We start from the raw sequence: 117,622 nt of genomic DNA, 5'->3' as shown, positions 1-117,622 counted from the left end.
CTCACACCTGGCCCACTTCCCTGGCAGGTACCGGGGTCCCCTGATTGGCTCAGGCATCTGCTCAGGACCCCACCTGTTTCCCTGTGGCCCTGAGACCAGAGTGTGTCTGTAGATGATCCCTGGCCACAAGCAGGAACTAGAAGAGTCCCTGTGGCCGGAGGGCCTGCCTAGTCCCCTTCCTTTCTCTTCCCATCCCTTCAGCCCTGGGACCCCTCTTTCCCAGAGGGTCCCTCTTCCTCAAGCACTTCCGCTGCACCACCCCTCAGGTGGAGAGCCGAACTCAAACTTGCCCCGAGGACCAGAGACCTGGCTCAGCTCTGTCCCCGCCACGTGGCCCTGTTCCGCAGAGCGCTGTGGCAAGCGGGGGCGCCCCCATCTTTCCCGAGTCACAGCAACACTTCCTACAGGGCCTCCCTAAAGCGGGAGCACAGCCTGTCTCTCGGCGGGTATCTGGCTCTCAGTGCCCGCCAGGTGCCTTCCCCAGCCAGGGCAGTCACGGCACTTCTGCCGGCACCCGGGCATGGGCACTGGATTCCGGAGCCAAACAGGATAGGAGACCCACTTGCCCGTCACTGTGTAAGATAGAGTGGGTGGCTTAACCTCCCTGAGCCTCACTGTTCTTGGCGTGAAATGGTGAAAACACAGGGCTGCTGTGAGATGTGAAGGACGTGAGGCACCTCGGCCTCTAGAACCCAGCAGAAGCTCAGTATGTATCAGGTGAGCGACCATCCCTTCAGGCGCAGACCAAGTGACCCAGGGCAAAAAACACTGAAAGATCAAGAACAGCTTTCTCAGAGCCTTGGTCTCCTCTTCTGGCCCTATTACCTCACAGAACTGTAACAAGGATCAGAGAAGACAATAAGTGTGAACATGTTTTTGTACATTGTAAAAATATTACCCGGATGGGCTATTTGCCAAATGGCAAACAATTTACACTTTTCCGTGGAAGGATATGTGTGTGCACGTGTGTAGGGGGCTGGGTACGGAGGGGCTGCAGCATAGGCTGAGCTCAGGAATGGTGCTTGAAGACCCCCCACTGCCTGAGGATGTGCTCTAGGGAGCACCCCCACCCCCGCCCGCTCCCTCACAGTAAACCCTCAGGGCCCGTGCATTCCTGGCAAGGACTAGAGAAGTGGACGAGCCAAGTTCTGATGGTTTTGAGGAGTCAGTGTCGCCACCCCACACTCTCACCCGCATCGCTCTCTGAAATCATCTTTGTGTTACTGGTCAGAGAGGCCTCCAAGGAACAAAGAGGGAGGGAGCCCTTCTCGGGCACCTACTCCTCAACACAACACTTGGGGCAAAAATAATCTGGCAGGGAGCCATGACTGCACCTCACACTCCGCCTTTTCCCTGTATCTTGGCCAGGCTGGGCCCTGGGTCCGGGAGGGAGCAGGGTCTCTGACTCTCCACCAGGTCTCAGGCCACAGCTGCCGCACTTCTGCTCCCTGGCTTCCACTCCACTGAATCCATTCCCTGTACGCCCCTCTGGACCCATCCCTCAAGACAGCCACCCTGTTCCGGGGGCATAGGAATCACTGCCAAAAATGCCCTCCTGCGAGCTCTGCACCTCCGGCAGAAGCCCACCACGACCCAGCTCTGGGCTCTCCGCCCTGCCCCCTAGTTCTTCCCACTGGCCGGGGCGGGGCGGGGGGCGGGTTCAGGCACAGCAGATGCCACCTGGTTTTTGGGGGAGGTGCCCCCATCCAAGGGAAGAATCAGGTTTTGTTTCCCTGTTTCCCCCGCTCTGCACATGTTACTCCCCTGGCTGCTTTCCCTTTCCTCCTGTGCCTCCCCCTCAGGCCCCTTCCTCACCTCCCCCTGCCGACCAGAGGGCCCGCAGCTGCAAGGAAATGCTGCCTGGGCTCTGGGAGGACAGAGGAGGTGAAGGAAGTGTCTTCAAGATCCTGTGACTTCATCCTCATTGGGCCTGTCTTCCGTGGGTGTCTGGAGGCCCAGTCCTTCCCAACAGACCCCAATGGACTTTCTCAGCCTTACTTCTGGGCACTTCCCACCCCCCAACTTGATGCTCCAGGGAGGTGAGCACTTTGCTCCAAGCTTGGGGTTTTTATGCCTCTAGGTCTTTGCATTGCTGTTTCCCCACTGCCTCTGCCCGGCTGACCTGTTAACGCACCTTTCACTCTGCAGTTCAGAGGGCATCTCTTCTGCGAAGCCCTCTCCAGGGGCTTTATCTGTGCCTGTACCCAACCACAGGAATTACTTTGTAAGTCACCCTAGCAACTCCTCTCCCACCACTCCTGTACCTCCAGCACCGCGGAGCACAGGGCTCTCGACGCGACCTCCACTCCTCAGAGTGAACCCTCTGCTGAGCCCGGCTCCTGCATCTCCTGCTTTAGGCAAGACCAGCAGTCAAGGCCCCTCAGCTGCCTCCCCAGGCCCACTTCTCACTCAACTCCTCAGTCCACTCCCCAGGAGAGGGGAGCTGGGGCCAACATCACTTTCAAGAGAGTAAACTCCCCAACCTGAGCCCCCCTCCCCAAGCTGTTGTGTGTTGCCCTCTGTCTCTGGCCCGTTGCTTTGGCGTCTCCACCCTAGCTCTCCAGGCCAATTCTACTGTAACACGGGCTGTCTGAGGAGCCCTGGCCCTCCCCCTCCCACCCAGCTCCCTGCCCCTGGCATGCTGTCATCCGGCCGCCCAGAGCTCAGGTCCTGCAGATGACCGCAGCCACTTGTCTTCCATGCCTGCTCAATCCCAGTGGCTCCCTCTTTCCATCCTGGAGGACATCGCTTTTACCCCAGCCTCCAAGTTTTATCCCCTTCTACTTGCTCCCTCCCAACAGGTCGTCCTGACCTGGCTCATCCCCTTGTCCTTTTTGGCAACAACATCTGGCCCCAGCCTTACCCTACCATAGGAGTTTTTCTTAACCTGCTTTGCCAGGGATCCCCGCCCCTGCTGGGGACATCGAGTCTGCTAGATTCTGCCTCCCCCATTGTGATTGTGGAGGGTCAGGGTGGGGCAAGGGGGAAGGAAGTTGAGAGCTGGGTGCTCAGCGCCTTCCCTCCCTCCAGCCCCACTACTGGCCACACTCCAGACATTGTCTCCCAGCAAGGCAGCATGCGTATCAGTCGTTTGTGTAGAAGTGGTGGGAAAGGGGAGGGTATCAGGCATAAAAAGTTTTCTAAAAGCAAGAAGTAGCAACATTTGGAGGTTCCTCCAAATGGTGTTCAAGTACAGCAACTGAAATCCCTGCATAGACCCTGCTCCTCAGGCAGAAGTGCCAAGGCTGGTGACTTCATCCCGGACGGCCACCAAGTAGTCACTCAAAGCCTCCTACGTGCACTGCCTAGGGACGGGCCTAGGGAGCTTCCTCCTCATCACAGGGAGCACCGGGCAGACTGACTCAAGCAGGTGTTAGAATCCCCGATCTGAGGTTCCAAGCATCTGTTCAAATAAGTCAATTTATATTCCAGAAAATACGGGGTTAGGGGACTGTATCAGTGATTTCAAAGGCCCAAAGAATTCCAAAGCTCCTGGTCTTGGCTTCGGGACCCTACAGGGAACATAGGGATCAAATATCTTCTTTAAACTTCTCCATTAAATGTATCCCCTCCCAGGCAAGGCAGACAGGGCCCAGTGCCTAATCCCACAATTCCAAGTCCTACTTTCCGTAATGGGAAGACTGCATGCTTAACGCCGCTCCTTCAAACTCCCCAACCCACCCACCTAGAGAGATACTAGTGATGCAAAGGGCAAGGGAGACGGGGGCTACAGAAGTGTGGCTTGGCTTTCACCCGCAAGGGAAGGCCTGAATGATGGGGTCTTGGTGGGAAAGTTGGCACCTACCCAATAGGAGTGGATTAAGGGAAAGAGCCTTCTTAATCAAAATGGTAGATCCCCAGGGAAAGGAAGGGGCTGAAGGGCCAGAGGGGCTGCTGTCTCCTGCTGTGAAGTAACAGTAAAGAAAGGAAAACTTGGGAGGGTGTGAAGGTGGGAACTAATTACCCACCCTGTAGGTACCAAAGGGTCTGAGGGGAGAATTATGTCAAGTGAAGCAGAGGAATACAGAGCAAAAAAAAAAGCCTTTTCTCTTAAATCCTCCCTAACATCTTGGAATGCCGAAGTGTTAATGCTGGTTCCCTTCTAAACGGAGCTTTTGTTTGGGAATGATCACAACGATAAGCCTCAGAGATCATCGTCATTAGAGAAAGAGGGAGAATGGAGTGCGATATGAAGCCTGGGAAGACCACTGGAATCCGTGGGGAGTAGGCCTTATAACCTCGAAATCGCCAATCCTCCTCACTTCTGAAATCCCCCCATCCCTGTCCTCTCCAAGTCTCACCCAGAGGATGCTATGCGCTTGTTATTTGCTTAGCTCAACCTACTAGTTGCTGACTTCTTGTTTCAAGGCCTGTCATGATAGGGCTCCAGCCTCTTCTCTCCACATTAACACCAACTGAAACTAGATCACTCCTGGTTCCTGTTTCCTGCGCTTGCTTTTTCCTGCAATCTGCCTGTAACACCTGTTGAAAATTCCACCCTTTAAAGCCTGGTTCAACTCCCCTCTCTGGAAGCATTTCAGATCTCCCAGAACAGAAAGCATCTGTCTCTTCTGTCTCATGCTACTTTGCTTAAAACTTCTTCATGGTACCTTTTATTAGTTCCTTGTAACCTACCAGTTTCTATCCCACATACTGTTTGCCTTCTGCCACTGTAGCCGCCCATGCTCCTATCTGGGTCAGCTTCTTCCCTTACACGCCTCCTCAGTGGACCACTCCTATTAGCACACAAACATGCACTGTTTCATCCAGCTCAACAGTAATCCATGCCTGACATCTCCACTGTCTTTCTTTCCGTTTTCTCCTACACCTACTCCAGACACTGTCCCCTACCACTCCACTGACAGCCCGTCAAGGTCACCAGTGACCTCCGTGTTCTCCTTTGCTAATTCTTCGTCTCCCAACCTCATGACAGAATCCTTGGATCGCTTCTGTCTATACTCAACCCTGGTGATCCTATTCAGCTTCATGTTCTTAAATATTAAATGTAAGCCTCCTGTCCAGACCTCTTCCTCTGAATTCCAGACTCATACCCAACCACCTATCGTACAACTCTAGAATGTGACACACTTTTCACACTTAGTATGTTCAAAGTCGAATTCCTGACCCCCTCCCTCTGCCCCTTCCAAACCCGCTCCTGTCATAATCTTCACTACCTTACTGGCCAAAAATCTTGGAGTCATCTTTGACTCTCTCTCTCTCTCTCTCTCTCTCTCTCTCTCTCACTCACACACACACACACTCACTCTCTCTCTCTCTCTCCATGTGTCAGCATTTCCTGTTGGCTCCACTTTCCTACCTGATTATTCAGTACCCTAACTGGCCTCTCTGCTTCCATCCTGGGCCCTCTATAGGCTATTCCTAAATAGTATTCCTTATGGTAGGCCGAGTCAGACCATGTTTTATCCTCTGCCAAAAGCTCTTTCGTGGACTCCACTCAGTAAATGCGGAAGGAAGTGTCTTCCCCCATCCCACTACCTCTCTGTTACCTCCTATTACTCTCCTCCTTGATCCCTCTGCTCCAGCCACACTGGCCTCCTTGCTGATCCTTCAACACACCAGGCATATGTCCACCTTATGGCATCTGCAGACCCTTCCCACTGCATGGAAGGCTGTGCTTTCCCCCAGGCAGGTGTATGGGCTACATATTTACAATATTTATGCAAGAGCAACTTCAGTGAAACCTAAACCTGTGACCCACTACCACCACATTCCTTCTGCCCAGCACTCTTGCCCCTTTACACTGCTTAACTCTTCTGCATAGTACACACACACACACACACACACACACACACACACACACACAGCTTTTGCCACTTGCCAGAAACTCCACGAGGGAAGGGATGAAGGGATTTTGGTTTGTATTATTCCCCGATGTAGCCCCAACACGCAGACCAGCACCTGGCATACAGCAGAGGCACAATAACTATTTGCTGGTAGGCCTAGAAGGATCATGCCTTGTTCTGCTTTGTAAGCCCTACAAGAACTTTTACATGGTTAAAAGTAGGCACAAGAACTTGCATTTGGTTAAGTTTAAAAAAATGCACTGAAAACAACAGCTCAAAATAAGAGTCACATCACTGCTTAAAATGGGAAGGTTTATTAAGGTTTTTCCTCCAAACGAACAGCCAAGCCCATGCTTCTTAAGAGAAGCGATTAGCAGGAAATGTATGTCACACCTTGGGCCCAGAACCACAGGAAGCTTCTTAACAAGCCAAAGAACTTGCATCCCCAATTCACTTTTAAAGCTCTTGTTGATGTCTGCAAAACAGAATCCATGTTGCCTCCCAGAAAACAGAACTAGGCACCCAGTTCAAAGTCTCCAGCTGTTCTCAACAAGAGTATTTAGGCAAGATATGGCATTAAATAAGTGCACTACACACTCAACACATTCAACAAACCCAAGATGAAGTTATAGTAAGAAAAATCCATGTTCAATGCAATGTCTATGCTACATTTTCAAGAATAACTTGCATGTTTTTACATTTTTGGGGAATAGAAATGCTAAAAGCTGGGTGGTTAGACTGCCTCAAAGCTCACATTCATTTCCTCCCCGGCAAGATGGGCTCCTTCCAGATCCTGGACAAGCACCCAAACCACTCTGCCCTTTTAAGTTTGGAGCTGAGTCAAGAGGGGCTATTTTAACACACATTTAAGTAGCACCTTAAATAAGTACAAGACCCAAACAAAACAAAAGGTTATTTTACAAGTTATTTTCCTCCTCCGAATACCTGACAATTTCTTCACACTTTGGTTTCACTACACACATATTTATGAGTGTATTTTACGCCCTCTAACATTCTACTATGATTGCTTACAAAGGAAAATACTGAGGTAATCTTTGTATCTTTCTGTCCCTCAGTCCTGAAAACAAAAATCGGATACGTGAACTGACAAATATATGTGTACCTATGAGGATAATGAGGCAAACTATTTGAAATTGGGCAGGTCCAGAAAATGCAGAATGTTCATATGTGGAGAAAAGCAGCCTCAGACCAAGTAACCTATGTTCATAAAGTTGGTAATAAAGATCAGTATCTTCCCAAGGATTGACTTTTTCCAAGTACATTCTAACTCCAAAGATGCACACGGTTTCACCAAGGAGTAAAAGGCAGCCGGCTATGATGGCAAACCAAGCTGCCAAATACAGGTTCGTTCAAAGTTGTAGGGAAGAGAAAAACACACCAATATCCATCTCTCTCTAAACATTCCTAAGAGAATTTGCCCTGTGGCCACAGTTCAATGAATTACAATGCTATTCATATCTCTGACGAATTTCTTATATCTTCTCTGCCCAATTAAACTGCAAACTCTTGAGGGAGGGCCTTCACACCTCTTTGTGAGGCACACAGTATTTATAGAATAGATGGCTTGAATATCTACTTTTAATTCAATGGTAGAAGTGTTAACTGATACTGAAGCTCCCCCTGGTGGAGGGTAAAATTATAGATTATGTATTAACTTAGTTTCCAAAACTAAGATTGTTTGGGGACACTATGAAGCCATTAAAGTTGTTCGTATTCTAGTGGAAAAAAGCAAACTACCGACTGTGACATCAAGCCTCCTTTAAAGTAGATATTACTCATATAACCAAAGTTAATATACTTTAAATAGCCATAAATACTGATACGGTGTCAGTTCTTCAATATTCACCATATGAGATTCATATAATATCCTTGAGGACTTTTTGATTTTTCTGCTATAAAAATATATCGTATTTTCAGGCACCCTCCCCTCTGGAACCAAGACTAAGGACTTCACATAGGGACAATATAAAAGCACACCTATCTCACTTTCTGACAGGATACCTTTCCATCTTGCTCAGCAATGGCAGACTTCTTTGAGATAACAATGCATGTCTCTGAATTCAGCTGGTCCTGCTCTGCACACTACTGTGTGCCACAAGGGCATTTTTCTTCACAGTTCTACCTTTATCCCAAGTAGACTGTGTAAGATGTAACAAAGAAATCCAGTACCTGTCGTCTTTTCCTACCATGTCCTAAAACAGAGGACATCGAGTTATGCTCCTAGTCAAGCAGACTGTAACTTGGGAGTTCTTCTTATTTAAAATAATTCCTACTTAATCTGGCAAATAACGACACAATCTATGTAACAGGTAATATTTAGAAATGTTTGCTCGCTTATGAGATGGTTATCTATGATTTTAAGTCCAAAGGAATGTTTGAGAGGTGAGTTTCAAAGCAGAATGACTTTAGAGGACCTTAAAATATGCTACACTGACCTGGACAGACTGGCCCTAATGCTTCACTTATTTTTTTTTTTAATTTATTGCATTTATGAGATTTTTGGCCCCTCAGTCCCAGACATATGTATAACTGAATCAGTAGAAGGTAAGTATTAGGTAACTAAGTTTATTAGAAACTTAAAAGAATACAATTTCCAAATTTTCTTTTTACAATATTTTAACATTTTCTCAGGTTGGTCAGAGATTACATTTGAAATCTGATCTTTAAATTTCAATTTAGTAACTGATGGGGCTGACCACACTCCTAGGAAGTCTCAACAAGGCATGAACACTACTTCACACCTAGTTGCAACGAGACAGCATCTAGATCCCTGAGCAATGATTTAGACTTTCTAGGACTGGTTTCCTCCTCAACATTCAGGGACAAGGCACAGGGTTTCCTAAGCTTGTTTCTTTCCTTCTCTAGCACTTAAGTGGCTAACAAGCTGTTCTGCTCTACCTCTATGGTGTACATAAGTCATATCACCCTAGGTCCATGTCCTACTTAAGCCCCACTTTTTGTAAAAAACAGAAAAAAAAACTGGGAAGGAAAGGAAAAGCACCACTATATAGCCAGCTAAAAATTTAACTTAGCAATCTTTTCCGTATGACTACCACTATACTACTTCATATACAGTTGAAGAAAAAGCAACTGACACATCCTTTATATGCTTTTTCACTTTTACCCACTTCTCTTAGATTCTTCGATCTATTATAAAGCAAACTTGAAAATATTTACATAACATTTCATTGGTGGACTTATACTCAACAAATTAACAATGGCAAAATGATTCCCTTGAAATTACAACCTGTGGAAGATTTGAAGTAGTAAAAGTTAAACCCTGATACAGTAGTAAACTTATCTTTTTACATATAAAAATAATACACAGTGGGATATTTTATTCAATAAGATACAATCTTTAAGATCAAGAGAGAATATACAAAACTATTGTATGTAGTCTGATGTATTTTACTGTATAATAGGAATAAATATATATAGAACAGAAAGTGCGAGGTCTGTTTGTAGAGAAATCACCATTTACTTAGGGGTTTAAAGCCAAGTGTTCTGCAGGTACCAGCCAGGAAGGAGCTACTGCTGCATTTAAAACAATGTGATCATTATAAAATAAAGGCCTTAAATCTATAAACAATAACAAAAACACACAAACCAAATGAAAATGTACTAAAATTTAATCATCCATAAAAGCTGTAATTTAATCTGACAGTAAAACACAAGAAGCAATATTAGAGGTGGTTTAGTATATTATATATTTTAGCTTTGAAAGCCATAGAAATCAGTTATCCCAGTTTTTTTCTCTATAAAAGACCCATTTTTCCAAAGCATTATGCACAAACAATTTTAATTAGAATATAATGACAGAATGATATTTCATAATTTTTTAAATATAAAATGAAGTCAATGACTCAAAAAAGTTATCTGCTGCAATGAGTCTGAGGGGAAATTTTCATAATCTATATCATTACAGATATAAAGTATAATGGTTCAACTTTTTAGTGCTTGACAGGGAGGAAACATGATAAAAAGGTCAATATGAAATCATTTGATTATAGTAGCAATATCTAACATTTGAAATGCATCCATGCTCTTTTGTATAATCATATTAGAGTCAAGTATATTTATTTTCACATCTGTTATAACTGCTATTGCAAAGGAGAAATACTATTGTCTTATTTTCCAAGAGATATACACAGAGCAATTCTTTTCTCCAGGGAACTTGTGCAAACCAATATAAGATCTAAACTCTTCACATAATATATAAAACAGGAGAAGCCTCTTCAGATTTATTTTTTGAAGTCTGGAATGCTGGCACTTTCCAATTAGGCAACAGTTCTTCATTCCTGTAATCTAGAACATTGAATAGATACAGATATATATATACTGATATATATGGTTAACCTTGATGTCAGAAGATGATAGTAAATAAGTAGCTACATAATAATACAGAGAGAAATAATGATTTTGGCTGATCATTATTAGATAACTAAATTATATTAAACATATATAGTAACAAGGCTATTTTAAACTCCCTTTAAAAATGTTTAAAAAATAGTTTTATTGTACTTAGTGTTTCACAATATATCTGGCAGTCCTGTCTGTAAAGAGGAAAACAGTGATTATTTCATTTCTACCCCAGTATCATCTTATTTTTAAAGGTTCCTTTTCCACTAAGGAAACAACTCATGCCTGCATCAACTTCCCAATGGAAATTCTTTATTCAACCATTTTATGATTATTTATATTAGGGTTACCTATTCCAATTCAGGCTAGGACAAGAAGAAACGATACAGAAAGAGCTGATGCCCATTTTCAAGGGCAGAAGACTCAAAGTTAGGTTTACTGCTCAGCAGAAAAGAATTAGGTTAAAGGAATAATTTCCTGAAGATGAATTTCTTTCCTCAGTTTAAAAAAGTAGGACATATTAGAAAGAGACTAACACGCTTCAGTATGATTTTGCCTAACGGCTAGGGCTAGGTAAGCTGCCCTTAAGGTTCACATACCCTTACTAAAACCATTTATAGTGGCTATTTAAATTTATTCCATATCTCAGTACTTCTTAAATGGGATCAACATAGCACTTCAAGTCTATAATCACAGCAAAATGCTCTGCAAAGTATTCTGATTACTAAGTAACCTATTATTTGGTATTATCAAATATGCACAGAGATCTCAGGTAACATTAAATATATTGTAAGCTGAATTACCTATCAGAGCCTAAGAATTTATGCAACCAGGATGAAAGTCTTATTTCTAGATTTAGGTCAAGATTTCTTTCCTCTAAGGTAACACTCATAGTAGTACACTGTAGGGTGTACGTGAATGAATCTGCCCAATAGGCCAGGAGACGGCACCTCTTCCTTTAGACATAAGCTAAAAGGACATTTTCTGAGAACTGGACATTAAACGAGAGTCAGCTAAGATAATGATAAAAATGAGCCAGTCAGGGGCTTCCCTGGTAGTGCACTGGTTCAGAATCCGCCTGCCAATGCAGGGGACACGGGTTCAAGCCCTGGTCCGGGAAGATCCTACATGCCATGGAGCAACGAAGCCTGTGCGCCACAACTACTGAGCCCCGCACTCTAGAGCCTGCAAGCCACAACTACTGAGCCCATGTGCCACAACTACTGAAGCCCACGCTCCACAACAAGAGAAGCCACCACAATGAGAGGCCTGCACACCACAACGAAGAGTAGCCCCCGCTCGCCGCAACTAGAGAAAGCCCATGCACAGCAACGAAGAACCAAAGCAGCCCAAAAAAAAAAAAAAAGCCAGACAACTAACTGTAGAAGAGTTAAATACATTTCAGAACAGGAACTGGAGTTCTCATTTTTTTCTACCTTTGTACCCTTACCTAAAGAAACACAAATACTATCAACTTTAACAATAATCACCTTCAAGGAGCTGATGATTTATAGTTACTGACTCAAGATTTCACTAAAAGCCTAAGCAAGCATTTGGCCAGAAGCTGTTTTTCCAAAATCTCACTATCCAGAGGCAATCTGTGACCTTTACTCCTTTCTGTCTATTTTCCCTCTACTTCATTTCAAAAAGGGGTACAATTACTCAGTTGTTTCCCCAAGAGAGTTTCATTCATATCTCTAAGGAAGCACATATTAGTTAATTTGATGCTCCAGAAGATGTAATCTACTAAACAGACCCAAGAGACCTACAAGAGTTTTAGCACAACCAACTCTCCTCTAAGCGGACCCAGTTTAGTAACAGTCCCATAATTAGCATCAAATTACATCATAAATCCACTCCATGAAAGTATTCTTTTATGGTAATGTTTACAGAGTTGATGAACATAAGTAAAAACTGTTCAGGGGATTTAAATATATAATTAAGGGAAAACAAATGGTCCCACATGGCCTGGTTGCTTACGTGATAGGCAGCGATAGGCAGCTTCAATGCGGCCACTAATTTCTCTCCAATGGGTTCACTTAATGAAAACTTAAGTGGTACTTAAAGTTGACTACTACCTACAGACCTATAGAAGAAACATTTGAAAGACGTCAACCCACACCTGAGAGGAAATGACTTCTAAAACTACACTGACATACCAACACACATCCAGCAGAATGGCTCAAGTTACAAAGACTGACAATACCAAATTTGGGGAGGATGTGGAACTCGTAAACTGCTAGTAGGTGTGTAAACTGGTACAACTACTTGGAAAAATTTCTTAGCAGTATCCACCAAAGCTACCACATATATAGTGTATAGTCTGGCCATTTCATTCATACACACACACACACACACATACACACACACACACCAAACAGAAATGCATGCACATGTACATAAAGACTTGTACAAGAAAGTGCACAGGACAGCTTCATCTACCACAGGGCAGACAGCAGAAGCAAGAAGAACTACAATCCTGAAGCCTGTGGAACAAAACCCACATTCACAGAAAGACAGACAAGATGAATAGGCAGAGGGCTATGTACCAGATGAAGGAACAAGATAAAACCCCAGAAAAACAACTAAATGAAGTGGAGATAGGCAACCTTCCAGAAAAAGAATTCAGAATAATGATAGTGAAGATGATCCAGGACCTCAGAAAAAGAACGGAGGCAAAGATCGAGAAGATGCAAGAAATGTTTAACAAAGACCTAGAAGAATTAAAGAACAAACAGACGAAAATACAATAACTGAAACGAAAACTACACTAGAAGGAATCAATAACTGAGGCAGAAGAACGGTAAGTGCCTGGAAGATAGAATGGTGGAATTCACTGCTGTGGAACAGAATAAAGAAAAAAGAATGAAAAGAAATGAAGACAGCCTAAGAGGCCTCTGGGACAACATTAAACGCAACAACATTCGCTTTATAGGGAGGGGTCCCAGAAGGAGAAGAGAGAGAGAAAGGACCAGAGAAAATATTTGAAGAGATTATAGTCAAAAACTTCCCTAACATGGGAAAGGAAATAGCCAACCAAGTCCAGAAAGCACAGCGACTCCCATACAAGATAAACCCAAGGAGAAACATGACGAGACACACAGTAATCAAATTGGCAAAAATTAAAGACAAAGAAAAATTATTGAAAGCAGCAGGGGAAAAATGACAAATAACATACAAGGGAACTCCCATAAAGTTCACAGCTGATTTCTCAGCAGAAACTCTACAAGCCAGAAGGGAGTGGCATGATATACGTAAAGTGATGAAAGGGAAGAACCTACAACCAAGATTACTCTACCCGGCAAGGATCTCATTCAAATTTGATAGAGAAATCAAAAGCTTTACAGACAAGCAAAAGCTAAGAGAATTCAGCACCACCAAACCAGCTCTACAACAAATGCTAAAGGAACTTCTGTAAGTGGGAAACACAAGAGAAGAAAAGGACCTACAAAAACAAACCCAAAACAATTAAGAAAAAGGTCATAGGAACATACATATTGATAATTACCATAAACGTGAATGGATTAAATGCTCCAGCCAAAAGACACAAGCTTGCTGAATGGATACAAAAACAAGACCCATATATATGCTGTCTACAAGAGACCCACTTCAGACCTAGGGACTGAAAGTGAGGGGATGGAAAAAGATATTCCATGCAAATGGAAATCAAAAGAAAGCTGGAGTAGCAACACTCATTATCAGATACAATAGACTTTAAAATAAAGAATGTTACAAGAGACAAGGAAGGACACTACATAATGATCAAGGGATCAATCCAAGAAGAATCTATAACAATTATAAATATATATGCACCCAACATAGAGCACCTCAATACATAGGGCAACTGCTAACAGCTCTAAAAGAGGAAATTGACAGTAACACAATAATAGTGGGGGACTTTTAACACCTCACTTACACCAATGGACAGATCATTCAAACAGAAAATTAATAAGGAAACAGAAGCTTTAAATGACACAACAGACCAGATAGATTTAATTGATATTTATAGGACATTCCATTCCAAAACAGCAGATTACACTTTCTTCTCAAGTGTGCATGGAACATTCTCCAGGATAGATCACATCTTGGCTCACAAAATCAAGCCTCAGTAAATTTAAGAAAATTGAAATCATATCAAGCATCTTTTCTGACCACAACACTATGAGATTAGAAATCAATTACAGGGAAAAAAACGTAAAAAATACAAACACACGGAGGCTAAACAATACGTTACTAAATAACCAAGAGATCACTGAAGAAATCAAAGAGGAAATCAAAATATACCTAGAAACAAATGATAATGAAAATACGACGATCCAAAACCTATGGGATGCAGCAAAAGCAGTTCTAAGCCTACCTCAAGAAACAAGAGGAGTCTCAAATAAACAATCTTACCTTACACCTATCTAACCTTACATCTAAAGGAACTAGAGAAAGAAGAACAAACAGAACCCAAAGTTAGCAGAAGGAAAGAAATCATAAAGATTCAGAGCAGAAATAAATGAAATAGAAACAAAGAAAAAAATAGCAAAGATCAATAAAACTAAAAGCTGGTTCTCTGAGAAGATAAACAAAATTGATAAGCCATTAGCCAGACTCATCAAGAAAAAGAGGGAGAGGACTCAAGTCAATAAACTTAGAAATGAAAAAGAAGTTACAACAGACACCACAGAAATACAAAGCATCCTAAGGGACTACTTACTACAAGCAACTCTATGCCAATAAAATGGACAACCTGGAAGAAATGGACAAATTCTTAGAAAGCAATAGAAAATATGAACAGACCAATCAGAAGTAGTGAAATTGAAACTGTGATTAAAAATATTCCAACAAGGGCTTCCCTGGTGGCACAGTGGTTGAGAGTCCGCCTGCCGATGCAGGGGATACGGGTTCGTGCCCCGGTCCGGGAAGATCCCACATGCCGTGGAGCGGCTAGGCCCGTGAGCCATGGCTTCTGAGCCTGCGTGTCCGGAGCCTGTGCTCTGCAACGGGAGAGGCCACAACAGTGAGAGGCCCGCGTACCGTGCAAAAAAAAAAGAAAAAAAAAAAATTCCAACAAACAAAAGCTCAGGACCATATGGCTTCACAGGGGAATTCTATCAAACATTTAAAGAAGAGCTAACAACCATCCTTCTCAAACTCTCCCAAAACATTGCAGAGGAAGGCACACTCCCAAACCCATTCTATGAGGCCACCATCACCCTGATACCAAAACCAGACAAAGATACTACAAAAAGAGAAAATTACAGACCAATATCAATGATGAATATAGATGCAAAAATCCTCAACAAAATACTAGCAAACAGAATCCAACAGCACATTAAAAGGATCATACACCAGGATCAAGTGGGATATATCCCAGGGATGCAAGGATTCTTCAATATATGCAAATAAATCAGTGTGATACACCATATTAACAAATTGAAGAATAAAAACCATATGATCATCTCAAAAAAAAAAAAAAAAGAAAAAGAAAAAATAGAAAGTGCACAGGCACCATACTTGTTCCTGGAAAGAACCCAAATGTCCATCAACAGCAGAATACATAAATATATTGCTAGTATAGTCATACAATAAAAATAAACTACTGCTGTATGCAACAAGGATTATTCTCAAAAACATTTTTGAGTGAAAGAAGCCACACATAAAATAACACATTAAGTGTTTTTGTTTCTGTTAAGTTCAGAGAGGCAAAACTAATCCATTGTGTCAGGAATCAGGGCTGGGATTACATCTGAGGAGGAATGACTATTACTGATATATATGTGTGCTCACTTTGAAATATTTCATCAAAAAAAAAATTTATTTTCAGATAAACCACTGTTCCACTTCAATTCACCTTGAATTTCGGTGTGACCTTGGAAGGCTTTCTATTCATTGAACCACTATTGTTTGGACACCCATTCTGTACCAGGCACTGGGGATGTACTGGTGAGTAAAACAGACATGATCCTTGCCCTCCCTCAGACAGCTTAGAATCTCATGGAGAAAAAGACAAATTATCCAGTAGATGAACATATCTATAAGTTATATAAAACATTTACAAATTACAGAAGCCTGGAAATACCCTAAGAGGTGAAATGGGAAGTGGTTAATGTTGGGGAAAGCCCCAAATAAGAGGATGAGAAAGGTATCTGCTCTGCTTTTAGCATCTTACCTGGCTCAGAGCTGCTGCTTATTGTGGGTCTAAAGCAGCAGACATGATTTCTTTTTAGGCTTCTTCTTTTCCACTGGTGTTTTTCTATTTATCTGTCTGACCAGGTCATAAAATATCTAAATAAAAACAAGAAAAAGTACTTATTTAACCAATATTTGAGACCTTGTTCCACAAAACAATCTTGATTCTGTGAAATATTATTCTGCTCTTGGATCTGTATTTTGCTGCTTTGTATTTTGCTGCTTCTTAGAAACAGCAGGTTTCTAAGAAGCCTCAGCTGATTTTCAGTCAGGGTAAAGCACAACTTACCTACTTACAATGAGGGAAATACACTTGCTCTTAGAGATATTCAATAACAAATTAGTAAAAAGAATTAGTAGTGAAAAAAACAAGATAGTGAAGTGGAATCTTTGATGCTTCAAAAACCTAATTATTAAGAGAACAGTTAATGCTTCACTTATATCTTTATACTTGCTTTATTTTTAAAAAAGTTCAAACTTACAGAAAAGTTGCAGGTACCAAGAACTTATGTATTTCCTTCACCCATATTCACCAGTTAGTAATATTTTGCCAAATGTACATTTTTCCAAAGAAGAAATGCAGATGGCCAACAGGCACATAAAAAGATGCTCAACATCGCTCATCATCAGGGAAATGCAAATCAAAACCACAATGAGATATCACCTCACACCTGTTAGAATGGCAATTATCAAAAAGAACACAAATAACAAATGTTGATGAAGATGTGAAGAAAAGGGAACCCTCCTACACTGTTGGTGGGAATGTAAATTGGTGCAGCCACTGTGGAAAACAGTATGGAGGTTTCTCAAGAAAACGAAAAATAGAGCTACCACATGACCCAGCAATTCCACTCCTGGGTATATATCCAAAAAAACCCAAAAACACTAATTTGAAAAGACACATGCACCCCATGGGACTTCCCTGGTGGTCCAGTGGGTAACACTCCATGCTCCCAATTCAGGGGGCCCGGGTTCGATCCCTAGTCAGGAACTAGATCCCACACGCATGCTGCAACTAAGAGGTCCCCATGACGCAACTAAAAAAAAAGATCCCTAGTGCCACAACTAAGACCTGGCACAGCCAAAGTAAGTAAGTAAGTAAAGAAGTAAATAAATAAATATTTTTTAAAAAGATACATGCACCCCAATGTTCATAGCAGCATTATTTGCAACTGCCAAGATATGGAAGTGTCCATCAACAGATGAATGAATAAAGATGTGGTGTATATATACAATGGAATACTACTCTGCTATAAAGAACGAAATTTTGCCATTTGCAGCAACATGGATGGACTTAGAAGGCATTATGCTAAGTGAAATAAGTCAGACAAAGACAAATATTGTGTGATATCATTTATATGTGCAATCTAAAAAATACAACAAACTAGTGAATATAACAAAAAAGAAGCAGACTCACAGATACAAAGAACAAACTAGTGGTTACCAGTGGGGAGAGGAAGGGGGGAGGGGCAATATAGGGGTAGGGGTTAAGAGGTACAAACTATTAGGTATACAATAAGCTACAACGATATATGGGGAATATATGGGGAATAGCAACATGGGGAATATAACCAATATTTTATAATAACTATAAATGGAGTAAAACCTTTAAAAATTATGAATCACTACACTGTACACCTATAACATATAATATTGTACAGCAAACTATACTTCAATTTAAAAAATAATGGTCCTAAGATTACAAGCCTAAATTAATTGTTGAAGGGGGGACCCCTTCATTTACCCCCCTTTGGGATAAACAGATTTATCCCAAAGCTATTGATTCATTTATATTCTTTTCTTTCTGGTCCATCCTACCCACTCTCCCATTTTCTTTCAACCATTTAATTCTATTATCTTATTTCTAAGAAAGTTGAAAACTTAAGAGTTTATGAACAAAATGGTAGTTTCTGTTTCACAGCTCCAAAGCCCTTCAAGAACTTAATGTTCATAAGCCATAAACAAAATCTCATTAGTTCCCCAGCCTCAGTGCATAATCTATAAGTGAAAAATAACAAAAGGATAAACTAAAATAGTAAATTAATCAAAACAGCATGTTTCTTCATGGTAGCCATGGGTTTCTGGTACTAAACAAAATGGTAACTGGTTTTGTGGTATTACACTTAAGGATTTCCTTGGCAAACGGTGCCTACCTCACAGCAGCAGTGATGAGGGCAAGTTCGAACTATAGTTATTAGGTTAGATATGCTGAAAGCCCTCAGTCTAGGTTCTTCCTCATCCTTCTGAACTATAGAAAAATCTAAAGGGAACACAGAATAATTTCTCAATCCCTCTATCACTCCTTAATTGGGATGTTTTGATTCCAATTATTATTCCAGCATCAGCAAAGAACAATTAATTCTTGATTAAGACTGATGTGATTCTGATACAGCTATGTACTACTTTCAAAACACAACAAAAATGATGAGTTTTTAAAAAAAAATATTTATTTATTTTTACTTATTTATTTATTTTGGCTGTGCCGTGTCTTAGCTGTGGCACATGGGATCTTCGTTGCAGCATGCGGGACCTTTTTTTTTTTTTTTAAGTTGAGGCATGCAGACTTCTTACTTGCGGCGTGCATGCGGGATCTAGTTCCCCGACCAGGAATCAAACCTGGGCCCCCTGCATTGGGAGAATGGAGTCTTACCCACTGGACCTCCAGCGAAGTCCCAAGAGTTTTTTTTTAAAAAATTATATATTCTCTGATATAGATAGTAGAGAATTAGAGGGCAATTTAGTTAAGCAGGATGTCCCTGTATGATTTCAAACTTGAGTCCAAGAGTTCAATCATGTGAAAGTATGATCTCTCTATCTTCAGGCACTCAGAAATCACACACATATTTTCAAGGCATTAGCTGTCCGAGGAACTATTAACTACCCCCAAAACTCCATAGTTGGATTATTAGGCTATCAAGAGAGAAATATTAAAAGAAAGAAATTATTACACTCTCAAGAATTTCTAGCATAAAGTTTGTATGTTTTCCAAAAGAGTAAAGAACCTTAAGTAGCTAATGTAGTTCATTTTGTTGTATTTTTTTTCTATTTTTGTTTTATAAACCTTCATGTCAACGGTTGATTTCAACGAGACTACTGTGAAAAAGCACCTCTGCTGCATGGGAAACTGAAACCCAGAGGAGGGAGATCTAGTAGCATGTAAGTTCCCACAAACAGGTAATGCTTGAAAGGTAAGGAATACCTCTGTCCACTGTGCTCACTGGACCCTGGCCCAACTCAACCTCGGCCGAGTCCTATGAACTTGGTGGTCGGGTACCAGTGAGGGTGATCACAGGACAGCAGGAACTATATCTCTAAGGCCAATCATCCTGCAGATGGTGACCGTGCACTACTACTCCCCTAGCCAAGCTCATTGTTTTACCTCATGTGTTTATGTGTTTTACCTTAACGTTCTCTCTCTTTTCTTTTTTGGTGGTGGTGTGGGGGAGACTAAACCAAAAATCAACATTTTATGATCAGCCATGTTTTTCAGGATAACATCTATGAAACTGTAATTCCACAACAGAGAAAGTTGAAACTAGAAGCATTTCATACTTCCTTTCATTTACTTGGCAGTGAATTACAAATAACTGTTGTTGAAGATCTCAGCAGGACTTGTTCCCCATTAGGATGTAAACTTCTTGAGGGCAAGAATAGTCTCTGTCTAAATGACTGTTACCCTGGTGCCTAACACAGTGGAACATAGGAACACAATGAATATTTGCTGAATAAATAAAATTTATGAATTTCTTATTTTTATGTATTTATTAAAACTGGTTTTATCTGAAAGACAAGCTTTGACTTATTATTTGTAAAACTTATTTATTTATTTATGGCTGCGTTGGGTCTTCATTGTGGTGCGCGGGTTTCTCATTGCGGTGGCTTCTCTTTGCTGTGGAGCACGGGCTCTAGGGCGTGGGCGCGTGGGCTCAGCTGCTCCGCGGCATGTGGGATCTTCCCGGTCTGGGGCTCAAACCCGTGTCCCCTGCATTGGCCGGCGGGTTCTTAACCACCTCGCCACCAGCGAAGTCCCACAACCTTAAATTTTCTTCGTGCCACACGTTTAAAGTAATTTGGTCATTTAAAAAGTCAAATAATAGTCTACAACCATAATATCAGTGAAGGAAAAGTGACCAAAAGAACCAAAGGCCAGAGAGGAATCATAAGCAAAAACACACCAGAGGACTCTGATAACCTAAACCAGTCTTAACTCTCATCTATGTTGTAAGTGTGCTGAACTCTGACTGATTACCTGTGATGCTACAAATGGCAAGCACACTGGCAAATGAAGACTTCTGTACTACTGGGAAAGGAAAGAAGCCTATTCTGCTTTTTTTTTTAAGAAAAAAAAGGCTTATGTTAAAATTAACAAAAAGCAAAGGAACCTCTTAAGATTTTGCTTGGATGTAGTGGTTGCAGTTGGGGATTGCACTAATCTTTTAGGGATCCAGTAAACTATTGGCCCTTTACATCCAGGCAGGCAAGCTTACTTGTTAAGCATTCCTGTCCCCAGCTATGTTCTCAGGATAGTGGAGTAGTTAAGTCACGGACAAAAAAAGCCTTGTGCACCTGCTGTTATCAGGCCTAAAAGACCGAGTGAATCATAGTTCTGTATCCATCCACACTCACACAGATTCTTCCCTTTGAGTCATGCACCAAAGGGAAGCAGGACTCAAAACACCAAATTCCATGATATCTTTCTGTACAACGTAAGTTCATTACAGTAACTACTTTGATTTTTTTTTATTTTTCTACTTGACTTTACAACCTTTTTACACACATCTGTATAGGTAATTGTTATAATACAAGGGTGATGTGACAATTTTCACACACCACTTTCTGGCTTATCATTTAGAGGCTTAGCAGGACTTTAAAAAACATATTCTCTAACTTAAACCACCTCTTTGCCAACAAGGTAAATATAAGTGTCCTCATCACAGCCAACAAAGTGATTTCATATAAGAGAAGGAATAAGGTTTCTAGGAATTACTTAGTGTTTTCCATAAATTGATAGATAAAGACTACTTAAAAGAACACCACTTTTTCTTTTTTAAAAAATGTTTTTGGCTGTTAACTTGAAAGAAAGGAAACTAAAAAGGCACTTATTTGTGCTGCCTAGCAGCTGTAGTTTACCTCATTAACGTTGATCTTCGACTTTGCAGAAGATTCTAAAAAGGCACAGTTACACCACTGTCTTGCTAAATTCTGACCCTGTTCTTTGCCAACTACTCGCTCATCTTCCAGGTCACATTTATTACCAACCAAAATCATTGGAACCTGCGAGAAGGAAAAAATCATATAATAAGCCCTAACATACTTGTTACTCAGCCTTTTATAAGTAAGCAACTACCAGCCACCAACTGAAATGTGTTAGTTAGGACTATAATCTTCATCAAGTGCTTAAAAAAAGGTGTATGTACGTGTGTTGGGGGGAAACTGGAGGGGGAAGAGACAGAAAAAATATGGACAAGATTCTACAACACTGATCTGCTAAATTATTTTAAGACTATAATCCCAAAATGCTCAGGTGGACTAATGCTAATGGCTGAATTCCAAGTAGAAAAATCTGAAGGAAAAGGAACCTCCTGCAATACTCATTGTCTTGGTGTGTTTTAAGTGCCTCATCTCACAGGACCAAAAAATGCCAATAGTAGCGGCAAGACCAACACGTTAATAAGTTTTACTTCTACAACTGACATCTAGATCTGAAGACTAGCTTAGGTGAGATATTAAGGAAAAGAATAAAAATACAGCCACTGAGTAGCTATGTCTTCATCTACAACTCAATCTTTAGTTTATTACATGGGATAAAGAGATTAACATTACCAGAATTCAGTGATTTGCATGTAATTGCCTATGAAAAGAGAACTCTCTTAGATGAATTAGTCATGGGAAGAAAGAGAACTATTCATTAGGTTATGGTTGGTCATGAGTCATATGGTGCAAATTCCTCCCGCCTACAGTATTACCCAAAGTTGAGGTCTTAAGCAGGTGCCTATGTTCCCATTAATAATGAGAGAGAACACACAAAAACAGAAAAGAAGGTACAAATGAAATTTTATATCCTAATTTATACAACTTTTGAAAAAGGAACTTTCTGTAGCTCAAAACTGAGACAAACGTAAAATATACATTTAATCTTTGCAAAAAGGCAAAACAACAATGATGCTATTCATCAAATAAGACAAGAATTCTAAAACAGTATATTTTACCACAATAAAAAATTAACATTAAAAAAAGAATTCTAAAACAAAAACAAAAAAATATATAAAAATGTAAGTTAATTAAAATCTTTACCATAATTCAAAGGAAAAAACTAAGTAAAAACTGTACCAACAGAATTTTAGAAATAGGAACACAGCATTACGGTTCTTAATAATGTTCTCTGAACACTGTTTCTGACATAACTACCAACTTTCCAAGCCCAACTGGAGTCCCCCTTCTTCTACCAAGTACTCTTTGATTCTTCTTTCTCCACTCCACTTATGACCCACATAGCACCATGTAGGTCATAAGTACAGTAGAGAAAGAAGAACTTTACATACGTGTCCTTCTTTTCTAATCATCTCAGCATATTATCTGTAGGTAAATTTAGAAAGCTTAAAAACGTTTTTGGTCACCAGGGCTCTTAGGCGCATGGTAAATACCCTCTAAATCCTCTACTGATAGAGAAAATGGACACTTTTTATTTGGCCATAGAGAGATGGCAGTATGCTATATATATAGAGAAATACTTACATCTTCTGTGTCCTTAACCCGTAAAATCTGTTCCCTCAGGTCTTGTAAGTCATTAAATGTGGACTGAGCTGTAATAGAATATACTAGTGCAAACCCTTGGCCATTCTTCATATACAAATCTCTCATCGCTGTAAATTGCTCCTATAAAAAAAATATGCAATTATAAATATGACTTCTTAAATGTATATTGAAACAATTTAAATCAGAATAATCACAAGTGAGCTACTGAATTTTTTTTTTTAATGTATGTATGTATGTATATATAAATATTTTTTGGCTGCATTAGGTCTTCGTTGCTGCACGCGGGTTTTCTTTAGTTGCGAGCGGGGGCTGCTCTTCGTTGCGGTGCACGGGCTTCTTATTGCGGTGGCTTCTCTTGTTGCGGAGCACAGGCTCTAGGCACACGGGCTTCAGTAGTTGCAGTACGCAGGCTCAGTAGTTGTGGCTCGCGGGCTCCAGAAAGCAGGCTCAGTAGTTGTAGTGCACGGGCTTAGTTGCTCCGCGGCATGTGGGATCTTCCTGGACCAGGGCTCAAACCTGTATCCCCTGCATTGGCAGGCAGATTCGTAACCACTGCGCCATCAGGGAAGCCCTGAATTCTTTATTACATGTTATCATGACAGGAAACATAAGACGTGATACACGGTTTCTGGAAAATTTGACATGAATGTCCCTGTCCCCTACGTACATGACTAGAAACAGCTACAGAATTAGAACGGAAATCTTAACCACTTTAATTTGTTTCTGTGTGATTTAGAAAAACTGCATATAGTTCCTTTTTATATACAGATTTTAATTATTTTGGTGCTACAAAAGATGATGTCCAAGGTAGTGGTTTTGGAAAAGAGAAGTCCAAGTACTGAACTCTGAGGCCCTCCAACATTAAGAGGTTGGGGAAATGAAGACAAATCAGGAAAGGAGACTTAGGAGTAACGAATCATACAGGGAGAAAAGCAAGCAAGTGTTGTTTCCTAGAAGTCAAATGAATAAAATTTTTACAGATAAGGATAATGATCTACTGAGTCAAAGGTTGCTGAAAAGTCAAGAAGGTTGAGGATATATCCGAGGGATTGATTATGAATGACAGACCATGGACTTGAAGCTGTATAAAGAGGGGGTTGAGGATATGATAGATAATCAGAGATGTTAGATTTAACAGACTGCAGATTACAGTCAGGTTGAAAGGTATGAAAGGAAGTGAGATGGAGAAACAAGAGATGGTTAGTAGAGAGTAGGACACTTGAAAATGAGATTTAAGATGGTATTATGTTACTGGTAATCATATAGTCTAGGGTAAAGACCACGGGCATGAATGACTGAAGCAGGGTGGAGGTCAAGGACCTGAGAGGCCAAGCTACTGGATCATCTATATTACCCGTAAAGATTCTATTTGGATACTAAAATCACCAAGAATTTGGACTAAAGCAGTGTTGGAGAAAGTAAGCAAAAATCCTTAAGGAGTAAGGAGTGATCTAGAACAAGATCAAAGAGCATCAACTACTTTCCAAACGTTATGCAAGGCACTGGGGACAGAGAAGTAAACAGAAAATTACAACACAGCATGCTGAGTGCTAGGATGGTATAAATACAAGATATTTGAGAGCAAAAGCGGAAGATCTCTGTAGAAGGGGAAAATTTTAATTTGGACAAGAGGAGGAAGAAACAATGCCCTCACACTTGTGGAGGCTGTGAAAGGAAGAAATAGAAAGTATTTTTTTTTTTTAACTGTTGGGGTCTTTGGGAACAAAGGAGAATTATTGCTGATTCAGAAGCTAGGAAATTTGGGGGTTGGACGAAGTGGCAAGAGGGGGAGGTCTCAATTCAGCTGATATAAGAAAGAAGGAGTTCCAGTGATCCAAAGCTTCCTGTTGGAATCAAGATCCATTTTCCCACAAAAGAATAGAAAAATATGGTATAATTCGTACTCTAATTGCTCCAGTCTGCTTAAGTTTTTTTTTGATCTGAAGCTTTCTTACCATTTATAAAATTATAGTGGGAATATTTGTGCTGAATTTTAAAACAACTTAAAACATTTAAGAATACCATCCATTTTAAAGCTAGGAATTGCCTAATAGGTAAAGTCTACGTATATGGAGAAAAAAAAAAGAAAAGAAAATCATTTAATGTGTGCATTTTTTGTGGTAGTATAATTGTGGCAGAATAAAACCATCATTAATTAATTAAACAATTAAAAAGGTGAGGACAAATGAAGACAATGAAAATAAAAGCAAATACACATATACACAAATACACAAATACACAAATATAAAAGACATTTTGTGCCAAGTGATTTATAATCACTATCTCGTTTGATCATTATAAGCACCCTATAATGTACTAAACGTCACTATACTCATTTAAGCATGTGAAAAATGAGGCTCAAAATAATCCTAAAGATTTTTGTCAGAACACATGTATCTGTCACCAGTCCCTTGAGATGTTAAAATGCTAATAAAAAGCAAAAAAAGTTTTTTAAATAAATGAATGACCACGGTGTTAAGAGTCAGTCTTATTTAAACCCAGAGAAATACCTATTTTAACTAAAATTCCGTATTTAAAATACTTTCCTTTTGTTTGTTCGTTTAAAGCACTAAGAGCATAATCCTTACCTCAATACAGGGAAAAGAAACTCAACACACAGATTCTGTAGGTGCGCGCAACATACAATTTAATAGTGATATGTGGGCATTAAGTACATCACAGATAGTTTCACACACATAAGAAAATTTAGGAAGCCCTACGTTTAGAGACTTAACGTTCTTAATCAGAACAAATGCTTTTACTCACAGAAATCATTCAGGTGACCATATACTGTTCACAAATGAAAATCTGTCCACCCACCCTACCCCCGCCAAAAAAAAAGAGAAAACATCCTTACTGTTCCTGCTGTATCCAGGATTTCGAGCATACACTGTTGGCAGTCTACTTCAACTTGCTGTTAGGGTCAGGGCAGGGGGGTGGGGGGTGGAGGGGGATGAAAAAGTAACATCAAAATGTCAGTCTGTTTTCCTCCCACCTCTTCACTCAAAGTCCTTATTAACAACTACAAAGCCTTTCTCTAGCAGTTTGCTGTATTGGTGGAGACCAAGTTGGTACCACAGTAAAGAACAGGAGGTCTCAAACACATTCTATTAATAATACAGAAGCTAGGACTGTTAATCCTGAGTTTAGATATTTTTCTGACCACTATAAACTCTGAGTAATGATTGTTGTTATTATTAGAAGCCAATGGTCATATTCTGCAATTTAAGAAAAACTGCAACAAACAGGTATAGTTCTAACAGGGGAAAAAAAATGTATAAAGTATGTATATTTATATTATCTTCAAAACAAAGCACAAAAGCAGCTCAAAACAGCCAATATCTGGGGGTAAAGAAAACTTTGCCAACTTACCAGATTCAAGTTGTCAAAGTTTTACTAAAATATGCCCAAATTTAATACAAAGGAAATTCTTAAGAGATAAAGGGAACACAATAACACTGAACCTATAGAGTTCTCAAGACTTAAAAAAAAGGTACTTCTTTGGAAAAGCTGTGTGTATAAGGTGAAATTTCATATACTGAATTCTACTTTCCCAGGGCTTTACAGAAGAGAAGGTTGTCCTAAAGAAAGTATCAACTATTAGCTGTGAGGAAAATGTTCAATAAAGAAGGGATTAAGAAAAGTGCTTCAGCACTCAAGGTACATATCTCCGTTTGTAGTTAAAGCTTTAACCGGCAACTTATTTGGGGGAAATTTCAGTAATGCAACATGGTCTTCTAAAAATAAACATATTAACCTAAGGACTATTTTAAACTCTGCTTCTCTGTCAGATCAGGAATTGATGAGGAGCACCACAGGTGGATCTACAAACTCACTGTCTACCACTTACGGGACAAATATGATAACAACCTGCACAATCTGTGAATGGGCATGTTCAATGAACAATGAATTAGGTCTGTAGTTTCTCAATATATATCACAATTTTGTTTCCAATTTACAGATAATGAAACTGCTCTGCCAGTAGGCTTGATGAACTTAATTCAGCAAAAGTTATAGCACTATTTAAAGGTAAATTCTAAAACATCTACCAAAGCAACCCTTTCTTATTTGTTGAAAGGCAGGTTAATCTTTTTGGGGGGCAGTGGGGTATATCGTTGGTTACTAGGCTTTCTTACAACACTGTCTCTTCCCCCCCCCCATAACATACTTGGGAAATAAAATCATGAAAATTCTCCACAATTCTAGCTAGTCTTATAGTTAAATAAAATAGTATTTTTTGTCAAGACCAACTATTAAAATTTTTTTTCCTTTTAAATAAGCTTTATTTTTTAGAAAGCAGCTTTTGGTTCACAGCAACACTGAGCAGAAAGTACAGAGTTCCGATACACCCTTTTCCTGCTCCCTGCTAGCCTCCCCCACTATCAGCATCCTGCATCAGAGTGGTACATTTGTGAGAATCAATGAACCTTCCTGTATCAACACATCATTATCCTGCAAAGTCCACAGTTAGCAATTTTACTCTTGGTGTTCTGGTGTTACAGAATCCAACTCTAACTATTTACAGTTTAAAGGAGAAATATGTTTTAAGTTATTATACAACTAAACAAAAATAACTTTCAGTTACTGTATAACTTCAAGCATAAAGTGTTCTCAATTTTAGTTCACAAAAAGAGTAATCAAAAATATACCTATTTATATGCAATTTTTCTACATTAAAAGAATTCCCACCAGGAAAATGTGTACATTAAAGAACAGATTACTAATCAGTAACAGAACATGGAGCTCTCTATAGCTAATAAGCAGTGTTCTACGAAAAGTATTTTGTCTTGGTGAAACTTTTAAAAACAAATACAGAACATCTGTATCATTTCTCAAAACTATTTTCAAAAAAGCAATTCCATGGATCAAGTTTTAAAGTCATAAGAAACTACTTGTAAGCATGTGTATACAAGTTTCATATTTTACCTTTCTGTAGGAATCTTCTATCGTTGGGTCATATTTTTCAACAAAAATTCCCTGAACAAATTGAACTGTCTAGAAATTTAAAAAAAGCAGACAAAAGTTAAGGACTTAAAAGAAAAATCAGCCCCTCTTAAATGTTACTTAACTTCGCAAAGTGGTAAAGGTTAAATGTAATTATATGAAAACTCTGCGTAAACATGCAAATGTGAAGTGTCATTATTTTTCAATATAAGGATACATTCATAATTAAGAGTACACTTATGAAAGGAGGTGGTCATGTTAAAAACTGTCATCAATGCTGCTGCTGACATTACACTGTTAAATAATTACTATATTAAGTTTTAAAATACTACCAGGATACAAATAAGGACATGGATTCTAATCTACTAAAACGTGAAAATTTATCAGTATTTAAACTCCTATTACCCCTCTATGTATCTATAGCAAGTTTTATCTCATACCCTCAAAGGAGAGAGACAAAACATTGTAAATTTTAAAAAGTCTTGAACAGTCTTTCTAATTGTGGGGGAAAACAGAAGAGGGAATTAAAATTTATTGAGTTTATTAAATTTATAATTACATTCAAATTTCATATTCACCCCAGAAGTAGTTATTTTTCTGATTTGCCAGCTGAGATTCAAACATATACCTTCCTGATTCCAAAGCCTTACTCTTTGCATAGGAAAACATTACCTACTCATCTTTTTCAGATTATCTACTTTTATCTCTAAAATTTCTATAAACAAAGATGGGAAACTAGGTATTTTACCATTCAGTAAATGAAAAGAAGTACAGAAGATGGTTGTGAAATATTTCCTAGATAGCTTTAGAACGGGGTCTGGTACATCACTGCCTAAAAGCAAGGGTAAGAATGTGGACTGAGGTCATTCACACTTCAATTAGCCAGAGGAATATTTTATATACTATTTTAGCTTGAATTAAATAGATTAATTTGAATATAGTAAACTTCTTCAGCTATCTATAATGGTGGTTCCATTTCCTCAGCTCTCATTTACTCTTCAACCCACCCCAGGATGGTTATGGCATCATCACCTTACTGTAGCTGCTTTTATCACATCCAGCTACTATGCTATGACTTCTGAGCAGTCAAGTAAAGGTACATTATTTACATTCAAGTACAAGATACATTCTTCTATGCTGGATCCTCCAATCCTACCTACTCTTTAAATGTTGAGAGGTACTCAGAGCCCAGTCCTGAGTTCTCTTCTCTCTCTAGTCTCTCCCTAGACAACCTCATTAATTCCTATGGATTTTAAATTAATTTATTTATTTTAAAAAGGTAATTCATGGACGTAGGACAAAATGCAAAAGACACAAAAACATATGTAATGGTAACTAATTCTATTTACCATCTTTTCCAATTCCACTCCCAAGGAAGTAATTGATATGTTATCTGCAGCTTATTGAACCTTGCAAAAATAGCCTCTGTTCTTTTATAATATCTCCCCCCCTCATTCTTCCTTTCTTATAAAACACATATGGTACTCTACACTGCTTAGTATCTTTTTCCTCCTAAGTAATACAGCTTAGATATCATTAATTATCAGTATATACAGAGCTGCTGCATTCTTTTTAATGGTTTATAGGATTCTACTCAAAATACGTATTAAAAACTTATTTAGCCCCTACTGGTAGACATTTAGGTTGTTTCCAAACTCTTGCCACTGTAAAGAATGTTGTAATAGACATCCTTGACCATGTCATTTTGTATATGTGAACTTATGTGTGGGATACATTTCCAGAAAGGGACTTGCTGAATTGAAAGTTACATGCATTTAAAATAACGGATACCAAGAGGGAAGAGATATGGGGATATATGTATAACTGATTCACTTTGTTATAAAGCAGAAACTGACACACCATTGTAAAGCAATTATACTTTAATAAAGATGTTAAAAAATAAAAAAAATTAAAAAAATAATAAAATAACAGATACTCGCAAACATTCACCACAGAGGTACTAAATTACACTCCTAACAGTAACATAATTCCTATAAAATAAATACCATAGATATATTCATGGCAACCCAAATCATACCACAAGTCTCTCTTTTAAGCTATTGTCTTGAGGATGTGATGTTTATTTGATGTATTTACTTGAACATCTCACAAGCACATGACGTTTGACATGACTCTTGATTTTCACTCTCAAATCTGCTCATTCTCCAGTGCTTTCCTTCTACTTCTTTAATGGTCCATTCATAAAATCAGTAGCTTGACTGTGAAATTTGGGAGTCACCCTCAACAGCTCCTTCTCTCCTAGTCCCCATATCAATCTAGCACTAAGTTAATTGTCAATTCTACCTCCTATTTAACTCTCAAAACATCTACTTTTCTCTTCTTCACTGCTAATATAAGCTTCTACAAACAATAATGTGGTGTATTGCATTAACTCCCAACTTGTTTCCCACATCTTCTCTGCCTGTCTTCTAAATTACTCTTGATAGAACAAAGTGCTCTCTTTAAAACATATATCCAATTCTGTCACCACCACCACCCTCCCAAAACCCTACTTCAACAGCTTCTCATTGTCATTAGGAATAAATTCCAAGTTCTTACATGGTCTTCAAGTCATGATCTGGCCCCTGCTTATCTCTCACCTCATTTCCCTCTACTTTCTTCCCGGTTCACTCCTATCCCAGCAACTGTGACCCTTCTCAGTTGTTCAAATGCTAATTTAGGTTCCCTTGTCATAGAGGTCTCTTAACAATATATACTTTTCTTTCAAAGTATCTCTCTCACAATTATAATCAAGTAGTTCTTTGATTAATTGTGTATCTATTACATCTCCTCCACTATAATGTAAGCTCTGTGAGGGAGACTGTGACTGTTTTTGTTCACTGTTGTAACTTTAGAGTCTGACGTTATAGACGCTCAATGAACACTTCCTAAATAAATACAGCATGTGTACAAAAAAATGACCTTTATTCCACTTAAGTCTGGGATGGGGGTAGGGTAGGATTTACTCCACTGGTACTTGTAATAATCAGTCTCCCACACTAGAATGTAAGTTCCTTAACAATGAAAACAATTTTTATTCCTCTTTGAATCACAAACACTAGTGCTTAACATAAAATAGGTAGCCAATAAATATTTGATAAATGAAAGAATGAATGAGCCACCATTATAAAACTACACATCCATGGTTACTGAATGAGTCCTTGTACCCTGGTAGGTCAGATATTAGGCATATAAAACATACTGCCACCTTTTCTCTTGAGCGACTAGAAGTTGTAAAGCAAGAAAATATCACCGTTCTTCTTGCATTATATTAATTAATTATAGTTAGGTGGCTAACTTACCAGAGCAGACTTCCCCACGCCTCCTGAACCAAGGACCACTAGCTTGTACTCACGCATGATGTGGTCTTTTTAAATACTGACAATCTGGGGGAAAAAAAAAATCAAAGATTAATAAACATGCTAAGAATAGCCTAAGAATGTACAACTGTTACATGAAATAACATGACATTTTGTTTTTTGTTTGTTTTTTCCCTTAAAACTATCAAGAGGAAGACAGAGGCTATACAACAAAACCATGAATATTTTAATACAAATTTATAGGACCACTGCCAGGCATTTTAGTTCATTACAGATTATCTTTGACTAGTCATCAATCATTAGCCTGTTCATGTTACTTCGTATTTGATCAGAAAATAAGATGATTAAAACTAGTAGTTATAGCTACAATCACGAGCTCTTTACGAAGCTATCACTTAAACTTACATACTTTTTTGAAAAGTTCACTCATGAGCTTGAATATAATGAAAATGCTATTTTATTTGCTTAAAATATCATATGTAATTCTATACTGTTTTGTTCATTATTGTATTATTGGTGAACCACATAAACTGTTACCTCAAATATTATTATGATACAAATGGGAAAATGTAGATGAAATTGTTGAAACTCTGTAGGTAGGTACTGCTGGTTTATTTCATAAGGCCCAAATTGCTGGGACGGGGGGAGGGGAATAAATATAAACTTTATTTTTTATCTCCATGATTATCTTAAAAAGATACAAAAGAATTTCCAATGATCATGATGGTGTAAATAGGAATGAACTTTCCATCCCACAATAAACAGCTAAAACACCAAACAAAATATATGAAACAACTGTTTGCAAGACATGGTTGGACAATAAGCAGTAAAGCACTGTGATCTCTGAGAGGTGGGAAGGAAATGAAGTGAGACCTACACCTGCCCTGGCTTTCTGCCTAGAGGTACTTTTCAGATTGTGATGCAGGGAGAAAAAACTCAAGCAGAGAAGTTACCAGAGAAGTGGGAGTTATGCACAGAAAACTCCAGAAATCTGCACAGGGGTCCACCTGAGTCTGCGGCCAAACACTAAGCCAGGCATGCAGGATGAAACTCCATGAGGTAAGGCAAAGAATAAATAGGAATCTGTAAGCTGAGCAATTCCCAGAGGGCTGGGAAATATTGACATTCTGACCAGAAGAGTCTTCTTTGTTGAAAAACAGACAATTCACTTGAAACCCCAGAATATTCATACTTAGTACAGGAGTAAACAAACCCTAGAGTAAAAAATACTCTACATGCTTCCTAAAAAGGCTTAAAAATAAGCCTCAAAAGGATTGAGTCAATCCATAGATAACAACTGCCTGTCAGAACAAGTCCAAGATTTTTTTAAAGAAAAAAAAAATCCACCATTCAACAATATAAAATTTTCAATGTCCACAGCATCCAATAAAAATTAATAGACACATAAGAAAGAAAGAAAATATGACCTGAAACTAGGGTGGGATGAGTCAACTGAAACAGACCCAGAAGTGAGATAATGGAATTAGCCAATGAGGACTCTAAAACTGCTATGATAAATATGCTCAAGGATTTAATGAAAATATGAGGAGAGAAACGGTAGACATAAAAGAACCAAAATGAACTTCTAGTGTTCAAAACCAGTATGTGAAATGGAAATATAACCAGATGGGATTAACATTGTATTAAATACTGCAGAAGGAAATTTCAGAGGAGCTGAGATGAAGATAGAAAAAAGTTGATGAGGAGGGTAAAGAGTGGGGAGATGGAAGGAGAGGGAGAGAGAAAAGAAAAGGAAGAAGAAAAATAAAAGAAGAAAGGAAAACCACAGCTATCAAGTATATGTGTGTAACTGGAATGGGGTGGGGGTGGGGTTGAATAATAAAATACTTTCAAAATTTGATAAAAACTATAAATCCATAGATCCAAGAAACTCAGTGAGCCCTCTCCTTAGTATAAATACAAAGAAAAGCACAAGGCACAATAATCAAATTCCTGAAAAACTGTCAAAGAGAGAAAATCTTACAAGAAGCTAAAGGAAAAAGTTTAGCCACAGAGGAACAAAGTTAAGAAAATATATAGACTTTCTCGAGAAGCTATGCAAGACAGAAGAAAATACATCTTCCAAATGCTTAAAGAAAAATATGGTCAACCTAGAATGCTAAATACAATGAATGTATCCTTCAAAAATGAAAGTGAAATAATTTTTTTTTTCAGATCCAAAAAAAGAGAGAAAAGCTGGGGGAAGAAATAAGTTCACCAACCTGCACTTAAAAAAAAGCAAAAAAAATTCTTCAGGTGGAAGAAAATGATAACAGATGGAAATGTGGATCTACATAAAGAAATGACAATTGGGGCTTCCCTGGTGGCACAGTGGTTAAGAATCCACCTGCCTATGCAGGGGACATGGGTTCGAGCTCTGGTCCGGGAAGACCCCACATGCCACGGAGCAACTAAGCCCGTGCACCACAACTACTGAGCCTGTGTGCCACAACTACTGAAGCCCGTGTGCCTAGAGCCTGTGCTCCACACAAGAGAAGCCACCACAATGAGAAGTCAGTATACAACGAAGAGTAGCCCCCGCGTGCCACAACTAGAGAAAGCCCGTGCGCAGCAACAAACACCCAATGCAGCCAAAAATAAATAAATAATTAATTAATTTAAAAAAAGAAAAAGAAATGACATTACTAAAGAATAAAAAGTACCAGAAATGGTGAGAGTAAATCTACAAGACTTTTTTGGCCTCTTAAAGCAAAAATAACAATGTACCACAGGGTTTACAACATACATAGAAGTAAAATATATTACAATAATAGCACAAGAAAGGGAAGGGAACTGGAAGTATAATGTTCAAGGTTCTTTCAACCAGACAGATCCTCATATCCTTAACCCCCTTTCAAGGCCCCCAGTGATTCTTAGTCTGAGGATTGCTGTCATTTTAACAAGATATGAATTCATCACCTCTCTCATCCAAAAATGTGTACCCTTCGAGAGGAAATCCTAATATAGTAAGGCTTATTTATGCTCCCCAAATTGCCTCCTAGGGCAATAGAATTTGGGGAAAAGCACTCAGAGATTGCCAAATTATTTTGGGTACTCTGTAAGAACAAGATATTTGTCCCGTTACTCAACTCGAGGGGTAAGAGAGTCGACTTCCAAAATCATTTTTCATACATACTGTATGCATAGAAAATTATTTTCTTTACACCTAACAAGTACCATGGATTATAAATGTATATACATATGCACAAATGCAGATACAAGAATAATATAGCTCAGATAAGAAAACACATACAAATACCCAATGAGGAATAATGTAGATTAATATTTTCTTTTTAAAGGGGGTTAGTTCTAACTCATTACTGCCAAGTTAGAAAACTACTATGTTCTTCCAAGCAAATCCCATGCCTTTTTATGGAAATCTCTTGTGCCGTGCACTCCCAACACAGCACCAGAAAATTTCTGACTCTGGTTAAGATTCCCTGACAAATAAGGAGGACAAGAATAAACATTACACTATGTTTACATTTTAAGTCAATCTTGAATCCCTAACACTACGGTCTAAGTTATAACATTTTTTCACTCTTCGAACTTCAGCAAAACTACTTCTAAATTTCATAAAGTAACAATTTGATTTCTTTGTGATGCAAATAGACCCCAACTTTGTTGTTTCTGTTTTTAAATATTTAAACTAATTAAAAGATGAAATAGTTTCTCCTGCACAATTGAACCTATGAAACAAAATTCATTAAAGGAAATTTAGTTGTGACAAGAAATTTTGGAGAAAAAATTTTTTACATTAAGGAACACTGAAGCTTAACAAGCAGTTATACTGTTGGTTATACTTAAATATTTACAGAAGCTGTGAATATTTTAAACGTGACAACTGACCACAACATGTTGGGGATGGGTGGGGATAGTGGTGAATAAATATGGAAATGATGGTAAGACTTAAGTTTCTAAAATAAAGAACAAAGTTCCTCATAGTACATCATAATGCAACATCAACTGTTTTTGTAACATAAAATCACATTATCTCATTGAGAGAATATCTTCCTTGATACCTTCTCCTCTTATTCTTCTCAAGATTAGTATTTTGGGGAGAGGATGTACATAGGGATAAAGTGATCAGACATAATGTACTTATAAATGAAGTTTATAAATTAGTCTTCACACTCTAAAACCAGGTATACTCAGCCCAATAGCACTTCCTACCCCTTCCCAAATGAAAGAAGGTAAGCTCCTGTAAATAGAAGAGGCCAGTAGGGATTCTCAAAAAGAGCAGACAATTAATCACAGATTTGAGGAAAACACCTTGACAGAGGCAATAAATTCAACAAACAGAAGAACAAAAACCAAAGAAAACAGAGTTAAGAGGGCCTATAAAACGCTATAAAATAAATGTAATATCCTTAAAGAAACCTGTGAAGTTATTACATCTATGTAAAAGACACTTTGGAAACCTAGAAAATAAAAATATGAGCATCAAAAAAAAGTTCAGTAGATGGGCTGAAGAGAAAAATGGATATAGCTGAAAAAAGCAGGTTAGTGAACCAATATACTGAACCCACCCAAACAGAGAAGAACAAAAGGATGGGGAGATGGAAAGTGTGAAAGAGGTAAGAAGGATAAATCTCACCCTAAAAAACTTCTAGAGAAAAACATATTCCTCTCCCCTTGAATATGGGAAGATTTAATAAAATATAGCAGAAGTGGTGTTGTCTGACTTCTGAAGCTAGAAAGGGTGCCAGAATTTCCTCCTGGATCTTTCTCTTTGCAGCCATGTCTTTGGGCCCAGGCTGTAAGGCTGCCCTGAAGCTGCCACTTTGGAGAGACCACAGAGATGGGACAAATTTGCTGGAGGAACCCCAGCTGTGAGTCCTCCCAGACCTGTGAGTGTAGAAGATGATCCCAGACAGCCACCATTTGACTGCAACACCCAGAGGAGAGACCTTAGGCCAGATCTACCTAGCTGAGCCACTCCCTAATTCCATACTCAAGAAACAACGGGTTGTTTTAAGCCACTACATTTTGAATGGTTTGATAACTAAAAACAGAAGGAATAAAGGAAAAAAAGGAAGGAACAAAGAAGAGATGGACAAATTGAAAATAATGGATAATCCAAATATCACTAATTACGTGAGTAAATGTTCAATAGGAAAAATTAAAATACAAGACAAAATACATACAGCAGAAGTTGACAGAACTAAAGGAAAAACTAGTCAAATACACAATCATGATTAGATTTTAACATAACAGTATCTGATAGAAAAGGAAGATAAAAATCAGTACGGATATGTAAAAGATTTGACCAAATAACAAATCAACTTACTCCAGTAGACATATATAGAACACCACACCCAACAACTGCAAATTACACATTTTTCTAAATTGCCACATGGATTATTTACTGGAACAGACAATGCTGGGCCATAAATCAGGTCTCAACAAATTTCAAAGGACTGAAATCATACAAAGCGTACATTCTAACTACAATTAAACTAGGAACCAATACAAAAATATACATAATCTCAAAATGTAAGTTAAACAACATAATTCTAAATAATACATGGGTCAAAGAAGAAATCAAGATGGAAAGTAAATAATTAGAACTAAATGATAATAAAAATACATATCAAAAATTACTAGAAAAACAAATACCATATGCTAACACATATATGTGTAATAAAAAAAAATGGTTCTGAAGAACCTAGGGGCAGGACAGGAATAAAGATGCAGATGTAGAGAACGGACTTGAGGATATGGGGAGGGGGAAGGGTAAGCTGGGATGAAGTGAGAGAGTGACATGGACATATATACACTACCAAATGTAAAATAGATAGCTAGTGGGAAGCAGCTGCATAGCACAGGGAGATCAGCTCTGCTCTGTGACCACCTAGAGGGGTGGGTTAGGGAGGGTGGGAAGGAGACACAAGAGGGAGGGGATATGGGGATATATGTATACATATAGCTGATTCACTTTGTGATACAGCAGAAACTAACACACCATTGTAAAGCAATTATACTCCAATAAAGATGTTAAAAAATTACTGGAGTTGTTGGTACTCCAACACAAAAAAGGAAAATGATTCAAGAAACAGAAAGGTGTAAGAACAAGAAATATGCCAAGCAAATAAAGCAAACAAATAAATAAATCAGGAAAAATTATAGTTAGGTATCTAATTATCACTAAAATATGTATAAAAATCTGGAAATAAAACTGATTATCTCAACCTTTTTGTTTGGGAGGAGACAGGAAGAAAGGCATGTTAAAGGTTTTCTCTTCTTGGGAAAAGGATAAAGATACTGAATCTCTCTTTTTCTATACATTAAAAAAAATATAAATCTAAACATGTGAAAAATGTAATGTCAACAACTAAATAATATAACTTAAAAATCACCAGAGGAAAAACGAGCAAAGAAAACTTGACCAACTCAACCAGAGTCAGAATATGAAAAATAAACAACAGGAGAGAAAGGTATCATTTGCAAACCACAAATGATAAAAGCTTATTCTATGAAGACTGTGATGACAAACTTAGAAAATAATACATTTAATTTACATGTAGCAAATCCTATAACATGTTATATGAATAGCTGGTTTTGTCTTTTCTTGTTTAAAATACTGAAGTCAGTATTTAACAACAGAATGCCTGAACCATAGTAAGTGTTTCTTTTGTGGTAATTCACTCTAAAAACATCTCCAGATATGGTCATCTAACCCTTTGAATTCTATGCTCACAAAACAGTCCATTCCATTTCTGGATAACCTAATTGTTAGAACGTTCTTTACATTGCTGTTTCTTTGTAGTGGCCACTTACTGGGTCTCTGTCTCTGATGCCAAACAGAAAAAAGAGAATTCCTCTTCCAGTCTATGCTCCTTCAAATATTAGAAAACAGTTATTCCACCTGCCATATCTTCTTTTTCAATAAGCAATCCTATTTCATTTTTCAGATGATAGTTTCAAATTCTGTAATCATTCTGTCTCCTACCCAAAAGCTTTAGGTCTTACACTCTCTTAAACTAAAAGTAATATATGCTAATTAGTACTACTAGCAGGCATTACAAAAAAAGGCTTAAAACAAAAAAGAGCAGTAACTATATCCCCTTAACCTACTTCAAACTTCTAGCTCTTTCTTTGAGTGCTCTCCATACTTCTAAATAAGATATTTATACTCCTATCTCTTGGTTTTTAGTTTTACATATTGCTATTATGGTAGATGAGAATTTTAGCTCTTAAATAACACATAGCAAAGTAATATATTAAGATTACATTTCCTTTTTCATATAACTTGTGTTTATTCTGGAATTGTCTACCAACGTATTTTCCACCCAAACCTGCCAGATAATCTATGAATTTCATTCCCTTCTCCCCACCCTCCACCCCACAAAAAAAAAATCCTTCCTGTAGCTTGCTGTAATCTGTACCAGTTGCTCTCCAGGCCCACAGATGTCTGTCAGCCTAGGACTTTCTTACGTACTGGTGTGCTTCAGAGTGCCTATCCACAGAGGTTACCACTACTATTTCTACTGCTCCTCCAGAAAATAAGGCACTTGTCCCCATAAGTCAACATCTTCTCTAAGCACACTGTTTAAATCAATAGAACAGTGTGAATATGAACTATTGGGCTGGTGACAATATTTTTTTAAAAGAGAAAGAAAAGAAAACACTAAATTATAGATCATTTTCAGTATTGTGCCATCACTTTTTGGTACAAGTATCTAAAACTTAAAAAAAAAAAAAACTTTTAAAAGCACAAGGTTTCCACAATTTCTTAGGTTCTTACATTTCCTTTTTGACCCATCTCCTAGAGAAATGGAAACAAAAACAAAAATAAACAAATGGGACCTAATGAAACTTTAAAGCTTTTGCACAGCAAAGGAAACCATAAACAAGACCAAAAGACAGTCCTCAGAATGGGAGAAAATATTTGCAAATGAAGCAACTGACAAAGGATTAATTTCCAAAATTTACAAGCAGCTCATGCAGCTCAATAACAAAACAAACAACCCAATCCAAAAATGGGCAGAAGACCTAAATAGACATTTCTCCAAAGAAGATATACAGACTGCCAACAAACACATGAAAGAATGCTCAACATCATTAATCATTAGAGAAATGCAAATCAAAACTACAATGAGATATCATCTCACAGCAGTCAGAATGGCCATCATCAAAAAATCTAGAAACAATAAATGCTGGAGAGGGTGTGGAGAAAAGGGAACACTCTTGCACTGCTGGTGGGAATGTGAATTGGTTCAGTCACTATGGAGAACAGTATGGAGGTTCCTTAAAAAACTACAAATAGAACTACCATATGACCCAGCAATCCCACTACTGGGCATATACTCTGAGAAAACCAAAATTCAAAAAGAGTCATGTACCAAAATGTTCATTGCAGCTCTATTTACAATAGCCCGGAGATGGAAACAACCTAAGTGCCCATCATCGGATGAATGGATAAAGAAGATGTGGCACATATATACAATGGAATATTACTCAGCCATAAAAAGAAACGAAATTGAGCTATTTGTAATGAGGTGGATAGACCTAGAGTCTGTCATACAGAGTGAAGTAAGTCAGAAAGAGAAAGACAAACACCGGATGCTAACACATATATATGGAATTTAAGGGAAAAAAATGTCATGAAGAACCTAGTGGTAAGACAGGAATAAAGACACAGACCTACTGGAGAACGGACTTGAGGATATGGGGAGGGGGAAGGGTGAGCTGTGACAGGGCGAGAGAGAGGCATGGACCAAATGTAAGGTAGATAGCTAGTGGGAAGCAGCCGCGTGGCACAGGGATATCGGCTTGGTGCTTTGTGACCGCCTGGAGGGGTGGGATAGGGAGGGTGGGAGGGAGGGAGACGCAAGAGGGAAGAGATATGGGAACATATGTATATGTATAACTGATTCACTTTGTTATAAAGCAGAAACTAACACACCATTGTAAAGCAATTATACCCCAATAAAAATGTTAAAAAAAAAAAAGAATATATCCATGTAGACTTGAAGTTAGGGACCAGCTGGTGTAAATTTGTGTGGTTATCTCCTGACCTAACCTTTTAGCTTCTTTTTGTTCCTTGATTGTAGTTAAGCTTCATCTTGCCTCAGGGCCTTTGTATTTGTTTCTCCCATGTTTTGGAAATATTATTTCCAGAAAAATTGTCCATAAATGATTCCTTTCTATTCTTTGGCACTCATCTCTTAAAGATATTTTTTCCTTGATTGTCCTACCAGCCTAACTTAGTCCCAATTTATCAGATTACCTTACTTCTTTCACAGAATAATAATAAAAACAAATATTATCTTTGGTGGAAAAAAAAAAACTTTTAAAAGCACAAGGTTTCCACAATTTCTTAGGTTCTTACATTTCCTTACTAAATGACACTTCCCTACTTCTTTATGTATCAAAAAAGGAACACAAATTCTACTGCTTTAGAAGACACTGACCCATCAATTATCCCCAAACAAATTTTTACTAAAACCTTTAGTAAATTATGACTGAGGCAGTTATCCCATTCATTGTACCCTTGACATTCTCTAAGAATTCAGGTAAAGGATTAAAATATTTAATCCAACCATCTTACTTTTTCAGGAGTAAAAATTTTTGGCAAATTTCACAAGTGGTCTTGAAAGGCTTATTATACTATTATGATAACTCATGCAATAACCTGCCATTTGAAATTATTCCTTAAAAAATGTATTAGTGAGTACATTTTTCTTTTATAATAATCTCTGTAGCATCTGTAGTTACATCTCCTTTTTCAAACTTATTGTTTATTATGGCTTCTCTCTCTTTTGATCAATCTTACCAGATTTGTTAACTCTATTAGTCTTTTTCTAAGAATCAGCTTCAGCTATGTTGATCCTTCATTGTTCACTTGTTTTATATTTCTTTATTTCTACTTTTATCTCTATTATTTCCTTCCTTTCTTTATTCTGTCCTGTTTCTAATTTAGATTGAATTCCTGGCTCGTTAATTTTCAGCCTTTCTTCTTTTCCAACAAATATCTCAGAGCCTCCATCAGAGATCTTTTTCCTTCTACCTAAAGTGTATCTTTCTGAATTTGTCTTAATGATATTCTACTGGAGATAAAAATCTCTGTTTTAATTTTTCTGAAAACTTTATTATGTACCTACACCCTTGAAAGGTATTTTAGCTTTAATAGTTATTTCTTTTCAGCACACTGTAGTTATTCTTTTCTTCTGATTTCAAGTTTTTCCTTTCAATAAACCAGTCTAATAGTAGATATTTTGAAGGTAATCCGTCTTCTCCCTCTGGCTATTTATTTATTTATTTTATTCATTTAATTTTTGTCTGTGTTGGGTCTTTGTTGCTGTGCGCAGGCTTTCTCTAGTTGCAGCGAGCGGGGGCTTCTCTTTGTTGCGGTGCATGGGCTTCTCATTGCGGTGCACGGGCTTCTCATTGCGGTGGCTTCTCTTATTGTGAAGCACGGGCTCTAGGCGTGCGGGCTTCAGTAGTTGTGGCTCGTGGGCTCTAGAGCGCAGGCTCAGTAGTTGTGGTGCATGGGCTTAGTTGCTCCGCAGCATGTGAGATCTTCCCTGACCAGGGCTCGAACCCGTGTCACCTGCATTGGCAGGTGGATTCTTAACCACTGCGCCACCAGAAACCCAGCCCTTTGGCTATTTTTAAGGTCTCTGACTATATGCAAATTTAACTATGAAGTGTTTAGGTTTAGTTTTTTCTCTCCTGTTTAGGATTTGACTTCTTGAATTTGTGTCATTTGCAATTTTAGAAATTCTTAATTATAAACTCCTCAAATATTATTTTTACTTGACTTTTCTTCACATCTATATTCTGCTTTGATAACTGGTAGATCTTCTCATGTTCTTCTTGTATTAGTTAAGACTAATACAAGACTAGGCTGATGCAATAAGAGACTCTACAATTGCCTGAGCAAAATTCAAGGTTTTTTTCTCTCCCACATGACAGTAGAAAGGGACAGTCCAGGGCTGGTTTGGCAGCTTAGCAGTCTGAGAGAGCTAAGCTCTTACATCTTGTTGCTGCTCTGTCATCCTTATAGTATTGCCCTCTTCTACCTAACTAAAAATAGTTCATCACTGTGTCCACATTCCAGTCTATGGGAAGGAAGAAGGAGGTGGGAAATGGAGTATCTCATTCCTCTTATAGGCATAAACCGTAAGGCTAAAACCTATGCACACATAACTTCCACTTGCATCCAAATTGCTGAAACTTTGACACAGAGTCAAATCTCACTATCAGAAAGGCAGTGAAATGGAAGCTGTAGCTGGATAGCAAAGCATCCAACTAATACAGTTATTGCTAAAAAGGAGAAAGAAATCAAGGAAATCTAGCAATTTCTGCCCCAATTTTCTAATTCTCATTTCTTCTCTTACATGTTGTCCATCTGTGTCTCTTTATTTTGGTTAATTTATTTTTCAGGTCATCTTCCAGCTCATGAATTCTAATCTATTGTTAAACCTATCTATTGAATTAAAAATTTTTTATTTATATTTTTCATTTCCAGAAGTTCTTTTATTATTTTGTCAAAGCTATTGGTAATTGTTCATAGTCTCATTCTGTTTCTCACAACATTATAGTGAAATGTTTAAAAGCTTGAACTTATGATCCATACTGCCTGACTAGAATCCTGCTCTACCACTTACTAACCTCTGTCTACAACTTTTCCTCCTAAATGCTGAATATTGGGAATGCCTCTATTAAATAGAAGACGGGAGACTATCACATTATCCAAAAGTATTCCTTACACTGTGCCTTTGAGCAGGACATGTGCTCCATGAGTTGTAAAAAAAAAAAAAAAAAAAAAAGTGAGCACCTATTCTTTTTTAGCAACAGAGTAAATCATCAAAAACTACATCAAAGGGCTTCCCTGGTGGCGCAGTGGTTGAGAGTCTGCCTGCCGATGCAGGGGACACGGGTTCGTGCCCCGGTCCGGGAGGATCCCACATGCCGCGGAGCGGCTGGGCCCGTGAGCCATGGCCGCTGAGCCTGCGCGTCCGGAGCCTGTGCTCCGCAGCGGGAGAGGCCACAGCACTGAGAGGCCCGTGTACCGCAAAAAAAAAAAAAAAAAAACTACATCAAAGCAGACTGCTTTTTATATGTAGTACAATCTACTTAGTAAGATGAATATTCTTTAGCAATCTTTATCATCGCAGGCAAATAAAACATTTGTAAACCATGAAGAAAATTTTATAGGCTGTGACTAATACTTTCTATGTTGACAAAAAAATTTTTTTCCTTAAAAGGCTTACTAAATTAATAAGTTTACTAATTTATGCAAAGTATATCAATTCTAGAATCCTGATGGATACATTTCCATAAAAAGAGGTATTTAACTTTATCCCCTTAAGGGCATTGCCACATAAATTATATAATCATAATTTTAAAATTTAAGACTAACACTAAAGCAAGCCATAGCTAATGAAAAAGTATGAATCTAAAATAATTTCTAAAGCAAAACAGCATACCTGTCACAAATTTCTGAAATCTTTATTTTTAAAGACTACTTCACTTCTTATAACCAACTGAAATGCTGAGATCCTTCCTGGAAGGAAAAGTAAAATGATGTGACCAATAGCAACTAACCTCTATATAGCATTTTATCATGTACAAAGCTCTTTCCTTTATATTTTTTAGTTCACCAAAATCAAAACTGTATATGATTTCCCCCACTATAAAGATAAGGAAACCATCCAAGGTTTAACTTGAGTTAAATGACTTAGGGGCAAAGTAACTAGGCAGCTATACTCAAACCTATCCTGATATTAAATGCCATTCTCTTTCAATGTATTATGCTTTGTTACATAACAATAACAAACAATATTAATAGTACATTTACTGAGAGCTTACCACATGCCAGGCACTGCTGTGAGAAATCCTCACAAAAATCTTATGAGGTAGGTACTAGCAATTTGCCCAAACCACACATCTAGGAAGAGAATCCACAATTCAAACTTCGGCAGCCTGGTTCCTGAGTTCACACTCTTAACATGCTAACTTTCCTCTACTCATATATGTGCATAGAAACTTGAATACACATAGAATACCTTTGCAAGGAAACTGAGGAATGAGGGGACAAGGAAAGAAAGGAGATTTTTCACCGTATGCCTTACATGTATTTCTTGAAGGTCAGGCAGAGGAAGGGGAGTGGGGTAGGAGTATTACAGACATGGAATTCCATGGAAAAAACGCACAGATTCAAGAGAATGAAAAGTCTAATTTAAAAAAAAAACTATTAAGAAAAAGTCTAGGTGGCTTGAGAATTTACAGTGAAAGCTTGGGGGAAAGGTAGGGGGAAAGGAATGAGTACAGATGTGGTTTAAACAGTAAGCAGGCTAGCAAGCTACCAAAGTCCCTGTATGACAGCCAAAGAACTTGAAACTTTCCTATCAGAGAAGGAAAGTCACCTAAGGTTTTTGAATAGATAATTTGAGGGGAAAAAAAAAGAAAAAAACCCACAAACTTTTATGAGAACTGTGGATGTAGGAACAAAGGGAATGAGAAACTGGAGCAGGGAGTCCAGTTAGGAGGGCAAGGAATGGGGCTTGGGACTTGAGACATAGAGAGGATTAGTCTTAAAGTAAGGGACATAGTTCAGCAACTTTGCTGTGAACACCAAGTGAGATAATGCATATACAGCTCTTAGCACAGTGCCTGGCTAAAAAACAACTACTACTACTATCACTGCTTTACTACTGTAACTACAGTGTTACTGGTATCAATATTTTGAGAAGAATTGTGGAAAGGTAATGTAAGACAAGAGTGGATAGTACTGTCAGATTAGGAACCCCAAATCAGGAGGCAGCGTAATAAAATTTATTGATTCTGAACCTTATTGAATTGAAGGGTCATCAGTTCTTTGAAAATGTAAACACATAGGGAGAAGTGGAGACAAAGGAACCCAAACTAACAACCCCTGATCGAAAGGAACCCCTGGCATACCTGGATCCCTGTGTGAGCCTGGGCAAGTTATTTGTTAATATGTAATTTCCTTATTAACGAAACAAAGCTGGATTAGATACCTCACTGGTTCCTGATAATTAAACAATATAACATATTTTAAGTACCTATAAAATGCTTAAAACATGGGAGAAGTTAAAATGCTTTCCCCTCCTAAAGTGAAAACAGAGGATCAATATTTTGGTTTGATGAAAACACTGCCACATTAGAAAACTACTACTAGGACCCTAGTTTATTAACCTGTTTGCTTTACGAACTTCAAATCTATCTTAGCATGGCCAGATAGTCATGAGTTTCTGATTCTCAAAAACTCTGAAGGTTCCTGTTGCCAGAGGTTACTGGCTTTGTGAAAAGAAATAATACAGGCATAGACACCTTTGTCTTTAAAATATCCTGTTCAGGACAATCTTAGTTCTAATCAAGTTCTTAGTATTTGAGATGAGAGGAGGTCAGAAAAACGTAATAAGAAAATTATTTAAAGCTTGCTTTCATGAGACAAATCAATTTGATCAGGTCTAAAAATTGGCCATTAAATGAAAATTAAACTTAATCAGGGATCTTGGATTCTGTGCCTAATGCTAAGAAATATACCAAAAAAAAATGTGACTATTGATTTATAGAATTTCTAGGATTTATTTTCAAGAAGAGTAACACTGGGTGAGAGATTTTTATTTTCTCATAATGGAACTAAATGGAGATTCTATAAATGGGAGATCTTAATTTAGCAATTAAGAGTTATGAATTGCTGACCACATATGTTTATAAATGGATTTCTTGATAAGAATCAGTTTCAAACATTCTTTTTTGGATGGCCATCAACCCCCCCCCCCCCCAGTAGACTACGCTATCATAAGTTTATACCTAGATCACTGCAATAGCCTCTCATCGGGTCCCTTCACATCTAATTCCCCTCACCCTCCCAATCTTTTTCCCATAGTGAAGCTAGAATGATCTTTATAAAAATACTTATTTACTCATGATAGTGACCCTCTTCCCAAATCCCTCCAGTTAAGATACTTCAGTGATTTGCCACTACCCTTAAGGATAAAGCCAGAAAATGTTAACATGGCCTACAAGAGTCGGCACAGTTTGGTCCCTAATTCCCACTCTAGCTTCATTTCACAATGTTCTCTCTCTCACTCTCAATGCTCCAGCCAAACTGCCTTTATTCCATTTTCTCCACTGTGCCATACTCTCTCCTGCCAGACACAGGTCAGTTGGTAAAGTGTTCTGGAGAAAAGTAAAGCAGGAAAGGGGGTATAGGGAGTTCAAAGGGCAGGAAGATTTGTAGTTTGAAACAAAGTGATACTCAAGTAAAGACCTAAAGGCAATGAATGGTAAGTAAGAGAACAGAGTCATGCAGACATCTAAAGGAAATCGAAAAACCTTGAGATGTCTAGTGACTTCTATAAAGAGAAAGGATGGCACCCTAATTGGAGGGAAGTAATGAGATGGTTAGTAGGAGGTAAGGTAAGTGATGAAACAGACAGCTTAAAGATGGCTTTTAGCTCATAGTAAGGACTTTGGCTTTTACTTGGTATGAGATGGGAACTCACTGAACGGTTCTGATCAAAGGATGACAAGTTCCCACTGAACTTTTAGACAGATCTCTCTAGCTGTCGTGTGGTGAAAGGAAGGAGGAGGTCAAGGGCAGAGGCAGGGAGAACTATTTGAAGGCAAATGAAACCCAAAAGATGGCAATATGGACCAAAGCAGTAGCAGTGGAAGTGGTAAGAATTAGTTATCTTCCAGATATATTTAAAGATAGGGCCAAAAGGAGTGAAGAGTTGGGAGAAAAAAGGCTACTAAATAATAAACAGAAGACAGATGCCAAACAGAGAACACTGAGCAGGATAAATACCAAAAAATCTACACCTAGGAATATATTCAAACTGCAGAAAATCAAAGACAAATATTGAAAGAAGCTGGAGGGGGAAAAAAAAACACCCAACTTCTAGAGGGGCAAGAATGAGAATTACCTGAGACTTCTCTTCAGAAATTACACAAAAATAAGAGAATGAAGTGAAATATTTAACTGTTGAAAGAAAAAACCCCACCACGCTACAATTCTGCAAATCCAGCAAAGTTAGCCTTCAGATGACAGAGAAATACAGACTTTCTCAAACAAAAATTCAGTGGAATTTGTTGCCATAGATCTGCTCTGCAAGAAATATTAAAAGAAGTTCTTTAAAAGAAGGGAAATGATTTAAGTCAGAAACTTGGACCTAAATATGAATATATGAAGGTAAAATAAAATCTTTTATTTTTCTTATTCTTAATTGATCTAACAGACAACAATTTTAAATAATAGCAATAATGTATTAGATGATTATAGTTTATGGGTAAGTAAAATGAATGACAGCACATTATAAGGGATTTTAGGAATTGGAAACTGTTATAAAGTACTTGTATTATCTGTGAAGTGGTATAGTGTTATATGACACTGGGCTTGGATTAGTGGTAAATGTATATTTCAAATTCAAGTGCAACCACTAAAAAAAAAAAAGTATAATTGATATGGTAAGAGAAAAGAAAAAATGAAATAATATAAAATGCTCAGTTAAAACCAGAAGGTAGCAGAAAAAGAGTAGAAGACAAAAAGGAAACAAGGGCAATGAACAGAAAACAGTAACACCTATGGGAGCTATTAATCCAACTACATTAAAAATCGCTAGTCAAAAATCAACTCTAAATACACCAATTAAAAGAAAGAGACTGTCAGAGTGGATCAAGAAACACACTTTGGGGACCTCCCTGGTGGCGCAGTGGTTAAGAATCCGCCTGCCAACGCAGGGGACACGGGTTCGATCCCTGGTCCGGGAAGATCCCACATGCCGCAGAGCAACTAAGCCCATGTGCCACAATTACTGAGCCTGCGCTCTAGAGCCCAGCTCTAGAACAACAAGAAAACAGATGAACAACAATGAAAAACGGATGAATCTACCATTATACCCAGAGACTCCAACACCCCTTTATCAGTAATTGATAGATACAGCAGGCAGAAAATCAGAAAGGACATAGCTGAACTGAATACCACCAATCAGTTGGACCTAACTGATACTTTTACAATATTTCATGAATAACAACAAAATATATATTATTTTTAAGGGCATATGGAACATTTAAAAAGATAGACCATAATCTGGACTATAAATAAGTCTCAGTAAATTTAAAGAAATTTAAATCATACGAGTATGTTTTCTGATCACGCTGGAATCAATAATAGAAAGACATCAAGAAAATCCCCAAGTATCTGGAAACTATAATAACATACCTCTAAATAATCCTTGATTCAAGGAAAAAAATCAAAAGGGAAGTTACTATTTTCAATAGAATGAAAATAAACACACCATATCAAAATTTGTAGAATAAGAGCCCAGAAATAAACCTTTTCATAAATGGTAAAATGATTTCTGACAAGGGTATTAACACCATTCAATGAGGAAAGGGCAGTCTTTTCAACATATGTTATTGGGAAAACTGGATATTCACATGCAAAAGAATTAAGCTGGACCCTGACCTTACGCTATATACAAAAATTAATTCAAAATGGATCAAAGACATAAACGTAAGAGCAAAACTATAGAACTCTTAGAAGAAAACATAGGGAAAAGTTTCATGACATTGGATTTGGCAATGATTTCTTGGATATTTCATAAAAAGTACAGGCAACAAAAGCAAAAATAGATGAACTGGACTACATCAAAATTTAAAACTTCTGTGCATCAAAGGACACAACCAATGGTGTAAAATGGCAACAGATGGAATGGGAGAAAATATTTGTAAATCATATATCTGATAAGGGGTTAATATTCAGAATAAAGAACTGTTAAACCTCAACGACAACCAAAAAAAACCCCAAACAAAATGAGCAAAGGACTTGAATAGACACTTCTCCAAAGAAGATACACGAATGGCCAATAAGCACATGAAAAGATACTCGACATCACTAATCATTAGGGAAATGTAAATCAAAACCACAATGAAATACCACTTTACATCCATTAGGATGGCTATTAACAAAAGAAAACAAAACAAAACAAATTTAGAAACCAGAAAATAACAAGTGTTGGTGAGGACGTGGAAAAATTAGAACCTTTGTGCACTGCTGGTGGGAATGTGGAAAAACGTATGGCAATTCCTCAAAAAAATTAAAAATACGATTACCATATAATCTAGCAATTCCACTTCTGGGCATATACCCAAGAGAGCTGAAAGCAGGGATTCAACCACATATTTGTAGTACACCCATGTTCACAGCAGCATTATTCACGATAGGCCAAAAGTGGAAGCAACCCAAGTGTCCATCAACAGATGAATGGATAAACAAAGTGTAAGTATGTACATACAATGGAGTATTATTCAGCTTTAAATGGAAATTGTGATACCTGCTACAACAAGCATCAACTTCGAGGACATAATAAGTGAAATAAGCCAGTCACAAAAGGACAAATACTGTATGATTCCACATTCATGAAGTACATACAGTAGTTAATAATTAAATTCATAGACAGAAAGTAGAATGGTGGTTGCCAGGGGCGGGGAGATTGGGAGTTAGTGTTTAACAGGTATGGAGTTTCAGTTTGGGAAGATGAAAAAAAATTCTGGAGATGGATGGTGTTAACAGTTTCACAAAAATGTAAATGTACTTAATGCCACTAAACTGTACACTTAAAAATGGTTACAACGGTAAGTTTTATGTTATGTGTATTTTATCACAAGTTTTAAAATAATGTAATTCACCATACTAACTTAAAGTAAATCACAGGCAGAGGTGCCAGCAAAGGAAGATCAGACGCAGCAGCCAGTAAGGTAAGGGTAAAACCAAATATGTGGCTTCTTGGAACAAAGAGAAGAAGACATTTCAAAGAAAAGGAAGTGATTAACTGTTAATGCTGCTGACAAGTCAAGTAAGATGAAGACTGAGAACTGACCACTGGAGGTCACTGGAGACTTGATGAATTCATTTCAGTGGAATAACCTAGGTCCAAAAGACTGACCGGGTTCAAGAAAGACTGAGAGATGACAAACTGGAAATAGCATTAGACGATTTTTTCTGAGGAGTTTACTTAAAGAATAGAAAAATGGGGTGGTCACTAAGACAAGGCAAAGAGGATTTGGGTTCAAAAGGGGTTTTCTTTATACTATTTCCACAGCAGGTAGAAGTTCAGTACATCAAACATTCAAGAGTTACTTAGTAAATCTTTGTCCACAATGAACTATCCTCAAGACTAGGTTTACTGCTTGACACTAGAGGGCACAGGGCTGCAATTTTGAATCCTTCTTCCCTCCACCTCCCAAACATACGTTATCTCATCATCTTTTTCCAAGGTCATTGAAATTTTTAATAACTCTTTATCAAATAATATTGCAATAAGTGTACAATAATTTAACTATCTTTTTGTTGGATATGTCCAAACATTCAGTTATAATAGATAACCCTGCAATGAATCTATGCATACATTTTTATCCAGAATTACTATTTTTTCTTTGGGTTACATTTTCAGATGGATCATTACTAGATTTAAGGTTAGGAACTTTTTGAACGTTCTTCATGGAGATTAATCGTTTTATCAATTTACATTCCCATATCAAGAATATGTGGGTCTCGGGAATTCCCTGGTGGTCCAGTGGTTAGGACTCGGAGCTTCCACTGCAGGGGGTATGGATGGGTTCAATCCCTGGTTGGGGAACTAAGATCCCACATGGTCAAAAAAAGAAAAAAAGAGGGGCGTCCCTGGTGGCGCAGTGGTTGAGAGTCCGCCTGCCGATGCAAGGGACATGGGTTCGTGCCCTGGTCTGGGAAGATCCCACATGCCATGGAGCGGCTGGGCCCGTGAGCCATGGCCGCTGAGCCTGCACGTCTGGAGCCTGTGCTCCACAACGGGAGAGGCCACAACAGTGAGAGGCCCGCGTACCGCAAAAAAAACAAAAAAAGAATATGTGGGTCCCATTTTACCACATCCCTAATAACAGTTTCAAGTTAAATTTGCTTATTACAATTTAAATGTTCTTATTTTGTTAATCATATCATCAGAGGTGTATTACCCTGCTTTAGTTTAAATTTCTTTGATTAACTGATGAGGTTAAACTGTTTTCCAAATACTTGTCAGTCACACCTTCTTTCTTTTGCGAACTGCCTATTCTTTTCTCATTTGTTTTGAAAAAAGTTATTTTCCCTATCTATCAGTCTAGTATGTTTATTAATTAAGGACAGTCACCCTTGTGATTACTGCAAGTTTTCCCTGCAGGTGTTATTTACTTTTAATTGTTTATTTTATCATATTCAAGTGAATTTTTGTTAATTATGTTAAATCTGTATTTTCCTTTGTCATTTTCCCTTTTCATAATTTGGTTTATAACTACTAAGGAGTGGCTATCAGCAGATTGAAGCAAAAGACTTGGTTTAGGAATTAAAGTTCTGTTGTAAGGAAGTTAGAAAGTTTCTTGTGCTATTAATATCTGGTTTATTATCTAGTCACCATTTAAATGAAGGTTTATAAATGTATGAGCAATACATAAGTAAGTATATAATAAAATCTGGTAAAAGCAACTAGAAAAATGGTACTTGAATCTAGAACACCTGTAATTAGGTGCTGGCTCTACCACTTACCAGCTACAAGACTTTGGACTTCTTAACCTCATTCAACTCTCATGATCTATAAATAACAGTATTTTTGAGGGCTTACTATGTGCCAAGCATGACTCTAGGAATTTTACTTTTGTCACTTATTTAAATATAACTCTATGATATTATAATTACCACTTTACACAAGAGAAAACATATAACCTAGAGAGGTTATATAACTCATCAAAATTCAAACACAATTAGTAAACAGCAGAACCAGGATTTGAATCTAGGCTTTCTGACTCCAGTGCCTCCATCCGGGCTCCTAATCACTCTATTATATGGCCTCTTTCATATTTAAAATGGGAATGATACCATTTATCTCATAGGTGTGGTGAGAGGATTAAATGAGGCAATACACATGAATGACCTTTATAGTGTAAAGTGGCAAGCATAAGGAACAGTTATTATCAAAGATTTTTGTTCTGAATAACAACAAAAATATCAGATAGATACTTTGTATGACTTAATAAAACAAAGCAAAAGAGATGATGGCAAATTCTTCAACACATATACTGGGAACTAAAATCCTTACAGTAACCTGTTAAAAGTACCATGGAGACAGCCCTTAGGCTTTTGCTTTCTGGCTGGAAAAAAAAAGTCTGTCTCAGGCTAGAAGAATATACAATTTATTCCATGAAAATGACAGCACAAAGCATGATCCCAAATCAGTTAAATATGCACGTTTAGAAGCCCCATGAAAACAAGAGACTCAGTTTGTCTTTTTCCCTCTTAGTCTAGCCACTTCTTCCTCTTCTGTGTAACACAAATACCTTGGTTTATACCCCTTACGGTGTTATGCCATACCCACTTCCTCTTTTGCTATCCAAATCCTCCAAGCTCTTCAGGGTGCATTTCAAGCCCCGACTTCAAAGTTATATCCATTAACTCATGCCTGTAGCCTTCTTTACCTGACCTCTCATTACTTCTTTTATAAAAACTACTTAGTCTCTGGTTACATTTTCTTTTGTTGAGATAAAATTCACATACCATAAAATTTACCATTTTAAAGTATATAATTCAGTGGTTTAAATTACATTCACAAGGTTGTACAACAATCACCACTATCTAGTTCCAGAACATTTTTACCACTCTAAAAAGAAACCCCCATATCCATTAGCAGTCACTTTCCCATTTCCCCCTCCCCCTAGCCTTTGGGCAACCACTAATCTACTTTCTGTCTCTATGGATTTGACTATTCTAGTTATATCTATAAATGAAGTAACAGAATATGTGACCTTTTGTGTCTGACTTCTTTCACTTATAATGTTTTTCAAGGTTCATCCATGTTGTAGCATGTACCAGTACTCCATTTCTTTTTAAGGCTGAATATTACACTATACGGCTATACCACATTTTGTTTATCCATTCAATGGATATTTGAGTTGTTTTCACTTTTTGGCTATTATGACCAATAATGTTATGAACATACTGCACAAGTTTTAATTGTGAACCTGTTTACAATTCTCTTGGGTGTATACCTAGAAGGGAATTGCTTGGGTCATATGGTAACTCTATGTTTAACTTACTGAGGAACTGCCAAACCGTTTTCTACAGTGGCTGTACCATTTTACATTCTCACCACATCCTTGTCAACAGTTGCTATCGCCCGTTTTTTGATTACAGCTATCCTAGTGGGTGTGAAATGGTATCTCACTGTGGTTTTGATTTGCATCCCTTAATGTCTCTGGTTATATTTTATTTTATGTGACATATTCCTCTAATTCATCGTCACCAAGCTTTTTCTGTAAAGGGCCAGACAGTAATGTTTTATGCTTTGAGGGCCAGGGATGGTCTATGTTACATATTCTCCTCTGGTTTTTGTTTTTTAAACAACAAAAGCAAAAGCCATTCTTAGCTTGAGGGCCAAACAAAAATGGGCCTCAGACTATAGTTTGGCAACCTCTACTCAGATTGTTTCATAATTAGCCTGGCCTTCCCTATCAATGTCAACTTCGTTGAAAGCAAGGTAAGGACTATTTTATATTCCTTCACAGTGATATGCACAGAGCCCATAAATACAAAAGCAGAGGTTTTAAAAATACTTGAACTGAACATCTTGCACAAAGAATGTCCCCAATTAAAAAAATACATATGCATCTTCCCATAGGTATTTACACAATATAAATAAAGCATGCTAGTTTTTAAAATGAGTACTAAAAGTAAAACATAATTTTTCTTTTGAAATTGGGCAGCTTGACTATGAATATCCTAAGAATCAGAGAAAAAAATTTTATAAATGCCCTTTGAATCAAAATTATATTTAGAGGCAATTAACTTTCTAGCATCAAATGTATTTTAAGGGCATACTTTTGACTCAACTACCTCTAAATCCTAAAGCTACAAATAACATTAAAGTTATACTAATATACTATGGCAGAACTTGATAGCTGTTCCTCTAACTTGATTACTGGCCAAAAAACAAACGAGCAAACAAACCAAACCAAAACAAAAGGTATATACTTCTGGCAAATGTGAAAATCCGGTAATTTCAACAATTTGAGTTTTACATTCTGGAAATTATAAGTTGATCTCAAAGAAGGAATTGATTCTACATAGAAACTCTCAGACACAGAATGAAAACTAAAGTATCAGAGAGCAGACAACTAGCTATTTATCTCTGGAAGTCACTGAACTTCTTCCAAGTACAGATTTCTCATCTTTAAAAGTAGGAGTGATTCCATCTGTCCTACCTTTTCCACAGAATTGTGATGATCAAATGAGACAAAGTTTATAAAATTTTATAAAAAGCACCCTACAAATAATATGACTCATATATCGTTAGAAGAATTCTAAGCCAAAACCAAGTTTTCACTACTAAACTAAGCATAAACAAGAGTTCTCTGGGTCTTCAGGGGTATAATAAGTACTTTTCCTAATCGTCCAAATGACATCAATGAATACTATGGTCACTCTTTTTTTTAAGTCTTTCTAAAAGAAGAATGGAAATCAGCACAAACTGGTCTTACATTCTGAATGGCACAAAGGTTAACCAAGTGCGTAAAAGCATTCAGACCAGTTCCCCAGGTCTTAGGAATTTAAGACAACATTCATTCTTTTGCATCTTTAGCTTATTCTAGCTAAAAGGAATAGTGTACTAAATATTCCTTTAAATACCAAGCTGCCTGCTAAAAATTCAATGGGAACCAAACAGTAACCTCAAAGATGAAGCCAGAATCAGCAGTAAAGTTTTGATCAGCAGAAAAGAAGGAATAATAAAGCAATGATAATATATAATATTCCATGCTAAGTACTTTATACAGACCATATCATTTGATTTTTATGACCATAAAGTAGGGCTACTATTATTATTCATATTATAGCTAAAGAAAGTGAGGCTAAGAAAAATATTTTACCAAAGCTCACAGTAATCTGCATAGTAGGGATTAGAATTCAGACAACCTGACTCTAGCGCCCACATTCTTAACCTAAAGTAAGATAAACTGTGTTTAACAGACTTCATTTTCTATAGCAAAAGCAAACCAAAAACGAAATCCAAGAAAAAGGCAAAACTTCCAAATGTGTGCTTGAACTCATTTTCTTTCCAAATCCAAGTACTCAAAATTGATAAAAAGTAGTTAATGACCAAAAGACCACATAACAAAATAAGGTGATGGGTGAAGGGTTGAGATAACATATTCTACACATACTCATTCTAACATTGGCTTCTAATTTTTTTAAGTTCAAAATTAAGCCTTGTTTCAGTAGGTTTTGTCCCTCACAATGGCTGAATTCTTTTAAGAAAGCCCATTCCAAGGACTTTAAATCTGTAGTCACTGTGGTTGAAAATGCACTAGATTACTTGCTACAGAGGAGTACATTAAATATTTGAAATTCTGTTGGCAGGAATGATCACCAGGAAATATTTGTAACCCAAGTCCACCCACTGTCCATCAGCATAACCAACTAACTTTACCTCCACTTTCCCTAAGCCCATTTTTACTTCTATGTACATCACGTAAGGTCTGGTACACAATGAGGTTACATGTTTGCAGAAACCAATATATTACGACTCTCCTTGAAAATGCAATTCTGATCAAAATTTTTTTAAGTTATTAATTCTGATCAATTTTTTTAAAGTCATATCTGAATGAATTTTATTTTTCTTTTATCTAAAGAACATAGTGGGGGGGGGAACCCCAAATCTTGCACCTGACATCAGTATGTTGAAGGGCAATGATGAAGGGTCACAAACATGGAAACATTTAAGGATATTAAAAGAGTTGCCAAAGAAATAACATTTAATAAAATAAAATTACAAAAACAAAATGTAGGGGTATGGGAACAATCTTTAAATTGTCAAAAAAAGAAATATTCCCATTATATATGATAAAATTTCTAAGCAACCACACACACAAAATACCACAAGAGAAATTATATCACAGCTGAACAGTGATTTTGCTATATATACCTGAAAATATAATGATTATACAGCAATTTCTATGTAGAATTAGTTCTAGACACCTAGTATACCAGCAATTTTCACTGAACAATAGAATTCTCAATACAGTACAGACTAAAAGACTAATAATGTTGTCTACAATATCCATACACATTCACATTGATAAGGAGAAATTTCTCAGTATCTAGACCTATCTTAATCCTTTGTCATATATGAAAGTGTCAGAACATATACAAGTTGTGAAATTTGAAAAATGCTACATACAAATAAATGACGAAATCACCAACTCCTAACACTGTGTTTGAGTCTAATACTTTTGGACTCACATGATTCTCAAGGGTCTTCAAAAATGAATTACTACAATCTTTTGTTGGTATAGTATAATAAAAAAAACAATTTAAATAACTTCATATTAGTTAAAAGATAACAATCAATAAGAAATAAGTATTAAAATTCTCTCTACAAGCATATAAAGGGCTAACTTTGAGGCCTATCTCTGGACTAAGCTTGTTACCTGGGAGAAAGTATTTACAGTCAAATCAAAAACTACCTGAATACGGAGACACCTTAAGTATTACTAAAGCCTTGAGGGGCAGGGTTCAAAGGGAGACACTACAATTAAATATCTATAATTAAATTTTCCAGAAGTTACAATCTTAGATCTAGAGCCCTGTTTCTAACAATGCCTTTCACTGGCTGGAAGCGAATAATTTAAATATTAGCCTGAATCAATCTGTAAGGCACACCAAGCAGAGCAAACCTCAAACTTACCTCACTATCTAGATTGATACAGAAAAAAACAATACTACAATGGTCGCTAATGCCACAAATACCTATTATGTTTATCTGCTAAAAATGAGACAATGAAAGATAAAGGAAGATAAAGCCAGTTCCCAAATTTAACAAGAAAAAAATACTACAATCCCATTTCTCAAAGTGTTGGCTTGATTAACTTATCAATTATATAGGCTGTAGGTAACAAAAACTGTTGGAAAAAGCCAAACACTTTTCAAAAAAGCAAACTGGTTCTGTGTTGAGAAGATGCTCCACTCTAAGGGATGCATTCATTTTTTAATTCTATAAGTCTACATTTGCTGAAATTTATTTACAAATTAGGCACCAAGTTAAAAAAAAAAAAAAGGAAATATCATGGAGAACTTAAAAGACAGAGACACATGCTGTCTTTCCAAATTAGAAAAAACCACCTCTAGCTCTAACTGGCAGAGCTCCCCTACTAAGTAGGCAGAAGTATACTAGTGGATACAAACAGACAAAAATGAAAAAGTCTGCCAAGTTAATGTTATGAGAGGAAAGAGAAAGAGTAGAAAAAATCTGGTCATTTACTAGGGTTCTGTCAAAACTAGGTGGTGGAGCATACAAAAGGAAACAGAGAGGCTGACTTTTACAAGAATATCTTACTATTAGCACACAAAAATGGAGCAAAAACTATTGTGCAGTCCAAATATGACTCATGAAAAAAGCTACTCATCATTAAGAATTATTGGTAACTGTCTAAATAAATATCCTTTTTTTCAATACCTGGCCTGGTATAATCATACGTGCGTGTGCATGTGTGTGTGTGTGCATGTATGTGTGTGCATGTATGTGTGTGTGTGTGTTTTGAGGAAACCCCCACAGCATTTTTTCCACTTCACTGAAACTTCTGACACTGTGATCCCTTTGTCACCTCACACACTATCATCTTTCCTTCCCTCCTAAACCTGGATTCCAAGAGTGATCATCAGTGTAACTTAATAGCAGCTAAGCACAGACTTTGAACCTAAGTTCCTGGGTTTGAAGTCCAGCTCTGACACTTGCACTGTCATATCAGGAATAGTAGCTAAGCACAGACTTTGAACCTGTGAACACTGTCATATCAGGCAATGTCTTAACCTCTCTGTGCCTCAGCTTCATCACGGGGAAAACAGTGCCTACTTCACAGGGTTATTCTGAGTAAATGAGTTAGCATCTTTAAAGCAAACTTATAACTGAGCCTAGTACAGAGTAAGGACTCTAGAAGTGTTTGCTCTTTATCATCATCACCATTTTTGTCTGAGTTATTCTTTGCCCAGCACCCTCTGTGTCATGTATTCCTCTTTCCCCCCAAATCAGCCGGTAACATCAACCATGAATGAATCTTAAAATCTCTCTTCATTGCTGGAGAAAATACCATCATGTAAGTGATGTCACTACTACAAATTTCTGATATGAAATCTCACCTGGGCCCTCAGTACCGCATATCAATCCTTTTACCAATCTCTGCTCTACTTCCTCTCTCATTCCCTCCCCTCACTGATAAACTTACCAAGTCCAGTCACTATCATCTTTTCCCCTCAAGTCCCACTCAGTGGATAAAGTTGTCCCTCCTCACATTTAAGGTTATTTTTGCATGTCTAGTATCCCTTCCTCCTCTTTTTGGTTATCCTGACACTCTGTGGGGAAATAACCTGTTTCCCGCACAGTAGTTTTGGTGGGAACGTCAATCAAAGTATTCCACCCCCCACTAGGCAAGGGAGATTTCGTACCAAGGGATGTCGAGGGATGCCAATTAGGCTGAATTTCTTATGATGCTGAATCTTGAGCACAATGATGTGAATATGGAAAATGGTTAGAGCTGATTCATTCTGACTGTGGTACACTACTAAAGATACTGTTGTTCATTGCTGCTACCTAGGTCCTGATCCCTGCAAACTGTCCTGGTTCTTCTTGGGGTTTCCTGAGGCCTGCATACTTTTTTCTTATGTAAATTCTGTTATTCAACATCCATCATATAAATATCTTTTTTTCTGCTTAAATTAACCATTTCAGCCATTTGTTCATCCTTTTATTGGAAAAGTATTTATTGAACTATGTGATGGTTAGTTGTATGTGTCAACCTGGTTAGGCTATAGTAGCCAGTTATTCAAACAAACACTAATCTAGGTGCTGCTGTGAAGGTATTATGTAACTGTTGTTAACATCAAGTAAAGGAGATTACTAATAATGTGAGGAGGCCTCCTTTAACCAACTGAAAGCCCATAAGGGCAAAAATGAGGTTTCACTAAAGAAGAAATTCCGTCGTGAGAATTTCTGCCAAAGCTTCCAGCTGGTCTGCCCTATAGATTTGGACTTGCCAGCCCCCACAACCATAGACACCAGTTCCTTGAAATAAACCTCTTTATTTTTACACACACACACACAAAATGTATGTGTATATGTATAATGCGTGTGTGCGCACGCACACGTTGTAATCCTACTGGTCTGTTTCTCTGGAGAAACCTGACTAATACAAACATCTGCTGTATACTGGTGCTGAGAACAAGACAAAGTCTGTTTCTGTTGCTTGCAACCAAAGAAAGCCCAGTACAGTTATATATGTCACTGTTTGAGAAAGAGAGTCCACAAAGATTTCACTGTTTGACACATGCGCTAATAGTTTAAGATCAAAGCTGTGAGTAGAATTTTTAAATTCTAAACCTACTGGCAATAAAACTAATTTTCTAGATTCCTCCAAAGTACAGGGAAATTAAAGAATGATGGCATCCTTAAGAAAGAAAGGGTGTCTAAAACAGCTGTCAGAATGTTCAGGTTCCTTTACTCTAGTTCAGGGATCAGGAAACTATGACCCACAGGCCAAATCCAGTCCACTGCCTGTTTTTGTGTGGCCTATAAACTAAGAATGTTTTTCAAATTCTTAAATAATTTTTTTTAAATCAAAAGAAAAACAGTACTTTGTGATATGTGAAAATTATATGAAATTCAAATTTCAGTGCTCATAAATAAAGTGGACACAGCCATGCACATCTGTTTACATATGGTCTATGGCTGATTTTGCCCTACAACAGTAGAACTGAATATTGCAACACAGACAACATGACCCTAAAAACCTAAAGTATTTATCATCTGTCTCTTTAGAGAAAAGTTTGCTGACCCCAATCTAGTTTATCAAAGAAAAGCATTAACCTATCTTCAGGAGGAATGGGTAACAAAAGGGAGGAAATGTTAGAAAGGAGGATACAAGAAAAGGAATAAATTAATTGTAGCTATTATTCTTTGAATCCTCACCATGTATGTACAAAACACTGTTTGGAGCACTTTACACATATTAATATTTTTAATCCTTACAACATTCTTATGAGGTGGAGACCATTATCTTGATTTTATAGATGAGGCAGAGAGGCTAAAACAAACCCGCCCAAGTGCAACAGACATAAATTACAGAACCAGGATTACAACCCGGGCTGTTTGCCTCTAGCATCTGTGTGGTTAACCACAACATCATACTGCTTTATCACTCATCTTCTTGTCTATCTAATCTGCACAGCATTAATGATGTTGATTTTCCTTAAAGTATTACAAACTTTGTAGATGAACAAACAATGGAATAAATGAAGAAGTTTGTGGCAGTGGATTCCTCAGAGAACTTGAGGGATGACAAAGACCTATGCCTATCTTCCTGCTTGAAGACAGGAAACTCAGGAAGATGCCCCACTGGATTCAATCAGTGCCTCCCCCAAACCATACTTGAACTCAGAAGCTCAGGCAAGCTTCAATATGAAGGCTAAGATAAAGCATGTTCTCCTTCCACATGTCTTGCCTCATCATGATCAATTAAATAAGAATCTGGATGGTGGAGCTGTGATGTGGATATTTCTTAAAACTCCTCAGTTAATTCTAATATACAGCCAATCCTGGGTTGAGACCTACCACAGTATATTTCTCTCCTTTCAAGGAGAGTGTGATGAAAAGAAAAGAATACAGGTGAGGGGAGGGGCAAAGGTAGAGATGGGGAAACTTGACAAACTTATCTTCCAAGAATGGAATTTTCATTTAGTACCACAGCATGCTAGTAAAGTGCATTTCTAGTCTTCATGTCTCAACTCTACATCTAAAAACTTAAAAAAAAAAAGCAGGTATAAAAACAAAACTAAATATTTTTACATATACATGTTTACACAAGAAATTTTTGTAAGATACATAGCGAATGATAACTATTATTTTTGCCTTATCTGTATTTTTTACTCAATCTGTATTTTTGTCACATGTATTTCTTTTTATAATGTATTACTTGTTTAATTAAAAATAATTTTTTAAAAACAGTATGGCTAAAAGGATGTTCAAGGATTACTTTAATTATACTTTGAATACCAAAATAATTACGTAAAAAGCTAGTAAAAATTACTTGATACCTTCCTAGAAAGCAGTTTACTTTTTGTCAGAGCGCAAGACATAAAATCTCCCCAACCTTTATGTGCAGCAGAGATGTATATTCTAACAAATCTATTAAAGAATCTTTTCTACCAGATGACTATTACTAACTGAAGTTTTACTGGTACTAATCTATCAAAATACTTAAACATGAGGGGAAATATTTTAAATAATAAAAAATAAAATGGAAATATTTCAAAGTTTTACAAACACAAATGTCTATTATACATTCTAATTTTTATAATCATTTATAATGATCTCACATTATGTTTAGCTAAAATCAAATATCCTCCTTATATGGACAATTCATTTAAATGAATCTGAAGTTTTTAATATGGCTTCAGGCTTCAGAAAAGAAAGTAGGCAATGGGGGTGGTTAAGACAGTATCCAAGCAATCACACAGGCTCGGGCAAATGTGTAAAGTCATAGTGAGTTAATGCTCAAGCATGGCTTGTCATTTGCTTGCTACTGTGAGTCTGAGTAAAAGATTCAGCTTCGTGTACATTAACAAAGTGTTTAAGTTAAAGTTTGCACCAAAGAATAAAATCTCAAACCTGGTTAAACGGTAAGCCTCAAGAGACAAAAATCACATTTGAGATGTCAATTTTTTAAACATAACTCGCAAGAAAGACCATACCACAAGGGAAGATGGTTGGTTTTTCACTTGGCTAGATGAAGAACCATGACCCAAAGCAATGTGAGCCTCTGTAATGAGCCTAAGCTAGCTGTGGTAACAACTCAACTCCAAGAGAGTCTACTCGTAGAAAACAGTCCTATCCGAATTGCCTAGGTACTGAATATCATTTATTCTATTTATTATGATTAGTTTTTAATCTGGGTGAACACAGTACTCTCAGGAGAGATTTTTCATTACAAAGGTAAATTAAGTCTTCCAGAACACTAAGAGCATTTGAAAGTCTCACTCAAAAGTGTGTCTTAGGGAGTTCCCTGGCGATCCAGTGGTTAGACCCCACGCTTTCACTGCCAAGGGCACGGGTTCAATCCCTGGTCCAGGAACTAAGATCTCACAAGCCATGCGCTACAGCCAAAAACAAATAAATAAATACATAAATAAAATTAAAAACAAAAGTGTCTTAAGAAAAAAGTTAGGTCATAGATAGAATCATAGTAAGTAGGGTCAGAATAAACATTTAAAGACTTTAGTAATGGTGTGAGCAGTTAAGTTTAAATTTAAAGGAGAAACTGTCTCAGAAAAAAATTAGTGCCTTAAAAAAAAAGCCTAGGGGCTTCCCTGGTGGTGCAGTGGTTGAGAGTCCGCCTGCCGATGCAGGGGACACGGGTTTGTGCCCTGGTCCAGGAGGATCCCACATGCCGCGGAGTGGCTGGGCCCGTGAGCCATGGCCGCTGAACCTGTGCATCCGGAGCCTGTGCTCCGCAACGGGAGAGGCCACAGCAGTGAGAGGCCCACGTACCGCAAAAGAAAAAAAAAAGCCAAAAAACACTTCTACTTTGAAAACCAAAGCATAGGGGCTTCCCTGGTGGCACAGTGGTTAAGAATCTGCCTGCCAATGCAGGGGACACGGGTTCAAGCCCTGGTACGGAAAGATCTCACATGCTGCGGAGCAACTAAGCCCGTGCACCACAACTACTGAGCCTGCGTGCCACAACTACTGAAGCCTGCATGTCTAGAGCCCATGCTCCACAACAAGAGAAGCCATCGCAATGAGAAGCCCACGCGCCACAAGGAAGAGTAGCCCCCACCTGCCGCAACTAAAGAAAGCCCGCGCGCAGCAACAAAGACCCAACGCAGCCAAAAATAAATAAATAAAATAAATTTATTTAAAATAGAAAACCAAAGCATAATTCTTCTGCAACGTTTAATAGATCTATTCTCATATATTTTGAACTTTATGAACTCTAAACCTCAGAAAAATGTATGAATAACTCTGAAGACAATAATATAAAGGAACTCTGTAAAAATAAGCAGAAAAAACATGAGATATCTAAATAAGTACATTACCAAAAATGTACAAAGAGAGAGAGAATATATCTCCTTTTAAAAGGAATAAAAGTTAGATAGCAAAGAGTATATATTCAAGATACTTCAATCAAAAAACCAAAGATTAAAAGGCATACTGGACAGAAATGTTGTGGTTCCAAGTATTTCCATAGAACTCACAGCTCAACAACTTGTTTGTCTACTTTGCAACTCAGAGGTACTTTTAGAGTTCTGAATTACTGCCAGGCACTAAAAGTTCTCAAGCCTAAAAATGTCAATCCTCAAAAATTTGTATTATTCCAATCTAGTTAAAATACATATATCAATACTTGTGTCTTAAAAAAACAAAGAAACAAAATCTAGCCAAACTTAAACTGTAACTTGTAATCTGAAAAATATACAAAAGCACATCTGCCTACTTAACAGAACTTTTTATATTTCCAGATATAAAAGTACAACACTAAAGTACAGTAATGAAAATCTAGTACCAATATCAGAGCAGGCATGTAAAGGAATGAAAAAGAAGTGAAAGCCTAAAAAGAGACTCAAGCATATAATGCAATTTCAATTCTTAAATGACCTGGCAATTCCACCATAAATGGGAATTTATGATACAGAAAAACACAAGCAAACAAAGATGTATGCCAAAAACAAAAAGAAAAAAAACCCAGGAAACAAAAGGCCCTCCAATAAAAGAATGGATAAATGTACCTCAGTTCAGTAGAACACTGCTAAAAAGAAATGGGTTAAATTACATATAGTGATATGAAAAGATGACCAAAATGCCTTGGGCAAAAAAGCAATTTGCCATAGTTAAAGTTCAGTCTATTATTCTTTTTTAAAAGATAGATAGGGACTTCCCTGGTGGTCTAGTGTTGGGACTCTATGCTTCCAATGCAGGGGGCGCGGGTTCAATCCCTGGTGGGGGAACTAGGATCCCAAACATGGTATGGTGCAGCCAAAAATAAATACATCTTTAAAAATAAAATAAATTAAAAAAAAACATAGATACAGGTTTATAAAACTACTTATGTTAGAATATACACAGGAAAACGCTGGACAAATATTCACATTAATAGTGGTTGTCCTTGGGGAAAAGGACTTTCAATAATTTATACATATCGAAATATTAAGATATACAGAATAAAATAATTCTGCTTCTTGGAATTCATCCTAAGGAAATAATTTAGAATGCCTGGAAAAATTCAACTACAATGATATTCATAGCAGAGCTTTTATAATAAAAAATCGAGGGACTTCCCTGGTGGCACAGTGGTTAAGACTGCGCTCCAGATGCAGGGGGCCCAGGTTCGATCCCTGGCCAGGGAACTGGATCCCACATGCCACAACTAAGGAGCCCATGTGCCACAACTAAGGAGCCCTCGAGCCTTAACTAAGGAGCCCACCTGTCGCAACTAAGACCTGGTGCAACCAAAAAAAAAAAAAAAAAAATTGAAAACTATAGGGAATAATTTTTAAAAGTGACTGCAAATTCACATAACAGAATACACCTATTGATATTATTTATCCATTAGATATAATATAAAATATATTCATTTTCACAATATTTTTTTTAAAGGGGGCATGAACTATTATGCATCCAATCTCATTTTCTGAAGGAAAATAGATATGCATTGAAAACCACTGGGCAAGAAGTATACCAAAATGTTAACAGACTGGGAGGTAAGACTAAGAGTGATTTTTCTTTTAGCTTATTGTATTCATTCTCAACAGGGGCAATATTGCTCCTAAGGAGGTAAAAAAAATCTTAACTCTTTTAGTGTACAAAGCACAGATTAATGTACAATAAATAAACAAATATACAGGATAATACCTGTGGTATTAAAATTTCATTGGGGGACGATTAGAAAAATATATATATAAAGACTGGAGTGAGGGGAGCAAGTGATAATAATAAAAAGGCTGAGAAACACTGCCTCATTGGTACTCTCATTGGTATTACTTGGGTCTGAATAAGTAATATATGCACATTGAACTACTTAAAGTTAAGACATAACATTAATTTTCATTATTAAATATAAAGTTTATTCCTATAGTCCTAAGGCTTTAAAAATACAATACAGATTTAAAAAAAATAATACTAAAATGAAAACATAGAGTAAGAAATTGAGAAAGTACTGCGTCAGAATTATCTGGGATCCACTGGCAGAGTTAACTACAGATTCCTTGGTCCTATTGCAGATAATAAAATCAACATATCTATGGATGGGATTAGTAGCTTTTATTAAATGAGGCACACTTATATCATCATACCACTCCATGGAAATATGAAATCCAGACAGATATATATTTTAATCTGGTCTAAGAAATTTTTTAAATTATGTACTTAAGTGATAAAAATAAAAATAACCTAAAAGCCCGGAAATCTAGGAATTCCTGCTAACCTCCTCCCTTTCCTTTAAGGAACCTGGAGATTCAAATTTCTTCACAAACTATCAAACACACCCTATTATCCATTATTTCTACTGGGTACAAGGCACTGTGAAGAATATAAAAGAAATAAGCAAAATTCATAAATTTTGCCACTAAAATAAACTCACTTCAGTTATATCTGCAAAATCCAGTATTAACTACTGGCCTTCTCAAGGCATCATTCACGAAGAAACACAAGTTTTCATCCCATGATGAAAATTAAACAAGTAGGGAAGAAAAGTCACTGTTAGGTAATAATAACTGGGATGCTGTCAGCTACATTCAATTTGCTAGTTAATAAACGTGTTTGTCATGTCAGCCTTGAAATATGCAAGATTCAAAATTCTGCCTATCCCAAATTACAAACCTCCCATGTTAAAGACTCTGGGTTTAAAATGTTAAACCACAAATGCCAAGATTTACTGTGTACATAAATAATGAATCTACCTAAGTGTACAGGTAGTAGTCCCACTTAACTAAAAGAGAATACACTGGGTTAGTCAAAATGGATACAAAGGATTAAGACGTTGCTTCAGTTCCTAGTGATCTTCTCCAGTTTCTTATAGACATCGATGCCAACTTTTGGTGGTAGTAATAATAGCGGCAGCAGTGATATTTAAGTTCTTTTTGTACGCCAGGCATACTTATTCAATCCTCAAACATGTCTTTTTCCATTTTACAGATGAAAACAACTGGGAAATAAAGAGGTGAAGTAACAGCTGGTAGATACTATATACAAACTTTCATAGTGTTTTGCCTGCTGACCACAAATACAGTATCAAATAACCAAATATTCAATGTGAGATTTGGCATATCATTATATAAATACATTTATATCTTGTAATTAAACAATTATCTATAAAACAGTATACAAATGAATGTAACTGAGGCAAACCTGAGTTAGAAGAATCAGAAGTTTTCCAAGTCATCATATCAATAGTACACTTTTCCCATTTCTCTCACTTGCTACACCAAGAAAACGAACTTAATTTTGCTTGTTTTTGTTTTAAAGTACAGATTTTGTCATTATATATAATTCCATCTCAGGAATGCATTTGTTTAATTCATCTGTAAAGCCTTTAACTCATTTTATCCCCAAAGAATCTTCATCTGTAAAAGCTTTATTAAATTTAATTTCATATTCTATAATGAACTCATCTTAGAACCTTCATTTTCTAATTATAATATATATATGAACAGTGTATAAAATTCAGAAAAAAGTTTAAATTTAAAAAGGAAAATAAAAATCACCTGTAATCTCAACTTCACGATAACAACTTTGATCCTACTGATGTTTCCTTCTTGCCTATATTCTACATACGAATAGAAACTTGTAAAAAATAAGAATTGAAATCATACTATATAAACATTGTTAATCAACTTTTTCTCTCTTAACAATAGAGCATTTCTTTAAATGGTGCAGACAAAAGCGATTACATGATTGATTTTCTACAAAACATTTTGGCTTACAGGACTAAAAAAATAGTTTCTTATACTGTGAAAATTAACCACAAGGTGGAGAGAGGATGGTTGGTCCTTCATATAGAGCCATCTCTCTTTTGCAAGTATTTGAATGCTTTAAAAAAAAATCATTGAAAAATTTTACTGATTAAATAGGCATTCTCTTTGTACTACTAAAAAACTTCACATGTCCATCTTCAGCACATCAACACACAGAAGACATTAAATACATGGTTATGGAAATGTTATAGCTGCAAAAGATCAAAAATGTGACAATTCACTATAGACACAAGCTCAACCCAGTACCGTTGAACCTAAGCAGAGCCAGTTTGGAACACCACAAAGCAATGATTCTTTCTACCCAGTATTAAGGCCTACTGCTTACATACACACACAAGCAGATAGCACTGAGTGGTGACACAATCTCAAGCTTGTTCTATTGATGACAGTAGTACAAGTCTAAAGCATAATGGAAATAAGAGAATGACTACATCACCTAAAACCCTCCTACCCATAGTTTCAACTGTACTTGAGTTATAATGCTGTCATATTTTAAAGTAAAAATTATGACATTTGACTACTAGTGAGAAGTTACCAAACATTTATTTAAAATTCAAAAGAATGTCTTACAATGGAGTTTGTCCCAAGTGTGAAACTCAATATTCAAAAGGCACAGGAACTTTTTTTTAAGTTCCAGACTTATCATCTGGATGTAAAAGACACAACATCAAAATAACCTAATATCTGAAGATTTAAACAAATAAAGGTGGGTCTGAAGACATTAAGATTCACCTTCCAACTGACTTGCCCATGGTTTTTCTTAAATTAATCTAATATTCTTAAATAATTAAATTTATAAAAGTGTCACTTACATCAACTTTTAGATATACACATCAACAGGGCAAATTGGTACTTGTACTTTATATGCAAAACAATTTTCTGAAGCATGAAAATCTCATGTCAGGGGGTTACGTATGTCATTACTAAACTGATTATATGATTAGAATAAAGAGCAGCAGCATACAACAGTTGAGCAGTTGAAAGCTGTCATACAGAAATCTAGCCCCCAAAACCCCAAAAAACAAAAAAAGCACTTTGAGGATACCAAGAACCAAATATTACCGGAAGTTATCTTTTATAGACCCATCATATTATAACCTTAGTCTCAGACAGCTAGAGACAAATTTAAAAACATGTTCCTTCTTCACAAAAACAACACTCTTCATTCTGTCTAGGTTTATTGTACTTTGAACACAAATCAACAAGACAGATCCCATCCTTCATGAAGTAGTGATACTGCCACAAATGATGAGATTCATCATATCCTGTCAGAAGGTCCCTGTAGGCCACCATATCTAACCTAAAGTGTTCTTTCTACTCTTCAATGTTATTTATCTCCTTTTAGCCCTCATTTCATCAATTTCATTTCTCTTTTGGTGAAGATAAGTTTCTTTTCACAGTCTAGCATAGCAACTTCCCGTGTCATCCATTTCCTTATGGTAAATCCTGTATTATAATCCCTTCCCTTTTGCAACCTTCCACTAAAAGTTTCTTTCAATCTCTCGATTATCTGCATCTATTTTCATCTCTTAGGTATCCATTCATATTAAGTATTCATTTAAAAGTACTCTAAACTTAATTTATTAAGATATTAATTCATTTGGGGCCTTCCCTAGTGGTGCAGTGGTTAAGAATCTGCCTGCCAATGCAGGTAACACTGGTTCGAGCCCTGGTCCGGGAAGATCCCACATGCCGCAGAGCAACTAAGCCCGTGCGCCACAACTACTGAGCCTGTGCTCTAGAGCCTGCAAGCCACAACTACTGAAGCCCTCGCGCCACAACTACTGAAGCCCGTGTGCCTAGAGCCCGTACTCCGCAACAAGAGAAGCCACCGCAATGAGAAGCCTGCACACTGCAATGAAGAGTAGCCCCCACTCACCACAACTAGAGAAAGCCCGCGTGCAACAACAAAGACCCAACTCAGCCAAAAAAAAAATATATAATAAATAAATTTATATATAAAAAAGATGTTAATTCATTTGAAGGATTAGAAACTATAAATATGAAGTTTAGAGAGATCTCATACTGCTATTCTGCCTGAGTATTAACATCAGTCGAGGAAAAAAAAATCCCCATTATGTATGTTTTTAACCCTACTAACCATTAAATGCCCCGGAATTATCAGTTCATATTTCTGAACAATAAATCACACACTACGGTGTACTAATAGAAGACAGAAATAAACACCCCCCCCACTGAAACAGTTAGAGATTACGTGGACAACTAATGTTGGCTGCATAAACATTTTGATTACTGTTGTTCCGCCACCTTACTTCAAAAATCTACAGTAAATTTTTAAACAATTATGAACAATTTAAGAGATAGAAGCAGAACCAAAAGAAGATGATATCTCGAATGTGAATGCAAGGGTCTAAAGCAGATTTCTTTTAAAGCTGAAAACATTAGGGACTACTCAGGTAGTTAAAATCTTAGTGAAAATTATACTTTCTGAGTTTCTGGTCTTTATTTCCCTCCTTAGAATTTTTACTGTGTGATTTATTTTAAGTAATTTAAGCTACATGGGGGGAGGAATTTTGCAGAGAAAAAAGATGGGTGAAGTCAATTATTTCTGAAGAGTTTTTGAGACTCATCTAATAGAAGAAAAAGGGTGTGCTGCACTGAAGAAAAGATTAGAGGGATAGAGGCAGTCTTCCGTCATTCACCTACTCATTCATTCATTCACTCATTCATTCATTCATGTTTGCATGCAAGCAAAACACAAATATTTACTGATCATTTATTTTGTGCTTTGTACTGCAGCAGTCCTTTCCTCTAAAAGTTTGCAGTCAGCATTAACCTCTACAATTAAGAGTCTGTGGACTTCCCTGGTGGTGCAGTGGTTAAGAATCCGCCTGCCAACGCGGGGGACACGGGTTCAAGCCCTCGTCCGGAAGATCCCACACGCCGCAGAGCAACTAAGCCCGTGCGCCACAACTACCGGACCCGTGCACCACAACTACTGAAGCCCGTGCACTCTAGGGCCTGCGTGCCACTACTACTGAGCCTGTGTGTTGCAACTACCGAAGCCCGAGCACCTAGAGCCCATGCTCTGCAACAAGAGAAGCCACCGCAATGAGAAGCCCGCGCACCACAACAAAGAGTAGCTCCTGTTCCTCACAACGAGAGAAAGCCCATGAGCAGCAACGAAGACCCAGCACAGCCAAAAATAAAAGAAAAAAAGACTTAATAAAAAAAGTTTGTGAATTTTCATAAATTATATAATTACCTTGGGTTTCATCATCTACAAAAAATGAACTATACCTATTTCACAGATTTGCTGTGCAGATGAAATGTGATGTAAGGGTTTTACCTTCCCCCCCAAAAATACTAGTTCCTTTTCCCCTATAAGTCCCTCTAGAGATTGGGACATTTATCTGTGGTTCTCAACCTAACTATGAAAAATCCTTTATTCTCCACAGATTCCATGTCTTTAAAGACTTTTGTGTATCAAATGCACTCACATTTTATTAATCAGTTATAATGGCTAATTAGAACTCTCAAATTGTCAGACATAAAAACTAATGAAACTCAATGCTGGGTTTCTGAGGTGTAAGCACAATGTTTTATTTCATTAACAGCCTGCAAATCACCACAATGTAGGATAATGATAATGTGGTAATTAGCCTCAAAGATTTGAGTCAATATAATTATTGGTCAAAGCAAATATACATAATATTTCACCTGTATAAATCTATTGAGAGCAAACATACAATTTTCATTAGGCTCTTTGCAATACTAAAAAGAATTCACTCTTATTTCTGCAGACCCCTGGAAAAACATAATTTATGTACCATAAATTGGTGATTTTCTATGTCTGGAAAAACTACTGGTTACCCTACAGATTTGTTTTAAGCCAGTATCATTAGTAACACCATCTTCAAATTCAAAAGTTACACATATTTATCCATAAAGGTAGGTAGTGATATCCTGCGTCTTCCCTTTGTATTTATAAGAACAAAATCCAAACCCTTCACCATAGACTTCTGTGATCTGTCCCTTGCTAACTTCATCTACCAGTCTCCCCTCAGCTTACCACAACGGCCTTCTCAATCATGACTAGCTGCTTCCCAGTTTAGGGCTTTTGCACCAACTGGCCCTCTTGTCTGGTTCACTCTTCTTGCAGATTGTCACATGTCTGGCTTTTTGTCATTCAGGTGTCAGATTAATATCATCAGGGAATTTTTCCTCAACACTCATTCTAAACCCTTCCATCACTATCATTTCTTCCTGTTACAGCTTCTTCATAGCATTTGTGACCTCTGAAATTATCTGTTCCCTTATTTGTTTGTTTACTGTTTCTCTCCACAATCACCAAACCCCACAGGTATAAAGAACTCCAGAGAGCAGTCTATTCACTGCCCTATCTTCAGTTCCTAAAATAGCACCAGGTAACCAATAATCACTCAATAAATATTTGTTGGCTAACTAGCCAAACTGCTTAAGATTATTTTGGGGAAGGACTGATTTCTTAGTCAAGAACTTACATTTAGCATTCAAAATTGCTTATTCAAAAGGAGTAAGAAAAAATGTTCTTTCAATGAAAAAAGAGTAAGAAAAATGTACACAATAATCTATTCAACCAATGGGCTTTATTTTCTTTTATTTCAATCTTTTGGGATAGAAAAATATGGAAGTCTACTCATGTTTCACATACCTCATATGTCGCCTCATGTAAAAATTGAATAAATTTTCTTTTTTTAATTTTAGCTTTATTGAGGTCTAACTGACATTTAAAATTGTGAATTTTCTTATAATAGTATACCATGAGCTGCTAGCCACTCAATCTAATAACTTATTTTTGCTGCCAAGAAGCAAGTAGGCTTCGAAGAATGTAAGAAGTACAGACTGGGAAGGCTATATCTGACATCATAGTGACAGTGCCAGCATGGCCCAAATCAGGGAAGATTCTGTTCTCAGCTATGCTTGGGGAGAAGGAGGGAAGGGTTAAGAGTCATCAGTCCTAGGGAATGAATTGTAGTTCTGATTTCTGTTGATCAACAGGAATATCTTCAAATCAATTCAAATAGACTTAACTGGAATCTCATAGTTTGAGACATTAAATCCCTGTTTTGAATATCTGAGGTCTCTAGTAAATGAAATAACACTCAGTTGACCAGATTTGGCTTTTGCAGTTTCACATTAAAAAAACAGTGTTTGTAAAAAAAAATAACACATATACAGTCCTCAATACTATGTGCTACATTTGCTTATTAATTTAAAATATTTTCAAGGATACTCTTAAAGGGGAGGAATGTGAATAAAATTAAAAATAAAGACTTTATTTCTGAGTTTAGAAAATATTTGAAAACTAAAAGAAACATTAAGAAAGGTATAAAACTCAATGGTTTAAAAAATGCAAACACCTTACATGTGTCACAAAGCTGTATTTATTTTTTAAAAATTGGGGGTTGCTTCTTTTTTCAACTGGTAACATAAAAGGAAGACAGCAAGCAGATAATTCACAGCTCATGTGAGTTTACTTATCAGTCAAAAAGAAATATTAATATAAATCTTTAGGCTAACTTGCTTACATATTATTCAGCCAAGTGGAAAGTACAATTAGCGTGGAGCTAGAACCAGTACCAGAATGACTAAGAATGGCATTTGCTAACTCATTTTATTTTAACTTAAGAAATTAAGAGAGAAGTACTGAAAGTGATATTTTTTCTAAAGAGCACATCCTCAGTTTCCTATTTTTTATTGCTCCATATTTTACTGCCTTCAACATGCTAAGCTGCTTAACAAGAAGTCTATACTGCACTTTTCATCACTTCTGCTCACAAAATTGATGTTTCTAAAGTCCAGTTGCATTCACAAAAGCTGGAAAAACCACACAGAGAAGAATTTCACCTTATAGTGAAGTATTTTAAGATAATACCTTCAGAAATACAATGTCTAAAAGTGAGATTCCCTGTTAGCTAAGAACTCAAAATGTTAGATAAGTAAATTTCTACAGGAGACTATACATTTGTCAAAGAAATAGCATAAACATGATTTTTATTGATGAAAAACAGGAATCTTTTACCCTTCAATTTTTTTAAAAAAGGTAGCAACAACCAAAGTGTACACACTGAGTCTTATCTTCTCTCAGAGGTTACCTAATTCCATGTAACCTATTCAATAGAATCAGACTCTTTCTTTTGAACTTCATGTCCAAACTGGGTATACTTGAAGATCCAGAGATCTTCACAACAGTGACTCCTAGCAACTCCCCCCAAAACCTTCCCTCTTGTTTTCCGTTAAACCCTCAGATCTTGCCTTACCTATGTGTTTAAACCAGTCTCCTTATCTTCAGTCTCTTTCTTCCTCAATTCATTCTGTACTCTGTAGCTAGATTCATCTTCCAAAAGATGAATGCTCTGATCGGATCATTTTCCTCATATCAAAACTTCTTGTGCTCCCACATAAAGCCTATACTTCTCAACCTAGCATTCAATGGCTTCCAAAGTCTAGTCCCAATCAATCTCTATGCCCTTATTGCCATTATTTTCTAACTATACAAGCCTAGGCTTCTGTCAAATCAATCTCCTGTCCTCCAACTTGTCCTGAACTTTCTATCTTGGCTCATGCCACTCCTACCACAAAGAATGTCTACCACTCCCTTCCAGCTGCCACTGCTCAAGGCCCCTTTGCATCTCTGCATTTATTTATGTAAATAAGGACACACGAAAGATATGTCCTGCCCCACCCTACAACACTGGCCCAAAACTTCCAAACCCAACAACTGCCAGCTTTTATTAAACGCCTACTATGTGCTCAGTAGTCTTAAACAGTATTTCTAATCCTCTCAACAATCCTATAAAGTAGGTATTATTATTTATTCTCCTATTAAAGATGAGAAACCCAAAGCTCAGAAACATCAAATTATATATTTAGTAGGTTACCTTAAATTGTACACTCAGTAAGTTGCCTCAAATGATATACTTAGTAAGTGGGAAAGCAAGGATTTGAACACAGGCTGCTTAACTCTACAGCCATTGCTCTAAACACTAAGTTGTGTGGTTTTTTTTAAGTCTGAATCATGTGACTATCCCTCTCATCTATCTGAAACAATTTAGTTTTACATTATAGTTCTACTTATTACATACTATAAAATAAGCTTTCTCATGTTTGTTATTTTAGTAAAGAGAGAAGACTAAAATGCTATTTCTTTCCAATATAAGAACAATACTCAACTTGCAATGTCAAGGAATATCTTTTTTGTTACAAAGATTACTTTTACCTAAAATATTTTCAAAGAAAATCATTCCAACCAACTTTTTCAAAGACGACTGCAAATTAATAATCATACACGCTGATGGTTTTACAGATTATTAATAATATGAGGATTTTGTGATTACCACCCAAGAATTGTAACAGATATCTATCAAATTGGCAAAGATTGTAAAAACTGACCTACTCAATGCCATTGAAGGTGCAGTGAGACACACACTCTTATACACAGGGTAACCACCCTCTGATCCAGTTATCCCACTTCTGGGAATCTACCCTAAAGGAAGAAAAAAAAAAACAGAGATGCAATCAAAGATAAATGTACAAAAATGTTTGCCCCAGTGTTATCTAAAATAGTAGTATTATAAAGATCAACCTAAGGGTCCCACACTAGGAGAACAATACCCTGTTCAGAGAAAAAAGTAGGAGCGAAACTGTATGTATAGAAATATAATTCCAATTTTTTTAAAAATTAAAAGAATCTGTACACATGAGGAAAGAACTAGAAAAATGTACATTAAAATGTTAGTAGAAATTATCTCTGGGCGATAGGTTTATGAGTAATCTTCAATTTCCTCTTTACATTTATGTTCTTTTCAAAATTTGCCACAATGCAGCATGAATTAGTTTAAACAAGAAAAAAATGTTCAAACAGTTATAACCCCTGAAAATGGTCCTGAACCTAACAAGGGCATATTTCTTGTACTAGAAACTACACTTCCTACTGCAAAGAAAACATCAAATTTGTTTTGTTTCCAGCTTCTATTAGGCTCAGGGGTACTTTCAGATTGTGTAAAGAATGTCATCCAAAACTCAGTAGTACTCATGAAACTGCACAAGGCTCACTATCTAAAAGTCAGCCAATACTCCAATAGAAAGCACCACAGTTAAACGAACTGTTTTACCGTATGCCTGTTGAGAATAATAAATGTCCAATTAATCCTAACTCAAAACATGCAAAATGGAAAAACCAGAAAAAGTATTCTCATTTTGCAAATTAACTAAATATACCGTTGTTGCCTTATAAGCACATCACAGGTCTGGGAGGAACTTGAAAATAAAGCTGGCAAGCTACCAACAACATTCACTAAAAACGCACACAAATGCATTTTCTCTATATGCACGTTTCTGTTCTATTGGATAGTTAACTTTAGTGGCACAGGTTGATTTTAATCAGTGTAGAAAAAATATTAAGCTGTTCTTCAAAAGAAAAAAAAAATCCAAAACTTCTCACATTAAACATAGAATTAAAACTGTTAGCTGAACCGGGAAAAAACTTCCCTACAATGTGGCATATATGCAGAAAAGCAATTTGGAAAAAAAAAAAAAAAGGAAAGAAAAGACCTTTGACGGAAGTAAAATAGGTGGTTGAGCAAGCAATTCTTATTTTACTGCACTTTAACCAATGAGAAACTGGTTTGCCCTAATTTTTTTCTTCATTTTTTTTCTTGTTTAAAACATTTTTTTCTTGTTTAAACTAATTCATGTTCCATTGTGGCAAATTTTGAAAAGAACATAAATGTAAAGAAGAAGTTGAAGATTACCCATAAACCTATCACCCAGAGATAATTTCTACTAAAAAGCTGTTAGAAAATAAGACCACAGAAATAGTTGTTCAGAAACTAAGAGAGAATTAAAATATCACATAGCTTTTACTTACAAAATGAGTATCATTCTATTTTTACTCAACCATGAAAATACAACATTTATTTAAAAGACATATGTCAGGTTCTGGGAAACAAAATAAATTACTAGACTATATATATAGACTATATACTTAGAGTAGAAACTACAGACTCACATCTCAGTTTCTGTCAAACTGCCAAATACTGGGTCACCCAAACTTCTGTTCAATGACTGAATCTGAAATCTAATAATCAAGTTATGCAATATTTTCACAGCTAGAGTTTAAAAGGTAGTTCAGGGGGCTTCCCTGGTGGCACAGTGGTTAAGAATCCGCCTGCCAATGCAGGGGACATGGGTTCGAGCCCTTGTCCGGGAAGATCCCACATGCCACAGAGCAACTAAGCCCATGCGCCACAACTACTGAGCCTGCGCTCTAGAGGCCGCGAGCCACAACTGCTGAGCCCGCATGCCACAAGTACTGAAGCCCGGGCGCCTAGAGCCTGTGCTCCACAACAAGAGAAGCCACCGCAATGAGAAGACCACGCACTGCAACGAAGAGCAGCCCCCGCTCACCGCAACTAGAAAAATCTCATCCATAGCAACAAAGACCTGACGCAGCCAAAATTAAATAAATAAAATAAAGAAATGCATTAAAAATAAATAAATAAATAAAAGGTAGTTCAGGGGGCTTCCCTGGTGGCACAGTGGTTAAGAATCCACCTGCCAATGCAGGGGACATGGGTTCGAGCCCTTGTCCGGGAAGATCCCACATGCCACGGAGCAACTAAGTCCGTGCGCCACAACTACTGAGCCTGCGCTCTAGAGCCCATGAGCCACAACTACTGAGCCCGCATGCCACAGCTACTGAAGCCCCCGCGCCTAGAGCCTGTGCTCCGCAACAAGAGAAGCCACCGCAATGAGAAGCCCGCGCACCGCAACGAAGAGCAGCCCCCGCTCACCACAACTACAGAAAGCCTGCACACAGCAACAAAGACCCAATGCAGCCAAAAATAAATAAATTAAAAAAATAAATTTAAAAAAAGGTAGTGCAGGAACTTCCCTGGTGGTCCAGTAGTTAAGACTGTGAGCTCCCGGGCTTCCCTGGTGGCGCAGTGGTTGAGAGTCCACCTGCCGATGCAGGGGACACGGGTTCGTGCCCCGGTCTGGGAGGATCCCGCATGCCGCGGAGCGGCTGGGCCCGTGAGCCATGGCCGCTGAGCCTGCGCGTCCGGAGCCTGTGCTCCGCAACGGGAGAGGCCACAGCAGTGAGAGGCCCGCGTACCGCAAAAAAAAAAAAAAAAAAAAAAAAAAAAGACTGTGAGCTCCCAATGCAGGGGGTCCGGGTTCAATCCCTGGTCAGGGAACTAGATCCCACATGACGCAACTAAGAGCCTGCATACTGCAACTAAAAGAGCCCACATGCCGCAACTAAGACCCGGTTCAGCCAAATAAATGAATAAATAAGGTAGTTCAAAAGACATCAATGATTTGGAATAGATACTGAAAACTACATAAAACCCAAAGATTAGTGTTAAATGTCAGCTGCTAAAATAATTAAGTTATGGTTGCTTGCTTAATGTCCTATAAAACAGCCAACATGTCTAGAACAGAATGATCCTATTTATAAATGAATTTAAAAATATCACTGAAAACAGAGTGAATGAATTTACTCTCCGGATCACACATCTGACAGATCTGAAATGTTCAGTCTGCAATAAGAGAGAATTCTTACTACTACTAACTTAGAATCTTACAAGCGGCATTTGGGCTTTGTCCAAAGAAACAGTTGTACTCAGTTCTTTGTGTCTCTCCAACTTTACACTTTTGTCATTGATAACTAAGCCACAGTTCTAGCCTAAGCAAAGTTATTTCTTACAACCAAAATGAGTGAGTATAACACAGCATTGCAAACAACCATGCGTGTTATAGGTATACATGTATACTTGTGAATTTGAAGTAAATCAACTTAAGTTTTAATTAATCCAACAGTGTCTTTTATCAGTTATGTGTTTAGTACATTCCTATCCTTATGAGATATGGCCTAATATAAATATATTCTGAAACCAAACACAGAATTACATATTTAATTCCAAATTTGGTTAGTTTTACCATTCGACACTTTGAACCACTCTCTGTCAATGTGAACTAAATAAATACGCTGAAGATAGGAAACTTATCTCTATCTCTGGGAAAACTGGATATGCAAAGAAACCTTTTCCAGATTTATCTAACCTAAATTTATATAGCCTAAGTAAGTCATCTGAACTGAAAAAAAAAAAGCCATTAGTCTAATGATTGAAATTAATTTCATAGAACATATTTAATCCTGAGATATTCCACTTATAAAAGTATACTATTTCTTATTTCAATTCCACCTTAATCATCATACACAATTTCCTTTTTCTATTGGTGCATACCTGTACCTTCTACCTCTAAAAGGCCTATTTTCAAGCAAAAATGACAGAATGGCATAGTTCTCTGTTGAACTGCTTAACTGATCGAACATCATGGTAAGTTTATAGGTTCAAATTTCACACACAGAAAAAAGGGGAAAAAATGGATGTTTCATCTGTTTCAGTAACATAAGAAAGCTTAAATATCTTTATTTTTAACATTAATCATTTCCATAAGATATGAATTTGGCATTAAGTCATGCAGCAGTATATGACATCGGAACGAGCAGAAAATACTTGGCAATATGCCATAACTCTTTTTAAAACTGATGAGTTCAATCTGAAAGGAACATTAGGAGGAAGTAAGTTTATGTTCACAATTTTAAACTCACCACAACATTAAGATATAAATGCTTTAAACAAGGTATTTTTATTGACCTTCTAAAATAAGAGAATTTTAGAACTGGGAGCTTAGAGGTTATCCGAGGTTCAATGAACATTTGCTGAGTCCCTAGCTCGTGTCAGACACAGTGCTAGGTGCTTGCAGGTAACTCTATTAGTTCAACCCACTCAATTCATAGATATTGGAGTTTCCGCTCATGCCAAATCAAGCCACGTAGACGCCCAGTGGTATGACTCTATCAAAACAGACTGGTATCATCCTCCTTTATAATCTAAATAAAATTTCAAAGATGCAGTGCTGACCTTATTTAACAGAAACAACAGTCTCTGTGTTTTGAATAACTTATAAAGAATTACAACAATTTAAAAATTCAACTGTGAAAGTCCTCAACCAAGTACTATCTGCGTAAATTTACTGCAAAGAACAAAACGTGGGGCTATCAGAGATGTATGATTCTAAAGACATACAAAACAGAAATTAAACAAATTGCAGATGCCATTTAAAAATCCCTTTGCAAAAAAAAAAAAGAATTATCAATATGAAAAATTAGGTGCTTGATTGGAATGTCCATTCTATATAAAAGATCATCAACCATATACTAACAAAGTTCTTGAGTATCAGTAAACACTGGCAAGATCTGAAGTTATTTAACTATCACATTATGTAAAACTCCCTGAGGGCAGAGACCCTTTCTAATTCAACGATGTATCCCCAACAGTTAGCACCAACAGCTGGCACGCTGCTGTCAAATGTTAAAGAGAGAGGTGAGCTAACTAATGAACTCACGTGAGCTACTGGAAAATTCACTCTAACAATCTAAAAGGTCTCTTTTTTATAACTCAAATTATTTTTTAAAGTATTAAATAATAATATTCAATGCAAGTGACACTGCATGAAACTTAAGATCAACAACTGTCACTTTTAACTAGTACAATCTACTCTCTGAAGGAATTAATAGACACACCAAGAAGACAAGTATATTTATATACTTTGATTCAGCAGTACTTCTGGAAATCAATTCCAAGGAAATATTCGAAAAGAAAGAAAATGTTGTATACACAAAAGTGTTCATTTCATTGTTATTTTCAATAGGGGGAAAAGGAAACTACCTATACGCCCAAGAGCAGGTAGATGGACTATTTTGCAACCACGGAAAAAGGTTTAAAATGAAGATTAACCTCCTAAGGTCTTCCTGCTTCTACTCCCACCCCCCTCTCCCAGTTGATTTCCACACAGCAGCCAGAACATTTCCCACAAACGTAAGTCAGAACAGGTCTCTCTTCTACTCAAAACCCTCCAGTGGTTTCCCATCTCATTCAAAGTAAAATCCAAAGTTCTGACCATTGCCTAAAAGGCTTTATAGTGGCCTCGGCTACTTCTTTAACCTCAAGCTCTCTCACTTTCCCTCTTGCTTACTGGCCTTCTCCAAAAGGTCAAGGCAAAGACTGAGCAGTCTTTGCACTTAACAGTCCTCTCTGCCTGTAACCTTCTTCCCCAAGAGAGCATATATCCCTCACTCATGTCTTCCCTGACTACCCTTCCTTGCTACTGTTTCTCTTTATCCTCTTACCCTACTTTACTCTTCTGCATACCTCTTATCATCTGACTTATTCTATATTTATCTGGTTATGGCCCACCTCTCCTGATTAGTATATAAGCTCTATGACAGCAAGGACTTTGTTTTAATAGGCATTTAAAAAGCACTTGTTAGATTAATACTGGATGTTGATAATTGTACAATAATTATTAACTACATGAAAAACCATGCATATAAACAAGCTTGGAAGAGAACAGGAAAAATGATCTATGAACATTTTCAAGTGCTGATCATATTGCTAAGGAGTTTGCACAATAAAAATCATAAGTCAGTCGTGATTATGATTTTAAGCTGTCAAAAGTGACTATAACAATCTTATTTCCTTCAAAGCCGTTTGTTTAGAATTACTAGTTCAGGGGCTTCCCTGGTGGCGCAGTGGTTGAGAGTCCGCCTGCCGATGCAGGGGACACGGGTTCATGCCCCGGTCCGGGAAGATCCCACATGCCGCGGAGCGGCTGGGCCCGTGAGCCATGGCCACTGAGCCTGCGCGTCCGGAGCCTGTGCTCCGCAACGGGAGAGGCCACAGCAGTGAGAGGCCCGCGTACCGCAAAAAAAAAAAAAAAAAAAAATTTAAAATTACTAGTTCAAAATTATTGGTAAAAGTTATTAATGAGAACTTTTCCACATAAAATTGTAATAACAATCACTCTTAAATCTTGTTTCCAAAGACCCAAAGTTTAGTCTGTAAGGGCAGACACTGTCATTCCTGAGGTCACACAGAAGGTGAACAAAGGTATTTGAACAGTTTTAATATGGAACTGAATAATACTCAGGATTCCAGTTTACATTTAAGACAAGCACCCATGGTTGGTTTCAGAGGGTCCCTGAAACTGAATGTGAAATTTTGTGCATAAATGTCTATTGCTTCTTTCCTGAGGAGAGAGTCTATACGTATATTTCACTATAGTCTCAAAGGTGTCAGTGGCCCCAAAAACGTTAATAATTAGTATTTTGTATATTGGAAGTGAAATGCAATCTTCTAATTTGAGCTACCTCTCAAAAAGATAGATGATATGTAAAACTTAGACACATCTTTGTAATCAAACAATTCATTCAAGAAATACCAAGTGCCTACCATGTGCCAGTGGGCATGGTGTGATCCTCAGTACCTTACACCTAAGTATATTTTGTAGTACATAATTCAAAATGCGGAGTAAACAAGATTCACTGAAACACCAGACTAAAAAGAATTTCAACCAACACAAATATAATTTCAAACAGAAAGTGTTATAGGAAATCATAATAAAGACAGACAGGGGATCAGGGCCTGATTTAGTGCTTATTATGGCAAAATATCACAGGTATCAGTTACATCAAAAGAAAAGAAAAACTACACACACGTGTGCCCACCCCCACACACTCTGACAGGAAACCAAAATAAAGTTTCCAAATCCTGTTTCCAGCAGCATCCCTTCTGAGACTGCCCTTTCAGCATGCTTTTGAAGGTAGCAGCCCCACGTTAAAACTAAGAGCTGATCCTTCATTTTTACTGTGATTAAAAACAGGAAAAATCATCATCTCACACCCAGGAAGCAGAAAACTGTGGCTACCTGTACGACTGTGACCCAATAACCTCCTGCCCTGTTATTCCCTTCCTTCTTAAAACCACCTCCCTTCAAAGCAGTGACAAAACGATCTTCCCTCCCAAAACGGAATACATTAACTCCTCAATGCTAGTTCTTTTTCCAAGAGGTCAAATGGTCCCCTAAACTGGTTCTCAGCCCTGTGAGTTGATGTCTTCCCCTCATCTTTCCCCTATAGCAGTAAATTACACAATTTATCTAAGACACTGTCCTTAACTTCCTGAACGAGGGGGCAAAAGACACTCCTACCAGTCCCCGTTTGAAGGAAGACAAGAAGAATCACACAGTGACCTCTTCCCTAACAAAATTCAGGGGAAAAGCAGAGATCCAAGAAAGGCAACGCTGAAAAAGCGAACACATGGCATGCTACGGAAGACGTGGGGGAGAGAGGGCGGGAAAGGAGCTGAGAGGTGGAGTGGGGTGTAGAGATGTCAGCCCTGTGCACCGGGGGAATGAAGGAAGGAACGGGAGACCCCGAACCCTAACAAGGGAACACAGAAAGGACACCGCTCCCGTCTACCCGCACCTCTCCAAGGAGCCGAGGGAGGACAGAAAATTCACCCAACCCTGCAACCCCCTTCTACGCGTGCCCCCCAAAGGGTGAGCTGCGTTTGAAAGAAGATCTGACCCTAGTCTGGGGACAAGCAAGAAGAAAAAAAATGCAGCGATGTCTAATCTTCTACCTCTCTCAGGCAGCGAGGGGCGAGGGCACTATGTCCGGGGAGATGGCGAGGGAAATAGGCTTGTGCCATGACACCTCAGGGAGTTGGAGGGTGGGGGACACAATGTCCTCTTTCTCTCCCACACCCGGCCCGGGCCCCTCCCGTCCCTCTCCCGCAGGCCCAACCACAGTCGACCGGCTCGGTCCGCGGGCGTGGTTGGCTCTGGCCCCGGGCGGCAGCGGCCGGGCCTCCCCGAGCCCCGGCCCCTCCCGCCGGCCAGGCCCCCGGGCCGCCGCCCCGGACACCGAGGGAACGCGGAGAAAGAAGGGGGAGCCAGGGGACTGACCGGCGACAGGAGCCGCCTCAGCCCGGGCTCGGCCGACCCGCGCCCCCTGCTCCCTCTAGGGCCGGCTCCGGCTCCCCGCCCCTCACTCACCCCCACGGTCCGGCGCCTCCTCCACCTCCTCCTCCTCCTCCTCCCTCCTCTCGGCCGTGGCTCCTGCTCCGGCTCTGCGCGGCGACGGCGGCGGCGGCGGCGGCGGCCTCGAGAGCGGCGGCGGCGGCGGCGGCGCCTCCAGAACGCGCACGCACGCAGCACGCAGGCCCCGCCCCCTTAGTTCCGCCCCGCCCCTTCGAGTCAGCATCGGCGAGGTTTCGGCCCCGCCTTCCCCGCGGCTTTCCGGAGTCCGCTTAAAGGGGCCGCGCTGGAAGGCGGTGGAAGAGCTAAGAACGCAGAGGAAAGAGCGGGGAGTTGCAGCTTTGCCTTGCGTGGGGTGGTGGTGTGGGAGGCTGGAAAGGAAATGAGGAAGGGTCTGAAGATTCAGGAGAATAGAATTTTGGAGGGAATGCAACCATTTGATAAGTACTAATTGAGCATCTAGTAGGTGCTAGGCACTGTCCTAGGTTCAGGGAATGCCGTTGGCAAGCAAAGGCCCCGTGGAGCTTGCATTCTAGTGGGAGAGAGGAGACACAACAAACAAGTAAACAAAAATTTCGGGAAGTGATGTTGTGTGAAGAAATATAAAGCCAGGAATGGGATGACTTTATAGATGGCCAGGTATTGCCCCTCAGAGGAGACCTTTGAGCACATACATGTATGATATGAAGGGGTGAGCCTAGCAAATACCTCGGCAGGAGAGGGGTAGGGGGGTCTTTCCAAGCTGAAAGAACATCAGCCATAAACTCAGAAGTGGGAATAGCCTGGCATGTTGCAGGACCAACAAAAGGCCAGTATGGCTGAGCGTAGTCAGTTAGCCAGAGAGCAGTAGTAGTTAGGCTGAGAGGTGGGGAAGAGGTCAGATCCTATGGCGCCTTATGGGCTGTTAATAAGAGCAACAGAAAGCCATGGGAGGGTGAGCAGAGGAGTGACCGCATCTGATTCACATTTGAAAAAGTTACTCTTGCTAATGTGTGTAAAATACACAACAGGGAAGCACAGATGTCCTCAGGGAGACCAGTAAGGAAGCTGTTTATGGTAGCTTGGACTAGGATGGCAGCAGAAAAGGGGTGAGAAGGGATGTTTCGGGATGTATTCAGATACATATAGATTTGGAATGGATTTGGCAGAGAGTGTGTGAAGGAACAAAAAATCATGAATGATACTTAGGTTCAGGGCGTAAAGGATAGGTTAATGGTGATACTATTTAATGAGATGGGGAAGATTTAAAAAGGAAAAAAATCTGAGGTGGGGGAAATCAGGAATTCTGTTTTGCACATGTTGCATAAGGTGCTTGTTCTACATCCAAGTAGAGATGCAAAACAGTTGGATGGATATATGAGTCTGAACATATGAATTTGGGAGTCATCGGCACATAGATGCTTTTTAAAGCCTTAGGTCTACGTAAAATCACTTAGGAGGGAGAGTAGCTAGAGGGGAGGAGGAAGGTAAACTTCAAGCTTTGGAAATTCTGTAGAAGAGCAGAAGGAGCTACGAGGTAGGAGGAACACCAGGAGAGGGTGGAGTGTTGGAAGATAAGAGAATTGTTTCAGGAAGGTGGGAGTGACCAGTCTTATCAAATACCGTTGAAATAAGTAAGATGAGGACTGAGAGTTTGAATACTGCATTTGACCTGATGAAGGTTGCTGATGTCCTTGACGAAAGCAGTTTCAACAGAGTCATTGGGCAGAAAGTCTGATTAGTGTGAACAAGAGATGGGAGGTGAGGAAGAGAAAGTGTTTATAGCAAGTCTAAACAGCTCTTGAGGAGCTTTGCTGTAAAGAAAGAGGGAGAGAGAGGAGTACTTGGGATTAAGGGAAGGTATTTTAAAGATGGGGGATGTTTCCTTATGTTGGTATTCTGGAATGAACCTTTAGAGAGGTAAAGGTGATGACGCAGAAGATAAGAGGAGACAGCTGGAGAAAGCTTGTCCTCCAGTAGGTGAGAAACGATGAGACCTAGTGTAGAAGTGGAGGAGTTGGCCTTGGATAGGAGCAAGGACAGTATGTTCACACACTCTTTTTGGAGAGGAGGCAAAGTCCGTGGGTGCAAATGCAGGTAGGTCAGGTAGTACATATGGTAGCCTGTTCAGGCCACTGACGTGCAGGAGGCAGGTGGGAGCTGAAATCCAGCCCCTGTTCTGCCAACCAAGTTTGAGGCCAAATCAACCTGCAGGAAGGAGCACCTTTTCTAATTGCTCCAACTGCAGAGGTGGTGCCTTTTAGCAAATCCTCCGCATCTCACACACACACACACACACACACACACACACACACACGTGCACGCGCACACGCAGTCTGTGTGCACCTTTTCCCAGTTTGCACGGAATATTCTTTGTTGTGCGGTTGCCTCAGTGGGTTTGATGAAGTAGATTAGGGCTGTGAGCTTTCTTTTATTCTAAGCAATAGAAAGCTGTGAGTGGGGTGGGGCTGTTGGCTATTTAAGGAGATAGAAGAAGGTGAGAAGGAATTCCCTCAGAGTGGAAGAGTTACTGGAGAAGTGTAGTACGGACAAGGCTGAGGGCCCTCTTGAGTCAGTGGTCCTGTATCTAAAGTGAGACCACTCAGCAAGTTTGTGTGGTTTTTATCCAGCCACATTCCTTTGCTTGTGGGGTTGAAGGAGAGGTGGATTTGGCCAGGGCTGGGTTTTGCTGATGAAAGTCATTAGAGGGGGGAGGGGTACAAGCCAGGGAGTGGTTATAGTGATAAACCTTAGAATCTAAGCTGAGAGGGAAGAGAGGGCAAGTAAAAAAGCGGTGGGGTCAATGGTGTCGTGGTTCTTGTAGGAGAGAAGAGTTCAAGAGGAAGCAGTCAAATAAGTGGGATCAAGGGGACTTTCCAAGGATTGAGCATAGGGAAGGGTGAGTGAGGCAGTTGGGAGAGAGGAAGCGAAGGTATCTGTGAGAAATGAGGATCCAGGCAGGCGCCTCTGAGCGGAGGAAACAGTAGGCTCTCGGGCTCCTGCCTTGTCACAGTTCTTGTGAGCCGCTGATCTGGGGGAGGTTGAGGGAGCCGCCCTAGCTGGGGAGAAACTGAGCCCGATAGAGGATAAGCCAACTCAATACTGCAGGGAAGGGGAAGTTGGAGGATGGGGAATCATGTGGCTTGACAAGGCTTGGGAGAGCCCACTCATGCCCTGCTCTACCCACCTGAGCATTTGTGTAGATGCTTTGTCCTGCCTGGTGTTTGACAGAAACTAAACGACATCTTTCCTCCTTACTTCCCCTTTCCTGCTCTTGGCACTGTCTTTCTCAGTTACTCATCCACCAAAGCTCAGCCACATTTAATCCATCTTCCCCATTCCTGTACCCAATTGGTCCTCAAAGTATATCGATCAGCACCGTCCAACAGAACATTCTGCTGTGATGGTAATGTTTAGCTGTATATTTAATACAATAGTCACATGTGGCTATCAAGCATTGATTGAGGAACTAGATTTTAAATTTTATTTAACTTTAGGGTGTTTAAATTAGATTTAAATAGCCACATGTGGCTGGGGGCTACCATATTGGACAGACACGTATAGACCTTTCCTACCCAATGTCTCTTCCATCTGCCCCCTCCTCTCTATCACCATTGCCACTGCCCTAGGTCAGGTACTGATTACCTCTTCTCTAGACTTTTGTTGTAGTTTCCTATTTGGTCTCCTGCTTAGTTGCTTTCCCTTCAATACATTTTGTGTTCTTTCCAGAGCCGTCTCCCTAAAGCAGTGGCCAGATCACAGCTCCAACCCTATTTTAAAAATTATTTTCCCTGTCAAATTAGGTAAAACTGCTTAATCTGGCATTTGTCCAGTTATATGTCTCCATTCCCCTTTTCCAGCCTTACCCTGCACTGCCCCTTTACATAATATAGAGTTGGTTCTCAAGCAAAATTGAACTGCTTGCCATAATTTCTACCAACTTTTTACAAAGCAGTCAACGCGTTTGTCTAAATTGTCTTTGCTTGGAACAGAGACAATTGCCTCTAGGCCCCAAATTTGTTGAAATTCTCGAAGGCCTGTCTTGCATAGCAGTTTATATCTGGAAACTTTTCTTTTTTGGCAGGATGGGGGTGGGTGCCGCATGTGACATGTGGGATCTTGGTTCCCGGACCAGGGGTCACACCCGCGTCCCCTGCAGTGGAAGCGTGGAGTCTTAACCACTGTACCGACAGGGAATCCCCCCTGGAAACTTCTCTGATTTTTCATCTCCTCTGAAATACAGTTTCTGTGGGGTTTTTTGTTTGTTTTGGTTTGGTTTTTTTTTTGGCTGTGCTGCACGGCTTGTGGAGATCCTAGTTCCCTGACCAGGGATTGAACCTGGACCCCAGCAGTGAAAGCACCGAGTCCTAACCACTGGACCACCAGGGAATTCCCTACAGTTTCTGTTTTTACATTACCTGTGGCACTTATATGTTGCCTTGTTATGTATTTTATGTATTCATGGCATTTCCGTTACAAAATATTCCTCCTTGCAGATCACTCTAATTGTGTTAGTGCCCCTTCAGTGTCAGTCTTGCACCTTATATATATGAGGTACTCCTCAACTAGCCACTGCATTGAGTTCTACAAGAGAATTTGTGCCTCTCTCTGCCTCCAAGAGTAATATCTCTAACCCTGAAAGAGCATGTCTGTATACCCTGGGAGAAACAAAAAGAAAAAGAAGCAGAAGAAGCCAAGAAGTACTCCTGTTACACTTGAGAATTTCTTCAGTTGGAAGGCCAAGTTTGATGCAGAATTCTTGGAAATTAAAAAGCAATGAATGAAAGAGGAAGAACAAGCAGGAAAAAGTAAAGTGGGAAACAGCCATTTGAAATAGAGCATAATTTTGGCACATCTGATATCCGGTTCTTGGAGGATGCTAGAAACAATGTGGAGGTAGATGATTCTTTGTTCCAGGATCTGGAGGAGAGTGAGGGTGATCCAGACTACAGTCCTGCTGACCCTGAGAGTGACTTGACCAACTGATGGGCTACCGCCATCCACAGAGAGGTCTGACTGCCACAGCATCTGTGGCTATGCTGAGAGGGTGGTCATTTTCCTTTCTCTTTTTCTAAGAAAAAATCATTTTCAGGAAAATATTCTTCTGATAGCTTTCATCATTGAACTTAATAAGCTGACCTTAAAATTAAAAACAAAAAACAAAACTAATATGAGATTCCAATTTTTGAAAAGAAGCAACCTGACTATATTTCTTTTCATGTTACCATTTGCTGAGAGTTTCTTCCAAACGCTTCCCAACTTTTACAGGGTACTTTGACAACTCAGTTCTAGCTCATAACCCTAGAGAGCAAGGGCATGCTTAGAACTGGCAGGACCAGCATAGCTACTCCTAGGGTCAATTTATGGAAAAGACCTTTAAGAAGCGTTCAGATGGTGATACAAATCCATAAAAAGAGGTTTCCATCTAATAAGTGTTCAGAATATATATTTTTAGGCCTCGGACTCTTAGAAACCTGTAACCCAAGAATAGAATTACACGTGCCATGCTCTGCAGTGCCAAATATACTTTTCCTGTTGGTGCAGTGGTTTTAAGGATTTGAAGAACAGTTATAACATTTTACACAAAAAACATAACTCAGATGTATAGGACCTTAACATCTATTTATTCAGCAAACCTTAACCGAGTGCTTGTTACTTGCCAAGCAGTTATGCTTGTTGCCCTGGATACAAAGACAGGAAAGATATGGCCCTTGGCTTCAAGAAGGACACATGGTAAAACTGACCTGATGTTGGTATATAACTTTAAAGTTTTCAAAATATTTCCACAGTACCTAATTTAATCCTACCAACAATGTCATTAAGGTAGGTATCAGGCTTATTTTGCACTAGGGAAAACTTGTTCAGGGGGATTACATGAATTGTACAGAAGCACAGAGCTGTTAACTGGCAAGATCTTGAGCTGGAACCCAGAACTTTTGGTGTCAAAACATTCGTTGGATTAGAACGTAAGTTCTCTGAGGACAGGCACTTGATCTGTTTTGTTCATTGCTGTATTCCCAGAGCCTAGAAAAGTACCAGGCATATAGTAGGTTCTCAATAAATATTTCAGGAGTGTGTGTGTGTGTGTGTGTGTGTGTGTGTGTGTGTGTGTGCGTGTCGTTGAGGGGGGGGCAGTAGGTGAGGGAGGGAGAGAGAGTATAGCCAACCATCTAAATCATTAGCATATTTGTATATTTTAGTTATGTGCTAAGCTGATCTTTTCTATATTAGTGCTGTTCAAAGTGTGGTCCACATACTGGTTCTGGTCCATAGAATTGTTTAATACCAATTGCTGTAGTTCGTTGGGGCTGCTATAACAAAATATCACAGACTGGGTAGCTTATAAACAACAGAAATGTATTTCTCACAGTTCTGGAGGCTGAAACTGAGATCACAATGCCAGCATGCTCATGTTCTGGTTAGGGCCTTCTTTCTGATTCGTAGCAGCACCTTCTTGCTGTGTCCTCACCTGGTGAGAGGGGCTAGGGATCTCTCTGGCATGTGTTTTATAAGGGCACTAATACCATTCATGAGGGCTCTATCCTCATGACATAAGTACCTCCCAGGTGCCCACCTCCTAATACTATCATCTTCGGGAGTTAGGATTTCAACATATGAATGCGGGGGTGGACACAAACATTCAGACTATAGCCCCAGTTGACCTTAAGATAAGTACAGAAAATGACAGTAAGAATTTAGAATCTTTTGTGGCTACTTATATTGCTGTGACTTACAAGTGAGTCGTCAGTAGACCTGTCTACTTGAGCAGGGCATAGACCAGTGCAGGTGTTGCCCAGCTTGTATAGTGAGTCACATGAGGTATAAGCTGTATAGTAGTCAGACAACATCTAATTTTTTTTAACCTTTTGACCCCCTTCACCCATTTCTCTCACCCCCTCCATCTCCCACATCTGGCAATCACTGATCTGTTCTAGATCTCTATGAGCTTGTTTGTTTTTTTGTTTTTTTAGATTCCAAGTATAAGAGAGATCATACAGTATTTGCCTTTCCCTCACATATCTCACATAGCATAATGCCCTCAAGGTCCATCCACATGTCACAAATGGCAAGATTTCCTTTTTATAGCTGAATAATGTTCCATTTTATATACATACACCAGATTTTCTTTATCGATTCATCCATCGGTGGACACTTAGGATGCTTCCATGTCTTGGCTATTGTAAATAATGCTGCAACAAACATGGGGGTGCATAAATATTTTCAAGTTAGTTTTTCATTTTCTTCAGATAAATATCAAGAAGTGGAATTGCTGGATCATATGGTAGTTCTATTTTTAATTTTTTGAGGAACCTCCATACCGTCTTCCATAGTGGCTTCACCAATTTATAACCCTACCAACTGTGCATGAGGGTTCCCTTTTCTCCACAACACTTGTTATTTGTTGTCTTTAATAGCTATTCTAACAGGTGTGAGGTGATAGCTCATTGTAGTTTTGATTTGCTTAATTACTGTTGTTGAACACCTTTTCATGTTTGTGTTGGCCATCTGTATATCTTTGGGAAAATGTCTATTCAGATCTTCCGCCCATTTTATATTCAGGTTGTTGGTTTTTTGCTATTAAGTTGTTTGAGTTCTTTATATATTTTAGATAGTAACCCCTTACCAGATATATAATTTGCAAATATTTTCTTCCATTCAATGGGTTCCCTTTTTATTTTGTTGAAGGATTGGTTCTTCTTCGAATGTTTGGTAGAATTCACCAGTGAAGCCATCTGGTCCTGGACTTTTGTTTGTTGGAGGCTTTTGATTACTGATTTGATTTCATTACTGGTAATTGGTCTGTTCAGATTTTCTGTTTCTTCATGATTCAGTCTTGGTAGGTTGCGTTTCTAGGAATTTAATCATCTAAATTAATACTAACCACTTTGGCTATTTGCCACCCACCTTCTTTTCCGCCTGGATATTCCTTACGTTTTCAGAAAGAAAGCACTTCATGCCTTTGGAGTGAAAGGGTCAGCAACAGATTGGAAATTTTTTAAAAACTTCTTTTTCACCACAGAAGCTGTATCTACCGATCTTATGCTGTGGAGGCATTATTGCTCAGTAATTAAGCATATGGTCTTTGGAGTGAGACTATGTAGGTTTATTTTTAAATTTTTTATTATTATTAGTTTTTAATGCCTAACTTACTTTTTTACTTTTTATTTTTCTGGCTGTGTTGGGTCTGTTGCTGTGCGCGGGCATTCTCTAGTTGCGGCGAGTGGGGGCTACTCTTTGTTGCATTGCACGGTCTTCTCATTGCGTTGGCTTCTCTTGTTGCGGAGCACGGGCTCTAGGCATGCGGGCTTCAGTAGTTGTGGCACATGGGCTCAGTAGTTGTGGCTTGCGGGACCTAGAGTGCATGCTCAGTAGTTGTGGCACATGGGCTTAGTTGCTCCGCGGCATGTGGGATCTTCCCGGACCAGGGTTCGAACCCATGTCTCCTGCGCTGGCAGGTGGATTCTTAACCACTGCGTCACCAGGGAAGTCCTATATAGGTTTAAATGCAGGTTTAGCCACTTACCAACTGTGCCACCTTGGGCAAACTACTTAACCCCTTTCAGCCTCAGTGTTCTTTTTTGTGATATCGTACTACTAATAGTACAAAATATCATAGCGTTTTGGTAAAAATTTTAGCAATCAGGCATATAAAATACTGTTTTTAGGGCTTCCCTGGTGGCGCAGTGGTTGAGAGTCCGCCTGCCGATGCAAGGGACACGGGTTCGTGCCCCGGTCCGGGAAGATCCCACATGCCGCAGAGCGGCTGCGCCCGTGAGCCATGGCCACTGAGCCTGCGCGTCCGGAGCCTGTGCTCCGCAACGGGACAGGCCACAACAGTAGAGGCCCGCGTACTGCAAAAAGAAAAAATACTGTTTTTAGAACCTGGCACATAATGGCAAAATGTTGGTTTTATGTTATCATAAATATTATCTATCATTATTATTTTATTTTAAGTTCATAAAAATTCATGCTGTTTAAAAGATTTAAAAAAATCTTGACTATAGAGGTAACTCTGTAACCATCCAAGCCTGTAAATGGATGGTCACTTTTCAATTATCCACATTATTGAAGGATAATAAAGATAAGCTAATTCAAAAGTCCTTTATTTTTTTTAATGCATTGTGTGATCTAGGGACAATATATTTGTCTTCTAAGTGGCCATTAAAAACAGTTTCTATTTCCAAGGAGAACTTTTTTTTTTTTTTTTTTTTGGCTGCACAGCATGCGGGATCTTAGTTCCCTGACCAGGGATCAAACCTGTGCCCCCTGCAGTGGAAGCCTGGAGTCTTAACCACTGGACCGCCAGGGAAGTCCCTGCATGATGTACATTAGAGTGGAGAGTACACACACTGATAAACATGAGTGCTTGTTTGGTGGTGTGTAGATTGCCTATTTATATGTTTTATACAGCAGACTTTATATGCAAGGTCCCTTTCTGCTAAGCCAGCTCATTCTTTTCCATTTCTTTCTGTGAACATTGTCATTTGGGAGGAAGGAGCTACTCAACCATGCAGCTCTGAAACTCCAAGAAAGAATCAAGGATTTCTGCAGCAAGGAAGTTGGATAAGGATGAGTACCAGGGAGAAAACTTGTGGCCACTGAAGAGAGAGCTCAATATAGGCAGGAGGCCAGAATGTGCCAACAGTAAGCAAAGTCTTCTCTTATCAAAAGAGAAAAGCTTGCACTTAACTGCCGTATCAAGGATAAGACTGGCCCCAGACCAACCCAGCCTTCAATAAATGGAGGGTAAAGGAATCCAAGAGGGCTTGCTCTAACTTTGTGGCTATGAGTTAACATCATTTCCTATTCTGTAACAAAACTCAAGCATATGTAAACCACAAATTAAGCAACCCGCATAGATACAGACATATGTATGCATTTTTAGAAGGCAGAATAGTGTGGTTAGGGTTGCTAGGTTTAGCAAATAAAAATACAAGATGTCCAGTTAAATCTGAATTTCAGATAAACAATGAATATATTTTTAGTATAAATATGTTCCACACAATACTTGAGCTTTGTTTATCTGAAATTCAGACTTAACTTGGCATCCTGTATTTTATCTGGCAACCCTAAGTGTGATTAAACATGTAGGCTCTGGAGTCACACAGTGTGACTTCAAATTCTGACCCTGCCACTGTGGGACCTTAGACGTATTAGTTAACCCGTTGGAGCCTCAGTTTCTGTATATGTAAAATGAGGATAGCATTTACCTCATAGAGTTGTTGTGAAGATTGAATCATACATAAAATTTATAATGGTAACTAACATATAGTGAATGCTGAAAAAATACTAGTTGTCTGTATAGGAAAGGTAAATGGTTATTTGATAACCAAACATCTTCAAAAACCTGGCATTATGATTTCAAGTACCTTTTAAAATATTTATTTATTTATTTATAGCTGTGCTGGGTCTTTTTTGCTTTCTCTAGTTGCGGCTAGCGGAGCTACTCTTCGTTGCGGTGCGCGGGCGTCTCATTGTGGTGGCTTCTCTTGTTGTGGAGCATAGGCTCTAGGTGTGCAGGCTTCAGTAGTTGTGGCGTGTGGGCTCAGTAGTTGTGGCTTGCGGGCTCAGTAGTTGTGGCGCACAGGCTTTTTTGCTCCGCGGCATGTGGGATTTTCCCGGACCAGGGCTCGAACCCACGTCCCCTGCATTGGCAGGGGGATTCCTAACCACTGCTCCACCAGGGAAGTCCTCAAGTGCCTTTTTAAAAAAAAAATTTAGGCAGAGATTTTTTTCCCCCTATTTTCATCCTACTTTCAATTTTGTTTACAACAAATTAATACAACTTTTAGACCCATTATCTATGGCATAAAGGAACACACAACCAGCGTCTTACAGTATCATCAGGCTTTCTGTTCCTTCCCTTGATGCATAACGCTTGGACCCAAACTTGGAGATGTCCTAAGCTCCAAATTTCCAGTGAGAAATTTGTGTAAATCTTTATAAAGTATTACTTGAGTATTTACTAGATGGATATTTACCCAGAAGCCAATGCCAGCTCTAGAATGGGGTTTCATCAGAATGGTACATACTCTTAAGTAACATACATGTCCATGCTCTGTATGTTACATAAGAGCAACTACTTTATACACAGAGTTCCACTTCTTACACATAGGATTTTATTAGCACAAAGTTAAAAAATCAGACAAGAGAAAACATGGTGAAATGTGAAGAACAGTAGGCCTGGAATCCAAAATTCTGGTTCTACCATTCAGCAAAAGCCACCTAATATTTTTAAACATTTGCTTCCTCATCTATGAAATGAAAATATCATTAAAGGCAAGAATTAAGTTAAATGAGCTAGTATAATGAACAGTAGAGTACTGGGAACAAAATAAGTACTTGGTAAATATTTGTTAACATGAATCTGCTTATTCACTAGAAAGAAGACCATATCCCAGAGCAGCCTCACAGAAAGATTAAAGCCTGGGGTACGTGCTACTTTATATGGCTAAGCTAAAACAGTAACTCCTTACTCTGTCTCTGTCTGCTTCTGGATGAGAACCAATTATTTCCAAACAGTGATACAACCTAAGGGGAATTCAAGAAAGGACTCCATCTTCCCCATCTCCAGTGACTTGTATGTCTGTGTGTGTGTGTGTGTGTGTGTGTGTGTGTGTGTATGTTGGTGGCAGGCAGTGGTGAGATAGAAGAGAGGCCAGAAAAGGAGTTGGAAATTTCCTTTCCGTTTTCATAATTAGTTGAGCCAGATCCTAAACTGTGTGTGTAAAAAACATAACTTTGAGGCCAGAAAGTGGAAAACACTTCTAGTACATTTAAAATATTAATTTTGAGTTGAGGGAGCAAATCCCAAATTCAAACCAGATTCAGAAATTATGACCTCAGCTTTTCCAGAGTTTATACTGATTAGGCTTGTTACAGATTAACCAGAGGTAGACTGTATTAAGGGGAAAACATAGGAGAAAAAAATAGAATTCATGAGATTACTCAAACTCATAGAATGAAATTTCCTGTCTTAGTGCTTGTTGCTAATAAATGAGATTCAAGCAAAGGAGTGTAGTATTTTCTAAGGAGGACTGAAGGGGTGAGGTTTAGGGTTTTGCCAAGGGGATTACCAAGGCCGTCAGTTGTTTGGGGCTGGAAGGTCATGGGGAATGCATAGTTGTGCAGGGTAATACAGAGATGATGGTAAACTAGGGAAACAGAGCTGGTAGTTGTAGAATGAGCCATATATGACTCTTTTGAAAATCAGTTAATTACCATTTATATACTGAGTATCAACTATGTACTCAAGAGCTTAATAAACATTCAGGGGATCCAATGGCACAGAAAGCAGAGCATCAGCACCCCGTATGCCTAGTTTAGGGGAAAGTAGCCTATGAGCCTAGGGAAACAGAAGAAAAAGATAAATGGAAAGCCCTGGAACCAGAGGGTTAAGAGATCTTGAATCACTAACAATTTGAATTTCAAAAGTAAAGGCTAGATTCTGAAACAAAGAATAGAAATAGATTTCCTACCAAAGAGGAGCACTCTTGACAAAAAAAGATTCATTAAGGGTAAGATATGCTGGGGACATGATTAAAGGCCTCGGCCTGGGCTTTGAACTTGGCAAAGGATAGAGGGGAAGGATTTCTCAAGCCCTTCCCTTGTCTCTTGCAGAACCGAGGTGCGTGGTGTAAAGGAAGAAAAGCCAGGGCATGTGCATCACTGGACAGGCACCTGAAATGCATCATAATCTTCCTGCTGGGAGCCCTAGGGTTTCTCACCTCCCCTCTCTTCACCCTGGGTGAATGGACAGATTATCACAATTTCAGCCTATGCAACTATCTCACTAATGCTCATTTGCTGACTTTAATGAGTTCCAGAACCAATTTGTGTGATCTTACAATCAGCTCAGGTTTATCACTGAAAGAAAGCACTGTAAGTCTTGGTAGAGAGGTCAGCTTTGCAGAACGCAGATCTACTGATAGGAAAATGAATTCAAATGAATTATTGCAGCATTGTAAGGCGTCAAAGTTCCCCAACACCATTAAACACAGAAATGTTAGATGCTCCCTGTCCTGATGAGCTGCCTTTTGTCCAATACCTGTCTTGCAAACTACATTCAAGTATGCTTTTGTTCTCTCTTCAAATTTCACAGCTTCCTCTGCTCTGCCTAAAAAGGAAAACGCATATCTTCAAGCTGTTACAATAAAACTATTGGCAGCGTGTAAAGTGAGAACAGATCCTTGCCTTAATTTATTGTACCATGCAGATTTATTACACATCAGGGTAATAATAACAATACCTAACAACACTGTGACTTGCTGCCTGATAATCTCTTCCCCTGCTCCAGTAGGAGTGCGGTGGAGGGAGCTTGGAGGGCCCCCATAGACTCCCTGTATGGTGCTAAGCGCTGCTGGGCACACTCTTGGCTCAGTGCCAAGAGATGATGTGGTACTAGTGGGCCGCGCAGTGCCAAGATGTAATGCAGACCTGGCGGGGGGACGCAGTGTTTGGACAGAAAACACTGAAATCCATCTGCTGGGTCTAGAGAGGAGTGCTTCCACAATTGCTCATTGCTGGGGGAATAAGCATTCTCCTTCTTCCCATAAGAGATTCCTCTACCTGAAGTATAATGAGAACATAGTTTGAGAATCGTAGAGGTGAGAGAGTCCTGCACAGGGCATTTGACCTGCCTTTAGGCAGCACCACACTAAAGAGTCTGGGACCTTCAAAGTGAAATCTGCTCAGAGTTTCTGAGGAGCAACTAACAAAATGCGAGGTTAAAGATAGTCACCCCTCAGGCCCAGGGTCTCCTTCAGGACGCCAGTGTCACTTCCGGGCTGCTTCTCTGTCCCTTCCTCGTGGCTTCTGAGTCCTGGGGTGCCCCGTCAGTCTTGGCTGCTTCCAGGGAAACTGCTCTGATGCACGTGGGCACTCAGCTTGCCCATGGCGACAGTGACATCCTCACAGAAGACAGCATGCATCAGACGTGCCCTCCTGCTGTGCTGCTCACTCTGGAAGCCTCTCATTAGGGTTTCTAAGTTTTAAGATAATAGGAACTTAATGGGGATTATTTTGATTTTCTCTCACCAGGGCTTTGATTCCAAAGCCCTGCTGCCCGCAGCTGCACTGCTTGAGCAAACTGCCTTGTGAGCAAGCAAAAGCCGTGGCCCAGGAGACTGCTGACGTGACCTCAGAAACACACAGTCTAATCCTATTGCCCAATTTTCTTTTCTCTTATGCCAAGAATTTTGCCTGTCATAGCATTTGGATTTCTGGCCACCTTGGTGACCACGTTGGACCCTCCTTCTTCCCCCAACCAAGTTTTAGAGAGAAACATCTTTAACAGATAATCAATGACCGATCAATTAATTCTAAGCATTTGGGAGGTTCAGGCTGCTGCTCCTCTCCTCTTTACCACGTTTTATAAAAATTAAGAAATTAGTCTGGCCACAATCCATTACCTGATTGTACTCTAAAACAAAGATTTACCTTCCAAGGGTAGTTTCAAGACTGGAATGATTGGAAAATTATGTATGATTAACCCTCACAGGAATCAAATGACCTCAGTAAATATCTTTTGAGACCATTAGGCCCTGGGGATCCAAAGACATTATCCCTGTCTTCTCTCCAAAGCTTTGGTTTTCTTCTCGATAAACAAACCTAAGTTTTGTTGTTTGTTTTTTTGTTTTGTTTTGTTTGTTTGTTTTTTAACTGTTAAGTGGTGGTCAGTGGGGTAAATTAGCCCTTGGGGGCTTGCATCCTGCCAAAATAATGGCAAAACACAAAGATGGGCAAACCACCATCTTTAGTGGAATGACTGTGCCCAACAGTTCACAGGGTAGGCTGGCTGGGTTTGGACATCCCCTTCCTCTGTTGGCTGTTAGCAATTAGGACCACTCAGCAAATCCTGAATCTTGAAAATCACTTCAGTCCTGGGGTTGCTTATTCCTGGCAGGTAAGAAACCATGTCAATCTTCTGTCTGAGGTTCAGCGTAGTATTATGACTACCAACTTGAATTTTGCAGTAGGTCTTCACCTCACAACTAACCCCAAAGCAATCTAATAGTATGGAAACCGGAGAGTCAGAGAGGTTGATGAGTCATAGAAATGGAGAGAAACATGGCCCTGGGTATGTTCAGACATGAGACGGGCTTAGACGTTTCAAAGAACATTGCTGATCTTTTTTGATGGAGGGCCCAAGAGTATTTTAACTGAACAATTGTTTTGAGGATGAATTTGTAAGACAGGCAATTCACCGTCCAGCCATTTTGTGGGATGGCTTTCAATGGGTTGGCCCAAAGGGAGGAAGAAGGAAAAGGGCACCAAAGAAGGCAAATGACGAGGCAAGATGGGAGGTAGGTAGAAATTGTCACATGGTAAACAAATGAAACTATCAAAATTGTCAGAAAGTGGAGACTCGTTTTTATTTATTTTAGTGATGATTATTTTTTTCACTTTTGTTTTGAAGGCTATAAGCTAAACTCTGGACATCCTGGCCACCAGGGATTGATTTCAAGTAGAACCAGCATGTAATAGGGACCCTGAGAAGAATTTGGATCAAAGCGTGGTGGTGAAGGGGGCACACGCAGGAGATGAGAATGAGGCAGAGGGTTCAGCTCCACAAGAAACTGTCTGTCGACTCCACAGGGTGCCTGTGTTACCGACAGCATGTAGGAGTGCAGACGGTGTGCAGAAACTCGGCTCGACAGCCCCTGATGTGGCCCGATAGGGCAGTTACATGGTGGGGCACCAGGCACAGACCTGTTTGCTACCTCTGTCAGCCTGTAGGTGCTGACTTTGCTGATAGAGTCTCCACCGCAGCCCCGGGGCCTCTTCCCACTTCCTCCTCTTCTGGCTGCTCTTCTGTCAGAGAAGCCAAGGCCCACTCTAGTCTGCTTTGCATCTCTTACATCAGAGGTTTGGGATGGCAAGTTGCACATGATCATTGCAATCTTTTCCCTTTGTGCTCTTGACATTTGAACAGAGAGGCAAAGAGTAAGTGGCCTAGGAGCAAATAAATGTCTACATTTCCAAAATGAGTCTGAAATGAAGCTCATCTGAAAATGTAGGGGGAGGCAAAGACAGCTGTCAGGGCAGAAGCTGAACAGGATCTCATAGACTCTCAATCTTAGAAATTTTACTTGTTTTGTTGGAAAGAGAAAAAAAAAACCCCAAAAAGCTAGATACTAACCCCTTTGCGTGGCATGGTATGAAGAAGAATCTAAAAGATGTTCAACTATTTTTTAAATTGCAGTCCTGAGCAGTTCAACTGGGAGGAGTGGTTTTGTATTCCAACACAACTCTTTTTTTTTTTTTTTTTTTGCGGTACGCGGGCCTCTCACTGCTGTGGCCTCTCCCGTTGCCGAGCACAGGCTCCTGACGCGCAGGCTCAGCGGCCATGGCTCACGGGCCCAGCCACTCCACGGCATGTGGGATCTTCCCTGACCGGGGCACGAGCCCGTGTCCCCTGCATCGGCAGGCGGACTCTCAACCACTGCACCACCAGGGAAGCCCCTCCAACACAACTCTTCATGCCTCAGACTTGGAAAGAGAAATGTAAAAGTATTTTGCAAAGGAAAAAATAAAATAATTCTTACTGAAAAATTTCTACCACGGCAAAAATTAAAGTTCAGTCTACAAGCCAAGGGAACATGCTGTCAAAGCTTCACTGCATCCCAGCTGACACCCTACTGCTTGACTCAGCTCTGCCTAATTCTGGCACCTTTCATCTCAGAAAACACAGTAAATACTAATTACTTTTCACAGCATTCTGAAGTCGGTTGAGTCATTCAAACTTATAGTGATGACAACTTGGGCAGTAGGTAGCAATTTTCCTTTGTTGTCATTACCCTTCCCACATGCTGGAAAACTGAGGCATGGAAGGCTTCAAGTTTCTGGACCTCATCAGTGGTGTTCCAGGAACCAAGCCTTGAGGACTTCCGCCATCTCTAGGAAGTGGCTTTTTGATTCAGCAGTGGTACTTTCCAATGTCAGCACTTGTGTGTGTCAGCAGCTAAGATGACTCCTGTCCAAGGGGCCCCAGATTCTTGGCCTCTGCTTCATCTTAGAAAAGTTCTCTGGCAGTTGAAGAAAACAGAGTGGGTGGGGAATTACAGCGAGGCCTTGGTGAGTTTGATGGTTGGGTGCTTGAATGGATGTTAGCAGGGAAGAGAAGGGCTCTGTGACTATGAATTGGTATAACTGGAGGGGATTGGACTGGACACTCAGCTTTGTCCTTAGAACTCCGATAAGAAGCTGGCAGGACTTGTACTACCTCCTCTATTGAAGCATCTCAATGCTGTGGCCACTTGTCTTGCCCCCTTGGGTGTTGCATACATCCTGTAAACTCTGGAAAGGGGCCATATTGGGATGGATTTGCTTGAGGCCTTATTTGTTTCCACCTTCAATAGCGATCAACAGGACACTTACTCCTTGGTTGACCGAGGCAGTCTTAGAGTCGCTAGATCTTTCAGTATCAGCTGGACTTTGATCATTGTTCTAAAGTGCTAGAGGAGAAAAATGGGCAATTTCCACTGGGTAGAAAAGATTAGACCAATCTTTTCTTGATGGGTGATTATTTCTTCCCATCTTCATGATCCCTTGCCTCAAAAAAGTGGGAGAAAAATAAACTGACACATCATTTGATGAATGCCCCCTTCCCACAGAGTAGTCCAACTCTGTATCTCACCAGGAAAGGGGGAAAGAGGAAGCAGGAACTGACATTTGAGTGCCTTCTTTATACTGGTCACTTTAATTTAATTTAGTCCTCCCTCACAAGACCCTACTCTATAGGTATTATCTTCATTTTTAGAAACGGCTCCCTTAGGCTCTCACAGTTAGGAAGCTAGGAGGCCAAAATGGAAAACCCAGGACTTCCTAACTCCACATTCTTTCTATGAGTATTGTTTTCATGCTGAAGTGCCCATTTTTTTTTGTTTTTGTTTTTTTTGCAGTACGCGGGCCTCTCACTGTTGTAGCCTCTCCCGTTGCGGAGCACAGGCTCCGGACGCGCAGGCTCAGCGGCCATGGCTCACGGGGCCCAGCCGCTCCGCGGCACATTGGATCCTCCCAGACCGGGGCACGAACCCGTGTCCCCTGCATCGGCAGGCGGACTCTCAACCACTGCGCCACCAGGGAAGCCCTGAAGTGCCCCTTTTGAATGAAGGCTGACTTGATCTTGAACTCAGCCTATGGGAGGAAAAGGACAGTAGTTGGGTACTGACTGTCTTCTTATATAACATGATTATCAGAACATCCTTAATGATAGGAAGTGTCAGGATGTCAGTCTTGTTTCAAAATCCTATTTGGCTGAAGGCTGATTCATTGAATGAATACCTTTCTTTCCAGGGTGTGGGGTACAGTTCCTTGCAAAAGGTGATTGGCCTATGGAGGGAGAGACTCTATGACTTTGTTGAAAAATTCAATTAGAGTTTATCCTTAATCACTTGTCAGTAAATTTAAGGATACCTTAAACTAGAAAGACCTTCAAAATCATACTGCTCTTACCCTTGTCATAAAAGTAATTATAGCCAAATTTATTGAGGGCTTATTATGTACCAGGAACTGTTCTTTAGGTTTTACATATGTTATTTAATCCTCCACCAATCCTTTGAGGAAGGTATTATTATTTTCTCCATTTGACAGATGAAAGGCACAGAGAGGTTAAGTAACGTGCCCAAGGTTACACAGGAAAGAAGTGGCACAGCTGGGATTTGAACTTCCAAACCTGGGCACCTATCAAGTACACTTTTTGCTGCTTGTCATCAGGGAAGATTGTACATAGATAAGGGTCAGTTCTGTACTTGGGAAAGAGTCTTTTCTCATTTTCTGTTTCTAGAGGAAAAGGAACCTTCTGCCACATGAAGCGCTACGTCCCTCTACCCACATTCATGTTAACCTGCTGGAGAAGCCTGCTGAGTTCAGCTCCTCACCTTTCATTGCAGAGCTTGGCTCCTATTTTTCTTCTCCTCAGCTGGTCTTCAGCATCTTTCTGATGTGATGGGAGTGAGGGGCGACTGCAGACGAGGATCTTCTTTCTCAGCTGTGGGTTACCACCCTCTGATGTGGTCATTGTCCTGGACACCCACAGGCAGTAAAAAGTGGCCGACATCCCACTCCTTGGACATGAAGGATCCCAGCATCATCATGGGCCTCAGCAGAGAGAGATCGGCAGTTTACCCGCACTGAACATTGTGGGTGAGGTTCATGAACATGTCCTCATGTTGTCTAAATATAAGCACGTGGACCTCACTGGGGAGAGAACAGGTCTTCAAAGAAAGGTGTTGGGGATCCCACCCCTGCTGCTGTGGAGAGGGAGTGAGGGGGACTGCAGCGGCCTCAGCTCTGATTCTGACTACTGAAATTCACACCCGCCTCCCCTTTCCCGTGTAAACCAGGATTGTAAAATTACTCACTCCACTCAGATGTGTAAAGAAAACACAGTTTCTTTTTTCTCTAAGTCACTCTGCTCTCCCTGTGAGCCTCCACTTGCTGGGTAGCAAGAGGGAAAAAACTAACTTTAGTTCCATAAGTTTTAAAATTTCGTCATTCAATTATTGAAACACTTTCTTTAGGCTTAACTCTGTGTCTTTGGGTTAAGGCTCTGTCTTTCAGATTCTTCTCTTCTGCTTGCTTCTCTGTAAATGGTACTACTCATGCTTCTGAGACCAGGCCCCTGACTCCCTCCCCACATTGCTATGCCTTCTTAAACATGGTGCCTTAACAAAGGCATTTACAGGAAAGGGAAACAGCTCTCCTGCCCTGGATGTTCTTTTAATTTATTTCATTCTCTTCAGGCAGAGACCTGGAGAGGAGGGAGAGGAGGGGACAGGGGGACCCGGGCCTGGCGTGTGGCCATCCACTCCGTCTCCTTCTAGCATCAGGCTGCACGGGGAGGCCCGCTAACCTTTATCGCAAGCAGAAGAGTATTTTCTTTATACTAAGGGGGAAACACTAAACTGCTTGTTTCTTGAGCTTCTAAAGAGTATATATCCAATTCGTTTTTCCAAGCTTGCTGCAAGTGACTGTCCTGACCTGCCTGAGGCATTACACCTCCAGGCTAGGACCCTGAGATGTGGGCTGCAAGAAGAGAGATTTTGAGAGGAATTGAAATACAGTCTTTCCTCAATAACAACAGGGGATTTGTTCCAGGACCCCCTACGGATACCAAACTCCAGGGATGCTCAAGTCCTGTATATAAAATGGTGTCATATTTGCGTAAAACCTATGCACCTCCTCCTGTATACTTTAAATCATCCCTAGATTTCTTAATACCTAGTACAATGTAAATGCTATGTAAACAGTTGCCAGGGCTGCAAACTCGTTTTTGCTTTTTGGAACTTTCTGTTTGTTTGGTTCTTCCTGAATATTTTCCATCCACGGTTGGTTGTATGCCTGAATGTGGAAGCTGCGGATATGGAGGACTTACTGTACTGTGTTTACTGAATATTGTCCCCGTTAAATCGACGTAGGCTTGGGCTGGCTGAAGGGGAGGCGGGATTCTGGAATGCTTTTAAAAGCGCTCCTCAGAGGAGAGGCAGTGTGGTGCAGTGCTTAGAAGCATGGCTTCGGGATCCAGACTGGGCTCTGCTCTTTCCTTGTGATTTGGACAACTTTATTTATACGTAAACTCAATTTCTCCATCCTTAAAATGGGATAAGGGTAGTATCCACCTCCTAGAGTGATGACAAAGTTTTAAATCTGTTAACATATATAAAGAACTTAAACTTTGGCCTATCTCATAAACACTCAACCAATGTTAGCTATTTGTTTATTTTATTTTTTTATTATTTTGCCATGCCACTCGATTTGTGGGATCTTAGTTCCCTGACCAGGGATTGAACCCAGGCCCAGCAGTGAAAGCGCCGAGTCCTAACCACTAGACTGCCAGGGAACTCCCTGATGTTAGCTATTTAGATTCCGAACACATATAACATTGGATTTTAAGCCTTAGAAGCTCCTTATGTATGATATAGGGGGAAAAGCATGGATTTTCGAAATAGACAGCCTAAGTTATATGATGTTGCACAAGTTATACGGCTACCGTGAGGCTGGGTCTGAAGGACGAGGATGACAGTATCATAGGAGAGCTGTCAGAATTAAATAATGAAATACTGTGTGTGAAACACTCAGCAAAAAGTTAAGCGGATAGTTGAGGCTCAACCAATGTTTCTTCCCTTTTCTCCTTAGGTCAGTAACATGCTCTTTTATAATTGTTTACTGTTATATCCTTAACCAGGAATCTTAAGCTTTTATAATTCCCTAACTGGCTAGTACACAGGAGAAGCCCAACAGATTCACTGACAGATGAAAATAAGCCTCCAAATCTGGAGCTCAAGACCCAGAACTTCTCCCTGTCAAATGCAGCTGGTCAGAGGACAGTTTCTGTCTTCTGCTTTTCAGATCTTATAAGGTAGATATACGTATTTCTGCCTTCTCTTTATTACAGTTTCACTGAGGTCCGCTGGAGGCATTTGCATCTGCTTTCCTCATATTGCTCAACCCACACTTGGAGAGGATTGTGTTTGCATAAATACTAGCAGATGAATTTTTTAAATATCCCTTTTTCTCTCCTGGCACTCTGTGAGAGAAATGAGCAAATATAAACAGAAGAGTATCAGACTAGAAATATAGCAGATGGGTTCCTACTGGGGATCTGGACTTTCCTGGAGTTTACACATTTGGGAGATACAGGATTATGACAAAAACCACTTGTAATGCTCTTGCTTTTTGTTTCTTGAACACAATATTAATTGCTTAATATTAACGCACACTTAATTAACTGGGCTTAATGTACACTTTCCCCCTGACTTTTCCCTTTGGGGAACAAGCCGGATGCTATAAGCACTCTCTGTAGGAGGGATTCTCTTTGTAAGCCTAGCATAAATCCAACTTGATTGAGGAATCAAGGAGACAAGGAAAAAAAGTTTATCTTCAGTCCACGATGGAAGGGCAGGGGAAAAAAGGAAACACTTCATTTCCCATGTCAAATGGCCTCATGCTTGTGACCAAGAGTTTACCACGGGCATTAAAAAATGGAAACAGATTGCACAGGCTTCCTGACCAATCCTGATTTGGGCCACCTCAGTTTAGACTACACATCCTGAGAAACACATCTATATCCGGGGAGTTGATCATGAGCCATCCTTAACTCCAGCCTACACCTTAGGCCCACACTTGATTAGATATTATTTTCATTCATTCATTCAACAAATTTTATTGAGCATCTATTATTGACTAAGCACTGCATTAAGGGTGGGAATATAGCAATGAAGAAAATAAGTATAGTCCCCTACTTCACAAAATTCAAGTCTAGTGGGAACATAGACACTTTTCTTATGATAAAGTCATTCTATTACACAGGTATTAAAGAGCACAGTAAATCAATAGTTTCTATTCCGTAATATGTCCCAAGGACTGGCCTTGGAGAAAATGGGAGGTGGAAGCTCCCTGTGGCCTTCTGTTGTCAGAACCTCCATGGGGTCTCTAAGACCACCCCATGAAAGAGCTCCTTATACACTGTTGGACCCCTAGTCTTAGGGTCTCTCAAGAGAATGCTGTGAATGACTTCTGGATCTCTGAGAAAGCCCCACCTTTAACCAATAAGTATCAGCTCATTTTTAATTACAAGCATGTTTATCAATAGATAAGCAAGGCTGGGCTTCCCTGGTGGCCCAGTGGTTAAGAACCTGCCTGCCAAGGCAGGGGACACAGGTTCAAGCCTTGGTCTGGGAGGATCCCACATGCTGGGAGCAACTACGCCCGTGTGCCACAACTGCTGAGCCTGTGCTCTACAGCCCACGTGCCACAACTGCTGAGCCCGTGAGCCACAACTACTGAAGCCCGCGTGCCTAGAGCCCGTGCTCCGCCACAAGAGAAGCCACCGCAATGAGAAACCCACGCAACGAAGAGTGGCCCCCGCTTGCCACAACTGGAGAAAGCCTGCACACAGCAATGAAGACCCAATGCAACCAAAAATAAATAAATAAATATATATATTTTTAAAAAATAGATAAGCCAGGCTAAACAAGGGAGGCAGCATGATGTAGGGCAAAGACCACAGGCTTTGAAATCAGCCCTGGGTTCTAATCCTGACTCAAACATTTATTAGCCATGTCCCCTTAGGTGACTTATTTTTCTTTTCTATGGTCTAATGACCTCATATACAAAATAAGGAAAAGAGCACTTGACTCTGGATTGTTGAGTTTCTTAAATGAAATAATCACTAAAAAGTACCTGGCCTGAAGCACATTCTCCTCCATTATGCTCAGGAACGGTGTTCTATATGATGCAGGACTTGCCTTTGAAAGAAAACAGCATTTTCATGCAATGTTTAAAGGCAACCATACAACTATGAGCTATTTGGTAAATGATAAATTATACCCGTAGCTGACTCTACCTGTCCTGACTAGTGCCAGCTCTTTCTGCTTCCGCTGCCCTAGTTCTGCAGCTCAAAACATCTCTCTCCAGTAAGAGACCCAACCAGGGAAGCCCACAAGAAATCAAAATGCTCCGCTAGGAAATCAGCAGCAGAAGAAGATGCTTTATAAATGTTTTCAAAGGAGAGCCTCAGCCTTGTCACACTGAGTGTAGCCCCTGTCCTTCATTTTACTGTTCTTTTCACTCACTGAAAATATTATCTGTTGTCTTCAGGATGCTTGAAAAAGTGGGGCTGGAGATGGAAATGTGGGCCACATGTGGCAGGAAATACACAGCTAGATGCCGGTGACATTGCCTTAAGCAATTTCTATGTCCTTCAGGACTCCTGTACCAGAAATCCATGATCTTACAGCTGAAGAGGGGCTAGATCCCTGAAGAAGACTGACTGGCAGCTCCCTCCGATTAGCTGTCCTATAGATTCCTCCCAAAGCCCTCGGGTTACCAACTGGGATATTATTATGATTTACCACATGGCTAAGTGATGGGGCTAATGTGAAAATCTCCAAATTTTGTACATTAATTAAATACAGGCATAGTTTTAAAAAACTGGAAGCACAAATAATGTCCAAAACATAATCTATGGATTATATGTCAACCATTAATAACTATGGTTACAGATTTTCCATGTGATACCAGAAAAAGATATGTTTAGCAAAAAGTAGTGTACAAAATTCTATATACAGAATGAGAACAACTGTGTGAAAGAATAGACCAATGCCTGTGAAAGGACTGGAAGGAAACACACTAAAAAGTTAACATTCTGAAAGTGGGAACTATGGCTGGCTTCTTTGTTTCTACTTTTATTTTTATAACAAGCTTACTTGCTTATGTCATCTTAAGAAAATGATATTGTTCATTTTGAAATGAAGACTTCTGAGGCTAAGAATATGGACTTCCCTGAGATGATTGTAACAAATCATTTCCAAAGAAGATTTTCAGTAATTCACCTGTTGGCACAGCTGAGGGTGAGTTGAACTGAGCAGAGGCAGCCCTTTTCAGGAACTTCATAGGGATCAGAAAGTTTGCCTTGATCAGGCCTTGGGTTCTGGTCTTTCTTCACAGGGGCTGGAATTGTTCTCTTTCTAGCTGTCCAGCCTGGTTAGCGTTAAGTCCTCCACTTCCTCTCAAGATCAATCTTTGCTTTTCCCAAGTCATGGCATCTGCTTGTGCTCTTCTGCAGGGTGGGGTGGGGGCGGGGTCTGCGGGAGACGAAACCAAAGGCTGAGTCCAGCCCCCAGTGCAGGGTCAAGTGGAGCAGAAAGTGGCTGCAGACTTAAAAACCCAAAGCAGCTTACGTTGTTTTCCTCTCTTTCTAAGGTAGTCCCCAAACTTCCAAACAGCTTGTGAGCAAACCCTGTCATCCTCATGATCTGAGACAGCCTATCTCAAGGAACATTTTATATATTTTTTTTCTTCAAAAGATTCTCCTGGCAGCCATGACACATTAACAGTCCTAGCTGCATCCTAGCCCTTGTCCCTTGCACATGTGGCTTTTCCTTCTGGCTCCTTGTGATAGTTTAAAAGTCTTTGGGGGCTTCCCTGGTGGCGCAGTGGTTGAGAGTCCGCCTTCGATGCAGGGGACACGGGTCCGTGCCCCGGTCCGGGAAGATCCCACATGCCGCGGAGCGGCTGCGCCCGTGAGCCATGGCCGCTGAGCCTGCGCGTCCGGAGCCTGTGCTCCGCAACGGGAGAGGCCACAACAGTGAGAGGCCCGCGTACCGCAAAAAAAAAAAAAAAAAAAAAAAAGTCTTTGGGAAGGACTGTGGGCTGGCCAGGCAGATCCCCATGAAATCAGACCACTAGACATGTTCCAAGGGCTCAGCCTACTCCATTCCCGTTTTTACTTAGAAAAGTAGAAAAAGTGGGAGTCATGTCCTAAGCTTCCAGGACACATGCCCTGTGGATTCTAAGCCAAGCTGATCCTGATGGGGCAATGTCCCCGGATCTCTCAGCAGTCACAGTCTTAGCTGCCCATAGTGTTCACGGCCAGTGCAGCCTGGAGCCTTGGCCTTGAGCTGGCCATCCAGCTCTACTATTATGCTTTAAGATAAGATTTTGGGAAAATGATGCATTCTAAAAAAACCCCAACAAACAGAAAAGTACAAAGAAGCAATTTAAATTATGTCTTGACTCTTGTCACCCAGATAATGTATGACCAGAAAGGGAATGGCCCTGGAACAATATCACTGGGTCCCTGATTAAGCAGACTTGTAGCAACCTGGACAAAGAGTTGCAAGCCCTAGGACTCAGAACTTGTAAACCAGAGAGGACAGCAGTCAGATGACTTGTCCAGCCAGGTTTTACTAGACAGTCCAGTGTTAACAGGTCCAGAGGGGGCTGCACTTAGCTTGAGTCAGCCAGGGTGTGACAAGCCACGGTGCCGATCTCACCTTTGCAAGCCAACCAAGTTCCCTGCCCCCTCCACCCACTCAGCTGCTGTCAGCCACCTCAGCCAACTTGTTCATTTTGTTTCTGTTTTTCTCCGTCTCCCTCTCTCTCTGGGCAGCCACCTCTTCTGCTATTTAGCTCCCAACACACCCGCTGATCTTCAGAACTCTGCTGTTGAGTGTGGTGACTCACTTGTTGCTTAGGTATTTTGGGTTCATTACTCTTCAGCCACGTTACCGAGAAGAACCACACAGAGCCAAAACAGAGAAGAGAGGAAATGGGGGTGTGCAGATGGGAGGAGATGGGGCAAAAATCCAAGAGCTGCTATGGAAAAATTTAGCGAGGTGCTGTTGTCAAAACTCGGACTCAGAGAACAAGGCCATTCCAAAAGCAACAACGGGGAGGAAGCAGTGCTTTGATTAAAACTTCATTGAGAGTCCTGGCCACACACCCCAGAGCTCTCCCACAGGGAGATGGCGTGTTCAGGAATCCAAAAGAATCGTCATTGCTCTTTGGGAATATTTACGAGCAACCACACCCAAGCTGTGCTGACTGGGCCAGAGCAAGGTGGAAGGGTGCAGTTACAGGACAGCCAAGCACCACCTACAAAATACAATGCCCTAAACTTCGTCTCCCACTCCCCAATAGCCATGTGCCTTCGGCTCAACTGTCTAGATTGGCTTTGTGGACAATATTTGGTGTGGAGTTGCTGCTGTCCTGAATAGACAGACACTGCTTATGTTGTGAAAAATGGGAAAATTATATGTGATAGGTCAGCCAGAAAATTCATGAATATATATATTTCAGAGGCTCCCAGAAAGTTGTTGCTTCAAGATTAATTTTCCTGAAATTGTTCCCCCAAGACTGTGCAGTCCATGATGCTTCTTCTTGTACTGTAAGCCTGCCTTGTTCTAGTTCCAATCTCTTTAGTAAGTGTATCCAATTACTGTTTGTGACATTTGCCATCCATTCCTAGCTTGGGACTTGCAAGATTAACAAGCTGGGAGATATTCATTCCTTTCTAATTGTGTATTCTTTAATTTGACAAATATTTCTAAATGCCTAACGTTGGAGGCAGCTCTTCAGGTCCAGAGCCGGGGAATGAGATGGAGCAATTCCAGAACAGGATTCTGAACTCTGTCTGAGAGAAAGAAGCTGATGAGGATGGAAGGAGGACTGACTCATGACAAATCTCCTGATTATTGAGTTTGGGCTGTTAATTCCTTCTAATGCTGCATGGTATGTTAAATGAGATCATTGTACCTAACAGCTGCTATATGAAAACCATTTTCCTGGGAACAGTAAGAAATTTTAAAAAGGTATATTATGGAAGTCACGTATTGGGATGATGGAGCAGAAAGACAGAAGGATCTAGGTCTCTGATGGCACCATGCCACCATCTTAGCCCAGACAACAACAAATCAGTAATCACATAGACCACATTCTCTGATCTATAAAACAAAACAAAACTTAACTTTAAAACTTACTTTTAAAAAAATTTACTTATTTCCATGAATTAGGAAATCTAAAGATTCTTCTAAAAATCATGGGGAATAAATCATAACTGAATAGGCCAAAGGAAAAAAATCATAACTAAAATCAAATAGTATAGAGAGCTAAATAATAAAATATATTTCAAGACTTATGTGATACAGTAAGAACTGCAGAGAAATTCACAAAAGCTTTAAAATGCTTATTTAGAAAAGAAGAAAAAGTAGAAGTTAATGAGCCATGTGTCCAACTCAGGACACTGGAAAAAGGGACAACAGAATACACACAAAGAATAAAGATGAAAAGAACTACTGTAGAGGAGAAATTAATTAAATAGAAAACAAAGTTTCAGTAGAAATGATCAAGAAAACAAAAAGCCGGTGGTTTGAAAAGACCAATAAATTCACAGATTAGAAAAGAAAATCACTACATATATAGAGAAAATCACTACATATATATATAGAATTTTTTAAAAATAAGAGAATTTTATAAACTTCACGCAACAAAATTTGAAAACATATGAAATGGCCAGTTCCCTAGAAAAAGGAAATTACAAAAACTGACTCAAGAAGAAAAAGAAAATCTAATAAACAGCTATAGCTATTTTTTAAAAGTTGAATTGGTAGTTTACAAATGAAAATGAAAACACAACTATCCAAAACCCATGGGACACAACAAAAGCAGTTCTGAGATGCAAGTTTATAGTGATACAAGCTTACCTCAGGAAACAAGACAAATCTTGTTTCCTGACAGAGGCAGAACACTTTTTGGCATAAATTGCAGCATTATTTTTTTGGATATGTCTCCTAAAGCAAAGGAAATAAAAGAAAAAAATAAACAAATGGTACCTAATTAAATTTAAAAGCTTTTGCACAGCAGCAGAAACCATTGACAAGACAAAAAAACAACCTACTGAATGGGAGAAAATATTTGCAAATGATATGAATGTTAAGGGATTAATATCCAACATATATAAAGAGCTCATACAACTCAACATCAAAAAAACAAACAACCTAATTTAAAAAATGGGCAGAAGAACTGAATAGACATTTTTCCAAAGAGGAAATGCAGATGCCCAACAGGCACATGAAAAGATGCTCAGCATCAGTAATCTTCAGGGAAATGCAAATCAGAATCACAATGAGATATCACCATACACCTATCAGAAGAGCTCTCATCATAAAGAACACATAAGGGCTTCCCTGGTGGTGCAGTGGTTAAGAACCTGCCTGCCAATGCAGGTGACGTGGGTTCGAGCCCTGGTCCAGGAAGATCCCACATGCCGCGGAGCAACTAGGCCCGTGCACCACAACTGCTGAGCCTGCACTCTAGAGCCTGCATGCCACAACTACTGAAGCCCACGTGCCTAGAGCCCATGCTCCACAACAAGAGAAGCCCCCACAATGAGGAGCCCACACACTGCAACCAAGAGTAGCCCCCTCTCGTCAAAACTAGAGAAAGCCTGCGTGTAGCAATGAAGACCCAATGCAGCCAAAAATAAAAAACAAAACAAAACAAAAACACAAATAACAAATGTTGGTGAGGATATGGAGAAAAGGGAACCCTTTTATACTGTTGGTCGGAGTGTAAATTGGTACAGGAGGTTTGGAGGTTTCTCAAAAAACTAAAAAACTAAAAATAGAACTTCCATATGACCCAGAAATTCCACTCCTGGGTATATATATCTGGAAAAAACAAAAACACTAATTCAAAAAGCTACGTGCACCCCAATGTTCATAGAAGCATTATTTACACTTGCCAAGGTATGAAAGCAATCTAAGTGTCCATCAACAGATGCATGGATAAAGAAGATGCAGTGTATATATATATATAGAGAGAGAGAGACAATGGAACACTACTCAGCCATAAAAGAAATGAAAATTTGCCATTTGCAGAAACATGGGTAGACTTAGAGGGTATTATGGTAAGTGAACTAAGACAGATAGAGAAAGAAAAATACTATGATGTCACTTATATGTGGAATTTAAAAAATACAAAAAACTAGTGAATATAACAAAAAAGAAGCAGCCTCACAGATATAGAGAACAAGCTAGTGGTTACCAGTTGGGGGAGGGAAGCTAGTGGTTACCAGTTGGGGGAAGGTAGGGAATTAAGAGGTACAAACTATTATATATAAAGTAAGGGACTTCCCTGGTGGCACAATGGTTAAGACTCCACACTCCTAAGGTAGGGGGCCGGCTTCAATCCCTGGTCAGGGAGCTAGATCATACATGCATGCCACAACAAAGAGTTTGCATGCCACAACTAAGGAGCCAGCAAGCCGCAGCTAAAGAGTCCACCTGCCACAACTAAGGAGCCCGCCTGTTGCAACTAAGACCCAGAGCAACTAAATAAATAAGTAAATAAATAAAATAAAATAAGCTACAAGGATATATTGTACAACACGTGGAATATAGCCAATATTTTATAATAATTATAAGTGGAGTATAACCTTTAAAAATTGTGAATTGCTATATTGTACACCTGTAACTATAAAGTATTGTACATCGACTATACTTCATTTAAAAATTAATTTAAAAAAGTTGAACTGGTAGTTTAAAATCTACCTACAGAAAAAAAACAAAATACATAAGGGCCAGAGGAGTTTGCAGGCAAATTCTGACAAACAGTTAAGAAAAAGAGAACCATAATCTTGCACAATCCATTTCAGAGAACAACAGCAAAAGGAAAGAATGACCTCAAATCATTTTATGAAGCTGACAGAATTTTGATATCAAAACCAGACAAGGATAGATAGGAGAAGAAATTATAGATCAATCCCTCATAAATACAGAAGTAAAAATCCTAAACAAAATAGTAAAAAATTAAATCCAGCAATGCATTAGAATTAAGATTCATGATCTATTAGGGTTTATCCCAGAATTCAATACTAGAACATTAGAAAATTTATCAATATAATTCATTATATTTATATATTACTACATTACTATATGAAAGGCGAAAAAGTAATTATCCCAATGTCTGCAGAGAAAATATCTGATAAAATTTAATTCATGGTAAAAATTCTTAGCAAATGCATTATAAAAGGACCTTCCTTAACTTGATAAAGGGTGTCCACCCAAAATTTACAGCAAATAACACATTTAATATACTTAATGATTAATTTTCTAGAAGCATTTCTTTTAAAGTCAAGAATAAGACAATGATGCTTATCATCACTACTTCTATTAAACTGAGTACTGAAGGGCCCAGCAAGCAACCATAAGATCAAAAGAAGTTAAATGGATAAGGATTTGAAAGGAAGAAACAAACTGTTATTCACAATTAATGTGATTATATAAAAAAATTCAAGACAATCTACAAACTATTAAAATAAAAGAGTTTGGCAAAACCCTTAGATACAAAATCAAAATGCAAAAATCAGCTGTATTCTTATATAAGAGAAACAAATAATTAGAAACCATAATAATAAAAACAACGATGATGTTTCCTAGCAACAACAACAACAAAAAGAATATAACCAAAGATGTGTAACACAGTTGTGGAAATAGTTATATAACCATATTGGAACACATAAAATAATACCTAAACAACTACTGAGAGGTACTGTATTTTGTGAAAGGAAGACTCAATAAAGATGTCAATTCTTCACAAGGTAATTTAAGTTCAGTGCAATTCCAATCAAAATCTCCAAGTGTTCTGTTGTTTTGCTTTATTTATTTATTGAGTGGCAGTTGATAAGCTCAACCTAAATTCAAAAGGTAGAGCATTCAGAAGACCATACATAGACAACATATTTTCAAAGAAAAACAAGATTGGGAGAATTTGTGCTGCTATATATCAAGTCAATTTAAATCAATAACAATGAAGACAGTGTAATAACAATAACAATGAAGTTAGGCATTTTCAGGGAATGTTTGGAAGTTCACTTGGACTGGAATATAAGATGAGTACAGAAGAATGGTGAAAGATGGATTGGTATAAAATCTTGGAGAAATTTAAATGCCAAGTGAAAGTGTTGGTTGAGAAAATCCAAACCTCCTAAGGTATACTCTGGTGCCTGGATCTGAGTTTCAAGTACTTAGGCTCCACTTGAATTTCCCTTGGGAGTTCAGCTTAAGATATATTCCTAATGAATTGGGGTTGTTTTTTTTTCAATTAAAAATTAGAATATCAGCAAGACACCAAAATATTAATAATAACTGTATTAATATACTTATTTAAGAGAATAAAACCATTTAGAGAAAGATGCAAGTAAACAAAGATATCTAATTTCATGAAGTGCTTTTTTTCATACTTCTTTTACTGTTATCACTCCTTAGTTTATCCACAATTTCTCCTCTGTCTTGAGTACAAAACAACTTTTTAAAATTGAAATATAGTTAATTTACAATGTCATGTTAATTTCTGCTGTACAGCAAAGTGATTCAGTTATACATATATATACTTTCTTTTTTAAAATATTCTTTTCCATATGGTTTATCATAGAATAATGAATATAGTTCTCTGTGCTATACAGTGGGACCTTGTTGTTTATCCATTCCACATATAATAGTTTGCATCTGCTAACCCCAAACTCCCACTCCATCTCTCTCCCACCTACCTCCCTTTTGGCAACCACAAGTCTTTGTCTTTCTGACTTACTTCACTTAGTATGATAATCTCTTGGTCCATCCATGTTGCTGCAAATGGCATTATTTCATTCTTTTTTATGGCTGAGTAGTACTTTACTGCCTATATGTACCACATCTTCTTTATCCATTCATCTGTCAATGGACATTTAAGTTGTTTCCATGTTTTGGTTATTGTGAATAGTGCTGCTATGAACACAGGTGTGCATGTATCTTTTAGAATTATAGTTTTGTTTGGATATATGCCCAGGAGTGGGATTGCTGGATCATATGGCAGCTCTACTTTTAGTTTTTTGAGGAACCTCCATACTGTAAAACAACTTATTTTTAGACTTGAAGACTCAGTGATTCATCTGTTCATTCATTCATTCTACTAATATTTATAACAACCTAAACCGAGTAACATATGGTCCTTACTTTCTTGGAGCATAAATTCTGGGACAAGACTTATATATAAACCAGCAATGACAATAGAGGCGATAGAGGTGTGCACAGGATGTCTTGTAGAACAGAGGAGCAGCAGCTAATCAGGGAGTTAAGGAAGGCTTAGTAGAAGAAGAGATATTCAAGAAGGATGTCCAGCAGTTAGTTAGCTGGACCAAAGAGGAGAGCATAGGAGAGCGTCTGAGGAGGTGGCTCAGGGTCATGAAACATCCTGTGCATATAGTTAAGTGTGATCAGAAAAAAGAAAGTATTAGGGTATTTAGCTGAATAAGGGCCAGAGATGTAGGCAGGAGCACGTCTAGAAGGATTAGTTGTTAAGGTGTTTTAATTTTGTCTTGAAAGCTCCTGGGGAGCCATCTAAGTAATTTAAGCAGGGAAATAATGTGATCTGATTTGCATTTTCGGAAGATTATTCCGGCAGTCGTGTGGCAGGTAGATTGGAGAACAAGCAATTAGCAGACCACTATAATGATGCAAGTGACAGATGACAAAGGCCTCATTAAAGCAGATGCATTGGAAATGGATCAACAGATGCTAGGACGCAGACTCTAGAAGCCTAAGTAACTGATCAGATGTGCAGATGACGGAGGGACGAGTCCAAGGGGATGGCCCCACTTCTGGCTTGACAACTGTGAGGATGGTGATGCTCATCACTGAGGCAGGAGGAGAAACAGGTTTATGGGAGAAGATGATGAGCTTAATTGAGACCTGTTATCATCAATGTGGAGAGAAGTTTGAGTTGAACACATTTGGGACAGATTTGGGGCTGCGGGTCATATGTGGAAGCTGAAGCAGTGTATTTGATAGAAGACCACCAAAGAGATTTCGTCAGTAGATCGGAAGAGCAAAAGGCTGAAGACAGAGACTTCCTCTGTCTGGTCAAAGAATAAAACAGAGAAAATGTGAAAAAGGAGGAGAGAATGGTGCCTTAAAAACCAAAGGGGAAGAAATGTCAAGGAAGGAGATTCCATAGTATTAATGTCTGCAGAGAGGTAAGGTGAGATACCGTTGGCCACATGGCAGTCACTGGTCAGCTTAGAGAACAATTTTATTGGTATAGGAAGGATGTTTCCCAGATGGCAGATTGCAGTAGACTTTCAAGTGACTAGGAGATGAAAGTGCAGACAACAATAATAGGTAGACTTTACAAACTTTGCTTTGAAGGAAAGAGAAAAGGCTAGAGCTAGGAGAGAGGAGGAGTGTGTGGACGAGTAAAAGTTGTTTTTTTAGAGAGAAGAGATGAAAATATTTATATGCTGTCAGGAAAGATCAAGTGAAGGGGAAACTTAGCATAAATGAGATGAATGTGATGATTAACAGAGTAAGAGTTTCCTGAGGGGGAGGCAGAGACCAGATGGAGGGATAAGTCTTGAACTGGAGAAGGAGTCACCCTGAAACAGGAGAGAAGGAGGAAAGGGTAGAATAAGTGTTTTTAGTTTTTAGGTTCTGGGGAGGGAGCTCAGGGAGTTCCAACCTGATGACTTTTAATTTTCTCATAGGATGGAAAGTAAGATGATTCGCTGAAAGTGAAGATCTTGAGGGTTTGGGAAAAACAAAGGGTGAAAGAGCTGTTGAGAAGAATGACAGATTGAATAGAATAGGTAGAATGTTATAGAATGGTTGAAATACACGGATCAGGAAGAAGAGGGCTGGGAGGTGGCGGCTGGAGAGGATAGGAAGGCAAGGCCACTGGTATTGAGGAGTCAAGGCTGTGTAAGATCATGTGACACGAGTCTTCCACGTGAACATTAGAGTTTCACAGTTTGATAGAGATGTAAGAGGTTGTAGGGGAAAAAAACGGAATGTGAACCAGATTCCAAGTCCTAGGTGAAAGTTGGGAGATTCATGATACCAGCCAGCTCTGGTGATTCAGAGCAAAATTTACTATAAATTATCATATTTGACTTGATATTGAAGTTTTTGTTTATTTAACATGGTAACAAGGTTTCAACTCCTTAAGGATAGTATATAACTTAAAAAAAAAAATTTTATTTTATTTATTTA

At 39.0% G+C, this 117,622-nt stretch overlaps 1 protein-coding gene across 5 annotated transcripts; it reads right to left on the bottom strand.

Annotated features, from left to right (window-relative positions):
- Nucleotides 1-9,436: 9,436 nt before the first annotated feature.
- On the bottom strand, nucleotides 9,437-83,488 carry RAP1A (RAP1A, member of RAS oncogene family). Of its 5 annotated transcripts, none has more exons than XM_067727253.1 (9): nucleotides 83,355-83,460; nucleotides 74,838-74,931; nucleotides 31,417-31,447; nucleotides 28,044-28,112; nucleotides 25,975-26,031; nucleotides 23,097-23,237; nucleotides 21,492-21,635; nucleotides 16,342-16,457; nucleotides 9,437-10,130 (listed from the first exon to the last, which is right to left on the bottom strand). In XM_067727253.1, exons 2-8 carry the CDS (start codon nucleotides 74,849-74,851, stop codon nucleotides 16,371-16,373), a joined length of 543 nt encoding a protein of 180 aa, XP_067583354.1. In that variant the 5' UTR covers nucleotides 74,852-74,931; nucleotides 83,355-83,460; the 3' UTR covers nucleotides 9,437-10,130; nucleotides 16,342-16,370. The 5 variants fall into 5 exon arrangements, with proteins under 5 accessions (XP_067583354.1, XP_067583353.1, XP_067583351.1 ...); XM_067727252.1 differs by having other exon boundaries at nucleotides 31,364-31,447; nucleotides 74,842-74,931; nucleotides 83,355-83,455; XM_067727250.1 differs by having other exon boundaries at nucleotides 31,364-31,447; nucleotides 83,355-83,454.
- Between the last annotated feature and the right edge of the window lie 34,134 nt (nucleotides 83,489-117,622).

The sequence above is a fragment of the Pseudorca crassidens genome, chromosome 2 (genome assembly GCF_039906515.1).
Source record: "Pseudorca crassidens isolate mPseCra1 chromosome 2, mPseCra1.hap1, whole genome shotgun sequence".
Classification (NCBI taxonomy): domain Eukaryota; kingdom Metazoa; phylum Chordata; class Mammalia; order Artiodactyla; family Delphinidae; genus Pseudorca; species Pseudorca crassidens.
Note: the sequence above shows the minus strand (reverse complement) of the source record. Positions and strands in the feature narration are given on the sequence as shown.

What these genes read in the sequence shown, in the direction of transcription:
- RAP1A (XM_067727249.1), bottom strand. Translation starts at nt 31,420, where the DNA reads ATGCGTGAGTACAAGCTAGTGGTCCTTGGTTCAGGAGGCGTGGGGAAG. An exon ending in GCGTGGGGAAGTCTGCTCTG is followed by an intron (nt 28,113 to 31,363) that starts GTAAGTTAGCCA and finishes TTAAATTTCTAG; the next exon opens with ACAGTTCAATTTGTTCAGGG. An exon ending in CGAAGATCAACGTTAATGAG is followed by an intron (nt 16,458 to 21,491) that starts GTAAACTACAGC and finishes GTTTTTATTTAG; the next exon opens with ATATTTTATGACCTGGTCAG.